At 34.6% G+C, this 144179-nt stretch overlaps 3 protein-coding genes across 5 annotated transcripts; 2 read left to right on the plus strand and 1 right to left on the minus strand.

Annotated features, from left to right (window-relative positions):
- Positions 1-40990: 40990 nt before the first annotated feature.
- Positions 40991-106982, minus strand: LOC131053795 (transcription factor CAULIFLOWER). 3 transcript variants are annotated; one of them, XM_057988437.2, is made up of 9 exons: positions 106863-106982; positions 106540-106748; positions 73671-73725; positions 61835-61890; positions 61624-61723; positions 61457-61498; positions 41638-41679; positions 41315-41403; positions 40991-41213 (listed from the first exon to the last, which is right to left on the minus strand). In XM_057988437.2, exons 3-9 carry the CDS (start codon positions 73722-73724, stop codon positions 41207-41209), a joined length of 390 nt encoding a protein of 129 aa, XP_057844420.1. In that variant the 5' UTR covers position 73725; positions 106540-106748; positions 106863-106982; the 3' UTR covers positions 40991-41206. The 3 variants fall into 3 exon arrangements, with proteins under 3 accessions (XP_057844420.1, XP_057844422.1, XP_057844421.1); XM_057988439.2 differs by lacking the exon at positions 61835-61890; XM_057988438.2 differs by lacking the exon at positions 41638-41679.
- Positions 106983-109705: 2723 nt separating this feature from the next.
- LOC131858903 (uncharacterized) lies at positions 109706-112283 on the plus strand. The gene is made up of 5 exons (XM_059212382.1): positions 109706-110383; positions 110534-110703; positions 110851-111031; positions 111317-112153; positions 112260-112283. Exons 1-5 carry the CDS (start codon positions 109706-109708, stop codon positions 112281-112283), a joined length of 1890 nt encoding a protein of 629 aa, XP_059068365.1.
- Positions 112284-112564: 281 nt separating this feature from the next.
- Positions 112565-113101, plus strand: LOC131053798 (uncharacterized). The gene has a single exon (XM_057988446.2). The coding sequence runs from the start codon at positions 112565-112567 to the stop codon at positions 113099-113101; it is 537 nt and encodes a 178-aa protein (XP_057844429.2).
- Positions 113102-144179: the final 31078 nt, after the last annotated feature.

A 144179-nucleotide genomic window follows, 5' to 3' on the forward strand; every position in this document is an offset into this window, starting at 1 on the left:
GCTAATAAATGTTTTATTTATTTTAATTTTGTTGAATTACTTTAGCCACATGATGGATGAGTTGGCAAAGGAAAGATGAAGTGGAGATGGAAGGATGAGTTGGAAATGAAATTAAATAATTTAGAAATCATTTAATATTTGAGACTATAGGATAGAGGAATAACCATTAAATATTAGATATTTAATTGATTGAAGGAATAATTAAATATTGGATATTTTATTAATTGATTAGAAGAAAAGGATAATTAAATTAATAAGTAAAATATTTCAATTAAATTAATTAATAGAAAGACATGAAATGAATTAAATAAATTAATCTTTTCAAATTAACTATTTAATAGAAGAATTATTATTAAATAAATATAAAATATTTATTTAATTGCTCATAGTCATTTTTATGCATATACAGTTATTAAGCACAATATATGTAGAGACCATAATGAATAACAAACCAACTTGACAATACTATCAATAAATAATAAAGCTATAGATAACCCATTTGTATAACAAATTCAAATAAATGTAAATTTATAGTTATTACCTAAATTTGATAAGTCACAATGATGCCCCAATAGAATATTAGAATTCCCATAAAGAATAAATGTGTTACAAAACATAAAATATGCCCATGTTCATAAACACCTTTCACCAATACTTTGAAGTTAACAATCTTTTAAATATTTTTTGTAAAAAGTTAAAGAAACAAACACTCTCATGCATTCAACTAGAAATTATATTTGTCCAAGAGAATAAAAAACAAAACATAATTATTGAAAGAAGTAGCCACAAAACCAAATAAAAAACCATAAATCATTAATAAATGATGCAAGAAACCCCTTGCCTACAACTCCAAACTTAACAAACACATACAAATATCCTCTCACACAATATTGAAATACAAATAACTCAAGATTGCAACATAGAAACAAATTTATTTTATATCAAATCTGCAACAATCTATTTACATTTAGTCCCTTTTCATTGGCCTCTCTCTGCACAATGCCCTTCCATTCATACTTCATTGGATGCAACCTACACTCTACCCCCTATGTTTTACTCCTCTACCTTGGTCGATTGTAAACACACTTTCTTGACCCTTCTCTTTGATTTCCCCCAAATTGATCAATGCCCGCTCTTTTTATATTGTATTTTAATTATGTTTCCATCAATGTCCTTACACATTAACTCTTTCACATTTCTCTTTACTTCACAACCTTCCATATTCCTCTTTCTGCTAGTCTTGACTCTTTTGATCCAAATAAATGGTGCACTTGGCATTGATCCTCCTGCCATTTCCTATGCAAGATCTTTTAATTTTTATTTCTTTGCAGTCAATGCAACTGTCTTAGAATCATTTTATCTTCTACTAGCAGTTACATCCTTTTTATAGATTCCCATATCATGAATTTACCATGGGATAACATTTATTTAATGCATTATATCAAATAGTCCATGTGCCAAGTCAAGGCTTCCACATTTTGTAGACATGTCTAATAGGGTAGTTACAAATATGTACATCTCACAAAATTTTGAATTTTGTGATACAACATTTCTCATGTAGCCAATGCAAGAGTTGTTAGTTATAAATCAATAGGTAAATAATGTGTTTTGAATTATTGATGAAACACACATGCAATCTCCTCATGTGGCCATTATAGGCTCCCTCTTTATCATTTTTTGATGAAGATACACGGTTTAAGTTGTTGGATATGATAAAGCTACCCACATCTAATATACTTCTTGTAGCTAGTGCTAATGTTCCATTGCACTTGGTCTGTCAATGAATAAAGTTTTTTCCTTACAACTTTTGCACTTGTTGTTGCCCTTTGTTATATCTGACAAATCCAATTTTCTTTCACCAAAATCATTAATTATATGATTTTGTGGCTTGATGAGGTGATTGGTCTTTAGGATTTAAGTAGACTGACATGTGGATTGAAAGAGAGGTTTTAGATGTTATCAATTGGTGAATTCTCAACTTTTTGTGAGCTAGAATGAACCTCAAAATAGAAAGAGAGAAACAAAAAATGAAAACAAACTAAAACTGAAGAAATTAAACATATATATAGTTGATGTTGATTGTTGATCCACCCAAGATGATCTTGCATTAGACACGCTAAGTAGGAAATTTATGAGCATAGGCTCACAAAACGGGGTTAAGTAATAAAACTACACTTCTAGGTTGTAAACAACCTACAATAGACCATATTATTGCTTCAGGTACATCAAAACTCTTCTTTTTTCACCTCTTCTACCACTTAGCTGAGACCCTTTCTGAACTCCTCTACCAAGCATGTCCTCTTCTCTTCTTCCCTCTCATGGACTCATGTCCACCGTAGTTCATCCTCCTTTGCAAAAGGTTATCTCTTATTCTTCTCCAAATAATTTCTACTCTCCTCTCCTTCTTTGTGGGATCTTACCCACCACAACCCACCAACCCCACCAATGTCCAACAACATCCTCAACATGCTCTATACACAAACACTCAACACCCATATACAAATATGCAATTGCATCCCCTCTTACTTTCAACCTTATAAATAAAGGCAAATTGAATTTAACATTTTTAGATTTTACATTATACTCTTCCACCACTACAACATTCACTTCATGCTCATCTTCATCATCTGCAGCCTTTTCACATTTCATCATTGCATTCATATCTTTTTTATGCTCTTCAGCATCCACTGTTGTAATTTTCTTTGCTTGTGCACTAAACAACTCTTCAGTTATTTCAACCTCCTTTCTAAGCAATGCACCATCCTCTTTTGGTCCTTGTTTGAATAACATGCACTCGTTAACCTCTTCCTTCTTATCTACCTCTTCTTCCACTAACTCAACCTGCGAGATATTTTCTCCTCCATCACATCCTCAGCTTTCATTAACAAACTCACTATTCTCCATGACTATGTTCTCTTTTCTCTCTTCATTCATGTGGGTTGCTATGGCATCTTTCTTGTTCTAGCAATAGCTATCCTTTTTCAATGGGAATCTACAAATCCTATAGCTCTCTTCCCAATATCTCTCCAAAAATGAAATAAGAATGTGCCTTTGTTGAAAGTATGCGTTGATGTGTTGCTCTGGTTGTCATTGATGTCAAACTTGTTGTTCTGGATTGGTCCAAAATGTTTGTGGTGCAGAGTTATCTTGTTGTGTTGTTTGTGTTGCAGTTGTTCCATTGGTTGTTTTGGATGTGTTTGGGTTTGAAATCTGTTGCTAATGTTGAGTGTTGTAGTTATCTTCATTGGATATAGTTTCGGTATTATGTATATGATGGTTCTGTGGTTTGGTAACATCTTTGTGCTCTTTAGGTGTTATGGCATTGATCATTGCTAGTTGTAAGATTTTATGTTAGATCTATCTTTTGGTCCGGATATGATTTTTCAAAGCGTGTTTGATATGTTATGGGTCTCATTGTATTGTGTTGAGATCCAGATTTGAGTTATTTCCACCAGAGAGTATGTGTTGACTATTAATCTTATATGGATGTGTAGCATGTGGATATACTATTGGTTATGTTATGGTTATTGCGGATCAGTGAGTTGATCTTTATAAGTTGTGTTTTGGTCCCCTCTTTCTCCTAGAGTGATCAATGTGTGTATTTTTGGTTCAAAAAGTCTTTTGATTTAGCTCGACTTGGTTTAAGATTTATTGATATAACTTGTATTTATGGTTGTGTATGATTAAGTTGTGTAGAGGCAAGAGAGGAAAGTGTAATGAATATAGATGCGAGGATAATTAGAGAGGTTTGATAAAGATAAAAAGAAGAGTTGTGTTTGAATGATATGCAAGTTGTGCTGAGACTATGCCATAGATTTCAGATACAATGTTTGCATATAAGGTTAGAGTTGTGTGTTGATGTTGGTCACTTGATGCAGAGTTCAAGGATATCTTCATGATCAGGAGATCCTTCTTTTCATATCATTTTTGTATCTTTCCCTAAGTCTAGTTAGCTTCAGGTTTTGCAAGTCCTCTTTGTATCTTACCCCATGAGAAGTTAGCCTTGGTGTGCAAGTCTGGAGCAGTGAGTTTTTTTCTTTGTAATATGATATACACAGTGGATATATTTTGTGGGCAGGTCCTCACTATGATTTTTCCCTATTTGGGTTTTCCATGTTTAAATCTCCGTGTTCATGTGTTGGATGTGTATTATTGATTATTTGTTTATGTTAGGCTTTTAATTTTTTTTTTGTACTAATTCACTCCCCTCTCAGTTTTGCCTTGGGTTAAAAAATTGCTATCAGCGAAAGGTTCCTCTTGAGTAAGCTTAACCACTTGAGGTAGATCTGGTATGGCGTAGGACATGCATTACAAAGTTCCTATCTTTGATGGTACAATTTTTTTAAATTGGAAGGAGAGAATGGAGTCGCATTTGAAGACGTTGCAAAATGGAATTTGGGAAATCATTTAGACTTCATATACACCTATGTAGGATGGTGCTTAGATAATGGATGAGATAAAGTTGAAGGAGACTAATGCAAAGGATAGAGCTATAATTTGCAATTGTATAAGTGATTCAGTGTTTGGAAGAGTAAAAATATCGATGGAAGTGAAAGTTGTATGAGAAAAGTTGTGTTTGGAATATGAAGGAGATCCAAAGACAAAGCATGCTAGTCTAATGAATCTGAAGTAGAAGTGCGAGTATTGAGAATGCTAGAAGATGAGAGTGTTGAGAACTATATTCATAGAGTGACTGCTCTTGTTGATGACATTAGAGGTGTCAGTGGAAACTTAGAGGAATGTGATGTTGTGCATAAGATTTTGTTGTCATTGCCTAAATCCTACAAACCATAGAGATGTGCTATACAAGAAAGTAATGATTTGAGTAAGTATACCCTTGATCATCTTTTTAGTACCTTAGCGACCTATGATTTTATAAATGGGGCAAGAGAAGAGAGAAAAGAAAGAAGTAACATTTAATGTTTCAAGGCTTGATGATCTAGAATGTAGTGGAGATCTAGATGAAGCTGAAGCAAACTTTGTGAGAAGATTGTAGCGAGGCACCAAAAATACAAAGGTAAGTTACCTCTTAAATGTTTTTCTTGGACCGTAGAATTGGACATTATGCCTCTAATTGCACTTACAAAGAATATTATAAGAGACTTAATGATGATGAGAAGAAGAACATGTTTAAGAGAGATAATTTTAAGAGAAGAGAGGTGAAGGGCTTGTGTTCTTTTGAGGAGCATATGCCAGAAGATGAAGATGATGATTCGAATAAAAAATCCCCTTTTTTGGAAATTGAGGAGAAACCAAAAGAAAATAAATCAGTTAATATTGCATTGTGTGCTAAGATAGAACCGAGTACATGGATTATAGACTCTTGGTGTTCAAATCATATGAACCACGATATAGAAAGGTTTATTATTCTCAAGAAGTATGATGGAGGATCAATGAAGTTTTCTAGAGAAGATGGTGTAGCTATTCAAGGTATTGGAAGCATTTCTATTGATGATAAGGATAAGACTGATGATGTTTATTATGTTGAATGATTAAGACATAGTTTGTTAAGTGTTAATCAAATGTGTAGAAAAGGATATGGAGTTTTGTTAAGTATAATTGATTGTGTGATTATAAAGGAGAAGACTGATAAAAGAGTTGTGGAAGGAGTTAGAACATGTGGAAATGTATATTATATCAAGGATAGAAAGGAGAGTAAATGTTTTATAGCACATAAGGTTGAGATTGTTCTAGTCATTCTAGATAAGACAAGTGATCTAGAAGAAAGCAAAGAGAAGGAAACAAATGATGATGATGATGAAGAAAACAAAGAGAAGGAAACAAAAGAAGAAGAAGAAGAAGAAGAGAATTCGAATAAAGTTATTGCTAAGTATGTTCAGAAGCATCATTTAAAGAATCAAATTATTGGGGATAAGACAAAAGGTGTTCATACAAGAAGGAACATTCTAGAAGCTCAAGATGAAACTAATTATTGTTTTCTATCTATGGAAGAGATAAAGACTTATGAGGAAGCAAGCAAAGATGAGACTTGTATAAAAGAAATGGAAGAAGAACTAAATCAACTTAAAAAAAACAAGACTTGGGAGCTGGTACCTAAACTGGTGGACAATAATGTAATAGGAACTAAGTGAGTATTCAGGAATAAGTTAATTGAGTAAGGAAAAGTGACAAGCATTAAAGAAAGATTGGTATATAAATGATATTCTCAAGTGGAAGACACATAATTTGAAGAAACTTTTGCTCTAGTAGCAAGGATAGAATCTTATCACATGTTTTTTGCATTTTTTGCTAACAAGAACTTTAAAGTTTATCAAATGGATGTCAAATCAACATTTTTGAATGGAGATATGTAAGAAGTTTACATTGAGCAACCAAATGGATTTAGATTTATAGAAGATCTGGATATGATGTGCAGACTGAAGAAGACATTGTATGGACTTAAACAGGAACCTAGAGCCTAGTATGCAAGATTGGACATGCATTTGCTTTAACAAAATTTTAGGAAAGGTACATGTAGCATCCTAAATTTGCACCCTTTTCAATTTTGAATGCATTTGGGGCCCTCATCTTAGTGTTTTCATCCTCATGCTTGATCGGGATCTATTGTGCCTCCACCATGCAATAAACATCATACTTTCATCATGTAGTTTGCTAGGCCCCCTTAACCCTAGCCCAATTTGGGGTAGGACCAACGCATGGCACCTTGGTCCTCACTGGGGCCATGGCGCTAGGCCATGGTCTTCCCTAATTGGGGCCGAATTTGGACCCTAGGTCCCATCTCAAATTTGAGCGAGAAACCTTGGTCCATGTCAACCTATGTCAGAAAATTAATATGTTTGACGACAAACAAGTATATAAGGAGGTCTTCCCCTCTCATTTGGGTATAAGGTAGATATAAAAGAATAATAGGGATAAGGCAAGAAGACTACATTCAAGCAATCAAGCATCCAAGAATTGAAGCATTCATCATCAAGCATCTCTAGAGGTCTTCAAGGCGACATATTCTTCATTCATCAATTGTGGAGCAACATTACATCAATTATTTTCAAGCATATGTGTGTGTTAGAGTTTTGTCACGTACAACATATGTGATAATTTTTAAGAAGCCAAACATCATCATCATTCATTGCAAATATGAAGCTATACCTTTCCATCATTTATTTCAAGCATTTGCAATATTTCATTCAAGGTTGATTCTTCAATCAAGGTTTGAATTAGGCAAACCCATATTCCCAACCTTTTTTTGCTTTCTTTATGTGTGCAAGAAACAGTTGTGCAACTGTACTTCTGGAAATAAGCTCCAAACATAGAGACGAAAAACAATTTTTGACGTGTCGAAAATTCAGAGGACCAAGATGCATCACCACGGTCCCTGCTTTTTTTGGGAATTTTCGTAGGGAAAATCCAAATCAGCTCATATTTATTAGATTCACAAGCACGACTAAATCCTAAACCTACAACTCAATTTTTTTTTCCAGTTTTGTCTTCAATTTCAACACTTGACCCTAAATCAGCATTTGCAACTTACAAAAGAGGGAAAAACACATCATAATCAATCAAGCCACTTAGTATTCTGAAATCCTTATCTGATTTGTGATTGAATCTAGTGGATTCCTCCGCTCTTTTGAATGTAAAAGAATCCCCCCTAAAAGAGAAAATTGATTTGGTCATTTCTCCTTCCATGTTGCAAATTGTCAAATCAAATTTTCCCATTTACATTTTGGTGAACCCAACTCCTTACACCATTAATTCTGATTTTTGTCTTCAGATATGAGTGTATGCAATTTAAAATTCAAATTTTCATTTACAAGTTTGATTTCCTTGCAATTTTTAATTATTTAGAGGCTAATTTCACTAAAACCCTAATTTTTAAATTCAAAAGTGAGCTTGCGAATTGCTTAATTTGGGTTAATTATTTCAGATTTGATTATTTCTTCATTTTCATAATTCAAACTTTCATCTACAAGTTAAATTTCACGATTAACTTTTAAAATTAAGTGGTTAATTTCAAGAACTCTAATTTTTAAATTTTTAAAAATTGAGCTTGTGGGTTGTTTAAATTTTGAATTACCCTCTTCAAATTTGGTAGTTAATTTCAATTCAAATTCAAAATTGTGATCTTGGGTCAAATTTCAAATTTAATTTTTAAAATTAAGAGGTTATTCAACAAAACCCTAATTTTAAATTTAAATTAAGAGGTTATTTTCAAAAGCCCTAATTATACATTTAAATTTCCTAGGACATTGCATAAATTTTCAAAAAAAAAATTGCATTCAAATTCTCAAATTCAAATCTTGAGAAAAAAAATCAATCAAATTTGAATAAATTAAGAGGTTTTATCTACAAAATCCTAATTTATTTTGATATTCATCATGGCAATTAATGGATTGGACTTATTTTCTATTTCACATATGATTACATTTCTTTTTATGTACATTTATTACAATCATGTGTTGGATAATAGCTTCTTCCACTTCATGTTACTTCTTTTCATTCATAGCACTTGGACATTTTCCATTTTTTAGGGTTTCCAAGTTGCTTCCTTTTCATCAATTAGATATCAAATCTTTAATTTATCATATATGTTTTGTTATGGTGATTTTTTTGTGCAAATGCATTTCATATGTAGATCACCTAAAAGCTTTTGTAGATCCTATTCCTAGAGATGTTAAAGGAAAACCTAACACTTGTAGCTCTCCTATGGTATCTAGTGTGAATGAAGAACAAGCTAATACTCCTATCAATGATATTTCTAATGGAGAGAAATCATTGATGTTTCCATCTCTCTAGATCCTCCTTATTCTTCTAGAGCCTATCTTAAACATCAAAACATTTGTAGAGAAGATGATGTCATGCTTTTAATTCATGATCTCTATACCCACATAACATTAAGAAAAGATGAGGCCTTGGATGATGAGGACCTTCCTTCCCAATCTACCAAAGAAGATATGCATGGTGAAAGAAAGGAAGAATCTCTTTCTCAAGATATTCCTTCTTCATCTACTAATCCTTTGTTCCCTCTAAACATTCTTACACTACAAATTTAAAAGAAATTTATTACAATGCTTCCCTGCCTTCTCAATTAAAACATGCTTATAGGAGTGGCTTTAGCATAATATGAAAACAAGGTTTTAGAGGACAAGGACTTGGAAAATTTGAACAAGGAATTTGAGTCCCTATAAACTCTCCTACACAAATCACTACAAAAGGCCTAGGAAATCATAATAAATTTCCTATGGATGACCTCATTATGATTCATGAATTCAAAATCATCTTGCAAGACAACAATCCATTTGTTCCCGCAAAAGAGCTTTTTGTTCAAAAACTCCTTTTTGCTCATTTCATCAAACTCATGACCATCATGTCGATGATTGTCCTGATTTTCAAAATTCAATAAAACAACTTATCGATAGTAGAAAAGTTAGAATCATTGATGACAATGCTTCTTCTTCTAATAATAACAGTTATCCTAAATCTCTAAAGAATAAGCCTATACTCATTGTTGATCAAGAAAGATTAGCAACTAGAATCTTTTGTAAATTGAAGTATGACAAGAATGTTGTTTTTCCTTTTGTGAAGTTTAGCAATAAACATAAATGAGGAAATGGATATAGTATTTTTCATCATGGTGGTTCTCATTCTCTTGGAAAGTGTAAAGTATTTAAGGAATTTATTCAATAACAATACGATCGTTCTCGTATATGTCTTTCAACAAATCTTTCTCTCTTTCTAGGCGAAAAGGTAATGCCTTAGCACTCCTTTCACCCTCATGTTGCTCCTCACCCTATGACATAAGAAGTTAACTTAATTGGGAGCTCTTTTTCATTAGAGGTAGTGCTTTTTCAACTTCAAACATCTTGGGGTACCAACATGCTCCTCTTTTATTTCTATCTAATCTCTTATCTTTTCACCATTTCCTTTTATGGATTTCATTATTCATAAATTGATGTCCTTTCTTGCATGGAATTATCCTTCAAGCGAGCACATATTTGTTCCTTAGTTAGGACCTATTCTTTTCCTAAAATGGTACATTAAATTATTAATATCTCTTTAGAGAGGTATTGTGATCCCTCATCTATCTCGTTCTTTCTCTTTGAAGATATTACCTCTTTTTTTGTGTTGCATTATTCATAAGGTGATGTCCTTTCTTGCATAGGGTTATCCTTCATGTGAGCACATGTTTTTTCCTTGGTTGGGATCTACTCCTTGTTTTAAATGAAACGTCTCTTATGAATAACCTCTCTTTAGAAGATGTCTATATCTTCTTCTTGTTCTCTTGCTTGGGGGGAAAGGAAGGCTTTTTTATTCTCTCTTTCTATCTAATGTGTCACTATTCCCTTTAGGGGTTGCATTTTTCATGTGTTGATATCCTTTCTTGCAATGGTATGTCTATTATGATTAATTCATCCTGAGGGGAATATGCGATCTTTCTTTCTTTCTCTCTCTTTCTCTCTCTTTGAAGATTACCTGTTCTTTTGAGTTGCATTTTACAAATACTAATGTATTTTCTTGCATTGGATATTTATTCATGTGAGTATATTAAACATTTTCTTATGCCTAATCTTTCCTTAGAAAATTGTGTAATTCTTCTCACTGTCCTTACATTTGGGGGGCAATGATTTCTCTCTCTCTCTCTCTCTCTCTCTCTCTCTCTCTCTCTCTCTCTCTCTCTCTCTCCTTTCTAAGGATCCACCTTTCCTTTGTTGAGTGGTGTTTGTTTCATGATTTGATGTTATTCCCTGTGTAAAGTTGTTGTTTATTCAAGGATTATCTCTTATATAATAGGTGTAAGTCCTTGGCTGCAACCTCTTCTTCACTTGTCAATGCACATATATCATAAACTTACCCCTCACATTGGGTCAAAAGTGTGCCATCCTTCATCAAGAATCCCTTTCACATAGCAATAGGAGGAAGGTAGCATTCTTTTTGTCCTTCTTTTCTTTTGGTAGAAGATGATATGTTTTATCAAGATATCTCCTCTTGGAGGTAGATGTCTTTTGAGAAAATATCTCTTCTCCTCCAAGGATCTCCTTTACACTTGTTGCAAGATATCTCTTTTTCAACTATCTTATCCCTACTTGAAGAGTATTCCCTCTCTAGCTTGGATTTATGACATTGTTGCATAGAGGATATCTCCTTGGTGTTGAAGGTTGGTATCCTTGTTTCTAGATTCCTTAAGACATCAACATAAGGATATGTTGACATCTTAAGGTGGGGGGGGGGCACCCATATTGCTACCTTTGCACCATATTGTATTATAATTTTTTCATATAATTCTTGCATGTCTTAAATAGGGTGTTTGTTCTCAAAACTAGAGAAAAACTCTTACACGAGATGCTTCACACCCAAAACTAGACACAACATTTCCTATATGTCTTAGATGGGGAAACACATCACCAAAGCTAGAGAAATAGTCTTACATGGGATATCCTTGAAACCAGGCATGTATCTATTTCAATCGGGGTTACACATTCTCAAAACCAGAGCAAAACTCTTAAACAAGATGTTCCCAAAGTTTGCACATTCGCCCATTAGCATTAGCACACACATTCATCCCTTGGTATTTGCATTTACATTACATGTCTTAAACAGGTTGAAGCACACTCAAAACAAGAGGAAACAAAATCTTAAATGAGTTGCTAGATACACTTGAAACCATACATCACTTGCACACACACACGAGGATGAGTACTTCAAGTTTTGCACCCCAAAATGGTTCAGAGAGGTATATAAGAAAGATATCCTCCCTCATTTTGGGTAGTTGGATGATATAGACATAGAAAAAGAGACAACAAAAAGACAATTTAATTCCAAGAGCAAGAGATCAAGCATTAATTCATTGGAGATTAGGAGTAATTTAAATATCTAAGGATTTTTTATGTCATCCATGATCTTGCATTCCTAAAGTCAACTACATTCAAGTCAACATCAACATCTTCACGAGCATTTCAACATCAAGGAGGTTCATGATTTAGTATAATCATTCCATTTTCTATTCTAGCCTCTACTACATATCAACATGATTTCAATTTAAGTTCAATTCAATTTAATTTCAAGGTTAATTCCTGAAATTGAGGTTTGACTTAGGCAAACCCCTATTTACCCAGAATTTCCTCTCCTTTCAATGTGTGGGAATAGGTGACGAACATACGAAAACGTGTATAGAATGAAGATGAGAGTTATGATCTGCTATTCATCAGAGATGAAACTATCAAGAGCAAGCCAAGTAGATCGCCTTAGTCAGGGGAGCAGGTCAAGTAGATCTCCTTGCTCCCTCCACATTTGCTTGAAATTCAGACTGCAGGCTAGTCACGGTCTACTTTGTTGGTCCTTTTTTTAGAATTGTTCTGCCAATTCTCTCTCTTCTTATGTATGCTAAAAATTGTCACTTCCATCTATTTGGACCTACTTCTTGGATTCTTCAATTATAATTTTCATAGTCATATTCCATCCATAGTGAAGGACCATGAATCCACTTTGTGCTTAGATTATCTTGAGCCTAGTGGATCATCCTCCTTCCAATGTAACTAGTAGGCTGGAAAATAGATTCCTTGTTTGTATGTATAGACTTGTGAATCCTATTTTTGCCACCTTACATAACCCATTACTATTTTAATTTGATTACATCATCCTTCATGAGGAATGTCTAATATACATATACATCAATATATATCTTGGATCCAAATATCCATAAGCTTAAATTTGCAAGAATTGATACAAACATAAGAGTATAAGACGAGAGTAGAATGAAATTGATGCCATCCATAAAGCCATGATTTTTTTTTTATCTTTAATGGTATTTAACGATACCCCCTGACCATGTGGAAGTTAGGGGTTCACCCCACCATGCTCATGGAGTTAGTCACATGACCCAGTATACTCAAGCAAGAATATGTTGAACACACCACATGACTGAGAGGGGGGTGAATCAATCCACACCTCAAACTAATTTATGTTTAAGCCCTTAACTTCAAAGCACAAATATCTTATCTCTACAATAATGAAACATGAAATGAAAAAACACAATATACAAGAGAATACTAGATTTACATGAAAAACCATAAGCAGGGAATAATTGATTACAATATTTTAGGCTCAAGGCCAAGGTAGCTCATTTCTCCTAATTTGGACTTTCAAGACTAAGGCGCACAACCATATGGAGAGAGACAAGGGACTTAGATTACTAAGATATACAATTCTAGGACAAGATACAGATCTGCAAAAACAGTCAAAAGGACATATTGTCTTTCGGCAGGCACAGGGAAATTATGAATTGAAATGAACAAAATATTCAGATCAAGAAACTCTCCTTGAAACACAATATCAAGTTAACAATATCATGGCATATACAACTCACACATTCACTCTATTGAAACTCTGTCACATTGAAGAATATGATCATTAAAGCTCAACACAAACTGAAATTCACTTTTTTGCTTCTCCACATATGCTTGCACATTATTCACAATCAATCTACATCAATACATATCACAATACACATATCCACACATCTTTATATACTAGCTTATTCATTGAAATCCTCAACTAGGTTGGCCACAAATATAATATACATGAATCACACTAAGTTGACCACATATAGAAACTAAACCAAATGCAATCCTCTCTAGGAGATAAAGCGGACCCAAATAAATCATAACATGTCTGCCTCAGTCAATTCCAATGAACCAAACACATTAACACATCCTCCAAGTCAACATCAAATGTAACATATAGATAACTAATAAGCATGTTAACCTGTTAGCCCAAAAATATCACTCAATGCAAATTATTCAATGTGGATCTTTGCATGCCACGGTAAGAACCATAACATCTTAATTTAACCAACAAAGAATATGTGGACCAAAAGAGTATGATCCAAATAAGATAAATGAATTGTGTAGGCCTAAGTATCACACAACTAATCACATTGAACAACCAAAAAACATAACTTCATTTGTAAGACAAAAAAACACATGAAATCTAAATTGGAACACTACATAAACCATGCGAACATGTCCTCTAAGCCGCAGCACTTCAATTATCATAACGGAGCAATGCAAAGCATTCTCCAAACCAGTCCTAATAGACAACCTCAATGTCACTAAACTCCAACTACCAACTTTACCATTTGAGCAATAGAGAACTTTAAAACATGATAGTGCAACATCTACAAAACATAGATATTATATCCAAAACCACAAACCATAATCTTAAAAATTGGAGGAAACTATAGCATTCTCCATAAAGACATTGAATGCTATTTCCTCTATATTGTAACTTCCACTATTTGTCATCTACTGGAAACACCTCATACTCACTTAACCACACCTCTAGACAACATCATAACATCTTAACACTCATCTTCAGATCGCATACTGCAATCACACTATTGAACAATTGCAACGTCTTCTTCACCTTTATCACTAGTACACATAATCACACACAAAACAAACTCCTCTTTACTTGTGACATCAATGACACCACCAAACAATTTTGAAATCAATCACAAGTGAAACCAAACAGGTTTGAAATCAATGGTCCAACACAAGCATATTTTTAATAGAATACATAGAGGGGTATAGGCTTACACATAAGCCATATACAAAGTATAAACATCAAACATGATCACAAAGTAAACATCCCCAAAGGAGAGAAATACCAAACATCTCCATTGCAAACAAATAAATGAAAGAGAATGGAGTAGACACCATACAAGCTTGCAGATCATAAAGAATCAAGGCAAGAATACCACTCATGATCCAAATGGAAGGAGACATACAACATTATAGGCCAACACACATGATAACCATATGATCATCAATGAAACAACACCGACATGGAATACAATACATCTTCCAAGTGCTATCAAAATCTATAGGGCTAGGTAGTAGGGAGCAAGAGAGTGGAGTGTCATCATGTAACTTGAAGGGATACCCTTAAAACTTCAAATCATAATTAAATTATCTCTACTATTAAGAAACATGAAACCATATAGCACAATACACACAAGAATGCCAAATTTACATTGAAAACCCAAGAAGGGAAAAACCGCAACAAGAATCACACTCACAATATGAATAATTGATTACAATGATTTAGGCTCAAGTCCATGGAGGCTCACTACACCTGATTGGACTTACAAAACTAAGACACACAACCTTAGGGTAAGATACAAGGGACTTGTATTACTAAGAAGCATAATCTTAGGGCAAGATACACAAACTGTACAAGCTACCAAAATGATTCACTGTCTTTCAACAGTAATAGGGAAATGATGAATTAAAATTTACAAGATCTCCTAATCATGAAACTATCCTTGAACCACTATGTCAATCCATTGATATCATGGAAAACATATCTCACTTCATTCACAGCCACCAACAGGTGACTATACTAAATTGTTGACATAGAAATAATGGAAGAGGTACCTATCAAAGGAGATATTTATACACCATTGGATGAATAAAATCTAGTATTAAAATATCATAATATATACATTTACTGTTGGTGTAAATAATTATTCATGTTATATATTATTACACCTTACTTAAGTTTACGTAGGAAATGCATTTCATAGTAGTTTGGGTATGATACACTTGGGTTTTTGTGTCACATTGGGATAGTGTGTGTAGGAGAATTTCCACCTTTTATGGTGTTGATCTTGTTACTACTCTATCATATCCACTTATTATGGAGTGATAATTCCACCTTCGGTGGGTGATCCACCTCATATGGAATATTTTATTGTTTCTCGTACATACCACACCTATTTCCTACCTACCCTTGTTTCTTATTGAGCCACATGTCATGTTTGTGTTCTCACATATCCATATAGCCTTGCCTATATATGTGGGCTCATATTCATTGTATGGACAGCAATTGAACTATTGATCATTCATCTATTGATGAGAATACAGTTTATTCTTGTCTTATAGTTTGTCTCTCTATTTTGTACATTTCATTGTGCTCTTGATCTTGACAAAATATCACATGGCATCAGAGCCATTAGAGCGTGATTGATTCATCTTTGAGAGGCATTATTGTGACATCAAGAGGCAGATCTAAGGAGCAACATCTTTTGGAGGCATCCTAGACTAGATCCAACCTCGCCATTGCATCCGAGTGGCCGTTTTCATGAATTTTAATTATAAATTTGCCTATATTGGGTGAAAGTCAAATTTCGGGCTTGAACGAAAATTTTTGCCCAATTTGGGTGGTACGGTACAGATTTTTGAAAAATATTTCTAAAAATAAAAAATAAAAAATATTTTCTGCGACCAAAAAAAAATATATCTTTTTTGCAGTTTTTATTTTTTTGAAAAGTTTTTTAAATAAAATAAAATAAAATAAAAAAATAAATAAATATATATATATTCGGGGGGTTGACCCCCTCCCTTGCCACCGTACTATTTTTTTTTTTCGACAGGTACCATACCACTGCTGCTACAACTTTTCCCGCTACTCCAACCGCCGGTCCATAGACTTGCCAGCCGACTGTGCTGTTGCCAACCAAGCTCTCGGTGGCCACTGACCTTCGGCGTCGGTCTCTTATCGCTACCTCTTCGGCAACCCTGTTGCTATGGGTGACCCTTCCTCTGGCAACCACCCCACACGATCCTCCGACCGACACTATTTCCCGCCTGTTGGTACATCCCTGTCTCTAGCCTGCGCCCCACATCTCCCGCCGACTGCTACCGATTGCTCCCGTCAGGCTCCTTCCTATCGGTGTTTGTACTTTGCACGGACGCTGCCACCATCTATCAACTGCCATGCTCCCTACCGACGCCCAACCCGCCTCTGCTGCTGGGCCTCCTCCGCCCACCTCTGCCGTCGGGCCTCCTTGCTCTCACAGTCTCCGACCGGTGTAGCTATCACCTCCCCACACGGCCTACCACGATAGCACCTTCCACGTGGCGACAGTGCCACTCAAACTGACACATGAGAAACCACCTCTACATATTGTACTGCCAGATGTCATATTTTCTTGGTGCCACGACAAATCTTGACCGCCACGTCACCTGCAAATTCAACATTTTCGTACAGTACAGATCCACTCAAAAACTACCACGTGTCTTATCCGTATAGCCTGGGCAGGGGAGCGACGGTAATTTTGACGGTCATACGGACATTAAATTTAACATTGTGTTTTGCTGATGTCATCATTTTTTTGAAATTTTGGCAGGCCCCTCTCATTGGGCTTTTTGATTTTGCAGTCCAACTTTGGAAGGCCATATCTTGCTCATTTTTGCTCCTTTTTGGGTGCAATTTATTTTGAAATGGGCTAATGTTTCGTGTCATTTCTTGTGGTGGATTTATTTTTTGATTTTGTTTGACATATTTTTCAGAAATCTCAGTTTTTGGTGACTGTACCTGTCAAATCCCCGTTTCTGCAACTTCTGGGACTCCGTTTGGGCTCATACGAACTCCTTTTCAGGTGCTATTTTTTTTGAAAGTGCATTATTTTTTGTCTACTCTCATAATATTCTATTAGTTTGTAGTAATTTTGGGTAGAAATTGTACTTTAAGCATATGGTCTTTTTTGGCCAATTTGGCACTTGTATTGCATAGATTTATCTTGTTGGTCTTTTGCATTGTAGTTCTCAGCCTACTGGGGCAGTTGTAAAACAAAATCAGAAGTCCACCTTTCCATTGTTTGCAAGTGGCCTATTGTACACGCACTACATATAAAGTGCCAAAATCATCATTTTGGGGGGGTACTTTGATTGATTGAATCTGGGGGGGGGGGGCGTGTCTCTTGTGCTTTTCTGCTCTTGTGTTCCTTCCTTTTTGTTGCTATGGGTTCTCCTCAGTTTCCTCTCTTAACTCCTCATAATTATGCTACTTGGAAAATTGATGCATGGAGTAAACTTATGGAAAAAGGACTAACTCATTATATTGATGAACTAGTGTTGATAGGTGTTGACATTAATGAAAAAAACCATACCAAAATACCAGCATAGTTCACGACTTACCTAAACTTGCCCAAACTGAAGAACTACTAAATAACACAATACAGAAAAAGAACTACAATCCTCAATTTGAATTAGCAACAGTTTTTCTGTTTAGTAGGATTTTGTTGCATATTTACCAACCACAATGAATTAGTCTACCCATTATGGCATTCAATCTATTCTAACAAAATATTTTAAATGTCATAATAGGAACTCAATCAACTTTATTCTGCAAGTCAATATACAAGTCAAGGCAACGTGAAATTTATCGTTAGATTAAATCTAAAAGGATTTTGAAACTAACAAATAGGTAATTACAATATCCTTGCATGACGTTCTATTTATTTCATACGAGTTGTACAATATTCAAATCTTCCAATAAATAAAACTTTTAGGATTAAATAAATTAAGTTTCTGTCATAACATGAACTTGCATGTACACTAAGTTGTGAGATTTGTCTGAAACAAAAAAGGTTTATATCCACAATGGCATCTCCAACAACCACCTCTGAACCAATAGAGGACTCCACAATTGACAGTTTGGTAAGCTAAATTATCAAACCTCCTTTTCATTACCACATGCACCCTTTTTTCATAGCATAGTCCAAAAGTAGATGAATACTCTATAGATAACATAACTTGATTACATACTCTACTAACACATGCTTTGCATTAACAAGTAAGCACATGTATGACTTGCTTAGCGTTAAAATTAAATCCTATATACTCATATTATTTTTTGTAGGAAAATACCCAAGAGTATGCCCCTAACCCTTTTGCAATTCAATCTATCAATGTTGGGGATGAGCTTCCTTCAACATTACTACAAGTTTTGTCATTTCAGAAAATGCAGAACATCACAGATGATACTGACAAACATAAATTAGTGTTATCTGATGGCACATGCATGCAGTTAGCAATCTTGCCTTCTAAATATGCTTTCCTGATAGATTCAGATATTCTAAAAATAGGCACAATAGTCCAGTTATCGAGTTATACATGCAGATACATATGGAACACAAGGTAGGAAACAAACTATGGTTATTAAATACAATATGTTTCATCTCTATTTAATTGTTTTCAAGTATAATTGAAAGTATTTTAAAAAGAAGTCTTTTCTTTTCACAGAACTATTGTAATACTTAGTTTGCAAGTAAAACAAAGTGATTGTCTGTTCTTTGGTAAACCAGTATACCTATTCAAAGAACAACAACCAGAAATAATGTCTGAGGACACACCATCAACATCTAAATGATCTCTTCAGTTTTCTACTGAATTGCCATCCCCGCAGACGATGACTTCTGAAAATATAAGCCCTATCAAAACTTTGAATCCATACAAAAATAAATGGACAATCAAAGGCAGAGTTACTCATAAACGCCGTATTAAGGCATATAGCACAACCACCAAAAATGGGCACATGTTTAGCTTTAACATTGTTGACTATGAGGGCTGTGAAATTAGAGTCACATGTTTTGATGAAATAGCTCAGTTACACTCTAACCGCGTGGAAGTAGGTTCACATTATATTATTTCAAAGGGATCCATTAAGGAAGCGAACACAAAGTACAACAAACTAAACAACCATTTAGAAATCATCTTATCTGATACATCCATACTAAAACGTTGCACCAACAAAGAAGAAGCAAATCAACAACGTTCTCCTTTCACGCCCATTAGTGAATTGTTTCATCTAACCAATAACACATTGGTTGACATAATTGGTCTTGTTTTATACGTTGGAGATATCATTCCAATACACAGGAAAGATGGCAGTCAAACACAGAAGTGAGTTGTCAAAATTAATGATCTGTCTAGATCAACAATTGACATCAACCTATGAGGTCCAATGGCAGAACAAAGAGGCCTAGAATTGAAAAACATGTTGACCAGTGATAGTGTGGTTATCCTTGATTTATGTAATGCTCATGTTGGTTGTTTCAATGGAAAGCTTATAAACATAACAACGACCACCACATTACATATCAACCCACCTTTTCCAGTTGCAAAACATCTAACATTAAGAGAAAAGGACCCTTTGCTTGTTGCACCCTTTGTTCCAGAAACTATCCACATAGATGGGAAATATAGTAGAATGAATATTTCTTCAATCCGTGAGAGGATGAGTATCATACCAGAAACAATTCAGACTACTTTGTTGGTTGTTCTGCATTTTGTAAATGTAACTGATAAAAGTTTCTATTACGCAACTTGTCCACTAATAGTCAATGGAAGGCCTTGCAAAAAAAAATGTACACAACAAGCTAATGATTCTTGGTTCTGCCCTAGATGTGAAATGACTATGCAAGACTGCAACTATAGTTACCTCTTGCTAGTAAAGTTACAAGATGCCACAGGTACTCTTTGGGCCACTGCATTTGATGACGTTGGCATTCACTTGCTACACAAAACTGCAAAAGAGCTTTGTGCACTGGAAAATGATGCAACAACAACAGAAACACCTTTCTCAGTGATTAAAAGGCTTTCGTCACATCACTATTCATTCACACTCATGGTGTCCACTGACACAAAGTCACAGTCAATAAAGTCTCTCATGTTGACTTCAAAGCTGAGTGTGATGCACTGCTTGTAGAAATTGGTCGCCTAAGTACACAAGCTTAGAATTATAAAGGATCTTTCCTGATTATTAAACTTTAAGTTTATAATACAATTACTACATTAGATAATTTACATATTTAATAGTTTACAAATACAAACAATTACCTTTTATGAACACATGGTTGCTTCTATAAATATCTATATGTACATTTCTTACATTTATTTTTTATCTCTTTGAAATTCTTTCCTCCTGACATAAGTTTTTTTCACTCATGCTTATTACTTTTAAATGTATTGTGGTAATAAGATTTAATCAATAAATAGATATGTTTGTATGTTTATGCACATCTAAATATACAATATTTCAATACCGGTTAATTGCCTTGCAGAATTAAATTGCTTTCCTTGAGATTCTTCTTAGTCTTTGCAATCTCAACATTCTTTCCAATATGTCTTGTACCTTCAATCCTCTTTCTATACTTTTCTAATGGACAGGGACTACCTTATTTGCAGAAAATTTATACATATATGCACATATATCTTTTTTTTTTTTCATATCTATTTGTATAACTATACAACACCATAATTATTCATAGTTATAGAATTCTCCAAATATACATGTGTACTTATACACGTGCATATCTATATATACAAATTTTCATATATTTGATTAATATGTATATATACATGTGTGTATATATATATATACATGTGTGTGTGTGTGTGTGTGTGTGTGTGTATGTACATACATCTATATGTATCAAAGAATTACACACACACACACACACACACACACACACACACACACACACACACACACACACACACACACACATATATATATATATATACTATAATTATTCATAGTTTTAGTTTTTTTGATATATACATGTGTTGTTATATGTGTGCATATGTTTGTATACAGAACTTAGAATATTTAATTGATATGTATATATACATGTGTATATGTGTACATACATCTGTATGTATCAGAAATTACTATATCTATGCATACCTATATTAGAATAATGCTTTTAAAAAAGAAAGCCACTAACAACAACAAAGAATTACACACACACACACACACACACACACTATAATTATTCATAGTTTTAGTTTTTTAAATATATACATGTGTAGTTATATATGTGCATATGTTTGTATATAGAACTTCAAATATTTAATTGATATGTATATATACATGTGTATATGTATACATACATCTGTATGTATTAGAAATTACTATATATGTGTATACCTATATTACAATAATGCTTTTGAAAAAGCAAGTCACTAACAACAACAAGTGTAGGCAGAAGAACACTACAAAGTCAATTTACGACTTTGCAAAACCCATATGTTTCAAGTGAAGCAGTTTATAAAACCCATACATTTCAAACAAAATCTCAACCTCACATATATACACTAACAAACACGGGATTCTAGCATTTGACATATATGGACCTGTATTTATATATGTGCATATCTACATATAGAAGTATTTGTATACTTCATTTACATGTATATAAATATCTGTACATATAAGTTGAGTAAATCAGAGTAACAAAACAACAGAACAGATCAGTAGACATACAAATAAGCATCACAAAACCACTTTACAAATCACAAAACTAATCCTCTAAAAACACATAATCATAGATCAAGCAATTTTCAATTCCCATACATTCTTAATACATACTTCAAAGTTAACTATCTTCAGTTATGAAAATTCTGACATACCTCTATTCTCCTTCAAATATTAGATATCTATCGAGCCTTTCTCTCAAGAAATTGATGCTATCAAATTGAAGAGAAGGCAGACCAATAAAACTTACTATGGAAAGAACAGAGGTGATATCTCCAAGAAATGACAATTGAGACGTCATGCACTACAAAGACCTGGTAATAACTAAGGAAAATGATTGCAAACAAAAAGCAATGATCTTGAGCAAATTAATGTCAATCAAACACATTCTACTGCTCCTGAACTTTCTCTGAAGACTCCTTCATTTCAACATGCATTGTCTAATTTCTGGAAAAGGATTGATTTGTTGGAGGTCAAAGAGCCATGTATTGTTTGTAAAGAAATGTATGTGGGCATGACTATTAAAAAATTCAATCACGTAGTTATGTGCATGAGATGTTGTGCTGAAAAAGGCCTCCACCATTTCTTGTTATCAAACAATATGGACCCAGGTGAGCAACCTTCTGTTTTAAAGTCTCTTTCTCAAGTAGAAGAAATGCTCATAGCAAGAATTGCCCCTGTTTTGCAAGTAACACATGCAAGGGGAGGACAATACAAATATTTTGGCCACACAATTAACTTCCCACAAGATATTTCTGAAATTGCAATAACATTGCCCCGTCAAATTAAGCATTTAGAAATTCTTACTGTCCGTAGAACCAATTTGCAAGGATTAACTTATGAATGCTACGTGAATAGATTTCACGTCATGGATGCATTGAATTACAAAATGAAACATGATCAATACTACAAATATGTAGTCATTGATCTAGATGTAGTGCATCTATTACCAGACCAAAGCACTAACATTACAGAGCTATTGCATTCAATACATTCACCTCAAGAAGATGATATTCAAGATAATCCAACTCTACCGAATATTAACAATGAAGAACAAATAGTGGAGAACACTTCCTCATTCATTCCACGACTACCATCATCGATAACAGAACTTGATGCCATAAAAACCATTGTACATCTAGATAATAGCAACAACAACGTTGTTGCTTGGCCACAAATCAGTACATCGCCTATCAATGAGTACAATACAGAGGGCCTCCTTTCCATGGCATTCCCAACACTCTTCCCTTCTGGAATGGCTTTACCATTGCAACAAAGAACAAGGCATGTACATTTACATGAATATGCTTTGCACCTGATCAAATATTGCGATCAAAGATTTGGTCAACATGTGCACTTTAGATATTATATCTACAATCTTATGATGAGACATCGATCTCAACAATCAGCTGTTGTGTTCATTAAGACTAATCTAGAAGATAGTCTTCCACACAATCTTCATGTTCTAAAAGAATACTTACAAAATACACCCTCAAATGAATTACCAAATCATATCATGTGATATGCAGCCTCGTTGCATGGTACACAGGCATTTTGGAGCAAATCCCGATGAGACCTTACAACAATGATAACAGTTAGGTGCACCTACACTGTTCTTTACCTTAAGCTTAGCTAATACAAAATGGCCAGACTTGCATAAGTTATTTCCAAAAACAAAGTCAACTACTGTGCACAACAACAGAAGACAATTTATTAAAAATTTAGTCAATAATCCACATATTACATCTTTATACTTGCACTTAAGATTTCAAATCTTTCGTGATGAAGTCATTGTCAAACAACTGAAAGCCATTGACCACTGGTACATATATGAATGGCAACATCGAGGATCTGTGCATATACATGGCTTTCTTTGGTTACCAGAAGCACCAAATATTGATAACCTTGATTGGTCAGATCATGCAAGTATCCAAATAGTTAAACACTTCTTTGACCAGTACATCACAACATGGAATCCATGTACTGAAGAGGCTCGCTTGAACATGCAATATATGCCCACAATTTTAGATCCATGTCTTGTAGATACAGAGATCATATCAAGGTCTGATCCTTCCACTAATTATACTGAATTGCTCAATGTTGTTCAACGACATACAAAGTGTTCAGAGTATACCTGCTTGAAGAAAAAAAAAACTCAACACTTGTATGTCGGTACAAAGCTCCTTGGCCTGAACAACATGAATCCTCATTCATATTAGACCACAACAATAACCCATCATACAAGCCAACAAGGAATGACAATTGTCTAAATGTACACAACCCAATGATGCTCGCCATATGGAGGGCTAATGATGACTGTCAAGCTATTTGCTCCAAAAAAGAAGTTCTACAATATATCTTAAAATATGCATTCAAAACTGAACACAAGTCAGAAAGTTATACTGATATGCTCAAATGCATAGTTGGATCAACAAATTCAGAAGATACAATCCTATTAGCATACCAAAGACTCTTGATGGGAATTGTTGCTAATAGGGATATTAGCGCACAAGAAACTTGTCACATGTTGCTTAAACTCCCATTGATATCTTGTACACGTCAGTTTGTAACACTCAATGTTGGGAAAATAATCTTCCATCGCATAGCTAATTGTGATGAAGGATCACAAACCTCAATTTCTTTCATCTCCAACTACATGAAACGACCATTAGAGTTAGCAAACCTAACTTTGCTTTGTTCAGCTTAGCTATATACATACTCTGACCAACGTAAATCATGTAAATGGTTGAAAAGAAATGTACCAGCAATTGTAAATGTCTACCCACAACACAAATATTTACCTTTACAAGATGACAACAGTTTTGAAAGTATTTGTTGGAGTGAATTGCTTCTCTACAAACCATTTAAAATCATCCCTCTACATATAGGAAACTCAATTGAAGAAATTATAATAAATTGGAAACATCTTCAAAGTACAGATTACATCCACTAGCATGTAAATGGAATTGAAGAACAAATTACAACAGAAAATAGTGAAGAGCTACAACGAGAAGACATTCAACAATCTACTCATCAAGATCTATACGAATGGGAGTTCTTGTCACAAATGGGAGCATCAAACAACTTTGACGTTGCTACTCTTCAAATGCTTGGCAAACGTGCTTTTGATCTAAACTTTAATTAGACTGATTCTATACCTGATGAAACACTACATTCAAAAGCATCTCAATTTATTTTGACAGAGAAGAGCCAAACACCCCACACCCTTGCCAACCTGCATTTAAATACACCTACTAACTATGAGCTTGCAAGAAACCAAATTATTGCACTTGATATTATTAAAACTCATGCTGAATAGAATTTGTATTCTTCACCATTACGTTTAATTATTCAAGGCACAACAGGCACTGGAAAATCATTTCTTATTGACTGTATACACAGACAGTTAAATTCGGATTTAGAACATGCACAATACCCTTTGCTTGTACTAGCACCAACAGGTGTTTCCACATATAATATCCAAGCAACCACAATCCATGCTGCCCTCCATATACCCATTCAAGAATACAAACCCTTAACAGGCCATTCCCTATTAATGTTTCAAGAGCAATGCAAACATTTACGTTACATTTTAATAGATGAAATGTGCTTTGTTGGCCCTCAATTAATGATTAAGATTGATGGAAGATTGCGAGAAGCTTTTCCCAGCAGACAACATGAATCATTTGCAACTATCTCAGTCATTTTGGTTGGTGATCTTGCACAGCTTTCCCCAGTTATGGATAGGTCATTATATGCATCTCACTCAATGACACTGGCTCTATGGCACACATTCAATACCGTTGTCACCTTGGATGTTTCATTTCGTCAACAAGGTACAAATTCCTCACAGATAAGTTTCCGTGAAATGTTGCTTAATATACACAGCATAACACCATTGCAAACAGACTGGGAATCCCTCCAATTGCGGTCAACACATGCTTTGACACTTGATCAGAATAACCACTTCAACCAACAGAAGCATTTGTTTGCAACAAACGCAGTTTCAAGTATACACAACATAAAAATCTTAACACAATTGCACTCACCCATTGCATGTGCAACAACAATCATTGCCCATCAAAGAGAAAAGCAAACACACCAAGAAGAACAACTAGCATTTGAAATCCTTCTTTCTATAGACCAGGAAATTATGCTTATTGCAAATTTATGGATAGAAGTTGGCCTTGTGAATGGTGCTTTGGGTCAAATCAAACAAATTGTCTACGATGCAGCTTCTAAACCACGTGATTTGCCAAAATATGTGGTGGTTCTTTTTGAACATTATACTGGGCCTTCATGGGATCCACAAAATCCAAAACATGTGCCTATTCCACCAATTACTAGAGGAAACCACACACAAATTCCACTAGCAATGGCATGGGGCATTACTATTCACAAATCATAGGGTCTAACATTAGACTTTGCCACAGTTGACATCGGCAAAACAGAGAAACAAGGCCTCACATTCACAACACTTTCAAGAGTAAAAGCAATTGAACACCTACGCATACAACCGGCCTTCACCTACCAATGGCACTCAAGATTGAAAGGTGCACCATCAACAATTCTACGAAAGACTGAGGAAGCCCGCTTGCTAAATCTTTCACGCACAACAGAAGAAACATACTTACAGAACAAACAGAATCAGGTATGCAAATCACATCTTCATTATGTTTTCACATGCTGCATATCTTCTATTGAATGCATCAACCAAAAACAATATTTATACTTTCCAGGATCAACAACACAACTAACGTTTATAAATTTGAAGAGGCCTTTTATATGTGCCAAGTCTGCAACAACAGGTACACGTCTATCAATCATTTGTTGTTCACCTATTTTATTGCTGTCAAATTTTGTTTTCTGATATTTGCCAAAATTACTTTCTCATACATTGTTATTTATCATAGGTTCCAAATGCAACCCAACAAAGAAATCTACAAAATATAAGAATATAACAATTACAGATATTAGCCACTTGTTCAATACATTTACTATCCACTAATAATGTTCTAATACAGATTATTTGCAACAGGTTTTAGATTTTCCGTGGTGTGCTTGCAGGGTTCTTACTATGTTTATGTTGTTTAACTATTTGTGGATGTGACTACTTTCAGTCTACAAGGCACCTGTTCACTTTTACAGGTATTAGTGTTTGTGAAGGTGTTTTCTCGCTCTCTCTCGGTTATTTCTTTGTCGTCATCAAGTTAAATATCTTTGCAGTTGGTAAGTGTTGTATGTTTAATGTTCAGTGTTCTATTTGAGAAGGATTTTACTTTGCAAGGTGAGTGTTTAGTTTTAAAGTTTATTTCGTTTGTAAATATGTTTTTTAAAGTGTGCTTATGTATTATTGTAGTGTTGTTGCAGGGTTATTACTTTGTTGCTTTCACTCTGCAACGCAAGTGTTCACTCTTACAGGTATTAGGGTTTGTGAAGGTGTTACCTCTCTCTCTCTCTCTCGGTTATTGTTCTTTCGTCATCAAGTTAAACATCTCTGCAGTTGGAAAGTGTTGTATGTTTAATGTTCTTTGGTTTCATATCCTCGGTTTTTAGCATTATGCTGTTTGTGAATGGTTTTACTTTGCATGGTAAGTGTTTATTTGTATAGTTTGTTTTGTTTGTAAATATATTTTTTATACTGTGCTTATGTGTTTGTTTCGTGTCCTTGCAGGATTATTACATTGTTTGTGTTGTTCCACTTTTAGTGGACGTCAATACTTTCACTCTGCAAGGGTACTGTTCACTTTAAAAGGTATTAGGGTTTGTGAAGGTGTTTGGTATTTTTTTCTTGGTTTTTGCTCTTTCGTGACCCAATTAATAAGGTTTATGGTTGCTAAGTGTTGTATGTTTAATGTTCTTTGGTTGAATATCCTCTATTTTTGGTGTTGTTCTGTATGTCAATGCTTTTAGTCTGCAAGGTAAGTGTTTATTTCACAGTTTCTTTAATCAAATTTTTTTTTTTAAGTACTGTGCTTATGTTTTTTTTTTATGTGCTTGGAGTGTTATTACTTTGTTTGTGCTTTCACTCTGCAAGGCAACTCTTCACTCTTATAGGTATTAAATTTTTGAATATGTTTACTCTCTCTCTCTCTCTCTCTCTCTCTCTCTCTCTCTCTTCTCTGCTTTTCCTCTTACGTCATCAACTTAAAATATCTTTAAACTTCCTAAATGTTTAGTGTTTAATGTTCTATGGTTTAATATCATCTTTTTTTAGCATTATCCTGTTACTGAATGGTTTCACTCTGCAAGGTAAGTGTTAAATCTTACAAATTATTTCTTTTTACAGTTCCTCAATACATTGAACAAATTATCTATAATTAAAATTGCTCTATTTAACATTAAGTACCTTCTCTCATTACCATCCCTTTATACTTTCAGGTTCTCTTGATTGATTTCTCTTTTTATAGTTCTTCAATACATTGAACAAATTATCTATCATTAAAATTACTCTATTTAACATTAACTACCTTCTCTCATTAACATCCCTTTACACTTTCAAGTTCTCTTGATTGAAGAATTCAGCTTTCGATAAAGAACAACATCCAATACACCAAGCTCATTACTTTCAAGGTATGTAAACATTTTCAGATTACAGGATGCTCTTAGATAGCTCAATATATCAGACCCACTTTGAAAAAATAACTTGTTTCATAGCACTAAATCAACTGTACCACTCATTTAGTATTTTCAAGATATTATTTATATAAGAGAATTACAAAACTTCTTAAATCAAATGTGATTATTGATCTAAAAAACTTATCTGCAGAAAACCTCTCCCACAACACACAAATACTAACATGGATGACTGGTGAGATTGCCATTGTGCCATTTCACATTCCAGAAGGTATTATTTTACTAAAAATTACTACATTTCAAATTTTGAAGTTTTTTTAAAGTATTTAACTTCACCACTTCTACAAGTTTTTCAGATCTAACTTATATAAATGAAACAATGATGCAGATCTTTCATGATATAAATCATATACATTTCAACAAAAGGACTGGTGAGATTGCCATTGTGCCATTTCACATTCCAGAAGGTATTATTTTACTAAAAATTACTACATTTCAAATTTTGAAGTTTTTTTAAAGTATTTAACTTCACCACTTCTACAAGTTTTTCAGATCTAACTTATATAAATGAAACAATGATGCAGATCTTTCATGATATAAATCATATACATTTCAACAAAAGGCTATATAACATGCTGGTCTTACCAGCATGGGGGATGGAGGGTGGATAACAAAAATTCTCTGGGTCCAACAAATACATTTGGTTGGGAACAATATAGCCTACAAAAATAATTGTAAACAAAATATTCATGACATTTCTTTCAATACATCATGCTGCATACAACAAACAGCATGGGGGATGGTGGGTGGAAAACTTTCAATTTTGCGAACAACCATTGGTTGGGTTATGTACACCAAAACATTGTTACTGTGCAATTATCTGTTTCAGTTTAATAAGTTTTCCTTATTCACATGTAAATTTGATTAATACTTCTATTGCATGAATCTAAATCCATATATCTCTGAATATGACAAGTCCGATTGATCTAATGACATAATGCCTTTAACAATCATACCTATCGGCCTCCTATTGCAGGCGCTCCCCCTGCAACTGCTAGTTTAGTAATAGTTTCTAACATAATGATTTCTATAGGATCTTCGTTTGAATGAAGAAAATAAGACAATAAAAAAGGTTAGACTCTTTATCTTCTTATAATTTTTTAATTAAATTAATTCGAAGAAAATTTGTCAAATTTGTTGTGTTTATTTGCATACAAATATATATATATATATATCTATATATATATATATATATATATATATATATATATATATATATATATATATATATATATATATATATATATATATTATTCACATTATTTATCTCATATTACATTTATTTAAATTTTCATTTGGGCATATTTTAATCAAAGATTCTATTTAAATGTAAAACAAAATATCTGAATAAACTAAAAAATTTGAATCTAAACATAATTAAAATATAGCAATCCTTACATTGTTATTAATTTATTTAAAACTAATTAATTACAAAGATAATAAATAAAATAATAGAAAATGAGAGTTATAGTGATTGCTTAATCTTTTCAAACTACAAAATATATGAATAAAATAATTATATGTCAAAGGTACAATTTCTAATTTTGAATCCATTATTTCTATATTCTTATTTTTTATAATATATTATAATAATTTACATAGAAATAAAATTAAGTATAATATGGATAAGATATTTTAAGACATTTAAAAATAGGTAATTTGATTTTTATATGAAATCAAAGTAAAGAATTATTACAAAGAGAAAGTAGTTAATAGATTGTCTTGTGACAAGAAAAATAAAGATAAATTACAATTGATTAAATTTATGAGGTTTCAACAATCAATAATTGTATCATTTAGTCGCTTCTTAAGGTTGATGTATATAAATTCACACAATTGAATCCATAAGCAACTAATTGATAAAATTACTAGCTTATATATATTCAATAATGTATATAGAATAAGGAGAGAGATATCCTTCTAGAGGAACTTTATTTTTTTATTAATTTATCACATTAATTTGCAATAGGCACCTCCAGAAGGATATCTCTAGATTTATTCTATATATTATAAAAATATATATAAGCTAGTAGCAATCGTAGTGCGAATTAGAAGACATTAATAAATTAATTTCAAATTATATATTAGAATAGTATAGTGTTAGATTTAGGATTCCATTTGGTTCAATTCTAGATTTAAAATTATAGCTAGGATTGGGATTAAAATAGTTGCCCTAATTTTACAAGGATTAGGATTCATTTTGGTTTACTATTAGGGTAAGGGTTTATTTGGTTTAGAGTTATAGTTTGATTAGGTTTACTGTAAGAGTTATTCTATGATTTAATCTAGGGTTAGGGTTTAATTTTGTTTCAAGTTAATTATTTAGGCATTAGGTTTATTGAAAGAGTTAGTGTATGATTTAATATAGGGTTAGGGTTTGATTTGGTTTAATTAGGGCCAGGGTTCAATTTAATTTAGTTTTTAATTGTGTTTCAACTTAGGGTTCACTATTGTGTTAATGCTAATCTTTCATTTGGTTTAGTGTTGATTTGGTTTAATTAGGTTTAGGTTTAGGCTTCAATTTTGTTTTAAGGTTATGGTATAATTTGGTTTTGGGTTAGGGTTCAATTAAGTATAGTGTTCAATTAGTTTAAAAGTTAGGATTCAATTTTTTTAAATTTTCAATTAAGCCTAGGGTTAGTGTTTCAATTTGGTTTATCTTTAGGGTTAGGGTTTCAATTTAGTTTAGCTTTAGGGTAAGGGTTCAACTAGGTTTAGGATATAGGTTCCTCTAGAAGGATATCTTTTGGTGTATTTTATATATATTATAATGCAACATGGAAGATATTAAAGAATTTAACATATATTATAATGGTATTAACTATCTTAGATTAAGATAAGGATATTATTTTATATCAAAGAATAGAATAGTATTAATAATAGCATTGTACCCCTAATTTTATCTAAACCATAATTGTTTAATTTATGAATAGGGTTAAATTATACTTAGGGTACAATAGGGTTCATGTCATAGTTTAATTAGCATTATTGTTCAATCACAATTAGGGTTAGTGCTAGGTTAGGGTTGGGGTTTAAACATAGTTCAATTAGAGGGTTAAAGTATGGGTAGGTTTTTATTATGGTTAGATTAGGGTTCTACATGGTGTTAGGGTTTAAGTCTAGGGTTTAACCTTAGGGGTTATGGTTAGGTTATAATTATCAATAGATTAGGGTTCAAGTTGGATGTAGGGTTTAGTTGTAGGGTTAGAGGTAACTTTAGGATTTGGTAATGGTTATATTTCAATTATGGTAAGATTAGGTTTAGTGTGAGGGTTAGTCCTAGGGATAAATTACTTCTCAAAGGTTCTTTGTCAAATTCGTTGGTTTTTCCTTGGATATACAACCGCATATGACGTAAGAATGTGCGATGTGATGTAAAGAGTTAACAATTGATATAGAGAAATTCACTCCTTTTGATAAGTGACTTAGAACTAGGTTGTCTCTTCTTCAACTTAGTCTTTTGATGTGGACTTCTTCTTCTCAAAATATGGGGAGTGGTTATACACAAATGATCAATATTGATGTTGATGTTTGGATATGGATACTTCGTTTTGGAAACTCAAGTTTACTTGTCAAGTAGAAGTTTAGTTTGATTCGCTTCTACGACAAAGTGCACCAAATGATACGAGTCAAGTTTCACAATCTAGAAACTTAATTTGACAACTTGAGAACCTAACTAGGTATTGGTTTAATAGGATTTGTTTTGATGGTGGAACCTTTGATCACTATTTTGATACTCCTCAATTTTGTTGAATGATCCTAATCTCAAGATAGCTGAAGATTTGATATCTCTTTCTAAGGGTGCTTAGTTGGATTTGGAAATTTCTCACTTATGATCCTTTTTTTTAAAAATTTCGTTGTTGGATTTGTCAAAGGACCTAAAAGGGTATCCGAAAATGTTGATGAAAATTTCACAGGGTGACTGGTTTGCTCTCTATTTTTCACTAATTTTGACCATGCGCTAGAACAAAGACCCGATGCACTAAAGGATGCTCTCAAAGCGCTACAAAATGTTCCAGCTGCGCTATGCTGCCTCTCAAATGTATTATTTTATACTATTTGATAACACAATTGTTGAATAAGTTATGCGCTAATATGTCCCTTTAAGGTGCTAATGTTTGGTATAAATGCGCTATAATATGCTTCAGATGCGCTAGGCTGATGCTCTTATGCGCTACAGTGATGTTGGCAAGTGCTATTTTGAATTTTTACCAGTATGATACTGATCATGCGCTAATGTGGATAATGAAAGCATTAAATTTTGGTTGGAATGCGCTATCAGATGGTTGAGATGCTCTAGGATGTTACTCCTACGTGCTAACTGCTCTGATTACTTTGGTTTGAAGCTTTCACTGTGATGTTGAGAAATAAATTTTGTGACTTGATGGATGATTTTCTAAAAAAATGATTTGAAAACACAATAGATAGAAATGATAACAACTTGTCTATGCTAAAAAAATAGTGTATGTTCTTTTGAGGATGTTTTCAAATCCCCGATATTTTCAGTGGTTTGGATTACAAAAAGACAGATCGGGCAAACTCTTTATTCAAGGGTCATTGACAATATCATAGCCCACTAGTATCGATACTCTGTCAGTTCAAATAACCTTGTCACCCCCTAGTGGGTACCCATTGTTTTGCCTTTTGCCATAAATTAACCCAAAGTGAATTGCTTCACAATTGGGTAGTTATCTTGGGAGATATATGGTGAGTGATCTTGGGGACGGATTCTTCCCCACCCTTGCACTATGATATTGCCAATGTTTGGTAATTGAATCGGCTCAAAGCTTCTACTTCTATGGTTTTTAATCAGGCTTTTGTTCGGTCTTCAGTGATAAACTCCCTCAGGAGGCTTTCCAACATTTAGAACAAAGGCTTTACGTATCTTAAAGATACTGGGGGAAGACTAATCACTGAGAAAAACTGTTGGAGGGGATTTTCATCAACCTCCACATTTGATTTTAGTGAGTTGGAACACTTGGCGATAAAGTCGTTTCCCACTTAGGTCGTTCCCCTCTCACCGACCTTAATGGCGCCCTAAGGGAAACTCGGGAGGGAAAGCCTTCTAAAGGTGTTAATGCATGAAATTGAAAGAAAGAATGAAAGAGATGGTTTTGGCTTTTTCACACCTATTGAAGGTGACAGAATATACCTATCACCTCACAAACACAAAAGACAAGGATTCTTTTTAAACCTTCATTGCAAAATTGTCTAAGCTAGATGGAGATGTTGCTCCGGGAAGACACGATGTTATTTTTATCTAAACAAAGCAATGTGTGAAGATAGAAAGATCTTTGAACTTTAAAGAAATCCTGGTCAACCAAAGTAAATTCGTCAAATGAATAACATCAGATTGCAATTTTGAAAGCTCTTTTGAAATGGAAATGTGAAAGTTCTTTTTAATCTTCCAAAACAAAGGTGAAGTTTGTTTTAATAAGCACCAAAGGAATGTGATGTTAAGTTTTAACTTTGTGCAAAACTGGAAAGTTTGTTTTGTTCTTTTTTAAAACCCCCAAAAAGATGATCCTATCTTGCATAAAAGGAAAGGTTGGTATTTCTTGTTCATTTTATCCATGCATTAAAGAAAAGATTAAGTTTTGTTTTAAGCACCAAAAGGAAAGCATGAAGTTTATTTTATGCATCCAAAAGAAAGGTGAAATTCATTTTAAGCCTTTGTAATAAGAGAAAAGTGAGTTCTTTTTACCAATTTATACAAGAAAGTAAAATAACTAGTTAACTCCTCATTTTCCTGCACTGAAAAATGTTAGAACCTGCACAAAGTTAGTAAAAAAATTAAATCCTGATGGTGGGCTTCACAAGCCTAAATTTTCTGACTCTGTTACAATTTTTTCTTCTCTGTCAGAGCCATGTGCTAAACTTTTGCATAGATGCACTATAGTATGGTGTAAAAGCGCTAAAAGAGAGTACCTAAGAGCTACTTTGATGCTTGAATGCCCTATATAGATACTCCTATGGGTAGAAAAAGCAGAGAAGAACACGCACTAGAAAGAAAGTTAAATGCCCTAAGGAATGGTTTCTATGCGCTAAATAGTGTGATGAATGGGCTAAATTTTGCCCTAGATGCGCTGCAGAAAGTTCCAGATGCGCTAAAAGAGTGTTCCAACGTGTTTGCAATCTTTATCCGACACAAAAAATGATGTTATTTTTGAGGACGTGCCCCATGGTGGGTTCTAGAAATGTACATGGAAAAATGCGATGACCAAAACAAATAAATCGAGATCAACATACCCACATACCAATGAGACTCTTGGTGCAAGTATATAAACTAATTTGAACTAGTTTAACTTCCCAAGGGGTGTCCCATTGTTCTCTATCTCATAGGATCCCTAAAGCCAATGTTTTGCTCTCAGATCATTGAGCAAGTGACTTAGGAATGACAACTCCAAGAACGAGTGATATTTGATCTACATGCATGAATGCATTCTAAGATCTATATTTTGTGTTGAAACTCTGATGATTAAGTTAAGATGAGGATAATGATACAATAAAAGATTAATAAATTATCCTAACATGATATACTAGCCTAGCATGAATATTCTATGATATGAAAAATGCTTCTAAATACTATGATGATGTTTTAACAAAGAGAGGCTAAGATGCTTAGTAAATTAGGCTATAATGTAGATGCATAAAACTTGGATATATGGATAATGAAGAATGAGAGCTCTATTTATAGGGAAAATAGGGCAATGGATGGTTAAGATTGAATAATCTTAACAAGGGCTAGGATTGAAAGTTAATCAATCCATGTTTACAATTCTCACCAATGAAATGGTGACAGTTGTCAACAAGAGGTTGCTTGAGAGGGGTTTCAACTCCCTTCAAAACTTTTTGTATGGGGTTTTGCGTCCCCTCAAAACCTATTTTTCTCTTAATAAAAGATAATAGAAATGAAGTTTCAACTAATTGACAATTTTTAGGGAATTTTAATTGACATGGTTGATAGCACAGAGTTTGGGAGCATGCAAGATACTATTGAAAGCACATAAAATTTTATTGAAAACACATAAGATCTAGTGACATCACACTTGTTTAGTTGTGTATTATAAGAATTTTTAATACGTTGGAATCCTATAACATGTTATTTTCAACATGTTACAACCATAAATCAAATGTGTGGTCAATATCAATTAGTTAAATTGGAGGATGTTAAAAATTATTATAGTGGATTAGAGTCTATGTATAAATTTTTATGTTTATTTATTTGATGTATGAAACCATTAGTCCTCTCAAACCTATAGATGTGATTTGTGACTATATTTTATGCATGACTATATTAGTATGAGGTCTTATGTAGATATGGATTCTATACTATCACTAGGTGATATACATATATTATATGACAAAGCTCCAGTTTAAGGTAAGGATATAAGAGGCATTGTTTATTGATGCAAAATCATATGTATTAAGATTGAAGAGCACTTAAACATCTTATTGATTTTAAAATACTTTAGTTGCATGATTGTCCAACCATCTAGTAAACCTTACAAGTGTATTTATAAAAATTCTCTTAGTGATGTTGTAGAGAGTATTTTTTACTATTATAAAGAGTTCTCTTAGTGATGTTGTAAAGAGCATTTCTACTATTGTTAATAATATTCTTGATACAATTTGTAAGTACAACATTCTTGAAGAAATAATAAACATTTGCACATATTTCTAACAACCTTTATCAAAGGTTTAAAAATAAAAATACTTATGATGGTATACATTTGGTTCATGTTTGGTAACATATGTGGTTTTTTTAAATTATGAGAACATATATCTTTTAATATAATAAAAAGGTGAAAGATCATAACTATTTTGATGCAGGTGAGTAAGAGACCACATAATGTGTGTGCATGTGTATCTAGTTTGTTGTCCAATACCACAGACATCTTCCACGTAATGTACTCCTTAGCATAGAGGAATTAAGCATCCCTTATTGGTTGTGGGACAAGATAGTGAATAGAAATAACACAAATGGACGAAGGAAAAGTTGAAAGAAATTAGGTTCAATTACTCCATCAGGTTCAAGTTGTGTCATGTAATGCCATCATTCAAGTTCTTACATGTGTGTTCTATGGGATACCTAACATGTATGCTATGAAGTCTAATGCGACTATTAAAGTGTGGACTATCCTATCATTGTCACACAATAATGATCAAGACTATGATAGTGTTGGAGAGGAGGATGAGTGGTGATAGGAGGGGACATCTTGTATTGAAGTGTTTAAAAATTATTTATGAAATATTTTTTTGTAAATGTTTAGGAATTTTTTTTTGCAATGTTTACAAACTATTTCCATATTGTATCCATGATTAAATTTGATTTTGAAAGGATTTACAAATTTTACTGTAATAGTATTGATGGGTATGCCAATATTTTCTAATTTATGCGACAAATGTAATCTTTATACTTGTTTATATAAATCAAAATTTTACATATCTATGTGTCATTTACCAATATTAAACACATATACCTAAGCTTCCAAGATAAATGGTTCAATATGTGCATCCCCTTATTATATATGAGTGAAACATACAATATTTTCAAAATAAGAGTGTTGAATGTAAAGTTTGTTGCATGCATATATAAATCTTGAAAGTAGATATGAAACATGAAATTCTAATTCTGATATTTAAATACTTGTTGTGAAAAATAATATATTATGATTAGAATTTACAGTACAATGTTTTATGAAAAAATATTTTAATAGAATCTCTATGTTTTCAATAACTAAAGTTGTGGTGTATGTCTGCTCAATTACATTTGCTTGAAAGTTTATAAAGCAACAAATCGACTTTGTACATAACTTACAATCAAGACATTTCATGAGAACAGCCTTTTTCACCAATCCATTTTGTGCATATCCTACAATCATGGAATTCTATTAGATGATATTTCTCTGAGGGATTATGTTAAACAGTTCACGTACCTTAACTATTCTTCCATATTTTGGATACATGTCTACCAGAGCATTTCCAACTATAATACCTGACAAAAAGCCTTCCATATTTTATGCTTTGATGGATGTCCATGCCCCAATCCAATGCTCTCAATTTCGCACGGCAGGGAGGATACTAGCAAAGGTTGTGGAATTTTGAGGCATTTTGTCAAACAGTTCAAGTGCCTTGTCTATTCTACCCAAAAAACCTGATTAGTTGAAAAGATCGGACTCAAGGTGGTAGTCACTAGAAAAATTTACTGATAGAAAGATAGGCACCCAGAGGTAACTGGTATACGACAATGCCTCCAACTATAAAACGAGCCCCCTAATATGAACAAAATTTCCAATCAATGTGAACCCCAATGCTATATATATGCAAGAACAATAATAATAACAACCACCCAAGGAAAGGATGACGTCAACCTATGAACTAGGCAAATAAAAAATAAAAAATTGTCAAATGTCGTAGGTTGTAAAATCATACCACCTCTATAGAGCTGAGAGTATGTCTAGTGAAGCCCAAATATATGCCAAATATATGCCAAATTTTTGCAATAAATGGGCCTTGATAGTGTAAAAGTTTTGTCTAAATAGTCAGATAGGCTAAATTTTTCTGCCATAGGGAAGGGATTTTTTTTCTTATCACCACCTATTCGCACTGTACGAATTATGTACTGATCGCACTTGAGAATGAAAAACCCTTTGTGGATTCCAAATTCAAGTGTCAAAAATTGACAATTTGATAGGCATTTTTAGGGTTTTGTGCCTTTTGAATGTAATGGTGGGGTTGGATTTGACCCAAGCTACTTTAGACAATTAGCTATTTCATGAAGTCGACAACTAGCCCTTCTTGAAAACCTTGAAACTTTAGCAAAAATGCTCCGTTTTGAGCAAAATAAGATATACTTCTGACTTTCTTCAACAGCCTAGATTCAATAGTCATCTCAGATTCTCTCCAATGCTATTCAAAGTCAACCTGTAATGAAAATATCTTTTCTAGCAAAAGCTCAATTTTCTGATATAGGAAGGGGTTTACAAGATCATGATACCATACTCGAATGATAAAGAACACATAATGAAGTTGTACAAAATTCAAAGGATCAATCGAGAAACGTGTTTTCCATAAGAGAATGTTTCAACATGAGCTTACGTGAACATGATGTTGAATTCATATAAAATGATTCAATTGGTATGTTACAATGTATAATGAGCCTTTCTTATATAGGCAAGGTGAAGAGGTAGGATGATGACTACCCTTGATACAAACATCAAATGCTTAAAGTGTTCTAATGATAAACACCTAGAGAAAAATATTAAATAATGAGACAACCTCATATTTTATAGAATGTCATGTAGGATAACTAGCATAAACCTATGAATAATATTGAATAACAAGTTACATAAAGCGAATTCGTGAAAACTAGCTTAAATGCAAGCTAGGTCCAAAGTAAAATTAACATGTGAATAGGTTCCAAGTAAGAACTAGTTAGGAAACATCCTCATCCACATTAAGGCTAAATTTTATAGAGAAATTGATGAAGAAGAAGATAATTTCTTGTAGAAAGAGGAGATAAAGAAATTAGAAAAATTGTTTGAGGAACAAATGATGAAAAAAGAAGTTGCATTTGTTGTATATACATTTTAAAAGGCGAAAAATTTGCAGTAGTAGACAAGAAGAATAAAATAGAGGTAATTGTTGATTTAGCAAATTTTGTCAATGTTGCTAATAAACATAATTTAGATGAGGCTGAAAAAGTAAATGGAAGGGAAAAAATAATGGGTTATAGAATGAGATACAACAAGGTATAATTATTTTTGTTGACATACAAGAGGAGGAGGATAAAGGAGAAATAGGTGAGAAATATGTCGAGATGGAATTCATTGATTTCTATAAACTTGCCAATTTTGATTTGTTTGTAGGTGTTGAGAATGCTAAAGTTGAATAGAAAGATGAACCATGGTGAAGTTCATTTTACACTATGATGAATTTTATGAGAGAAAGAGAGGAAATACAAAGGAAGTAATAGAAAGGTGCAAAGTAAGGTAACGAAGAAAGATCGAGTAAATAAGGAAGAATGATAGATCTAGAACAAGCACAAGATCTTAAAATGTTGATAAATTCTAACTCATGAAACATTTCACTTACCCCAAGTGTTTGATGTTCCTAAACATCTAAAGGTGTAAAGAAATCGTGCATCCCCCTAAAATATATTTGATTTAATTTTAATTTTTTAAGATTTCATTTACTCTTTTATGATAATTTGGTAATCGAGGAAATGGACTCAAAAGACTTGATAATGCCTCATTCAAATAAATCTATCCTTCTCATGAGTGAAGCATTCAATAAATGCGTCAAATCTTATCATAATAAAAGAAGCTCCTAAGGCATCTCTAATATATCATTAATTTAATAGTAAGATTATTGTAGACCTATGTTTGAGAGTATTACTACAACAAATTAGGCATCTATTTTAGTCATTTTACATTATTACAAGTTTACTTAAAGGGACATCAAATGTGTTATAAGGTTCAAAATGGTTTCAATGAAATAAAGATAAAGATCAATTCATTTATTTTTTATTTGATGACCACTAATATAATTGTCGTTACCGTTAAACCATCTGGTGTTATCCAGATTGAATTAAGTGTTGTAAGTGACCCAACATAAATACAAAATTTATGTACCAAATTATTTTAGCTAGTTCAATTGTTTGTTTGGTTTGTATTCCATTTATTGTGCACTATTGTTTTCCAAGTAATTGCATGGTGTGAGAAATAGAATGAGTAGATTCAACTATGTTGGACTATACAAAAAGAAATCTTTCTACAAAATTTGAAGACAACAAAACATACAACAAACCCATATAATTTCCTAATAAGAAACCCCAAAATAACATTGATTATATCACTTCATTTTAGTCTATTTTATAAAAATAAGACCAAAAAAATTATCTCATTTATAATGCATAAGGTTTATATATATATTTTTAAATGCTTTCAAAATATTGAATTATTGACAGTATATGCGTTAAATTTTTTAAAATTTAAAATTTATAATAATAATAATAAAAAAAAGGAATCAAGAAATAAAATGATTCATGTAAAAATTTCACGATAACATATTTATTCATTATAGAAAATTATTGCACCATTTATTTTAACAATCATTAATCATCTTTAAAACAATATATTATTACAAAACATAAGACAAAATTTAAATTTAAACAACCTAGACTTTCATATTTTAAATAAAATAATATATCATTTTATAACTAATTATTTTATTGAAAAATATTCTTTACTTTTCCTTTAACAACTCACTCATATATTATATTCCCTTTAACAACTCGCTTAAATGTTATATTTAAAATTATATTGCTTAAATACTTCAATACAAACTAATAAGATATATAAAAATTTACTTGTTTTATTTAATTTTCCTACTATTTAAAAGTACTAAAAAACTTTATAAATCCAATTTCATATATTATAATTTTCTATATAATTACAAGAACAAAATAAAATAAAATTAGTGCATTCAATAGGGATGTAAACATAGATTGTCATAACCTGAAACATCACATCACAAGACACAAAAAGTATTATGTGTTTATAATATATCGTATATAAAAAATTAAATATTAAATAGACTCAATATTAACCGAACTTACTTTAAATGCAAAGAAGTATTCAAATCTTCAGAATCATCAATATTTTCTTGCAACTTAGGCCCTTGGCTCCTTGTTTGGAGTTCTTTCAGCTTCACAACCCATTAAAATAACTAAACATTAGATCTTTGAAATTTTTTTTACAATAGATTGTATTATATGCTATAGTCTAATATAACTAAAATAATTTAAAAATGAATAGCATTCAAGTGTTTGTAATAGAAGTTCTTGACATTAATTCTTTTTTCTTTAAAAATAAAAACAATCTCATGTAAGTATTCTATAAAAATAATTCATATGTTTGATAAGTTTTATTTAAATTGTACCTTGTGATATAGATTGGCATTCTCTTCCATTAGCTTGTTTCCCTATAAAGAAAAGTCTCACAATTATTCACTCATGATTTCATTCATATTGTCAATAATATATGTTAAATTCAGTGTTTCAAGATAAATAATATAAACTATATTCTGAATTACAATTTCTTAAAATAATAAAATATATTAAAATTAATTGAATTAAACGTAATTAAAATTTTATAGTTCAAATATATTAAATTATAAAAAATAATCATAACATTATTTAGAAAATCATTGATTCTTTTTACTCTATCAAATGTAATCTTAATTTTTATATTCTTATCATTTGGAAAATTACCATAGCACCTCTCATCCTTTTGCATCATACATTGGAAAAGACTACCTCGACACCCGCATCTATTAGTTTGTTCATAGATTAAAGAAAAAAGTGCTAGTCTTGGGAATAGGTTCCAACTTAGAACTAGTTAGGAAATATTCTCAGTCGCACTAACACCCCCCTTAAGTGCAAATCAGGAAGAAAACATATTATGCAAATAATGTAAGACTAGTATGAAAATGCATTGTGGATCTAGCAACTAGGCCATGCTAGAATAGGTTCCAACTTAGAACTAGTTAGGAAATATTATCGGTCGCACTAACACTCCCCTTAAGTGCAAATTAGGAAGAAAAAATATTATGCAAATAATGCAAGACTAATATGAAAATGCATTGTGGATCTAGCAACTAGGCCATGCTAGGTGTCCATGCACAACTAATCATGCAACCAAAACTCTCCAAAAAAGATAGCGTAGATCATGTAACAGTGAAAGACAACCTTAGATTTGAGATCCCAAGTTTGAGGGGAACTCCAACTATTGTTATATAGGAACCCACTATTTAGACCCCTCGGTGCCCTTTGCAAAATTCACCGCCACCAAGACCTATGCCTGATACTATCTACCTTTTTAAGGGTGGACCTTTTGTTTTGAGGGTGTATGGTTGTCATCCTCATTATGAAGAGGGGGTTCATTTGGCAGTTGGTGAGACTTCACATGCTCTAAAGGAGGAAGAGGCACAGGTGTTGCAAGAAGATATTGAGTATGATCAGTTGAAGCAAGTCATTGAACAGAAGGAATGTGAAGCAAATGTTGTAGAGGACTCAACCCTCTCACTTGACTGTCTTCCTTTCTTCATTGATCTTAAGAAAAGGGACATGTCTACACTTCCCCTGGTGGTAGTTCTAAAGCAATAGGCTAATATTGAAGAGGCCACATAGGATAATGGTTTTGTTGGGAAAGACAACATAGAGGATAGATCATGCCACAAACCTAAGGTTATTGCAGTTACTTTCCAGGAAGAAGAAACAAAATAGAGAGGCAATATAAAGATTTCAGATCTTCGTATGAAGTGTCTCATAAATTTTAAGTTGGTACCGATAAATTGGATATCAACACCAAGGATAATGTGATGATGTTGAATATGAAGCCTTCATTCAATGTGAAGATGTTTCTTTTAGCATGAGGGATAATGTGCCTAAGCTTGAATGTTTTACTTGGGACCAACATATCACTGATGGTGATGTTGAGCAACACCATATTAGTTAAGAAAGCAGTTCCTTGGTTGCTCAAATTGGCACTATACTCGAGCTTCAAAGATTTCAATTTGATGTGTGTAAGGAATTTCCCTTTGCAAGTCAAGATAGAGGTATGGTATACTTTACATCCCCATGTGAGTTTGAGGCCTTTTCTTTTGGTTTCAACTCATGCCTGGAGTAGGACAATTTTGATAATAGTGACTCTCCCTTGTGTGAAGAGGGTTCTTTCTCTTCTGTAAGGGTTAGTTTTGGTATTGGCGTCCCCCTTGAACATGTTTCCTCTGCTATTGAATGTGTGTTTGATGCACCTCTATGTGCCTCAAAGGCTTATCTTATATGGATCCCTTGTGGTAGCAAATTAGATGGTGAAGATTTATTTCAATATAAGAGCAATATGCATGATCTGATGCATGCATATAAGAGACTTCAGTTGTTGCAGCCAAGTGGTGACTGCAACCATGGTATGAGGGAGATCATCTCCTTCATAAGATTTATCTTTGACAGAGGAAAAGGCATCATTTCCTCTTAATTGTAATAGTGTAAATACTTAGATTAGGTTTCTTATTTTTCAAGAAGTGCATGATAATAGGTTGTTCCATTTCGGAATGGCAGATTTTGATCTTTTTTAGGTTACGGAAGAGAGAGGTTTCTTTTTTGTTGTAGTTTTAACTTTGTGCCCAATAAACTATTCCAAGGATACTGATCTTTATGCCAAGCAAGCTTGCCACCCTCCCTTAGAGCGATGTAAATAACCGATCTAAGATAACCTAATGGCTAAACCCTATATGTTTCCCCAAGGCCTAAAATCCTAAACCCTTAAGGCTTCTCGCCTTAGTCTTTTTTGGCCTTGTTCTTTTCCTCCAATGACCGGCTCAGGCGGTCATATCACTTAAACTCATCGGTTGGAGTGTCATTTATTCATCCTGGAACCGGCCCTATCTTACCCACTACCAGCAAATGGAAATATTGCATCTTCGCTATCATCAAAGTTAAATACCTATTAACCTTGTGATGCTGTGATGAACCATTGCCGATTACAAGGAGATGTTAGATCGCAGATTTCCAACCATTAGGGTTAACTACCAATTTACCTTGCGATGCTATGATGAACCCTTGGTGGTTACCGGTGCTGGCCATTTGGAGGAATTGGTTATGTGTTGCATTGATGTTTTGTCATTGATGTCAACACTAGCTATTTTGGTTGCTTTACCAGTATCCTTCTGGTCCCAATAGGTTGTTTGGTTTCTAGTTGGATTGGATCATCATGATCCGGTATACTCTGGTATGTTTGGGTTATGTTATTAGCTTATTCATGCTCATGATCAGTCAGTTGGTTTTGATTTGGTGATCGGATGCTATCGTGTATGTTGGCAAGCTTGGTTTGTTGTTCCGGCAAGGGTTTCACCGATAGAGCTTTGTTGAAGATCTTTGATGATATGCATAAGTGGCATTGGTATGACTTCTAGTGGAGATTCAGGATGCTGATGGTGATCATGTTCAAGAATTAGTTGATTGGGATCATTGCTTTAGCATGTGTGGACCTATATTAGGTCTCGATATTGTCTAGGTTATGGACCGACTTAATGTAACGTGTGGATTGGACTTCTCGATGTGTTTTCGGGACGTCTTATGGGCTGGATATTATTTGTTTGGTGTCAGGCCAACATGTTTTGTAATTATGTAATTGTTTTATTGTCTGGTGGCCGACCTTATTATTTATGGTCAAGGATTTGTATATATATGATGTAAGATCTCATTGTAGATCATATGTGAGGATGTGTATGTGCTAATAATGTAATAATCATTCAGGCAGAGGATTTGGTCGATCGTTGGTGATCGAGTTGGGTTTATGTAAGAGGATTTAGTCCTCCGATATTCAGCTTAACCGGAACTGTACTCAGGCATAGGAGATGCTACCTTTGCAGTTCATTCATTCTTCCGGATTGTAGTCTGGATTTTTATGTAGTCAGTGAGACTCCTTTTGTGATGAGCAATGTGCTCTAGGTTGTTGGCCTTCCTGCAAGTGCAGGCCCCTCAATTGTAATTCACATACTTACTGCAGAAGTATTATCTGACCGTGGTAGGCTTCTAACCGTGGTTTTTCCCTTTATCAAGTTTTCCATGTTCAAATCTTGGTGTCATGTGGATGGTATTTATTCTCTAATTATTGTTTATGCTTAATTGGTTTATCTGCTATTTCGGTATTTGGTTTATGCATTCCAATATTAAAGTTTTAATTGCTTAAGGTTCCGGTAATCTGGTGACAATTGATTCACCCCCCCCCCCCCCCTCAGTTGTCTTCCAATTATTTGAATTGTCTAACAACCCAAAGATGTTAGATCACGAGTTCGCAACCATCAGGGTCAACTGTCAATTAACCTTGTGATGGTACGTTGAATCATTGGCGGTTACCGGGAGATGTTAGATCATAGGTGCACAACCATCAAGGTTAACCGTCAGTTAGCCTTGTGTCATTGCGATAGATCTCTAAGGGTTATCATGGATGTTAGGTCGCATCATCGTGGCAGTTAAGAACAAAAGTTTATGTGGATGCTAATTCACATCATCACGACTTCTTTGTAACCATTTTGGGGTAAGCCACAAGCTTGCAATTGATGGGCTCAATCAGATGGTGGGGCAAATAAAATTTCACAGGGCAAACGATGGTCGTTCGATTTCACTTAAGGGCAAGATCGAGGGTGGTGTTTTATTTGATCGTTGGGGGGTCTTTCTAAGGGATTCTGGGCCACATCTTAGTCATTCATCCACACACAAAGAGAATATCCAATGATCTAGTTTCAAACTTCAAAGGATGAATTAAAATTTTAACAATTGTCATGATGGTTGTTGCCTTATCTATTTTAAAATTTAATGCAAGTCCTTATTGATATGCCTTATCTAATCAAATTAGCTTCCAATCAACTCCAGTTTACAGAGGATGATGGCCATTACTCTGTGGTGGCTTTGTAGACGTTTCCTAGGGTCTCCCATGCTTATTTATTACTCACTGAAGACTTTTGGTCTGACAGAGGATGTCAAACACCATCCAAATGAAGTGGCCTCTTGATTTTTGAGGATTGTTATTCTTCCCTAGTTTTGCAAGATACTTTCAGACACACGTTGATTTCTTTTCCTCTGTAACCTAAGCCTAGTCAGTTAGGGTTTTTGAACTCAATGTAAATCACAGTTATTCCCGACCTATAAATGCAAAATTGTAACGTATTCCTATGTTCCTTCTCCCTAATTCTTTTATGGAGATTCATACCTTATGTAACTCTAATTTTACCTTGCCTTTATATTAATAAAGTTAAATGCTTTACCTTCTCATTGTCGTTAAATACGTTGTGTGTTTTTCTTTCACCTTCCTATTTGCAGTTTCCCTTTCTCTATTTTTTGATTGCAAACTATGTTAAATGTCCTTATGGATGTTGTTCGTGTATATTTCTCAATCCTTTAGAGCATTGCATTAAGTTCTAACTTGTTTGTTCTCCTTAGAGCCAGATTGTAGATAAAGATTTGTGAATCTTTTGGGTATCTTTCATTGATGTCTTGTGCAATCATAGTCAAGGGAAGACCACTTCAATCTTGGAGTATAGCCTCTCATTTCCCTTTCAACATTCCTTCTCCCTTTTCCTCTACAAGTGATTAGATTAGGCTTAGGAGTAGGTTTTAAAAGTGTTGGGTTGGTGTAACACTACACCATGATAGGAAAGGAAGTTGACCTTCTCCAGAGATTCAACCTCACATGCGCAAGGTCCCACACTTGGAGCTTGTTTCCATGTTTCACAAGGTTGTTGAGCATTAGTGTTCAACAAGGGTGCAAACTTTTGTGACAACACCACCTTCATCTTCTTATTCACTACCTCTGCATCAAAGATTCCAACAGTAAAGTTTTTTTTGGAGTGGCAACAATCTTTGTCATTGTAGTGATTACAGACCCTCTATGGTCAAGTCAATTACCAACTTGTTAACAAAGCGGGGTCCCTTATAATCCAATCTGGTGGCCTGAATAACATTCCTAAAGAATATTTCAAAAATTAATCTATCATGGCTATGACCACTAGAGGAGTCCTCTCCTAAAATGCTCTTGATGGTTGACAGAAGGTACTCCTCCTCAATGTAAAAGATCCTTCTCAATTTCTCTTCTTGATCCTTCTCCCAACATTTTCCCACCATACCACCATCTCCAATGTTCCCCACTTGTTGCATATCTCTTTGTTCATGTTCTAACTTTATATCGCAATTCCTCAATTTATGACAAAAAATTTCTAGCACCCAATGTTCAAGCTAGAACACCACACCACCCCAAGATGAAATTAAAATCTAATTTTGATATAGCAGGTACCATAATATATTTCTAAATTGATTTCACAAGAATAACATTAAATGGGCAAGCGAGCGATTTTTCGGGGATGAGAAAGCCTTCGGGGATGTGGTGTTCGGCGTGCAACGGAACAGGCGTTGGGGGGATGAGGCGGTCTCTGATCTACTCCCCCCCAAAGATCCCTTTGGCTCTCGGGCAGGACATATTCCGCAGTGGGTTTTTCAAGATGGCAAATGGATTGATGTCTTGGCTTCACCTGCTCAGTTTACAGATGATAAAATACTCCAACATGATTTCCCTTCTTCTGCATATTTTAAAGGGTTTTTTCGGAGGCATCAAAATCAGGACCGAAATTGAATTACAGGAAATGGACAAAAGGACAAGCAAAAATGAAATGCTAGGGTTTCTGGTAATAAGGCTCGGTCAGATGCCTCTGCGTATTTGCATCAAGAGATTCAGGAGGCATTTGCCGACTGTAGAATCACCCTCTCAGCCTGCTCCGTTTTCGGTTCCTTTGATTGATGCCTCAGATGCCATTTTGGGGAAGAAGGCTCATGATCTTCAGGCTTTGGCAGTCGTGATTCAGGTGTGGGGTGACTCTATTCCTTTGTCCAAGCTTCATTGCAAACTTCATGCACACTGGTATGGCACTTTATATTTCCATGTTATCTTTGCAAGTTCCTTTATCATTGTGTTTGATTCTGCATCTGCTAGAGATAAGGCTTTGAGTATTCCATTTTTTGGGCTTGGGAAAAACCTAATTTTTGTGGAGAGTTGGAAACCCTTTCTAGCGGCTTCTAGGGTTGGCCCAAAACAGGTTCCTATGTGGATTAAACTTCCTCTTTTATCATCTGAATTTGTTGAATCTGATATTTTAACAAAAATTGGGGATTCGCTGGGAAAATTTCTATTGTCTCAATCGCTGTTTGAGGATGGGGTGTTGGTTGTCAAAATTTGTGTGTTAGTTTCCCCTAAAATCTCCCTACCAAAATTCTACAACATTCGATCTCCGTTTGGCTTGTGGCGTTAAAACCTGGTTAGGGACTCTGAGGATTTTGGTTGCTCTATAGTTACTATGGATTCTCCCCTATTTTTTCATATGAAATCCATTTGACTTGGATCGTGGGATACTGAATCTCCTTTTGGTGATAATGTGGACACTTTGGCCTGGAATAAAGGTCAATTTGTTGGTGTTGTTGCTAATCCTCCTTCCCCCTTGAAGAAAACTTTCAATTCTACAGTTTTAGCAACAGTATCTAAGAACTGTTCCTTTCTCGAGGATTGGCTTGTTGAATGCTCCCCTTTCGAAAAATCCTAATGACACTTCAAATAGGGGATTGTCTTCTGAGCATGTGGTTGAGTTGGGTAATATCCTAGGGACCGAACTGCGAATTCCTGATGTTTTAATTAAATATGTGGCTGCTGATATTAATTTAGATGTGGGTAATGTCTTAGAAGCTGAAACACGAATCCCTGAGGTTTTGATAGATAATGACAAACCTATGGGTATTGACATTGTTCCAAACGAGCATCTCATTACTCAGGTTCAGGATATTGTTTACATTAATAAGGTCTCTCTTAATTCTCCTTTAGCAAATAAGGTAATTTCTTCGATTTCGGTTGATCTGGATTCTTTGGAGAATGACTTGGCTGCTTTTCCTACCAATAACTCCTTTGAGCTTCTCAACATGGGTAAGGCTTTGATGGCTTCAGGTCTTGTGTCATCTCTGGCTCCCATGGTCTCAGATAAGGAGGATGTTAGGGTAGATAAGGCACCCATGGAGGTTACTCCTGGGCTCCCTTTGGTTCAAACCACTCTTCTCCCTACCTCACCCTTGTCCACTCCGGGGAAAAGGGGTCGCAAACCCAAGCATACTAAGACTAAATTAGAAATTGATGCGGGAATTCAAACAACTATTATTTCCTCTTTGGAGACCTCTAGAAAGAAAAGATCAAAGAAACCCTTTAGTCCACCCCTCACAAGAGCCTTAGCTACCAAACGAAGTTTGCATAAGGTATTTTCAGCAGGTTTAGTTTCTCCACTTTCTCTGAATGTTTTGAGGAGAGTTGATGCCTCCCCTCAGGTCCAATGAGGATTATATCCTGGAATGTTAGGGGCTTAAATGCCCTTAACAAACGACGCTTGATTAAGTCACAATTGGACTTAATGAAGTGTGATTTAGTATTACTACAAGAAACTAAGCTAAATTTGTCTTCAGCTGATAGGTTATTTTCTTCTTGGAAAGTATGGAATTTGTGCTCATCTCCCTCTTCTGGTGCTTCGGGTGGGTTGGCAGTCCTTTGGAAAGATTCTAGTGTACATTTCTCATTAATTGCTTCCTCATCCAATTGGATGCTTGGGCTGATTAAGAGTAGGATATCAAGTTTAAAATTCTGGCTATTTAATGTCTACGGTCCATCTGGGGTTCTAGAAAAAAGAAATCTTTGGAATTTTTTGGTTTCTCTTGCTACTCCTTTGCGGAATGTTTTTGTGATTTTTGGGGGAGATTTTAATGCAATTACTAGTTTGGATGAAAAGGCTGGAGGAACCATCCCTAACAAACATTCTATGTTAGACTTTTGCAATTTTATTCAGTCCCTGAATTTTGTTGATTGTAAACCTCTTAATGGGTCATTTACATGGACTAACATGCGTAGGGACTTTTGTCAAATCTTGGAAAGGCTGGATTGCTTTATGGTTTCAGATAACTGGTTTAATTTAGGACATGATTTTGTGTCCTCAATTCTCCCCTTTACTGGTTCTGATCATTTCCCTATTCAATTCACTATTTTTGAGGATAGGGCTCCTAGAAAGTTACCTTTCAAGTTTGAGCCAATGTGGTTTAGGGACCAATCGTTTTTACCTTCCTTAAAACAATGGTGGGCTTCAGCTCCATTTTTTCCTGGGTCTCGGATGTTTCAGCTTGTTAAGAAAATGGGCTTTTTAAAGTTAAGGATAAAGGATTGGAATGTGATGCATTTTAAGAATATTTTTGGTGAAAAGGCTAGGATTCGGGAGGAAATTGAGCAACTAAATAAAAGCATTGTTGTTTCAGGTATGTCTTCCTTAATGTATGATCAGCTAAAGTTGTTGAACCTATAGTTGAGTGAGATCTTGGCTAGGGAAGAATCTTATTGGAGACAGAAGTCTAGGGACCTTTGGCTTTCCGAAGGTGACCGAAATACAAAATTATTTCACTCCTCTTCTAAGCTCAAGAGACTTCGCAATCGAATCTCTTGTATTATTGACTCTAATGGTAACACTCTGATGGAGGAGGATGATATAGCTGTTGAAGCTGTTAGGTTCTTTAAGTTTCTTCTTTCAGCAGAGCCGGTGTTGGGGGATGAGGAGTTTGTAAATTTGATCCCCCCTTTAGTGTCTCAAGAGGATAATAGGATGCTTATGGCCCCCTTTTCTTTGGCTAAATTGAAAGAGATAGTCTTTTCCATGCATCCGGAAAAGGAATCGGGTCCGGATGGATTTACGACTTTATTCTTTCAGAAATGCTGGGATTTTATAGGAAATGATGTACTGCTAGCCTTGGAAGAATCTAGAAGGAATAGGTCGATACTAAGAGAAATTAATACCACTCTTATTGCTATCATCCCGAAAGTAGACAACCCTACCTCATTTTCGGACTTTCATCCAATTGCCTTGTGTACTACCTTATATAAAATCTTTACTAAGGCAATTTCGGTTAGGTTGTCTAAACTCCTTCCTCAGATAATTTCCTTGGAGTAGGGTGGTTTTGTGCCTGGTTGGGAAACTTCTAAAGGTGCCATTGTAGCTCATGAAATTTTGCACTCCATATCTCATCAAAAAGTCCCAACCATGATTCTTAAACTAGACATGCTTAAAGCTTATGATCGGGTTAATTGGCAGTCCCTGGTAGCGGTTTTGTATCATTTAGGGTTTTCGCATAGCTGGGTTAAATGGGTGTTTTCATGTATATCCTCTGCCCGCTTTTCAGTTTTGATTAATGGCTCTCCCTCGGGCTTCTTTGCTTCCTCCCAGGGAATTAGGCAAGGAGATCCCCTATCTCCTTTTTTGTTTATTCTTTTGGCGGAAGCATTAAGTAGGGCTATCTCCAATGCTACGACATCTGGTTTATGGTCAGGCATCAGAGTCGATGGTCTCCCTTCTTCACAATCTCATTGCTTATTTGTTGATGATACACTTCTATTTGGGATGGCCTGATGGGATGGGGTTTGGGATAGACTAGCCTAGCCTATGCTCTTGGATCCTTTCCTTGGATCACCAGGTGTTCTAACCACACCCTAGGGTCTCTAGGACTTCCCTTGCTTGTGGAATCCCCTGACCTTGCCCAATCCACCCACCAACAAGTTGAAAAACTGCTCCTAAGGTCTCACCTACTCATCAGATTCAAGAACCCTTACTTAGGCTAATAAGGGTTTGGCTTGCTCTACACCTTCCTAGGTCTTAGCAAGGATAGGTTAGGTCTAATACAAGGTTTTTCCACCCATTCATGTACCCCCAAGAGGTTTCAATCTTTCAACCCCTTACCGATTTCACTATTTTGTGTTTTGCCTACAAAATAGGGCTACAAGGATTGTGACCAATTAGGCCTCCTACCCAGTCCTTTAGGGATCCCTCTTACAAACAATGCACTTGCTTGTGAAACTTCCTGAAAGACCTGCTATTCATTTGGCAAGGACTCAAGGATTTTCTAGGTTTTAGGCCTCCATGTGTACGTACACTACCCTTGGTGGATTTTAAGGTTTTTAAGGGTTTTTAGGCCTGCCAGGGTCACAGTGTAGGTTTGGTGCTCTTGCCACCTTGTCTGGATTGGTGGAAGCTCCTCCTTCACACCAATGGTGCTTCACTCACCCCTCTACAACTCCTCCAAAGGGTGCCTCCTCCTCTGACCTTCCTTGCTCTCCAAGACCTCTGCAACTTAACCCTTCCTAGCCGGGCACTGTCCAGTCTCGCTTGGGAGTGGGTCTTTAAATGGCCTCCTTGCATTTTCAAGGGCCCTGCTTGCTGTGAAGTATAGAACATGTCTTGTACTCCCATTCTCCATGGTTTCATGGTGATTCCACAATGGGGAATGGAGTTATGAACCCATTTATTCAAACTAGTCCAAAACTGGACAATGAGAAGCAATTTACAAAAGATCTACAAACACACCACACTTGCCAAACAAAAACCTAATCTATATGCTCAAAATGAAATTATTTACACCATAGAAGACACTCCACATAGTTTTGCACAAGAATCAATCCACTAACAATCTTCCTTTACTCCATTTGTGCCGACTGGCAGCAAAGTTGAAGTCACAGTCAAGTCACTTTGCTTGGGTCGTACAACTTCTGACATCCAACCCATTAACTTAGGGTTTGCAACTACTTATACTACCCTTTCCTCAATCTGTGTGCCCATATTAGGGTTGTCCACGCTAACCTAAGGATTTTGACCTCTAGGTGGAAAAAGTTGCTTGACAACTTTTAAAAGTTGTCATGCAACTTTTGAGCAACTTTCTCAATGTTGCTTTTCCTGACTCTTAGGCCCACATTGGGTTAACCTAAGGACACCATCATGCTATGAAGGACCCCTAAACACCTCAAAGACATAAATACCCTCTATTTTCAAGAAAATCTCAATCTTGACTTATGACCCTAAGACCTCAACTAGGACCCTAACTAGGACCAATGAGCACATGGCTCTTTATTTTATATACAATGGCTTCATAAAGAAGCAAGAACACAAGCAAAGAAAATGGTGGGAGCCCTTTGAAGGGTGCTCCTGCACCATGGCCTCTATGAGGGAAGCTCGATTTATTAAGAAAATTATATCTGATTATGTTGATTTCTCTGGGCAAAAACTTAATAATCAGAAGTCCAAAGTCTTTTTTGTGAATGTCCCCACTCTAGTTCAGGATACACTTACCCGCTTCTGGAATTTTCAAGTTGGGACCTTTCCATGTATGTATTTAGGCATTCCTTTCTTTTTAGGATCAGAAAAGACCTCCTTTTGGGATAAAGTTGTTCATTCAATAACCTCCAAAATTTCCTCCTGGAATCATAAGTGGCTTACAATGGTTGGTAAGATCCTTTTAATCAAATCAGTGTTGAATGCTATTCCTACATATTTGATGTTTATCCTACAAGCTCCATCTCAAGTCAATAAGGATATTAAGGTTTCCCTTAGGACCTTCCTTTGGAATGACAATTTAGGAGGTAAAAAGAAGATCCCTCTTCTTGCTTGGGATAAAATTTGTCGTCCCAAGGAGCTGGGGGGTGCGAGTATCCGTGATCTAGTTTTTCAGAATAAAGCATTGGGGGCAAAATTGATTTGGAAGTTATATGCAGATCCTCATAGTAAATGGGATTCTATCATGCTCACCAAGTATTTAAGGGGAGCATCCAGAGAAAGGATTTTTACTGCAACATCCCTTCCGAAGGGTTCTGCGTTTTGGAATTTTTTGGTTTCTTGTAGGGAGGTGGTCTTACCGCACCCAGCTTGGATTTTTCATAATGGTAATAAGGCCCAATTTTGGGACGAAGTTTGGAATGGGCATCCGACTCTCTCAACTATACATGATTGGTCCCCTTTTCCTAATATTCTATCTAACCTTTGGGGGTCTCTTGTTGTAGATTTATTTAATATTGTCTCATCTGGCCCATGTTTGGTGGCTAAATGGAAGGATATCCCTCCCTTGTCTATTGATAACAATCTTATTTTATCTTTTGTTGATGAACTTCATAAAAGACCTTTAGTTTTCCTTGATAAGGAGGACTCCTTGGTTTGGGTTAAAAATACTTCAGGCTCCTATTCAGTCAAAGATGGGTACAAGTCTTTGGTTCAGGCCCCTTTGCACTCTTATTGGCCTACTAAGATTTTTTGGCATCCTGCTTGTCTTCCAAAGGCAAGGGCTTTTACTTGGTTGGCAGTCCAAGATAAAGTCCTTACTGGGATGCGATTGGACAGGCTTGGGATTACAACAGTGTTTCCTTGTGTTTTCTATGGCTATTATATGGAATCGATGGATCACCTTTTCCTGTTGTGCCCTTTTGCTTCTAACTATTGGTATTGGTTGTTTGATATGTTAGGATGGTCTTCTTCTCTCTATTCTAATCTGCTTTCACAATTTATGTCATGGCCCTTGTTGTTTCCCTCTTCGTTCTACTCATCTCTTTGGATTGTCACTCCATCTCTAGTGATTTGGAATCTTTGGCTTGAAAGAAATTCAAGAATCTTTAAACATAAATTTGCGTCTTTGGCAGACATAATTGGTAGAATTCAAGCCTCCATTGGTGAAGTAGTGATCTCTTTCATTCATAAAAATCTAGATCATCTTAGGTCTTTTTCTCATTGGGATAATTGGGTCACTTGGCGATGGTCTTCGCTTCAATTGGTGCCTTCTCATGGGGTTATATCAGATGGATTTTCTTTGCTTCTTAAATGCAAGATGGATAAATGGAGTCCTCCTCCTTTTCCTTCATATAAAATTCAGTTTGATGGGGCGTCTAAAGGTAATCTGGGGAGGTCTGGGATTGGGGTAATTATTTTTTATCACTCTTCAAGGATCATTAAAGCAGTGGGTAAATATATTGGCCATGGCACTAATAATGTGGCTGAGTTTCAGGCTTTATCCTTTGGGCTTGACCTAGCTCTTTCTTTAAACATTAAGGATATTGTTATTGAAGGTGATTCAATGCTAGTCTTTCAGGCGGTTGCTAGCAAAAAGTGTCTGTGTTGGCACTTGCAGTATTTTTTAGATCACATTCTCCTACAACTAAAAGGTTTTTCCACTTTCTCTATTTCTCACTGTTTTAGAGAGGTCAATATCTTTGCAGATTTTATAGCTAACAAGGCTGTTGTTGAGGGTGCTGACTATATAGAACTTGCCCCTTCAGACATTCCTATCTCCTACATGAAGCTTCTCTCTTAGCAGTTCTTCCATTCAGAAATCCCTCATTCCCTACTCTTGGTGTGGGTGTTCTTTCATAAGTGTCTATAATGAAGGTGTTGGTCTTTTGGGCAATATCTTTGTTATGGACATTTATTGGGAGAATTTCTTCATTAAGGAGAGTGTTTGTTGTGGTTTCTTTTTTTTGGGGTGAGCTGCCTTTGGTCGAAGTGTCCTCTCTCATCTCCTTGCTTTATGGGGTGCTTCACTTCCTTGGATGGCTATAGCGGGATGTTGTCTTGCCTTATGGCAGCATCTCTGTTGTAGCTATTTCTAGTAGTAGCTCCTTATTAAGTATGGAGGGTGGAGGGGCAACCTATGCTCCGCTGACGTTTTTGATTGTGATCAGGTTTTGAGTTGTCTCCCATGTTGTTCCTTGGTTGCATTTTTGGAATATTATGGATACCTCTGTTGATGGCTATCTCTTTATCTTTTTTTATATTTCAGAGATTGCCGGTTGGTCTTTCTCTATTTTACTTTCTTCAATTTTTTGGTAAGTTGTTGGCCAATCCATACGAATGAAATCGTATGATCCGTGTGTAATTATTTTTATTTTGGGACATCTTATGAACAGCTGGCAGTTTTGGTATCTCTGGGACTTCTTGATTGGCATTGTCTGCTTCCATGAAGCTACATGATGGGTTTATGGGATATCATCTCAGTTGATGAGTACCTCGGTTTTCATTGGATATTTTGGGGACCGACTTGGTATTGGATCTCCCATGCAAATCATTAGTTTTCGTGGTTGGTTTTGTTAAACTTAATTGATTTTGATCTTCTACTTTTTTTTATCATTTTTCTTTGCGATTGGATGTGGGCAACTTTGCAATGAGCTTTCGTTTCACATTATGTGGCTTTGGTCCTTTTGTTGAATCATTACGCCTTGTGTTCATTCTATTGGAAGTTGCCTTAATGATTGGATTTGTTGAAAGGTATGAGGAAATTTCACCTTTTGGTTTGAGGTTTCTTGCTCGGTATTTTCTCTTATGATGATAAGATAATCATGCAACGGTTATCCTTTCCCTTGTTAAATTCAAGATGGTGAGCAGGTATGGTATTCATTCTTGTTTTGTGTTTTTTTTTCTAAATACATAATGCTCTGCTTTATTTGGAGAGTTCTTGGCAAAATTGATGGCTATTGGCTTCTTCTGAGGAACTAGAAAGTACAATTAATATGGTGGTGTAGATGGTTCCTTATCCTGCTGTTGATACTATGGCTTTTACTATGGACTATTTTGTGGATCACCCTCATTTTGATTCCTAAGGGTTTTCTTCATGCCTCTCTGCTCCTTATATGGATGGGCCATTTGTTTGCTAACCATTCTTATGCTGACAGGATTGCTTTTACTTGGTTCCCTTCTAGCTTTGTGTTTTGTTCTTTGCAGGGCCTTGGTTACATGTGGGGCATAGACAGATGGGTTTTTGGGTGTTGGCACTGATTTTGTTCAAGATATGGTGGCTTCTTTCTAGGATGTTATCTTCTTCATTGGATCCTACAAGCTTCTCTCAAGCTTCCTTTATATCTAATGTGATTGGTGATGTAATCTAGGGTTTTCTGTGGGTTGCCTACGGGCTATTGTAATGGGTAGATAGGCTTCTGTTCTTTTGAGCTATACTGAAGGGTTTTCTTACTGGTTCTTTCCCTTTAGTGCTCATTGAACCAAACACCATGTTAAAAAAAAATATAAAAATTAATATAATTTCAATGGTTCATCCACTTTTATCAAAATATATATATATATATATATATATATATATATATATATATATATATATATATATATATATATATATATATATATATATATATATATATATATATATATATATATATATATATATCACACGATCTTATAGTTTTCTAGTTTCGATGCCACTTTAATGATCTTCTGTCAACGCACTACCAAAGAATGACCTTATCGGTTGGGAATAGTTTCAAATTTCAATACTAGATGATAGATTCTTCCAGTCACATGTTTTATGCTTTATACTATATTTTTTTGCCTCACTATTGGAGGCCACCTTGGCAATAGAACCATAAAAAACCCTATTTGTCATAACCCTCCTTTGCCATTTTTTGATTTGATACTATTATTGTTATTACTATTCAATCATTTTGTGATTATGTTAGAAATGAATTACTTGAATGTGATTGAATAAAAAAAATAAGAATGAGTAAGAATAAGAAATCAATATTTTTATATATAAAAAAAATCAGTTGAGTTTTTGGATTAAGTTAAGTGGGTTATTATATGTGGTATCAGAGCGAAGGTTCAAGTCTAGGCCTTGAGCTCACCTCAAACTTATGCAAACTTGAAGAGTATCTCGGAAGTAGTAGAGATAAATCATTATATCTTAAATCAAGAAATGAAAATTAAATTTGAATTTCAAGAAGACCTAGTTGGTAAGGAAGAGGAAGAGGAAGGCATACCACCATTACAAGGAGTCAAGTGAAGTTAGTAATGATGAAAATCAACAAGACTGAGGGAATAATGAAATAGGAGTCGAAGCTATAACCAATTATTAACTAAGCAAAGGGATGAGATCAACTCCATGGAACAATGAATGCGAGAGCTTAGTGCAAGACAAAATGACATCAAGTAAATAGAAGTAGGATTGAAAATGGGAACTTTGGCAATGATTAAGGAAATGAGATGGATAGTAGGAGGGAAGATAATATATAGGATCTATCTAAGGATTTGAGGAAATCAACCCACATAGGTTTGATAGGGGAGAAAATTGGTGGAGTTGAAGATTGGAAAAATACTTTGAACTAAGTGTATTTTGGATTCCTATCAACTTAATGGGAAGAAGCTAGTTGGAGGACTAAAAATAAGGAATAAATGAGTATAATAAGGATATAATCAGATGAGATCAATTTAATCACCATTTTCATAAAAGGTGGCTATCACAATTAGTCTTCAATGAGAGGGTGACATAATTCCATAATCTTTGACAAGGGCCTAATAATGAAATAAGTTTGCCAATTTATAAAGTATGTACCTACATATCAAGGATGAGAAGGCTTAAATCAGGAGGTTCATTTTGGGACTAGAAATACCAACATAAGGGCAAAAATCAATGTGCATGGACCCATAGGCATGAAGGAGTACTTGAGAAAACTTTAAATAAGAAAGGAATCTATTCGAGCCCTAGTAATGATAATATGGAATTTTAACAAGAATCACTCATTCAAAGGGAAGCATGAATTCATGGGGAACACAAACTTCAATAGGGATCAAAGGATTAATTTATCTGAAAGGAGCCCACAACTTAATCAAATCAAAGCAATGGATACAGTACTAATAGGGGCAATTATAATGGAAAAGATCAATGAAATAGGATAGCTTATCCACCAAGGTTCGATGAAGCAAGGAATGATCCTCCTTGGAATCGAGGGGGAAACAATAAGGCCATTCAGAGTCTTGGAGAAGCGCCAGCACCAATTGCGCAACAAAGAGATTGATTTATGCAAGTACAATGGAATCAATATGATGAAAGGAATGCTACATGGGGAGAATCAATGATATGCAACAAATGTTTTCAACAAACTCTTTTTAAGGTTATTTTAAGTGCATCGGGACGATGCACAATTTAAGGGGGGAAGGATGTCATAACCCTCCTTTGCCATTTTTTGATTTGATACTATTATTGTTATTACTATTCAATCATTTTGTGATCATGTTAGAAATGAATTACTTGAATGTGATTGAATAAAAAAAAATAAGAATAAGTAAGAATAATAAATCAATATTTTTATATTAAAAAAAAATCAGTTGAGTTTTTGGATTAAGTTAAGTGGGTTATTACACTATCATCTTGAATGATACATCTAAATCCAGCTTGCCTTAGGTTTCCTTTGGCTGCATAATTGATATTTAGCTTGTATCTATTCAACTTTGGTTTTAACCATTTGGTATCCTTTCTTTTACAAGTTTTACTTGATATTATGATGTTCAAATTTTTGAGCAAAGACCTTATAGCCTATATGTGTTTATCCCATTTGAAAATAAATTTGCCAATTCACAAATTCCAACTTTGATCTTGTTGATAACCTGCTCCTCCGTCATAATCATGTCACTGAATATCCTCTTATTCCTCTCTTTCTAAATATGCCATACAACCATATATAGGGCTTTCATGTAGATATTTCTCTACATTGAGTTCAAACCCATCTTACGCCACCCTAATAGCATTCCAAATAGGGATTCATTACAAGCTACTAACCAATTCAAGGATGATAAGATCCAATCCCAACATCTCTTAACATAAGGGCACAATAAGAGAAGGTGATTCATTGTTTCCTCACTCTACTTACAAGGGGGCATAAACTTGCTCCAAGAATACCATATTTTTTAAGTCTTCCCCTATTAGAACCCTTTCATGTAAAGTTGCCCATAAAAACACACCAGACTGAGGGGCAAACCTTTTGTTCCCACCGACCAATCCTTCTTCCCCACCATATTCTCCTGACTTGGATGCACATTAGATTATCTCATCCTCACCCTTTGTAAACATGATCTTTCTTTCTTTAAGTGTATTACTTAAGATAGGTATTACTCAAGTAGGGATACATATTAGTCCATATAATCCAAACCGGATAGTTTGTACCTTGAACCTCCATCTTGATGTAATCTACCACAATAACTCCATGAATGTTTTAGAATCCAACCTTGCTCTGGGAATAAATTTATTAAAGCGTCATGACCTAATCATCCATGAGTCTTGCCAGAATCTTGCCTTCTTACCACTCTCAATTTTCCAAGACAAGTGATTGGTAATTATATCTCTGCTTTCCCAAATATTAGACCCTCCACTAGTGTTGGCTTGGGTGAGAATCCTACTTGGCTCCTTGTTATCTAGACATTTCATCATCATTATTCTGCACCATAATCTACTTGTGTTTTTGAACACCTTCCATGATAATTTTGCTCCCAAAGCTAGATTTTGTAGCTCCAATCTTCTTAGACCACCTACTCCCTCCTCTTTTGAAAGACAAGTTGTTTCCCATTTGATTAGGGGAATCCTAATAATATCTCTACTTTCTGAAATATACCAATCCTTCTACAACTCATCTTTCTCCTATCTCCAACAAATTTCAAAGAGATACTACTAGCTATTTGCTCACATTCGTAGTTTTAATTATGATGTACCTCTTACTCAAATGGGCCTTCAATATAAAATATGATTATCTTATGGTTGCAAACCATAAAGCTTTTATCAACCTTCTTGAAGGAACCAATCTTTCCAATCTTATTAATCCATTGGGAAACATTTTAGTAATTAATTATATGGACTTACAAATATTATAGAGTATAAACACACTATACATGAAAATACACCCTTTTTCTCATTTTCTATTATATTCGTCTAATCCTTTTGATGTTTTTATTTATATTGAATCCTTCTCTAATTCTTGTATTTACATTCAGCCCTTTATTAACCCACACAATATACTCATGCATACCATCTTATCCTCACATTATTGTACCATATTTAATATAGCATAAAACCATGTCAATAAATGATATCTAGAGACTAAACTACTTACATAACCCAATCTCAAGCAAGAACAAATTTATAATGTTGATTCATCATTATTTGATACAAATATATACAATTCCAAAATACTAATTTATATTTTTTATTACAACATACAACAAAATATCTATTACTAATAACTACAAATCAATAAAGAACAAAGCATATTCTAATTTTCCTCGATATTAACTTCTTGATCTCTTAAACTGAAGTCTTATTTCTCTTTAGCCATTAGTTAATTTAAGAATGTTCTATTTCCCTACACCCTTGCACTAAACAATACAAAAGATATATATCAAAAACTTTCTAAAATTAAGATGGAAGTACAGAGAACACAAAAAATTTAAACTCTTAGCTTAGTTGATACATGCGCTCTTTACATACCGTTTTGTGGATCATATATATATAAAGCTAATTAAATAATTGAGAAGATAATAAAATTAAATTATACTTCACCTTTTCTCTTGACTCGTTCATTTGTTCGATCATTTCTTGATTCTATATTTAAAACCACTGAGTTAGAAAATTGGTAAAAATTTAATCAAATACTTAATTTTGAAAGGAAATTGTACCTAGCATATATAATTATTTAAATAAAATTTTAAGTGAAATAGAATATGTACCTTCTTTGCTCTAACATGTCGCAGCCCTTTTTCAAGTTTTTCTTCTAATACTTTTAATTGTTTGACACTTAACCCTTCAAGATCTTCACATTTCAAATCACTAAATAACATAAAAATAAATATGTTTAATTAAAAATTAATCTTATATCTTACAAAATCTTATTATAATATTGAATTCTTACAAAATATAGAAACAAGTATTATTATGTACCTTATATGAACCTCTGAATCTTCAATATTTCCCATGGATTTTTCTCTCTCTTTACACTAAATGAAATGTATAATTAAAAATGTGTTATTCTTGACTCAAAAATACATATATAACTTAATTTTATTAATATAATTTAAAAAATATAAATAAAAAATAAAAAATTGAAGACTAATCAACTAAAAAGGAATATAATTTCCAAGTGATACATATCTATGAAAAAATCGTCATTTGAATAAAATTATGTGTATCTAAATATTGATTTGTTAAATCTATTTTAGTAGTTAAAAAAAGTGGGCCTCCTAATTCTATTTTTTTTTTTTGCAATGACTCACAATGACTTGCAATTAAAAAGAGAGGATAAAAGGATGAATTAAATATTTGGGTTTGGCTGACATTACAATAAAGTGGGAGTTCTTATTGTAAAGTTTTATGACTATTAAATCAACTTAAATTTCCTTTGGTGTTCGATGTCTAACAATGATTAATATTACTATTAGCTTTAAGGAAATATGTGCTCAAAAGAGTTTGAATGCATGCTATCTTGGAAACAAATCATGTAATGATACTAATGGTTATTAGTTAATTTGAATGTCAAGGCTTTTGATTCTCGTGATTCCTCACATGTGGATGATGACTCCTTTTGGGATGAGGTTGTGCCTCTTACTATAGATGAGGCCTTTGATGGCCCCCTGGTTGCTATTGGTGTGGCTTCCTCTGGCCTTGAGGCTTCCACTCCTATTGAACCTATTCTACAGCAATGGTCTGCTCCTGGAGAGTTTGCTCCATATGTTGTTCTGCACCAACAATTTACTCCAAATGCAGACAAAAACTCTGAGGGGATCTCCCCACTTGATCCTACTTGCAGTGATGTTCCTAATAATAGTATTGCCTATATTATTGTTCCTAATAATACAATTCAAGAGGTTTGGTTTTCCTTTCAATAACTGACATTTATTGAGAAAACAATGTGAAAAAAGTAAAAATGGATAAAAATGGTGTTTTGAAATTGGAAATAGTCATATATTAAAGTAAAATAGTAAAAAAAATATATGTAGCTTTAAGCTTTGGCAACATAAAATAAATATTCTTGAATTTTTTCTGGATTCGATTGTGTGTATTTTTTTCCCATCAACGTTTCGAATCACACTCTGTGATTCATCATCAGGATGAAAAGAATTCCAAAGACATGAAAGATACACACAATCGAATCCAGAAAAAATTCAAGAATATAAGATGGATTGTGGAAATCTCATAGCTTTAATAAAATAAATAGATTATTTTAAGTTGTATAAATCGATTAACAATCCTGAAACCTAACGGAAAGACTATAATGTGGATTTTAACTTTTTGGCAATCATTTAGTATTCTTGAATTTTTTCTGGATTCGATTGTGTGTATTTTTTTCCATCAACATTTCGAATCACACTCTGTGATTCATCATCAAGATGAAAAGAATTCAATTCATCCTGATGATGAATCACGAAGTGTGATTCGAAACGTTGATGGAAAAAAACACACACAATCGAGTCCAGAAAAAATTCAAGAATATAAGATGGATTGTGGAAATCTCATAGCTTTAATCATTTAGTAGTCAGATTTTATAAATAGACATTGTATACATATAAGTAAATAACTTTGAGTGGGAAAAAATTTTATTTGAATTTAGCCAATCAAATATTTATTTAGGAGCTCGCATAACTCATCTTATTAGTGCAATTTATTTATTTATATTTAGTTTATTACTATATTGCATTTTATGCACCTAAATAGGGTATCGTGTTCATGGAGTTCTATCAACCAATCATATATCCACGTCTTGGGCCCTTGATTAACACTTAATCTAGTCTTAGTTGAGTTGTATTCCTTTTATCATGCATTCCTACTATTACTTATATGCATCTCCATGGATGTCTATTTTTAGTTACTTCTCAGATATCATGTGGTGTCTTCCTTTGGATAAGCATAGGAATATGTGTATTTGGAATTAATTTATCTTCTTACTAGTTTGAATATAATTTATTTTTTATTAAGGCTAAAGTATGTTTTGAAGGGACTTGAAACCCTGAATAAATTACTTTTAGTTGGGATCCAAAACCCAATAAAATAACGCTACTAAAAGATAGAACACATGGAAATAAAAACCAACCAACAACAACACAAGCATGCTTTGAAGGAAACCTAAAACCCTTTACAAACAACACAAGAAAGTTTTGAAGGGAACCTAAAAGATTTTAACAAAAAGCTAAAGGAGCAAAAAGATAAAAACTATACCATCTTTGAACTCTTATGGCCACTACAAGAACCCTTAACTACCGAAAGAGAAGTCAAGTTACACTTCAAAAAACCTCTCTTCCTATGTTGCACAACCATCTAAGAAATATCATCCTTAGAATATAACAAGCACAAAGGGGTAGGAAGACAATTTGCTAATAGCTTCAGAGACCCAACAACATGCAATAAATTATTAGTTGAAGGAGCAACCAATGGGCCCAAACTAGCTTGCAATGAACCAACAATACTAGTCAACAACGAACTAATAGCATGGAGAGAAAACAAACAAGTAGCCAACGGGCCCAAACTAGCTTGCAACAAAACAATAGCCATCAACACATTACGAATAACCACTTGGATGACCCCAAAAACACTAATAGGAATCCCTGAAGTGGCCGCAACATCCAAATTCTCGTCCCCCAAATCATCCTCAAAATTATAAAACTTTTTCATAGTAAGATGCTCATAACAAGTATTTTTCTACCATGTCAAATTAGTACACCGAGATTTTTGACAATTAGTTGCAAGGTGACCAGTAGCAAAACATCTCCAATGAAAAGGAAGACCCTCGTAATCAAGTAGAGAGTAAGGTTTATCTCCCACCATCAAGATAACCTCACCAAATAAATCTTTTGAGGTATCTATGTCCATGAGAATGTAGGAAAAGGTAGGATGATCAAAGACTAAAGAAGAAGCATCAACCATAATAAACTTCCCAATAGCATTTGCAATAGATTTAAAGTAAGACTTATCCCAATACTAAAAAGTCAGATTAGGAATTCTAGTTCCCAAGAAGGAGAAACACTAATAGATTTAGAAAGAGGGTTGAAAAAAGGGAACTAAGGCCTAATGGAAAGTGAATGCCTACCCCACAACCAGAAACCACCTTCGAGCTCATGAACCCTATCATCCCCAAATTTAAAGGCTACCACCAAAAAAAACAAACCTAGCAATAGGATAAAGTTCAATCCTATCATCAATAATGGGCCACCAAGAATCTAAAACCCATTTGTTCAAATTAGAAAAGGAAGGCCATAAACCATTAAACCTGTAAATAAGAGCAACATTAGAGAACAAATCTCGATTCTCCAATGCTACCTTTCCACAAATAACATTCTGAACAAAGGAAGAACAATGCAAGGGTTTACCCCTATGAGAGGGATGAGCAAGAGGAGGCTTTTGACCACCAGAAGAACCAACCAACTTAGTAAAGGAAATAGCTATTGGGGAAGAGGCAAGAGCATCCACATGCAGCACACCAAATCCTAAAGGTGGGAAATTAGACGCAATAGGGATACCACCATTCGCAAACGAACCTATGATGACACAACAATAGTTGTCGATGGTGAATTAACAACATACAACAAACCATTAGCCAAAGGTGAGCAAGCAACCAATGAGTCTAAATCAACCAATGACGAACTGGAACAACTATCGATTGTGACCCAACAACACGAAGAGATGGGAAGCATTCAGCCAACAGGCCCAAACCAACCTAGGACGAACCAACAGACACCATCTTCATTGAACCAACAACATGCAAACTATTAGTAGACAGCACACACGCAGCCAACGAGCCAACAATCGGCGATGACACAGCAGCAACAAAAACCCTAGGGTTTTAGTAGAGAGTAGGAAAACCATCTTCAAAACTCGTAAGTTTTTGAGTGTTTGAATATAGTTTGTTATACTATATTAATTTCTATTACTATGTTTTTCCTTCACTCGTTTATATTATTGGGTAGTTTCAGAACCAAATCTTATATGGCTGGCTAATATTGCAGACATCATTCGTGAATAAATCTATGGTTAGAGCAAAGAAATTATATATTCATCATTGCACAGCAAGTCTGATTTGTATGTGAATCTCCAAAGATCTCTTATTGTTTGATGATCTCTTTATTTGATGGGTATTATTTTCTTCTTATGAGGAGATCAATGTTCCTTAAAAGCTGGTTTCTTCCTCCCTCTCTTCCATCGTAGTCTTCCCTTTTATATCTCTGGAAGGAGATGTCTTTTAAAAGTTGTTCTTTGGATGTGCCCTTTCAGAACTAATTGCTACCTTTGTTTGCTAACATAATCACACCTTCTATCGTTTATCTTTCTAGATAACCTTGAGTCCTTAATCATCGTTAGTGTTTATCATAATTAATTATTGTTTTTTATCATCACTCCTTCAATCAAATCGTTGTTCCTTAGGTGATTTTGTCAGGTCTCAGGTGATTTTCTCTTGTTTATTAACTTAATTGCATCTTTAAATAATGCTCCGTTGTTGGGGCCAAGTAGTTATCGCTGATGTATGTTATTTTCCTCCTAGACTATCAAATTGCTGGTCTTATCTTAATTATTATTGTTAACATCTGAACGATGCATGCCTTCTTGCTTTTCCATGTCCATGTTTGCCTGAGTTCGATCAGAAAATTGTGGAGTCTTTCTAAAAATAATTTTCTCTTATTTGATATTGTGCAAGTATGGTTGTCATAGTGGGGACATGACATGGGGACATGACATGTAGGAGCTTTGTAGAGAAAATCTAGGCTCACCATTGAGTCCAAAGCAATTAAGGAAGTCATCATATTTTTATTGCATCCTCATGTATGTATCTAGTAGGTATCTAAATTTTTTAAGCGTTTTTTATCACTTCCAACCTTCCTATCACATTTAAAAGACCCAATAATCCCCATTTTCATATAAAATTTATTCAATTTAAATAAAATTACTAGACATACGAGAAAAAATTGTTCAATGAATTATATGGTTCCCATGAGTAGTATTGTGCACTTTTCAAATAAATATTAATATTTTTTAGCACTTCTAAAAGTTAATTTTTTAAAATCAAAACCACGAGTTGTTCAGTATGTCCTATCATGGTCTAACTACTAGAAATGGTTATACATTAGCATTCATTATGCCTACCATAGCTTTATTCTTAGGATACTCACACTTTTGGCACAAGTTTTAGACATGAGATAACATTCTCTAATACTATTTTAATGGATTAGAAATGAGAGAAATAATTTTGTAGGTGTATGTATACACATAAGTTGCAAAAAGTATTTTCCTCTATCTAGATGTCAATAATTTCCCTAGTGTCTAACGAAATGCTTAAAAAAAAAACTAAAATTTATTCTACCTGTGTAAACATAATGAATGGAATGAACTGATAATTACTCTTATAAAACCACAAGAGAAAAATCGACTAAAGTAACTCTCTCTACATGGAGATTTTGAAAGTGGATGTATCTCACACCAAATAATATATTGTCCAAAGAATAAAAATTATCAATGCATTCCTAAAATTAACTAATATCTATATTTAATAATAGTGATGGAATTATTTGAGTTATTTAATTTTGTGGTTGAATATTGTAAAAGGTAGTATTTTTCTAGGTCATGTGCGAGTGTGGTCTTTGCAAAAGATACTACCAACATATTGTTTGAAAACATATCAATCTATCTTATACAACAATTAAAAATGATTTCAAATAAGAACAATGTGTTTCTCAACATATTTTTATGTACCCTAGTCAATGATGGATAGAAAATTAATAAAATCTATAACATTTCAACCATAAAGAAATGGATAAATATTGGTCACTAGCTACATGATTGTCCATAATATCTATATGAATTAAATTAATTCATTCATACATAAGGAATGAGATTAATTCTTATTTTTAACATTATAATTGAGTTATTCAGTTTCCCATAACAAACAAACCATATGTATAACAAAAACATCAATTGTTCACATACCCTGCTTTTAACTTTTCAGTTCTTTTTTTTATTTAGATTTTCAACAAGAATGGGATTTGATAATCTAAGGGGATCTTTATGGCTCCACATCCCCGCTCCTCAAATATAAGTTGCACTATCTTGATAAATCCATCAGTGAAATTTTTCAATAATTTGAATGGTGGGTCCAAGGCGTACAAGAATGCTCTTTTGGATCGCAACTATCTGGGAACTTTTTTTTTTGGGAATTTGACTAGATTTTTTGGTGTCAAAAGAAGGAATAACTATTGACTTGTCAAACTCCACTATCAATAGAATTATGTCCTCCATAGAGAACACATTGGTGTGAATGTGCTTCTTTGCACAATAACATTGACTCAACTAGGAAATAGGTCTTGGCCAAATAGTAGCTAAAGGGTAGCTCTCTATTTGTTCAATGTCAATAGGTATGTTCCTCTTTAAATTTACTACTCAAGATGATCTCCTATGAGTTCTTTCTAGTAGGCCATGGATTTATGACAAATCCTATTTCCCGTTGTTGTTGATAGTCAAGCTTTCACCCTAAGGTAGATCTGAATAAATCTACGTCAATCTAGGTTTGTCTTCTTGGTCTCCACTATAATTCTGGGATAATAAAATCTTTCTTGAATTGGTAATACATTTGGCACTTTGTTGCAATAAACAAGGCTACAAATGAGACATTCAAGTTATATTTTGCTATATTTTACATAATAATTGATGTTTTCAAGACTCTACCAACTTCTATTACTATTGGGTCTAAGTTTGGGTAATGGATTCAACCTATATAGTATGAAAACTTAGGAGTTATTTACTAAAATTATTGAAAGCCCCGTCACAGAAAGAAAAGAAAAGTTTGGGACTAATTGTTGGCAAGGAAGGATTAGATTAGACACAATCAAGGAAAAACTTATTGTTTTCTACCCTAAAGAGCTTTTGGAGCCCATGACAAACGACATAATCTATAATAGGAATAGAATAGATGGGTCATGTTTCATCCAATATATATAAGTATACCAGAAGATATATATGTAATAGAGTGGGTAGAAATATAGAGATATATGTATAAAGTAATAGATAAATAGTACATATAGAAGACAAAAAGGATGCTTCTATATGAGGTAATTGGAGATGTAAGGATGAAATAAATTTACTTAATTGATCTTGATAATAAGAATATACTGGAATTTCAAATATCTAATGTTATGTGTCAATATTTTATGTTCAGATAACTAGTTAACAATCTATCTAGATCAATTCCTTGCTTCCTTTATATAGCTAACTCTAGGTTATAAACACAACACAGAGAAACTAATGCGGCTTATAATTTCAGCCTATGTTTCTCATTTTTATTTCTAAAATTGGTTGTGTTCATTAGGTTGTATAAAAGATAGTAGGGACATATTTAAATTTTAAACTAGATATAAGAGAAATAAGAATGATGAAAATTATCTGATAATATATTACATTATCTCTCAGTACCTCCCTCATGAGAGGAGTTTAGATACCAAGCGGATAGAGAATAAAAAGATACAAGAATTATAAAAATGAATCCTTGAAAAGATGTGAATAATAGAAAAGATACCAAATAACTATCAAGAGAGAAGATAAAGGATTAATCCAAAAATAGAAACACACATGGCCAAAGGAGATAAGAAAAGTTCAAGTTATATTAGAGAAAATTTTGAATTAACAAAGAAATTGAACATGGCAAGCCCAAATGGAGAAGAAAGGAGACAAAGACAAAATGCATATAGAGAGGAAAGACACCATGAAAGAATGGAAAATGAAAAGATAAGGGTCGAGTTCTTCAATGTGCATGTTGTCAAGCATGCCAAAGTGGGTATTTCCAAATGCATGAAGAAAAATAAAATAGGGAGAAATAATGGAAGACCCCCAAAAAATCAAGTTCAAGGTGGGAAAAGTCAGGGTAAACGTCAACCAATTTGAAGAAGAACATTGATAACTATGGAAGATATAGTCTCCACTCCCACCGTAACTTTCCAAAATTCTAAAAAACTCACTAGATTTATCAAACCCAACAATCAAGTTAGATGATAGATTTCTCAAATTTCTTAAAACTCCAAAAAAGGTTTTGTCCATTCAAGAAGAATACCTAGAGGAATTAGTCAATAAAATCATAAAGAAAATTGATAAAAGAAGAAATAGGGAAGGAAGAGAAGACAAGATATAATTTGGGAAAATAATTTTTTCACTAACTAATGAGATACCACTACAAATAAAAATATGAAGAGATGTTATGAACAGTAACAATCTTCATAGCTCGGTGAGTGATTCTTGGAATCCCCTTGTTTCTTATGGCATTGAGTTTTTCCCTTGTGCGAAGGGGTTTTTTGTTGCCTCCTTTACCTCTACTCATGAGCGTGATTTGATTTTGGGTAAGCTATGGAATTGGGAGGATCACTCCCTCTCTATTAAGCCTTGAACTCCGTCCTTCAACCCCCTTACAGAATCTCCCTCTGTTCATCCGGTTTGGGTCCACCTCCCTAATCTCCCCCTCCATTTTTGGGAACCTTCTTGTTTTGAGGCCATCGATAACTCCATTGGCAACTTCTTGAATGTTGATGATGCCACGTTCTCCATGGGTCATTCTACCTTTGCTCGCCTTTTAATTGATGTTGACTTATCTTTGGCCCTCCCTAGGGATGTGGTTCTTATGGTTGGGGATAGGCCTTGGACTCAACTGTTGGATTATGAGGGCCTCCCTTTTCGTTGTCGAAGGTGCTTCTCAACGCGTCACCTTGCTTCTGACTATTCTCTCTCTCGTCACAAAGGTGCTGCTACTTGGTGGAAGGATGCTAAGGAAGACCACTTGATGATTAATGCTTCAGATTCTGTTTCAGTTGATTCATCTCAAGATGAGGTGCCCCTTACTGTTGATAAAGCCCTGGTTGATGTTACTGTTGTGGTGGACCCTTCCCCCTTGGTTCCTGCACCTATTTCTCCTGCTCCTCACCTTCACTCTGCTCCTGGCGTTTGTTCTCTTGCTGCTGCTCCACTGCAACAGCCTGTTGCCGCTCTACAACAACAATCTGGCAGTGACTCTGCAGGGTCTTCCCCACTTGATTCTTCTTTGAAAGTTTCTAATGATAGTGTTTCCTGGACGGTTGTTTGTCGTAGGCGAAAAGGAAAATTTAACCCCCTTTCCCAAGCCCCCCTTGGTCAAGTTTCGGGTTCTTCTGCCCCCTCTTGATTTGGGTTGGGTTGTTGACAGTTTGACAAGTTGGTTTGGGATGTCCGACTTTGTTCTTTTGGGGTTTGCACCCCTACTTGGTCTTTTTAATTTTGATAACCTTTGACTTTGTAAAGGGTCAGCGCCCTAGTTAACGCTACTTTTTTTAGTCAAAAACAACCTCTGGACCAAGATTCATCACCATGTCATATAGAGCAAGAGAATTTTAGGTGCGAGAATACCAAAAGAAAGAGACAAGTGATAGAGAAGATAGTGCAATAGATTAGGAAGAAATTCTTGAAAATGAGTATTTTAAGATTAAGCTAGCTAGACATAAGGGCAAAGAATATAAGCCGTAAGTAGTAAAAAATATAAAGAAAGAGGAAATACATAGTCCACCAATATACAAATAAACAATTGAGAAGAATTAAATAAAAATGAAGTGCTCTATTAAGTTACCATTATTTGACAAGGACACAACAAAGTCTACAAAGCATTTTTTTTACTGAAGTCGCTTTGGGAAAGATAGAACATTGAGGAGGATAATTTAAAACTACTAGACTTTGTATCTTCCTTGTGAAAGGATACACTTGATTTTTATAAGAAGACATGTACCCAAAGCATGGAATGAACTAAAAAGTTAAGAGAGACTTCCTAGTAAATGTTGAAACTCTTGACATCCCTCTAGAGAGAGTAAGCAAAATAAGTGATCTAGTTGACTAAGAAGATGAGTCTCATAAAGCATATCATAGAATATTTAAGGAAGTCTACAAAAAATTAGAAGAACCCTCAACTAAGTGAAAAAAGATTGAGTTGTTCAACTCCAGATTACAAAAATATATCAGTCACATTAGATGGAAGAATTTTTTATACTTATATAGATGTTGTCACAATGGCCTACTACATAGAGATCCAATAATGGCACAAATCAGCTAAGGATGTGGAAAAAGAGGCCCGTGAGAAGTTACAATTAGTAGTCGAATAATTAACACTACAAAATAGTATTATAGTGAAGGGAGAAGAAAAGAAGTCCAAAGCATTATGGTGTTCATAATATTCAAGAGAGAGCCATTTTCAGAATGAATTTCAGAGTGCCTAAGGAGAAACAACAACGACCTTACAAGTAGAACTCAAAATAGTATCAAGTAAGTTGAATTCATTATATTGTGGAACTTGTAGTGAATGGGATATTTACCTTACCAGTATGTGCCCTATCAACCACCTACAAGTTTCAAAAGCCACAAAGCATCCAAATACAAAATATCCACTACATAATGAATGTGATAGGAAGATATATAGGAACAAGAATTATGTTAAGGCCTTGTGGAGTGCCCATTATATGCTAATAAAATATAGGCAATCCCCTTGGAGGAATGACCAGAATTTCAATACATTGAAAAATAATCCTCCATAGAGATGCAAGGAAGATAATAAACAATCTAATTACTAAGGTGGACGAGGATACAATCGAAAAAGGACTTATCACCTTAACCCAAACATGAAGAAGACAATAAAGATAGAATTAGATAAGATATTGGCAATAGGTATTATAAAACCTATGGACGATTATGAATGAATTAGCCCTATGGTGGTTCAGAACAAGAAAACAAGTGTAATCTAAATCTATGTAGACTTTCAAGAATTAAATAAAGCATGTATTCATGACCCTTTCCTTACCCTATTCACAAAATAATTTTAAAATCTATTAGAAGATGAGAAATTAATCTATTTATTGATACTTGACAAGGATTTTATTGTAGTAGACAACCATCACAAGGCTAACATGGATGCTTCCTCCATATTTATGGGATCATTATAGATGTTCGAGAATCAAAGGATCAAGGTATGAAGCATCAAATCCAATTTAATCAAGAAAGATTTGTTAGGAGACCTAAATGAAGTAATGGAGGTGACACAGATCAAGGTTGGCATACCTATCCCATAAGATATTAAAAGTTTCCTTAATTCTAGGTCTACTACTCAATGGCTACCTCTCTCATCTAATTTTAGAGAAAACATTCATATGTAGTACTGAAACAAAGAGGAGAAGAAATGCTCCTTTCTTAATAAGGTTATAAATTTGGAATTGATCCTTGACACTGATCCATGGCCTTGAATGGATTTATGAGTTCATCAATCAAGGGCGAGATGAGGAGAGAAATTAACATTGTAAATTCAGTGCTGATGAAATCTATAGTGTATAGAGTATAAAATGAGAAAATAGATCAAAAAAAATTATACCTAGTGTAGCCACAATACATGTAAGTATGTAGCAAATTAAATAGTCAAATAAATTCTAGGTGTAATCATGCCTATATTGTTATGTATAAGAAAAGAGCCTAAGCATGTGCAATTGATCAGTATATAGAGTAGCCATAGGTGCAACTCTCCTACTTAAAACAAAAGATAAGAACAATTTGTATAACATCAATTGTTTTGTTAGGGAAAAAAAACCTACACTTCAAATTATTAAGAAAACCAATTTTAATCAACTAAATTAAAAAATTATTCAATATATTTCAAAAGTTAATATTTAAAAATGTTTATAAAGCTGCATTATACATATAAATCAGAATATTTTTGAAAGTATTTTGATAGTATTTTTATGTAGTACATTACCTTATCATCATCGATGATGCTCTCAGCCTTTGAATGTCTTCCATTTGATTGCATCCTATATAATAAAACAAAAAATTAGACATAGAAAATGTTGAATGAAAACGTATATATTTTATTTATTTATTTTAATTATAATTGTAGATCAATAGTCATATCTTATTCAATTTTTAGTAAACATAATCCCCTCTTAATGCAAAACTATAATACATTATTTTTAAATTATAAATAGGAATCATTTGTACTATATCAAAAAAAAATATTAATCTTCTATAGTTATTTTGAAACGTTGCTATTTAAATTATAATATGAATTCTATTATATCTAATTATAATGATGAAAATATATATTCATGTTATTTTTCATTTAATTTTCTTTTTATTTGTAAAAAATATTTGTATATTATTTATTGGTAATTGACACAATATTATGTTAAATTATACTCATTTTTCTAGTCTTTATATCTATTCTTACACATACATATTCTCATACACAATCCCATCCTTATCTTTATACATACATTCTATTACATTCATCTTATTTATGCATTTATTACACTTATTTGTGCACTTACATAAATATAAACATACGCTTAAATTTGAATGTTTGCTCTTTTAGAGTTGTTTACATGATTTCATAATCAACTCATCTTTCTAAAATTCAAAGTGAAATTTTAATTGACTTGCTCACTTTATTTTGGCCAACTTATCAACACAAGTGAATTTAAGAAATTGTAACTAAAAATCGATTTTGGCCAGAACATATGATCACAACTTTTCCAATCATATATGTTCACTAAATGAATATGTAGCACCACTTTAATGCCAATTTATCAAAAAATAGAATTATTCAAAAAAATTGATGGTTCAACTTTTATTCATGTAAATATTATTTTATAAATATATAAATAACCTTTTGTAGATTTGTAAATGTAATTTTTTAAAATATAGATTTTTGGTAGTCTACCTATCATTTATATTTGAGTTTTGATAAATAGATAAGATGAAAGATGGCATCTCATGGACACAATTGTTTTTTAAATGCACACATTTTAATATTTATTTACAAAAATTGAAAAAAAATAAAATTCATGAAGTTTCAAATTATAAATAACAAAAAAAATTGAAGGAAAAAAATATTACCATACAAATATTGATCCTAATTAACTTCTTTTTCAGCATATTACAAAATTTATAGTGTCATTTTTTATAAAATCTGTACACAAATTTTTTTCATTTAAAAAAAATAAATATAAACATAAAATACAAAAAAAAAATTATATTTCACTATTTCAATATTAAAAACATATATTTCACATTATAGTGATTCAAGTTAAAAAGTTAGATCAATGTTGGTCGTTTCCTTTATAAAAGTGTGATGTAACTTTATACTATTAACATACCAAATCTGGCCATCCTAAAGGTCAAGGCCATTCAAGGAACTACTAGAATATAAGCTAGGGAAGGAGCCCATACCAATTTTAGTTTCTCGCTCCCCACTAAGTCATTCTAAACAAATCCCATCATAGTTTTGACTAAATAATTGACAACCTCACGTAAGGAATTCAAACCTAACATGTAATAGGTTCATATGACGAATAGATCCACTTTTATTAGCATGATCCTAGACAAAAGAGATACCCACATGCTTTTCTATGCAAAGAATTTTTTTGTCAAAAATGTCCTCCAATTTTTCCATCTTGCCAAAAAAAAAAATTATTATCATTCACATTCAAATTTTTCATTTCATTTAATTAATCTATTTTTTCCAATTCACATAATGAAAATACAAATTAAATAACATAAATCTCATTAGAAAACTTATAAATATATTATTTTAAGTAAAATGTAGAGAACTAATTGAAAATTTATAAATAATGGTGGTACCCTTAGATATCTTCGCTTACACCTGAGGTTGTTTGTAAGGTTGTTCTTATTGTGCATATGTCCACCCCTTTTGATAGATCATATACAAATGTGGCGAACAATTTTTTTCTAATGAATACCATCCACACTTATAGGTATATTCCTTTTGAAGTGAAGAAATCAATTGTAGGTAATGAATTTTCACCTAAGAATATTGTGTATGATAGGAGGAAAAATTAATTTCCTCATCCTTGTGCTATTGTTGTTCTTGTTGTGTCTCTAGGGAAGGAAGTGATTTCCTGAGAATTTTTAATGTGTAAGGGTTTGATTTGCATATTTCACAACCTATGGCCTTCTCTTTCAATTTTGCATTGTTCGATTTCTCTTGATACGCCCTTCGTGTCCCTCTTCCAACCCCTTGAAAGATTCTATTGACATAATGTCTTCTTGGGTATGATTGATTTATCTACCTTTATAGTTCTAGTGTATATTGACATATGATACCACTAGTAATGTTCTTGGTCAATTTCTAAAGGTGGACTTGGCTTCTAAGAACTTTATTGACACCTCTTATGCACATATCCTAATGGAAGTTGATCTATCAAATTCTTTACCAAGTGAGGTTTTATAGCATAATGATCAATATTAGTCTCAATTGTTTAATTGTGAAGGAATTCCCTTTCAATGTAGACATTGCTTCAAAACTAGGAACTTGGCTTCAAATTTCTTATGGGTTATATAAGCAATAATTTTCAAAATGGTGGAGAATTTATCTTCCTAACCATCTTATAATGTATCCTAATGGTTTATAGTTGACTTCAAAGATTTAAATTCTCTTTCATTCTTGTAAATTATTCCTTTGGGCCTAGTGGGGCACCTTCTAAACCTTTGGTCAATGTTTTTGAATCTCAACAACTTATATTGTCTATTCTAATTATGTCTTCAACTTTAGATTATCAATTCATTATTTGTAAGTCAATAGTTTGTCAATTGGCAACTCCTCATTGTTCCTCAAAATATGTAGTACCCTTAGATCAATCCTCTTGGAGGACATCCCCTCCCTCTACTCTGAGGTCTAAAGATTTTGAAGTTAAATCTTCTTGGGAAATTGTTCCAAGGTGGATGAAAGGTCTTTTTAAGTTGGTCACTCATTCACACACCAACTTAATCAAAAATAAATTTTTATGTGATTGATAATACTCTTTAGTTGATACAATTGAGAATGAAAGTAATATTTATTAGATTATGGGTGAAAATAATTGAATGTTGGAGTATGCAATTAACAATTATAAAATCAATGGTTAGTATTGGGATAATTTGACAATGTTAAATAAATCTTGAGTTTCAACTCTTTTGTGTATTAGGTCTTATCGTATTCATTATATATAACTTATCTTAAATTATTTCATCTGAGTTTTCCTTTGGTCATTTTCTAAATGTTGTTCTCATCATACACCATATTTATAGATGTTTGAAGATACAAACAGTTTAAAAAAATTCTTGAGCGTATGGTATCTCTGGTCATTTTTTATGATTTTGTTAATTTAAAGAGTCTTCGTGGATTTCAAACTTCTTTTAGTCATCCAAAGTCTTTTCATGATCATTGATTCATATGTAGAAGTTCAACTAAGTCTATCAAGTGCCTTCTTCCCTTTATTTCCCTTTCTTTCTTCATTTGTGAGCTTTCAATGAACATATTGTTAATTTAAATGAGTAGAGTGTTAATCCTATGAGGATCCAATTAATACTGAGAGGGGGGGTGAATCAATATTAAGACCAATTGAAACTTTAAGTCAAAAAAAAACTTATCTTAGATCTGAAACCATTTAACAAATGTCTCAACTTCTGTAATCAGATTTGCTTAACACATTAATCAAATCATTTACCACCTCATTAACCTTATCAATCAGATCAAAAACCTTCTCAAACAACTTCTTATCAGTATCGGTAACCTCTAATAAACTTATGATAAAACATCATAACTGGTGTCTCGGAAATAATGCATGAAATAAACAAGAACATCACATGAAAAACATTCCACACATGAACACGATAAATTTTTTATGTGGAAACCCAAATAGGGGAAAACCACGATGGGAGTTGGTACCCACAAATATTTGTACTCTTTTGAAATACGCCCTATTAGGAGCTTACAATACACTTGGTTAAGAGTAGACCCTATTAGGAGTCACCCGGTTAAAGGATTTGCCTTGCAACCTGGTTAGGAGCTTGATGATCTGTTAGGATCAACCTCGTGAGAGGATTTAACACTCTTTTGAGAGCTTCCCTGTTAGGGGACTTAAATGTTTAAGGCTTGTTAGGACCTACCCGGTTAAGGGATTTAACCTGCTGCAACTGTTAGGGAACAACAGTGAAAGAATGATATGTTTACTTTCACTTCTTTGCTTTCTTGATCAGATCCAGTTATACACTTGATACTCTGCAACTCTCAGGCAGATCTCACACTTCTCTTGGATGGCTTAACACATTCTCTAAGACCACCAACACAATAAACATCAACTATGTCATCCTAAATAGCCATCTTAACTAGGTCGGCCACAAAACCTAATTACATCATGAATTGACAATTCAAAACATAAGAGATCATTATAGATTGTTATACAGATCATTACAAAAAATTACAATGCAATATCAATTGTTGGTTGATCGTAACCCATCATGGAAATCCAATCTGTATCCTCAAAACACTCTACTAAGCGTTTCGTTGATTTCCAAGAAAATATTCCTTGAATCACGCCAAAAAAATAATTAAATCTTTCACGCGGGTTGTGTCGTGCTACCAACTTCATGTAGACTCGTCATCAATCACCGTCATAATATAAATCATTATCGATTTGATGATTTTTTCACCGGTCCTTAAACCCTACTAAAACCTTAGCAAAACTTCATCAGAATTTTGAAACATGCCTTCTGGTAATCTCCACAAGTTCTGGTTCCGATCATATACACCTTTCCTGATACAAGTTCACCATCCAAACTGCAAATCACCAATCATTTCCGATCATCCGATCCAATCAAAACAACTCTACTTTACCGGTTAAAGTCCTATTTCATGGACTTTAGTTCACTGTCGGTAAACCCTGTCTTCCGGTAAACTAAATCAATAAGATGACAAAATAAAACATCAGTTGACATTAGTTACCATCAATGACAACACAAATAATTGATCATGTCATCTATTCATAGAATCTCAATCTCTTCATCACAAATAGACTTCTATCCTTTACCGGTACAGTCATCCAACTTCAACTACATTACCTGTATCTGTATCAGTTTTGCCAAATGCCAACATAGAGAAAATATATAAACAATTAAACTAAAATGAAACAAATAGAAAATGAACACATAACGTAGCAATTTACATGGTTCACCCTAACTGGCTACATCCATGGGAAAGCAAGGAAATCATCTATTAATCGTTATCCAATAATACATTATACATGGGTTGCACACAATAATTGATACAATCATATTCAACTATGAAACAAAGAGTTGGGAGAAGGGGAATGGTCATGTGACCATTGGGCTTCATATTCCCAACAATCTCCCCCTTGAAGGCCAACCGGTATAGCCATGGACTAACAACCCTTGCATTTCTACTGCTAAACTCATATTACAACTAGGCACATCGAAGATTTGAGCTATGCCAAACTCTGTTCTAGAACACTTCAAATTAACCTTCTCCATGTCAAATCAGAGAACAATTCACTTGTCAAGGTTATCTCCTCCCAAATGAGTGTTACCTACAGTGGAGAGCACACCATCTCCAATCTCAAACATTGAAATAAACATTTTACCACCAAGATTTGTATTTCCTGACATGCAAAACCTACATTATCTACAATCTGATTGGTAAAAAGGAATTACATGATCCCCATGTTTAACTTCAATAACACCATTCTTTGTAGGTTCATCCAGAGAAGAACACTTATATGCATACATAATACACTCACGTTTCACTGTGCTCTCCTTAAATAGAACATCTAAAATCCTATCATCTTCCTCAAACACCATGCGATCTACCTCATCTGGAAGAGAACCAACAGAAACAAGTCTAATTTTATTATTCTTTCTCTCAATTCCATATGACATTGAAGTAATATTGATAATTCTCAAAACTTCAAACCCAATTGGTGATAAAATAACATTTAGAAGCACAATATTATTGACATCACCGACTAGCATTCCATCCTGAAACACTACCCCATCAAGACATGCTACAAACTTGGTTTGCAAACCCATTATATAAATGTTATGAGTCATTAGCATGTATCCACACTCACCCACACATTTTCCCCAAGGCTCAATGTAACCTTCTCTGTGGCCCATTGCAAGATCTTTTATGTCATGGTCATGGCATGTTTCACGAATCCAGTGGAGGTAAGGGAGCGTTGTTGAAGATTCACATTCTTCTACGTTTCACTTATTATGGGCTCCAATTTGTATTGTTGTGAAACCAAAGAATTGTCCCCACACCAAGGAGATATGGTGTGTTGAGAGGTTTGTCCCACATAAACCTCACGAATTATTCCATTGGCACTAGATCTCACACCATGAGGACTATTCAGAGAACTAGAAAGACAAATGTCAAAGGATTGAGTCTCTCCAAAATTCACAATCGTTTGTGATTCCTTCTCAACACCACACTCACCATCCACAAAAGCGTTATGCATTGCAACCTCATCAAAACTTATAATTGCATCAAAATTTGTGTTTATTTCCATGGTGTTGGGCTCCAAATCCATGAGCATAGCACGGGGAACAAAGCACCCACAATCGTCAAAGCCAAGAGTCGAACCACCCGAACTTTCCTTCCATGCATCACCTCTACCCATCCCGTTGTTAGTAGGACACACAATTTTCTACAGGCTGATCACAACCTCTTCCATCCACAAGATCTATTTGCAATTAGTTCAGGCCAAATTTATTGTCTTTTGGGCAAACTACCTAGTCTTCTCCTCTTGGTTGTTACTCCCCCATTTTTTGACCAATGACATCTATGGCCTTAACCGCCTATGGCTTCTTTCCACCAAAGAGAATCTTCTCTGTCAACAAGCGATGCATTTCTACAAGGAAAGATTTCTTTGTCAAGTTCCATTGGGCCTTCCCATCACTTTCCTATGCCTAACTCAAGGTCTCTTTGAAAAAATCCCACACTTTCTCGAAGTTGCCTTTTTCCAAATTCATCACATGACACAAAACCTCCATTTTTTGTTTCATAAAAATCGATTGATCTATGAGTAATAAATTCTCTTCCTTAAACCTCAAAATTTTGTTGCTCTGATAGTCCTCCCAATTCTCGGTCTCATCTTCATCAAGTTCATTTTCACTCGCCTCAACTTCTTCAACAACTTCATATCCTTCCAATTCTAAATTATCAAGAAATTCATCGATGACATTATCAATTTCATTTTCTTTCTGTTGGCAAGAGACATTATTCTAGTGAAGATTGATGCATAAGAAATGTTTAGGAGTTGTCATTGATGGCAAATCAGTTCAGAAACCATATCTAGTGTACATGAAGATTTGATTTACCGGAAGTTACATTGGTCATGAGGCATAAGTTTGGAAGGTGGAATACAGTAACTAGAAAAATACGAGTGCAATGTACATATCTTAATTTTGGTCATGTAACTTTGGTTGCAGTGATAGAGGTAGATAATTCGAGGTTCAAGGCAAAGTATTTTATAATCCTAATATCCGATGTTGATTTGTGGGTGAGATTGAAGGTCCGGTATCTGGTAATCCAAGAAGAACAAAGCTATTATGGTATAGCATGTGATGCGGAATCTTTGGGATAATTTCGGTGATTACTTTTGAGTTCGAGGAGATTGGGCTAACTTATGTGAAGCTTTTTATCATTTTGTTTGGGTCCGCATATGGATGTGTGGGTAGTTTGAGCCAACTTATTGATACACATTTTATGTTGCGTGTTATGTGATTTTTGAGAGCCGACATGAGAATCGATTAATTTTGGTGGTGTGGATATATAAGATCGATTTGGTTGAGAATTTTGGGAGATGAGATATGTGTGAGAAGTTTGTATGAGCAAATGTGCGAAGGTTGGTGAATGTGATTGAAGGTTTTAGTGCTCCAGTATATGACATAGTAGGAAAACAGAACAGTTGTAGAAGACTAATCGAGCTTAACCGAAACTACTATTTGGCATATGAATAAGCTATTCTTCAGTTCATTCATTATTGTAATTAATTTTAATCATTTTTAAGTCAGTGAGCCTTCCTCTGAGTTGTAGCCTTCTTTTGTATTTGAACAGTGAGGTCTAGGAAGTGTGTTTGAATGCAAGTGCATTCCCCTTTATGTAATATTATCATATTCCTAGCCATAGTATAATGATATTGTGGGTTCAAATCCCACCATGGTTTTTCCCTTTCCAGGTTTCCACGTAAAAATATTGGTGTTATGGTTTTGTGGTTTCTTGGTTTAAGTTTCTACACTTTACTTTCATTCTTATGCATCTGATGGTTTAAGAATCAATTTAATAAGCTTGTAAATTGCTAAACACTAATTCACCCCCCCCCCCCCCCCCGCACTCTTAGTGTTCATTGATACCAACAATTGGTATCAGAGCTTAGTTCCTCAAAAGAAGTCTAACAACTTGACGAAGATCCACAAGATTGAATCAATGGACTCCGGTTTGCAGAAGAAACTTACTATGGCTCTTGAAGATCTCGATGCAGCTATGAAAGAGAAGAGCAGTTCGAGGAGAAGTCTAGAAGCAGCTAAAAAATTCATTGAATCTCTAAAAGAACAAGTGAACAAATTCAGAGAGAAGAGAAAGGAACTGATGGATAAACTCAAGGAGAAAGAAGAACAAAGCATTAACAATCAATCCTTACAAGACAAGGGAGATGAATGTGAGAAGATTGCCAAAGAAAATGCGAAGAATGAAATGTAATTCATTATGATAAAGTTGACAAAGGAGATTGAAGACAAGAAGAAGAATGAGGAAAATTTGACTTAATCATTGAAGGATAGATCTGATGAATGTTGTAGATTGAAATATGAGAATGATCAGTTGAAACTTGAATTGGTGCAATCCACGGATGATGGGCAAAAACTTGAAAGGCGGGTCATAATTCTGAGAGATGAGCTTTCTACTTCTAATGAGTACAAAGAAAAATTCAAAGCTAGCTTAGCTCGGTTAGATGAGATGCTGGAAACTCAGAGACATGGAAAAGACATGCAAGGACTTTGATATGAGAAAGGAGAATTCCCCGGTTCTAGACAAAGCAATCATCAAAAGAATAAGAAACCTCCTGTAAGACAACCTAATGCCTATAAATTCAACGGTAAATATTTTGTTTGCAATAAATTCGCTCATATGGAAAAACAATGCAAAAATAGGGTGATTAATAATGGTCCTACCTTTATCGGTCAATGTTTCAAATGCAACAACTTTGGTCATAAGTCAAACATGTGTAGAAAAGTGTTGAATGATTTCCAAAATAAGAGATGCTATACTTGTGGAATGTTTGGACACATTTCTAACCAATGCAGGATGAGACCAAATCAAACATGAACTTCAAGCCTATGCAAAGAAATGTTGTTTGCTATGCATGCAACAAATCCGATCACATTGCAAGATATTGCAGAAGTAAGAATGTAAGGAGGAATGCTTTGGTAGACAAGAATAGATCATATGAGAAGGGAAAAGAAAAGGTTGAAGAATTCAGAGAGAAACATATGAACATGTGGGTTAAGAAGGAAGATTCAAATACTCAGAATGGCTCCACACCTGATTCTGGTGTTGGAACCTCATCCAGTAATAAAGGCCCAAATCATTAGGGGGAAGCTTTTCACGCAGATCTTTAAAACCCCATTTTGGAGATCTGTAACTGGCTAAGGAAGGTTGTAGATGATGGAGATTAGCTGTGCAATTGATATCCGAAAGATTTCATGCATATCTGAGTATCTGGTGATAAATTCTTGAAGCAACAAGGTATCCAGAAATCTTTTAGGGTTGTGTATTTATTAGAATTTGAAGTTAGGTTTTTAGAAGATAAAAAGGCATTCTATCATTCATTCCTCACATTACGAATGAAGAGAAAGAGCAGAAGAGTGAAGAAAATGAGATTGAGCAGCAAAAACAGAGCTTGAAGTGATCCGACAATGATTCCTAACATTTGATTGAATTTGGAAAGGTATTTATCCGTGTTCGAGTTGTTTTTCATAACCCCAATTTCGAAATGGCATCAACATTTGGTATAGCAACTCCATTGGTAGTTGACATTACTGAAAGGGCAAGGCTAGTGTTTAAGAAACATCCATTCAAATTGGTTGAAGATGATCCAAAAGGAGCATTTTCTTCTGTGTTGTATGGTGTGTCTCACAATGAAGATATTAGGGCATATATTCACTATAATATCGAAGAGATTGGAAATGCAAACATTCTATCACTATACACCAAGCATATGATGGATGGTATGGGGAATATGAAGCCCAAATTCAAATCATTGCAAGACAAGGGTTTTATCCAATTTGTTCATTTTTTGGTGCTCGATGAACTTGAATGGGTTAGGTATATCTTGAGCTGAATCCATGATGAATTTATATGGCTGGATAGACCTCACAAGATCACGAAGCAAGCCGTTCAAGCAATAACCTATTTGAATGCAACTGGTGAGATCCCCGATCTAAGAAATGACAAGAACACAACAGTAACAAAGGTTATCGGATCCTAGCATGACAATCAGTCAATGACAATAAGTGATATCATTGAACATGATGTGAGATTTGCTTCAATGGTGATAGGATACAAGGTGTACCAATCCAACATACAAAATTTAGTATCCAGTACTGCAATATTTGGAGCCTATCAAATGCTCAAGGAGGACAAAAGATATGATCTGTGTGGAGTGCTTCTCCATGAGATAATGAGCAACCTGAAGAAGATAAAACAAGATAAGAAACATTTTTTCAAGTTTGGTTCTCTGATTGTTTGTTTAGTACTTTACTTATTGAATAAAATCCTCGAAATGGGAAAAGTTCAATGCGCTTATGATAAACCAGTGGCAATCTAGATAAAAGAAGGTTTGCAAGGATTAGGTGATGTGGTAACACAGAAATATGCTTTGTGAGGTTACTTCAAATCATTTCAAGCAATGATGAAAAGCAGAGAGAGGATCCCAAAAGACATTGTTGAAAAATATGAGAATAAAATCACACACTTGATGCATATGCTCAAAACCTGTTGAGTAAACCTATAGATGAGAAAGAAGAGAGGCTCGATACTTACAAGAAGGATCTAGACCTACACAAGAAATTCACTAAGCCGACAAGGAAGAGGAAAGTCAAAAAGAGGTTGAAGAGGCTGCAAGACAAATGGGTATAACAAAAGAAGTCATTCAAAGGGCTAGGGAGAAGAATATATTGAAGGAGGAGGACATGGTTAATCGTAAAAAGATAAAATTATTCTCCACTCCTCCCAATAAATCCAAGCCAAGGCAAGCCCAGTTTGTACCTACCTCTGGTGCTCAGAAGCCCATCCCTCCACCCTAACCACAAGCCAAGTCAATCAGTGGAGCAGAGAAGAGGAAGAAGGAGAAGCCACAATGGGAGTATGTTGCAACCACCGTTGAGGATGTAGAAACATAATCTGATGAAGCAGTGAAAGAGGTAAAGAAGACAGCTACCTATGCCAAAGTAGTGAAGAAGCCTCAATCCGGTGGAGCCCAGTTGACCAAGAAACCAAGGAAAGAAGCTGAGCCATCCGCTAGAGCCAAAGCAAGCAAGAAACAAAAGTCTAAATTGGATGAAGCTCTGAAGTCCAACAAGGTTGAAGGTACTTATGATGTTATGCCCCCAATCACTTTAAATGAAATAATTGATGAAGTACTTAAGGAAGATAACTTGAAGAATTTTCCTATATATTATGAAAATTGTGATGATAATGATCAGAGGGCTATAGAGGAAGCAGTTATATAGTATATGAATGCTTATAGAAAAACCTTGATATAATTGTCATCTATGATCTTGAAGGGATTATATGATATTTTGGATGCAAGGAGGCATACAACCAATTTGGAAGATGAAAGGATAAAGGAATATGTATTAGTTAATTTGAGTTTTGTAATCTCTAAAGATGAAGTTGACAAATTGTTGAAGATTGCTAAGGATAGATTTTGAAGCAAGAAGAGAGTCAATAAAATCAGCTCAGTCAAATAGATGAAGTGACTAAAGATACTGAAGCAATTTTGAGATTATTATTGATAGAGCACATATATGATGTTAATCGGACACAGGATGACACTCAACCAAAAGAGCAGTCACATGATACATCCATTCTGAAAGTGCATGTAGCAGTTCCCAATGTACAAAAAGATCAAACATCTGAACAATGTGCATGTAGCAGTTGATGATGTTCATCAGAAGGTTGATAACTCTGGTGAAGTTGAACAAGATCCTCCGGTAATAGTTGTTGACTCTGAGAAGACAGTTGAGGAGATTAGAAAACTAGATCAAGAAAAGGGAGAAGTTGATGCGAAGAAAGGTGAAGATATTGTAAAATTTGCAAGTGCAGAGGTGATAGAGAAGGATAAAGGAGAAGAGAAGGGTGATCAAGCTCCGGTGATAGTGGCAAGAGATACTGTAGCTGACAAAGGTAAGCAAGTTGTCACAGACTCTGATGATTTCACTCAAGGGTCTATTGATCTGAGCTCATTATCTCCTATTCAAGAATTGAAGCTAGTGAGGACTTACTCAAGTCCCACACCATAGATAAAGAGTTGATAACGTTTGCGGCAAAGATATTGGAGAAAATTTTGCCATCCTTTAAACTGGACACATCTGATACTCCCTCCAATAAGCTTAGAAGTATGTTGCATGTTGTAAAATCTCATTTTGTATCTTTGAAGAAGGCAGCAAATGCTAGAGTTTTGAATCAGTTTAATGCTATGAGACTGAAAACATTTTTGAAGATGATTGAGGGAGATAGGGTAAGCTTGATAACTAGCATGAAGAACATTCAAGATGAATTAGATGAAAGCAACCTCATATACAAGTCATGTCTAATTTTGCCAGAGTTTACTATGGACACTGACAAGAAAATAAAATAATGTGAAGGCTAGCTTATTGGCATATCTCAATCATATGCACCCCAATTAGTCCCAACTAGCAATTTTGAAGGTCAAGTTATGAGTATATTGGACAAGATTAAGAGTTTAAATCAAGAAAATGATAGAATTTTGGGCAAAGTGTGAGAAGTAAGAAGCTTTATCACTCCCCGGATAGACTCACTGATGAGCAGTATGCAAAATGCAAAGGATGCTCTGAACAAGAGTGTTCCAAAAAATAGAAGAGGAGTAGAGATGCATACCTATCTTTTTAGTGGTATGATCAGCATTTTGGAGAGTTTGAAGAAGGCTTGGGATAATCACTTGTTGAGCCTAACGACACTTTTTGCAGATATTTTCAATTTTTTGTAAGCAATTGTATATTTCCCTATATATAAGTTTTGGCGGATTCCTATCTTTGGTATTGTTTGTCAAAGAGGGAGAGAGCGAAGTGAAAAATGGTGCAAATCCTCAAGGGGAGCTTGTTGAGTTTGTTGAGTCTTGAAGATTTTTTTGAAGTTTTGTAGCTTTGAGTGTATAGTTCATTTTTCATAGTGTTGCCATCAATGCCAAAGGGGGAGATTGTTGGTAAGAGACATTGTTCCGATGAATATTGATGCATGAGAAATGCTTAGGATTTGTCATTGGTGGCAACTCAGTTCAAAAATCATATTCCATGTACATGAAGATTTGATTTACCGTAAGTTGCATTGGTCATGAGGTATAAGTCTGGAAGGTGGAATACAATAACCAATAGAATATGAGTGCAGTGTACATATCTTGATTTTGGTTGTGTAACTATGGTTGTGGTGATAGAGGCAAATGATTCGAGGTTCGAGGCAGATTGTTCTGTAATCCTAATATCCGGTGTTAATTTGTGAGCAAGATTGAAGGTCCGGTATCCGATAATCTAGGAAGAACTGAGCTAATTTGGTGTAACGTGTGATGCAGAATCTTTGGGATGATTTCGATGATTGGTTTTGAGTTCAAGTAGATTGGGCTGACTTATGCGAAGCTTTTTATCATTTTGTTTGGGTCTGCATATGAATTTGTGGGCAATTTGAGCCGACTTGTTGATATATGTGTCATGTTGTGTTTTATGCGATTTATGGGAGCCGACATGAGAATTGATTTTTTTTTGTGGTGCAAGTATATAAGATCAATTTGGTTAAGCATTTTGGGAGACAAGATATGTGTAAGAATCCTGTATAAGAGAATGTGTGAAGGTTGGTGAATGTAATTAAAGTTTTTAGTGTTCTGGTATATGACAGAGCAGTAGAACAAAGTAGGAAGATACGATAGTTGCAGAAGACTCACTAGTACATTTGGAGTAGTTTTTTGACGATCATTCGTCGGAATTCAAACAACTAAACATCAAAATTCTGACGTATTTGTTCGTCACTATTTTTTCGTCGGTGATTCCGATGATGAGATTCATGTCGAAATTCAAACAATACCACGTCTGAAAATTCTATGCACCTGTGGTATATTTTTTTGACGAGGAGATGTCGAAATTCCAACCTTGTTGCAACTTTTATCACTGTAACCTCTGCTGATGACCCTTTATATATCATCGTAACCTTTGTCAATGCACTTTTACTTTTGCAATGTCCATCAGGATAAGTCTTGCCGATAGCCTCATCATCTATCGACAAGACAAGATTTCTCCATTTCCACTAGCCGTAACCTTTGTCGATGACCCTTTAGCATTTTACTTTTGCCAGTTTCCATCAGGATAAGGCTTACCAATAGCCTCATCGACTATAGACAAGACTAAATTTCTCCATTGCCGCTAGTGTGTGTTCTGTTGATGGACCATCTTCAAGGAGATGTCGGAATTTCGACAATTAAGACGACGGAGGAGGCTGCATCTTGCGATGTTTTTGTCGTCGTAGGTATGGCAACATCATCGGTTGTCTTGTGGTGTTCATCAAAATTCTGACCTTCCCCAACATTTAAAAATAAATAAAAATCCTAACTGCTTTTGTCTACACCGATGACCCTTTATCGCCGTAACCTTTGCCAATGCATTTTACTTTTTGCCAGTGTCCATCGAGATAAGTCGTACCGATAGCCTCATCGACTATCGGCAAGACAAGATTTCTCCATTACTGCTAGTGTGTGTTCTGCCGATGGAATTAAACAATGTAAGCTATCCTGGTCACATGCTTCTACTTGTCGGTGTTACCATCAAGTTGACTTTTGCCAATTACAAAGGATTAATATTAGCAACATTAATATTAGTGAACTTACAAAGGATTAAGCGCAATAGGTACTTCATTACCAGGAAGATAAAGATGAAATAGCTACAAGAATGCATGAGAAGACTTATCAGAAGGAATAATAATAGTAAATGCCAAAAATGTCTTGCAGCCAATACATAAAGCATTCATAAATAGTCATACAGATAGTCATATTATTGTTTAAAAATACTATCAAAGGAGGATATTATACAGATAGAGACCAAGAACTCAGTATGCAGTCACGGATAACATTGTAGGGTTACGTATAGTCCTAGACCTTGTTTAAATGGCAACATGTGATAGTGCACGTGCATAAGGAATACTCTACAAAATAGTGAGCAACAAGACTATCAAGAACAATATTTTCATCTTAGGCATACACAACTCAAGGAGATAATGATTAACAAAGAAAGCACTTACAAAGATATATTTAGTCATAAAAGATAATCATCTGAGTTGGAGACATGAGAATATTGTAGAACACAAAGTGGACAGTGCCATCATAAGGCATACACTCCATTTCAAGGCCCCAAACTTAAGGACAATACAAGAAGATTCCATCAATGCCAATTGTAGTCCATAAAAGCCTTGTCGCAAAGCAAATCAAAGACAAAGTACAGTCATAGAGAGATAAGAAGATCAAGTCTATCAAAGAAAAAAAGATCTCAAAGATGTAATAGTCGTAAGGCATGCACAAAGGCTCAATACAATGGTGATACAGTGTTGCAGACCAGTAATGAGGAGTGAAGAATAAGGATTGTGATAGAAATCAGGTTCTAAATACAGAGGCACATGACAATAAGTTTGAGATTAGACAATGCAACATGGAGATATGATCACCTTCTATGAGAAATGAAAGTGCAATCATGATAGTATTTTTTAGTAGATTGGACTACCATAAACATGCACATGGAAATGACTAAAGGGTGGGAGTTTCAATTAAGTGAACTTCAAGTTAGAATGCAAGTTCTTAGTATCATTCATCAATTCAGGCATTAGTTTTTAGAGAAAATGTGGATTTCTAAGTTCATCATCATTTTGAGGCCTGAAAAGGTGGAGTTTTGAGGTCATTCCATGTATTGGATCAAAGTTGTAAGGCCATTGTGCCATTTTTTGTCATGTTTAGGCCAACTAGGTCCTGAATAGGTCAACACTGGTCAACACCTCCAGAGGTGGCCAAAAGTGATGAAATTGATGTAATTCATGGTTTTATGTCATATTTAGCATTTTTTAGGAGTTTGAGGTTGATAGGAGATCATTTGGTTGAAAATTACAAAAGTTGTCAAAATTTCTCAAAAGCTGAAAATGAGCAACTTTGCAATTTTGGTGGAAAAGGTAGCATTTTGTCTCCTAAACAACCAACTAATTAGAAATCTGGTTAAAACAGTTGGTGAGGGGCTATAATGACTATATAAATCCTCTTTGGGTTGAAGGTGTAAGTTGATTTGTCTCTAGTTGTTGCAATAAACTACTGCTCAGTCTAATCCACAAAATGTTAATCCATTATTTCTAATATACTATTATTATTTCTAGTATATTATTATTATTTCTAATATACTATTATTATTTCTAGCATATTATTATTATTTTTAATATACTATTATTATTATTTCTAATATACTATTATTATTATTTCTAATATACGAATGTGTATTCGATGTTAGCCCGTGCGGAAGGATAGTGCACATAGTCTGGTAGATGCGAGGAATGATATTTTATGTGTTAATGCATTTAAAGCCTTTAATTTCGATGACCGATGTTAATGCATTTAAATCCTTGGGATTTTTTGCAGAGGTCACTTTTGTTTTCTTTCTCAAAGCTACAAGTGTAGGGTGGTTTTGGTCAGTGCATAATGGAAGTGAATTTCACATTCTTGACTAATAAGAAATTGGTGCATTTAAAGCCTTTAATTTCAATGACCGATGATAAAGCATTTAAAGCCTTGGGCTTTTTTGCGGCTGTCACTTTTGTTTTCTTGCTCAAAGCTGCAAGTGTAGGGTGGTTTTGGTCAGTGCATAATGGAAGCGAATTTCAGATTCTTGACTGACAAAAAATTGGTGTCATTTTTGGGCAAGATAACAAATAGGAGGATGAAAGGTCTTTTCCTTTTCAAAGACCATCATCTGTATGAAGCAGTTAAAATGCTGCTTGGGGAAGATTTGTCCATGTGAGTCATTGATATCGGACTAACATGGAAGTGTACTCTTTGATTGTTGCTTGGGGATTGCAATTTGAGAAAGAGATGGAGAAGGTGAAGAGGGCTCTGAGAACTTTGATTGATTCAAACTACCTGTTGAATTTGGATGATATCTGTGAACGAGCAATTCTAGGTGTGGGCATTAGAACCTCTGTAGGATAGGATGTACCAGGTGCGCCATTACCTTTTATTCGATGGCAGGAGGATGGCTTGAAGGCTCATTGTAGGGACTTGGCTTGTCGTGGGTGGGAAGCGTTCAAAACCTTTGCTAATTTGATGAGGACAGAGGAGATTTTGCGGTCTTTGCACGAGGTGGCCAGAGGGGAGGTGGGTCGGGAGCTGCGACCAAGACAGAGGATGGCACAAGCAATGACATCCCTCTCTGACTTCAACAATGATCCAGCATACAAGCCACTTATGGGTTAATTGTTGTGCTTGGTTTGGACTGTAGTTTTTTTGGTCTAGCTCCCGCTTTGATAAAATGTTGTTTCATGTCTTTGGTGTCTGGGACTTAGTCCCCAACTCTGAAAATTTGAGCTGGTGTCATGGACACTAATTTTGTATTGTTGGGTGTGTGGATATGGGTTTTTTTTATATGTCATGGGGGTTTTTGCATCTGGTCTGAATAGGTGGTTTTGTAGAAGTATTTTTTGGGTGGTAGGGTTGACTAGTGGTTTTATGAAACCACTTTTCTCTGGTTCAAATATACTCATTTTTTTATTAAATAATATAAATACTAGTTATCGATAATCAAAAGCATATGTCATACCAAAAAAATTACTTCTCCTACAATAGAAAGCTAATTAATAACAATATTGTAACAAATATGAGCTCAAAGATTTAAAACTTATGGTTAGGCTTTGGAAGGTTTAACAATTGGTTATTATGACTGATTTGTGGAATGTTTTGAATGTAATTTTTAAATGTGGGGAGAAATCACTTACAGCCATTATCCCTTGGTTGATTTTCTGTTTCTGAGTGCCCTCACCTCTCACTCTAGCTTTCCTCCTGCCAAATGGTTCCTAGACTTCCTCCTCGACTCAATGGCCTTGCAACACTCATCTGGTGAAGTCTCACAACTCTCCAATCAGGGGTTGTATGTAGTGGTTCTCGGTGCAACTATTCAGTTAGTGTCTCGGTGCAGTATGCTATGTCGTGCTCCTGCACACGTGCGATCGAAATTTGAAATACATAGTTTATATATATGTTATGTCAACATATAGTTTATTTTATTTTCTATAAAATATAATTTTTGTATGGTGGCTTGTTGAGCTTATATAGTTGGCTTTCTCTTTCTTTATAATTATTGATAATTTATATCCTATGATATGATTGAATATTATGTACAACCCTAGTGATTGTTAAAAATGCTTATGATATGTGATGTTTAATCATGATGGATGTTTAATAATTAGTGATTGAAATGCTTATACTTGTGTATAACAAGTTTTCTTCTATCCTATGATTCATTCATTGTTGGTTTAAAACACTCGTTACAACTAACGTGGATATGAATTATGGTGTGGGTGTGGGAAGAGATTATCGAATATGAAGGAATGGTTTAGGAAAGTAATCCTTAATCGAAATGAGTCATTTTCTTGTCATGGAATGTGTTAAGAGACTTTAAAAATATATTCAATCTAGTTAATATTGACACATCTAAAGCATGCCAAAGGCACTTCGGAGGAATTCTATGACATAAAGAAGATTATTAAGCTGATGTCAAGTCTTGATCCATGAGGGTAGGAAAACATAGATGCATTGGTATAACAGGTTCCATTCAACTTGAGAAGAATGGTTTATTTGATCATTGTTGTTGAAGTTCATTAATGAAAGACTTGAAGGATAAAACAGTTAAATATGCATCAATTATAGAGTTTGCTTAATACATGAACATGAGTGCTATATGTGGGGACAAATATGGCTCCTATGAGGGTCGAGCCCATCATGTAGTAAGAAAAGGAAATGAAATCTATGAATTCCACTATAAAGTTACTATAAAGTTACTGAATTGATGGAGTGTTTCCATCAATTCTATACACGAAGTTCTATAAAGTTACTGAATTGATGGAGCTGTTACAGTTACTCCATCAATTCTTTTAAAGTTCTATACATTACCCAGATTTCTATTAACCCATAACAAAATATGCAACTAACAAATAAAATATGCAATTTGTAGCTAGCCTTGGACCTAGAAAAGCTACTTCCATACAAAGGGCTATTTTGAGGGCTGGAAGGGTTTACAGTCGCAGAGAATTGTTGACCCCTTTAGAAGCTATGAAGCGACTTGTCTTTATAAATGCTACTGATTTTTTAAGGGTTAGAGGAACTGGGCAAACAACTTCTGGGAACCATGCTATGGATGCATTGGATGATACTAGAATTCATCCAGAGTCATATGAACTAGCCAAGAAAATGGCTGAGGATGTATATTGTGAAGATGCAGGACATGATATAGATGATATGGATGAGGAAACACAACAAATGGCAGTTGAACGTGTCAAAAAATATCCCCATGTGTTAAAGGCCCTTGATATTGATGAATATGCTAGAAGTGTGGAACAACAGACATCCAATAAAAAGCGGGAAACTCTTGCTGACATAAAGATTGAATTGGTACATGGATTTAAGGATTGGCGAACACCATATAAAGAGCCATCCCAGGATGAGGAATTTTATCTGCTAACTGGAGAAAATGAAGAGACCCTTTCAGTGGGGAAAATTGTTCAAGCAATTGCTCGTAGAATCCTAAATAATCGTAGAAAAGTTGCTTCCATAGAAAGGGCTATTTTGAGGGTTGTAAGGGTTTACAACCGTAGAGAATTGTTGACCCCTCTAGAAGCTATGAAGTGACTTGTCTTTATAAATGTTGCTGGTTTTTTAAGGGTTAGAGGGACCGGGCAAGCAACTTCCGGGAACCATGTTATGGATCCATTGGATGATACTAGAATTCATCCAGAGTCATATGAACTAGACAAGAAAATGGCTGAGGATGTATACTGTGAAGATGCAGGACTGGATATAGATGATATGGATGAGGAAACACAACAAATGGCAGTTGAACATGTCAAAAAATATCCCAATGTGTTAAAGGCCTTTGATATTGATGAATATTCTAGAAGTGTGGAACAACGGACATCCAATAAAAAGCGGGAAACTCTTGCTGACATAAATATTGAATTGGTACATGGATTTAAGGATTGGCGAACACCATATAAAGAGCCATCCCAGGATGAGGAATTTTATCTGCTAATTGGAGAAAATGAAGAGACCCTTTCAGTGGGGAAAATTGTACAACCAACTGCCCGTAGAATCCTAAATAATCATAGAAAATTTGCTTCCATAGAAAGGGCTATTTTGAGGGTTGGAAGGGTTTACAGTCGTAGAGAATTATTGACCCCTCTAGAAGCTATGAAGCGAATTATCTTTATAACTGGCAGTCGTAGAATGGAGAGGTTAAGGAGGTTGAGGATCCATATTTTTCCAAAGCGGATACCCCAGTAGGGGCAGCTCCAAATCACCTGACTTTTCCGTCCCTACACAGGGAGGGGACGATTGGGGAAGAAGCTGCAGAGGCTACCCATCTATATGCTCTGGCTCCCCACTTCTCTGCCCTCTGCTCAGGGTCCCCCCCTTCTTACTGCTCCTGTTCTTGCTATAGGAATACAGATGATCTGGATAGTTCGTCATCTGGGCAAGGGATATGGCCATCTGTTCTTGCTATAGGTATACAGACAAAATACAATCTCATGCAATTTGTGCTTGCTATAGGAATACAGACATAATACAATCTCATGCCCCTACTATTATAAAGGGAGGCATTAGGAACGTCTTTTTATGAAAGTTTTTTGGACAAATGCAAAAACTAAAAGTAAACTTAAAAGATTTATCCAACCCAAAAAGCAAAGGCCATAGAATTGTAGGGCCATTTCATTCAAATTAAATTCCAGTTCATTCAAACTGAAATTAAATTATGATTCATTCAAATTGAAAGCAAAGGCCCTACTATTCTATGGGGCCATTTACCAGGAATTAAAATCGGTTACAACTGGAAATAAAGTGAACAAGAGAATGCAAGGAAAGCAAAGGAACCTGCCAAAAAATCTTGATGACAAGAACGAAAGGACCAACCTCTTGTACAATTGTTGTCGAGCATCTATTTGCAGCAATTGTGCCCGCTTCCTCCCAGTTTTGCACCCTAAGCCTGCGTATAATGACGACGCGTAATTACTTCTTGTTTTTTAAATAGCTCGTGTTCGTCAGAATTCCGATGTCAAATATGAAATCCGAACTATCGATAAAAGTCAACCCGATGGTAACACCCAAGTAGAAGCATGTGATCAGGATAGAATACACCGATGAAGTCCATCGGCATAATGCACACTAGCGGTAATGGAGAAATATTGTATTGCCGATAACCGATGATGCTATCGGTAAGACTTATCCTGTTGGACACTGGCAAAAGTAAAACGCATTGGCAAAGGTTATGGCGATAAAGGGTCAAAGCTTATGCTGAGGAGACATAATGTATCGGGAGGAGCTACACCGAGGGAAAAGACATCAAGGAAATTATGCCCATCGCCTGAACATATTTTAAGCTATCTCGATGCCAATGAGACTAGTGGGATAACTCGCACCGATCAGCAGGAAGAGAGGTCATCAGCTTATGTTATCCCGATGAGTAAGAAGAAATCAAGAGGCTGTGAAAATCATCGAACCAACATATGCCGATGGAATTTCGATGTCAAATATGAAATCTGAACTATTGGAAAAAGTCAACCCGATGGTAGCACACAAGTAGAAGCATGTCATCGAGATAGAATACACCAATGAAGTCTATCGACAGAACGCACACTAGCGAGAATGGAGAAATCTTGTATTGTTGATAGCCGATGACGCTATCGGTAAGACTTATCCTACTGGACACTGGCAAAAGTAAAACACATTGGTAAAGGTTATGAGGATAAAGGGTCAAAGCTTATGCTGAGGAGACATAATGTATCGGGAGGAGCTACACCGAGGGAAAAGATATCGGGGAATTTATGCCCATTGCCTGAACATATTTTAAGCTATCTTGATGCCCGATGAGACTAGTGGGATAGCTCGCACTGATCAGTAGGAAGGGAGGTCATCGACTTATGTTATCCTGATGAGTAAGAAGAAATCAAGAGGTTGTGAAAATCATCGGACCAACATATGCCGATCAACAGGTAAAATCCGTGTTCATTAGGATGTCGATGTGAAATTTCAACATGCCCAAATTTTGACGAATAGGGGGTATACTTTAAAAAAAAAATTAATCCGACAAAGCAAAAGAAATCCCATAGCCGATCGGAATTGTTCTTCAGTTTTTTGTCCGAATTCCAATGTGAAATTTTAACATGTCAGAATTTTGACAAACACGGGGTAATTTTGGAAAAAAAACAAATTAATCCAACAAAACAAAAGAAATCCCATAGCTCGTTGGAAAACTGCTCCAAATGTACTAGTGACTAATTGAGCTTAACCAGAACTGCTATTTGGCTTATGCAGATGCTATTCTTCAATTTATTCATTATTGTAATCATTTGTAAGGCACTGAGCCTTCCTCTGGGTTGTAGCCCTCTTTTGTATTTGAGCAGTGCCCGAATGCAAGTGCATTCCCCTTTATGTAATATTATCATACTCCTGGCCATAGTATAATAATATTGTGGGTTCAAATCCCACCATGGTTTTTCCCTTTCCGGGTTTCCACATAAAAATCTTGGTGTTATGGTTTTGTGGTTGCTTGATTTAAGTTTCTGCACTTTACTTTCATTCTTATGCATTCGGTGGTTTAAGAATCAGTTTAATAAGCTTGTAAATTGTAGAACATTGATTCACCCCCCCTCTCAGTGTTCATTGATTCCAACACTTCCATCTCTGCTCAATCCGACTACAACTCTGATACCAATTTGTAATTTAAATGAGTAGAGAAAACATATAAAAGATTAAACTAAAACAAAAAACAAACAAAAAATGAACACATAACACAACTATTTACGTGGTTCACCCTAATTGGCTACATCCATGAGAAAGTAGGGAAATCATCTATTAATCGTAATCCAATAATACATCATACATGGGTTGCACACAACCATTTATACAATCGTATTCAGCTATGAAATGAACAATTGGGAGAAGGCGAATGGTCATGTGACCGTTGGGCTTCACATTCCCCAAATCTGAACTTCTTTGGTATGACATCACAACCTCTCATCCTGTTTTGCATCATCACATTTTCTTGTTCTATTGCTTCTTTTTCCTTTTATATATTTGTAGAGTTCATTTGGACTTCCTTTTCCATCTTTCAACCTCTATTTCCCCTTTCTTATAGAATTTTGTTACACTCTCAACATTTGTACTATCCTCCAATTCTACCTCCACTTCTAACCATAAATTTTACATTGTAAATTCCTACAAGGTTATCCAATGGAAGTATTCTTTCTATCTACTTGTCATTTTATTAAATTAGAATATAGAATGTCACTAACAAAAAAAAAGTCGTTTTGTGGATGCTTAATTATTAATAATCCCACTTAGATTATACTCACGCAAACAAAGGATGCAACATGGCTAGTCTAGACATAAATAATTGATAGATAAATAATATGATTGTTAGATAAATTTAGTTGATTTTGCAAATTGATGATCTCCTAAACTATAATATTCAAGGGGTAAACTTTTCATAAAGATTGTTCTTAATTGAAGATATTTTCAGTGTTTCATCAAGTTAATGTATAAGAGACGACTTAAAAATCTAAGGAATAAGCATTTTGATGGTTAATGCAAGTAGAATTCCACAATCCATGAGACTATATGTGTGCTACTTATGAAATTGATTGTGTGAATGTTTTTGCATCAACGTTTTAGATCATGCTCCGTAATCTACCATAAGAATGAGATAGAGATCGTAAAGAGAATAAAATGACCAATGATCTCTTTATAGGCAAACAAACATACACTCTCTATTTTAACTCAACATCAAATTGTAACAAATCTGTAAACACAAATTTTACATTATGGCCTTCTTTTGGCCTCTCTCTAACTCACAGCAGACAACCCTCTCTCCCTATACATATACTTTCTTCTATACATCTGCCTATGCAGCCCCCAAAATCTAAGCTTCCTTGGCTGATGCTACACCACTTCTTCACATGGGACGCTTAAAACTTGTATATTCTGCAACACTTCAAGTATTCTGTTAAACAACTAAGGTGCCATGTCTATCGCTTCCACATTTCGCATGCACGGGCAATTGCAATTATAACATCTGATAAAACCCACTTTCATACACTCGGTTGGATGTTCATACACTCTTTCAAAACTCCCACTTTAATGAACATTTTCAAAAGTTCATTTTGACAGAGTGTTGGCATAATTTCTACATAAACATGGAAAAGTTCTCCTTTGACGTAATATGTAGTAGGGTTTCAACTTACGAGTGTATCTGAAAAGTGTGCTAGAATTGACATTTCTCAGGATTCATCATATTTTATAAATTATATTGAGCAAACAATCAAAATATGTGAATCAATGATCTGTATAATTTTATATATATATATATATATATATATATATTCTATTGATAAAATAATTTTAAAATTTTAAAATAATTTCTATCATATTTAGTTATTTTTCCATAAAGTTTATTAAACTCTGATTATTTCTATCATGAGAAGCATTTTTCAATAGCACAACTTGAATTACAAATAAAATGTTTTAATTATTTTTCCAATATAAATTCGAAGCTCAATTAGTTTTTTAATTAATTTTTAAATTAACAGTAATTCTAATTTTGACATATTTTTGGTATGCATTATTAATTGTGTATATATTCAAATTGAGATAATCTTTTAAAAAAACAAGGACATACATATAAACAATCATGTATATTTTGAGAATTTTGTTGTTCTCAATGCTTAAATACAAGTCATTATCATTGTAATGAACTTCTTTTGATTAAAATAGAAACAAATAGAGGTTAGATGCACCAAGTTAAGTCCCCCCCCCCCCCCCCCCCCCGCAAAAAAACAATGACCAATACTTATTTTAAGATAAATTAAAGAAAACAAGTTTATTTTTTGGTAAACATGACACAAGAATTTTATAACACACTCGCATTACAACTTCGATATGGCTCAATAAGACAAAGCCTACATGCTATGTCTACATAATGTGCTCATGCTATGGCTCAAACATGGAATTTAAGCCTCGGCCATAACATGTATGTATTATGTACATTGAATGTTCTAATATATGGGCATTTTACACACTTTATATAATATTTTTAAAATATAAATAAAGTAAATGCATTATAACATACGTGCATCACAATTTAAATTTCTCATTTCTATCTATGGGGCTTGGAATAGGTATGGGTAGGATATCCATAATGGTTCCCAAAAGCATGTTTTACATATTAAGTATGGTTTTGAAGTTCATTATTTTTAGTTTTACTTTCTTTACAATGAAATTTGACAAAACCACCACCAAAATGTTGATATACTTTTTATCTTTCTAACCATATTTTGTATCTCTATTTTTAATAATTAAAATAGTTAGTTTGATTTAGTTTTATTAATTTCTTCATCTTCTTCAAGTAATTTTTTTTACATTTTGTGTTTGGTTCATCCAAATTAAAAATAATAATAATAATAATTCATCCAAATTAAAAATAAAAATAAAAAAATAATATTATTTTATTTCTATATTTTCATGGAAGTTATCAACATGTACACTAGGTGATATCTTAAGATGCATCCACTTCAAAATATACAACTCGAGTACTACTTAGACATCTTTCCATCAATCGATTTAAAAATACTTAACAATCCAAAAAAAAGGGGACACACATCAAATGACATGTTATATTTGAAAAATAAAATAGAAACATTTTTGTATGTGCTACAATTAAGTGTACTACAATTATTTCTTTACTTACATCTCTAGATCTTTTGTGTACACATCTTAAATTATGTGTCCAACTTTATTTTTATTAAATTTCAAAGAAGAAGTGTTCATTTTTTACCCCCTTTGTCCCCATATCTACACTTACCTTATATTATTTAATAAAATATAGTAAATAGCATTTATTAGAAGTCTTGTTGGGAAGGTAAGGCAATTTTCATTTTATGAATTTGTTTGACCCAAAAAACACAATTGAAAATAACAAGTTTAGTCCAATAAAATTCTTCCATGCAGCCTGAAGAGTAAAAGTTGTCACATAAGTGTTATGCAAGAGGCTTCAATCTAGGGGAGAATTAGACTTAAGCACTCCCTTCCCTTGTAAATTCCAATAATCTCTCTCCAAAATGACAGACAAAGATTTTTTAGGAGATTTATGTAAATAGAAAAAGTTCCAAAGGTGATTGAGTCTAAACCCCCTTAGATATAACCATCCCCTTAGATTGATGTCCACATGTTTCTTTTTAACCTATTTCACAATTTCCTTTTTGGACCACAAGTGGGACATACTATTATTCTCTTACCCAATACCTCAACTATACTACTGGAAAAGGTTATGTATAGATTTTAACATGGAAAAGATTTAAGCCATTTAATAGTTCATATACTCTCACATAACTTAGGAATTTATTGGGAATATTTAGTTTTTAGTGTAATTCCATGTATGAATTCTCTCGAATTGCATGACATTTAATTCAACAAACAAAGGTTATAAAGAGGCACGTTCATGGGCTAAAAAGGGTTGATCCTTCGAAGACTTCCAGGGATATAGTGAAATAGCAAAGGCTGAATGCGGGATGGATAAAGGTTAATTCTGGTGTAGTCTTGAAAGAAAACCCAAGCCCTTCGATAGTAGGATGTATTGCAAGAAATGAATTTGGTAACGTGATAGCGTTGGGTGCGAAGAAATTTCTAGAAGGAACTAATAATGAAGAAGTACAAGTAGCGCTGCTCATTATCAACCTAGCATATAGACTTACAATATTAAGGTTGCATTTGGAAAGTGATTATCATATTAGTGTGGGTGTAATTTCGAAGGGAGAAGCCCATAATTGAAAGATGAATAAGTTCATTAAACTTATTAATCAAAGGTTAAACTTATTAATCAAAGGTTAATCTCTTTTCAAAATTTCAAGGTCTCTCGTATTTCAAGAGAAGGAAATAGAGAGACAAACTTACTCTTAAACTAGCCTCGTGCCTTTTGTGATGACCAGAGGGAGGATTGGTGGGAGGACTTGTGTGGCATCGAGGTGGTTGAAGTGGGTGGAAGATGAGGGAGGTTTGTAGAAGGAACTTAGTGGCTCCCATGTGGAAGTGAACATTGAGGTGAGAGGACGATATGATGTACTGATGTGTTTTTTAATTGAAATTGATGACCTCAACCTCAGGGCCATCGTATCAAGGCCTTTGTCAATTGAATCCACAGAAGGTATGTCGAATGCCTCTTGGCAAATTAAGGAGGATATTCCCGTGCTAAAAGAGGATGCTCTCGTGTGTGAGTAGTTATGAAGTGGTAGACAATAAAAGAGGATGCTCTCGTTTGTGAGTAGTTATGAAGTGGTAGACAATAAAAGAGGATGCTCTCGTGTGTGAGTAGTTATGAAGTGGTAGACAATAATAATGCACACAGAGGCAAGGTGGTTTAAGAACTTTTCGATTTGGCTCTGCATTTGTATGCAACACAAACAAGAGCGGTAGTGGCATGGCCAGGCCAAGAAAAGATTTTGTGACTACTAGTGGCAAATGGGTGCATTCTGTTGAGTTTATTCCACCACTCCGACCATTCTTTTTGTGGGGAACAGATATGGACAGGAAAACACAGCATGAGTAGGCACAGAGGGTATGGAATTATATTGAGGATTACTTGAGAAGAAGGGACCAGGTGCTGCAAGCTATGGGTATAGAGGAAAACAAGAGAGATACTAAGCAGATTGTTTTTCGGGAAGGAGGATTACTGGCTCACTCGCAGGAAGGCAAAAGCACAAGTTCAAGACCAATAATTTCTTTGTTTTATGTTTGATATGTAGCAAGATAGACCAATCTAGGATAGATCTTTTTGATATGCATTTCTTTCTATTTAGGGTTTGGATAATATTTTATGGCTTTAGGTGGTTAAGGACTCTGGATAGTTGGATAGTTTGATAGTAAGTAGAATTTTGTGAGAATTTCTTGAAGATCTATGGATGTGGTCACTAATAAGAGACTCGTTTTATGAAATTTTTGTGGTATTTCTATATGGAATGTAATGGAACTCTTTTATGTAATATTTCTTAGTCTAGATATATATTAAATATTTATCGATAATAAAAAATAAAGGTTATAAAGAAAAAAGACTATGGGACTCACATACACACGACAACAAGTATTTGTAAAAACTAAAGCTAGGGCCCTACCTACCATTAATCCTTGTTTTGCTAGATCTTAAATGGTATGTTGAGATCAAGATCTATATATTCCTCAGGGTATGCATTTGGCACCATATTTGCTCAGTACAAGAATCAACCCAACATTTGTCAAAGCAATCTACACTACTTTTCATGTATATTTAAAGAAGTTGAAGCATTATATCTTGGTTAAGGAGACTACTATTGATATGGACCACAAACCACTAAATTTTTTTGAACTAAGGGAATTTATAGAATACTTATCTTGAAAGACAATTCTTATAGTTTCAATAATTCGACATAAACATCTAAAATAGAATTAATAGTTTTTTGTTTATTTGAACTCCAATTGTACCTCTTATTATGGTCCTTGATTCTTGTGGGAATGAGATATCATTCTAGCCCCAACTACAAGTTAATTTTCTTGAATTATCCAATTTGTAATAGATATTAACAAACAAGTGACAGATCCTTGAATATTATGTACAAACTCATACGGTGCACATTCTTTTTTGCTTATAGAGAATCAAAAGGTTGCTTGGGAGGCCTCCAATAATTAGGTGCCAAGTCATTTTAGGGCAAAAAAAGGTAGTTTTTGTTCTATAAAGGTACTTTTACTATCGAAAAATAATTCGTGATGTTTTTGTATCAAGTCTCACACAAAAAATGTGAAATTGTGAAGTCAACCAAATATATATGCAAGGCATGCATGCACATCTATTGATCCTGACAAATATATGAAATTCATCTTAATAGATTACATTTCAAGTCTTTCCTAAACTAGGCATGGTCACAACAATGTGTATGTTATGGTTCATAAGTTCTTAGAAATGATATTTTTAATAACTTCAAGAAAAGTTCCATGTAGAAGACACCATCAAGTTATTCTCAGATTTTGTGGGTCTATTGCAACCTACTAAGAACATTGTGTCAAATAAACTTGACAATTTCCTCATACTTTTGGTCTACATTATGGTCCATGAATAAATTTTTTACAAAACATATAACATTGTCAAGCCATATGAAAGTAGGTGGACATAGGTAATAAACAACACAATCATATAATTTTTTGGATAAACCACTCAAAACGTCCACGCAAATGGTATGAGAGCCTTCTTTATGTTTAACATAGATACAATTGATGCCTTCACGGATTCAAATAGCATTTCCATTGAAAGTCTACCACAAGTTTCAAGACATACTAACGTAGCATTTTCTATTATGTTGGAAGAGACATCACTAAGCCAAAAGAAATTGGATAAGGTAAACAATTTTTCTAGCATATTTGTGCATATTTTACACATGTAATATTAGGATCACATGATTTAAAAGTTAACCAGAGAAAAATAGAAGCAATATAACGATCTACATTACATCCCCTATCAAAATAGCATAGGAGATAAAATCAACCTATATCGTAGAAAAATAAGACTCAAAGATATAATAAAAAAACTCAAACTCTAAAATATGAGACCTACACTTATCATTATGAGAAGGTGGGAAATAATGTATGTGAACTAATCTTTCTAGTAACTCTTGATTTTCTATATTCAACATTGAATGCAAAATTAATTCGATCATATTTTTCACCTCTTTTATACACATTATTATGAGATAAAATCACCTTACATTAAGAAAAAAGACTAAAAGATCTACTCAGCTCTAAAATATGATACCTACACCATTATGATAAATGCATTTGAGATAATCTTTCTATTAACCCTTGGTTTATACGGGACATCGAATGTAAAATTACTTCACTCATATTTTCCACTTCTTTTAAACACATTATACGTGCTAAACAACTGTAAAGCAAAAAAATTATTCCTTATTTACTACTAATAAAATCACTAATATAATGATAACAGAAAATAAAAATATTCCACTCATAACAGAAAATAAAAATATTCCACTCTATTGAGTTGTTCAGAGAGTAAAATGGTTTACTAAGAACCAAATTCCTCATTTGATCTTAGAAACTAGGAGTCAAGAATCCCATTTTTTTTCATGGACAGATAATGGTCCATGAAAATAAGGAATAGTTTGGATATTTTAAACGGTACTTTTTGACATTATTTTGAAAAATATGATTATTTAATATTTTCTATTTTCTATTCTGATCTCTTTTGAGAGACAAAATCAATAAGATATTGCAAATAATATAATTTATAATTTAGACAATTTAAATGGTAGCTTTGGATATTATTTGGAAACTGAATTTTTTTTTTTTATTATAATGTTTTTTTGAGAAATTTTTTTTTAAAAAAATTGTTTTGATATTTTTATTATATTCAATATTTTTTATTATTTTAAAACATTTTTACTCTGACTATTAAACAATTTAATGTTTCAGCAAAATGAGAGTTATGTATATATGATTCTAACTTTTTTATCTTTGGTCTTAATGATCATATTTCAATGACCCATCATCAAAATGAGATAATGCTAGAGAAAAGAATAGTTGACAATATACATACTCCATAATCCATATTGTCCATTTCACCATCTCATGACGTTAGGTTTCTAGGTGGCAAAGTATTGTTATTTAGTTGGTTACGAGCTCTCATTTTAACAGCATGAAATTCCATAGTCCATGACAACACTGTACATCAATTTCTGAATTTTGGCTGTAATTTTTTTTAACATCAACGTGTTAGATCATACTCCATCATCCATCATCCATTTACACTATTTTTTCACTATTCCACTCCTTGGAATATTTATTAGAGTACAGTTAACATTAGAAAGTCCAAACAGATTTGCTTGAAAACCAGTAACAGAATGGGTGGGCCACATCTCTCTTCTCACACTAATCTCTAGACAAGAGAATGGTTGAGAATATACATATTCCATGATCCATCTTATCCATTCCACCATCTCATGACACTAGGTTTCTAGGAGACAAAGTATTGTTATTTAGTTAGTTAGGAGGTCTCATTTTAATAGCATAAAATTCCACAGTCCATGACAACACTGTACATAGATTTCTGGATTTTGGCTGTATTTTTTTCTAACATCAACATTTTAGATTATACTCCATGATCCATCATCCATATACACTACTTTTTCTCTATTCCACTCTGAATATTCATTGGAGTAGAGTTAACATTAGAACAGAGAAGAGTTAACAATAGAAGGTCCAAGCAGATTTGCTTGAAAATCAGTAACAGAATGGATAGGCCCACATATCTTCATCTCTCTTCTCATACTAATCTAAAGAAGAGAATGGTTAAGAATCTACATAGTCTATGATCCATCTTATCCATTTCACCATCTCATTATACTAGGTTTCTGGGAGGCAAAGTATTGTTATTTAGTTGGTTACGAGTTCTTATTTTAACAGCATAAAATTGCACAATCTATGACAACACTGTAAATAGATTTATGAATTTGAAGACTGTAATTTTTTCAACATCAACATTTTAAATCATACTCCATGATCCATGTAAATTAATTTTTCTTTATTCCACTCCCCACCATATTTATTGGAATAGAATGTAAAGTTAACATTAGAAAGTCTAAACAGATTTGCTTGAAAACCAGAACAGAATGGGTGGACCATATCTTCATCTCTGTTCTCATAGTTCCTTCTAATCCCTCTGTACATCCTTTCATTTGAAGTCATCAATGGAGTTTGATGGGGCAGTATAGTTTGTAGAGATATAAAATCCTTAGGCTTGACATTCTACAGTCAGTCTCTTAACATATTATGCTAATACTTCTTACAGTCCATTATCAATATGTACAGATATCAAACTTATCAAGATAATGTTAGAATATAGGTTATACGCTTAGAACATAGGTTATACGCCCACTGGTTTTCCCCTTCCAGAATCACAGAGAGAGATTGAATGAAATCTGATTGTGTCAAACAATAGTCTTGAAAACGGATCTGGGTGTCAAATTTCAAGATAGCTATTAATTTTATCTTACAATACTAATAACGCTTATTATTTTTAATAACTGCATGCATGTATTCTGGGCATTCTATAAATACACCTGGACAGAGCTCGCAGTAAGAAATTTTTGAAATTACGGTATATGGGTAGTCTAAAAATGGAAAAGCCAGATAAAGTTTAACAGTGTCGGGATTATAATGGCGTACCTGTAAAATGAAAATACGAGTGGTATGTAAATGCTTATCCCGCTCTTGGACACCGGGCGTTTTGCGCAGAAGCAGCGATTTTTAACCAGCCCACAGATTAAGAGAGTAATGGTTTATGACCATATAAAGCGCCTGCTTTCATGCCCAAACAGATTTGACATGTCTAGGGCTTTTCAATGTCCTCCATGCGGGGAAAAGAGCCCGTGGTACTGATATCACATGTTCATGTTCATGATCATGTTAGTATTATTTTTTCAACCAGTGAATAAGTAAATTATGCCATTTTTATTAAATTGTACACGTAATACATTATTAATATATACGTTGGAGCGAGCGAGCGAGTGAGTTTTCGGGAGCAAGCGAGCAGGACTAGTGTTCACCATGCAGTTGAACAGGCGTTGGGGAGATGAGGCGGTGGCTGATCAGCTTCCCTTCAAAGATCCCTTCGGCTTTCAGGCAGGACATGTCTCGCAATGGGTCTTTCATGGTGGCAAATGGGTTGATGTTATGGTTTCGCCTGGTCGCTTAACAGAGGACAAAACATCCCAACATGATTTTCCTACTTCTGCATATTTCAAAGGGTTTTTTCGTCGGCATCAAAATCAGGATCGTAATTTGCGAAATAAGGGGAACTGGCAAAAGGGCAATCAGAAACGGAATGCTAGGGTTTATGGTAATAAGGCTCGGCTTGGCCTGGCGAGTGTCTCTGCGAATTCGCAGCCAATTTCAAGGGATTCGAGAGGTCAATTGTCGAATGTTGATTTGCCCTCTCAGCCTGCTCCGCTCCCGGTTCCTTTGATTGATGCCTCGGATGCTATTTTGGGGAAAAAGGCTCATGATCTTCGGGCTTTGGCAGTCGTGGTCCAGGTGTGGGGTGGTTCTATTCCTCTGTCAAAACTCCATTATAAACTTCATGCACACTGGTATGGCACTTTGTACTTCCATGTTATCTCTGCAAGTTCATTTATTATTGTGTTCGATTCTGCATCTGCTAGGGATAAGGCTTTGAGTGTTCCATTTTTTTGGCTTGGGAAAAACCTAATTTTTTGTGGAAAGTTGGAAGCCCTTTCTAGCGACTTCTAGGGTTGGCCCAAAACAGGTTCCTATGTGGTTTAAATTTCCTTTATTACCATCTGAATTCGTTGAATCTGATATTTTAACAAAAATTGGGGATTCACTGGGTAAATTTCTGTTGTCCCATTCGGTGTTTGAGGATGGGGTGTTGGTTGTCAAAATTTGTGTTTTAATTTCCCCTAAAATCTCCTTGCCAAAATTCTGCAACATTCGGTCTCCTTTTGGCTTGTGGCGTCAAAACTTAGTCAGGGATTCTAGGGATTTTGGTTGCTCTTTAGTGACTATGGATTCTCCTTTGTTTTTTCATATGAAATCCATTCAATTTGGTTTCGGGGGTACTGAATCCTCTTTTGATGAGAATGTGGAAATTTTTGCCTGGAATAAAGATCATTTTGGTGGTGTTGTTGCTAATCTTCCTTCCCCTTTGAAGAAAACCTTCACTTCTAGGGTTTCTGTAGTGGTTCCTAACTGCTTTGTTCCTTCCTCGAGGATTGGTTTGTCGAATGGTCCCCCTCTGAACAATTATAATGACATTTCAAACATGGGAATGTCTTCAGAGCATGTTGTTGATATGGGAAATAACTTAGGGGATGAGCCACGAATCCTTGAGGTTTTGATAAATAGTGAAAAACTCGTGGGTGTTGATGTTGTTCTAGATGAGCATCTCATTGCCCAGGTGCAAGATATTGTTCACGCTAATAAGGTCTCTCTTAATTCCCCTTTAGCTAATAAGGTAATTTCTTCAATTTCGGTTGATCTGGGTAGTTCGGAGAATGACTTGGCTGCTTTTCCCACTAATAACTCTTTTGAGCTACTCAACATGGATAAGGCTTTGGTGGCTTCAGTGCTTGGGCCATCTCTGGTTCCCACTGTCCCAGATAGGGAGGAGGTTAGGGTAGGTTCCATTCAAGATAAGGCACCCATGGATTCTCCTTTGGTCACTAACGGGCTTCCTTTGGTTCAAACCCCTCTTTCCCCTACCTCACCCTTGTTTACTCCAGGGAAAAGGGGCCGCAAGCCCAAGCATACTAAAACTAAATTAGAGATTGATGTGGGAATTCAAACAACTATTCTTTCTTCTTTGGAGACTTCCAGAAAGAAAAGATAAAAAAAACCCTTTAGTCCACCTCTCACAAGAGCCTTAGCTTCTAAACGAAGTCTGCATAAGGTTTTTTCGACAGATATGGTTTCTCCAGTTTCTTTGGATGTTTCAAGGGGAGTTGTTGCTTCCCCTCACGCCCAATGAGGATTATATCCTGGAATGTTAGGGGCTTAAATGCCCCTAACGAACGACGCTTGATGAAGTCACAATTGGACTTAATGAAGTGTGATATGGTGTTGGTACAAGAAACTAAGTTAAATTTATCATCGGCTGATAGGTTATTTTCTTCTTGGAAAGTATGGAATTTTTGTTCATCTCCCTCCTCTGGTGCTTCAGGTGGGCTGGCAGTCCTTTGGAAAGATTCTAGTGTGCATTTCTCATTAATTGCTTCCTCATCCAATTGGATGCTTGGCCTAGTTAAGAGTAGGCTGTCAAATTTAAAATTCTGGTTATTTAATGTCTATGGTCCATCTGGGGTTCTAGAAAAAATAAATCTTTGGATTTTTTTGGTTTCTCTTGCTGCTCCTTTGCGTAATGTTTTTCTAATTTTGGGGGGAGATTTTAATGCAATTACTAGTTTGGATGAAAAGGTTGGGGGAATCATCCCTAATAAGCATTATATGTCAGACTTTTGCAACTTTATTCACTCTTTGAATTTGGTTGATTGTAAACCTCTTAATGGGTCATTTACATGGACCAACATGTGAAGAGACTTTTGTCAAATTTCAGAAAGGCTGGATCGCTTTTTGGTTTCGGATAATTGGTTCAACTCGAGACATGATTTTGTTTGTGTCCTCAATTCTCCCCTTTACTAGCTCTGATCATTTCCCTATTCAGTTTACTATTTTTGATGATAGGGCTCCTAGAAAGTTACCTTTTAAGTTTGAGCCAATGTGGTTTAGGGACCAATCATTTTTACCTTCATTAAAACAATGGTGGAATTTAGCTCCACTTTTTCCTGGGTCTTGGATGTTTCGGCTTGTTAAGAAAATGGGCTTTTTAAAGTTAAGGATTAAGGATTGGAATGTGATGCATTTTAAGAATATTTTTGGAGAAAAGGCCAGAATTCAGGAAGAAATTGAGCATCTTAATAAGAGCATTGTTGCTTCAGGTATGTCCTCCTTATTGTATGATAAGCTTAAGTTGTTGAATCTCCAGTTGAGTGAGACCTTGGCTAGGGAAGAATCTTATTGGAGGCAGAAGTCTAGGGACCTTTGGCTTTCCGAAGGTGATAGAAATACTAAATTATTTCACTCCTCTTCTAAGCTCAAGAGACTTCGCAATCGAATCTCTTGTATTATTGACTCTAATGGCAATAATCTGATGGATGAGGATGATATTGTTGCCGAAGCTGTTAGGTTATTTAAGTCTCTTCTTACAGCGAAGCCAGTGGTGGTAGATAATGAGTTTGTGAACTCGATCCCCCTTTTAGTATCTCAAGAGGATAATAAGATGCTTATGGCCCCCTTTTCGTTGGCTGAATTGAAAGAGATAGTCTTTTCCATTCATCCAGAAAAGGCACCGGGTCCAGATGGATTTACGGCTTTATTCTTTCAGAGATGTTGGGACTTTATAGGAAACGATGTGTTGTTAGCCTTGGAGGAATCTAGAAGAAATAGGTTGATATTGAGAGAACTTAACACCACTCTTATTGTTGTTATTCCGAAAGTGGATAACCCTACCTCTTTTTCAGACTTTTAACTGATTGCCTTGTGTACCACCTTATATAAAAATTTTACAAAGGCAATTTCGGTTAGGCTTTCTAGGCTCCTTCCTTGGATAATTTCCTTGGAGCAAGGTAGAATTGTGCCTGGTCAGGAGACATCTGAAGGTGCCATTGTAGCTCATGAAATTATGCACTCCATATCTCAGCAAAAGGTCCCAACCATGATTCTTAAACTAGACATGCTTAAAGCTTATGATTGTGTTAATTGGCAGTCCCTTGTGGTGGTTTTGTATCGTTTAGGGTTTTCGCGTTGCTGGGTCAAGTGGGTGTTTTCATGTATATCCTTTGCCCGCTTTTTAGTTTTGATTAATGGTTCTCCCTTAGGGTTCTTTACTTCCTCCCGGGGAATTAGGCAAGGAGATCCCTTGTCTCCTTTTTTGTTTATTCTTTTGGCGGAAGCATTAAGCAGGGCCATCTCTAATGCTACGTCATCTAGTCTATGGTTAGGCATCAGAGTGGATGGCCTCCGTTCTTCACAATCTCATTGCTTGTTTGCTGATGACATGCTTTTGTTTGGGGTGGCCTCTCTAAGGGAAGCTCGAGTTATTAAGAAAATTATCTCTGATTATGCTGCTTTTTCTGGACAAAAAGTTAATAATTAGAAGTCCAAGGTCTTTTTCGTGAATGTCTCCCCTCTTGTTAGGGACAAACTTGCCTGCTTTTGGATTTTTCAAGTTGGGGCTTTTCTATGTATGTACTTGGGCATTCCTTTCTTTTTGGGGTTGGAAAAGGCTTCCTTTTGGGATAAAGTTGTTCATTCGATAACCTCCAGGATTTCCTCCTGGAACCATAAGTGGCTTACAATGGCTGGTAAGATCCTTTTAATCAAATCAGTTTTGAATGTCATTCCTACATATTTGATGTCTATCCTGCAGGCTCCCTCTCAAGTCATTAAGGACATTAAGGTTTCCCTTAGGACCTTCCTTTGGAATGATAACTTAGGAGGTAGAAAGAAGATCCCTCTTCTTGCTTGGGATAAAATTTGTCATCCCAAAGAGTTGGGGGGTGCGGGTATCCATGCCTTAGTCATTCAAAATAAAGCATTGGGGGCAAAATTGATTTGGAAGTTATATGCAGACCCTCTTAGCAAATGGGCTTCTGTCATGCTCGCCAAGTATTTAAGGGGAGCATCCAGAGAAAGGATTTTTACTGCAACATCTCTTCCGAAGGGCTCTGTGTTCTGGAATTTTTTGGTTTCTCGTAGGAAGGTTGTCTTACCACATTTATCTTGGGTTGTCCATAGTGGGAAAAAGGCCCGGTTCTGGGATGAAGTTTGGAATGGGCATCCTGCTCTTTCAGCTATTCGTGACTGGTCCCCTTTCCCTGATATTTTATCGGATCTTTGGGGGCCTCTTATTGTAGATTATTTTAACATTATCTCCTCAAGTCCATGTTTAGTGGCTAAATGGAAGGATATCCCTCCCTTGTCTATTGATAACGATCTTATTTTAGCTTTTGTGGAAGAGCTTCATATAAGACCTCTAGTTTTCCATAATAAGGAGGACTCTTTGGTCTGGGTTAAGAGTGTTGCAAGCTCCTATTCAGTAAAAGATGGGTATAATTCTTTGGTTCAGCCCTCTTTACCCTCTTGTTGGCCTACTAAACTTTTTTGGCATCCTGCTTGTCTTCCAAAGGCAGGGGTGTTTGCTTGGCTGACAGTCCAAGATAAAGTCCTTACTAGGATGCGATTGGATAGGCTTGGGATTACAGCAGTATTTCCTTGTGGTTTTTGTGGTCATTGTATGGAATTGGTGGATCACCTTTTCCTGTTATGTCCTTTTGCTTTTGAATGTTGGTATTGGTTGTTTGATATGCTAGGATGGTCTTCTGCTCTTTGTTTGAATCTACTCTCACAATTCATGACCTGGCCCTTGTTGTTTCCCACTTCGTTCTACTCATCTCTTTAGGTTGTCGCCCCATCTCTGGTGGTTTGGAATCTCTTGCTTGAAAGGAATTCTAGAATCTTCAAACATAAATTTGCTACCTTTACAGACGTAATTGGTAAAATCCAAGCCTCCATTAGTGAAGTGGCACTTTCTTTCATTCATAAAAATTTAGATCACCTCAGGTCTTTTTCTCATTGGGATAATTGGGTCACTTGGAGATGGTATTCTCTTCATCGGATGCCTTCTCATGGGGCTATATCAGATGGACTCTCTTCGCTTTTTAAGCGCAAGATGGCTAAATGGAGTCCTCCTCCTTTTCCTTCATTCAAACTTCAGTTTGACGGGGCTTCTAAGGGTAATCCAGGGAGATCTAGTGTTGGTGTAATTATTTTTTATCATTCTTCAAAGATCATCAAAGCAGTGGGAAAATATATTGGTCAAGGCACTAATATTGTGGCTAAGTTCCAGGCTTTATCCTTTGGAATTGATCTCGCTCTTTCATTAAACATTAAAGATATTGTTATTGAAGGTGACTCAATGCTGGTCTTTCAGGCGGTTATTAGCAAAAAGTGTCTCTCTTGGCACTTGCAGTATTTTTTAGATCACATTCTTCTAAAATTAAGAGGTTTTTCCACTTTCTCTATTTCTCACTGTTTCAGAGAGATCAATGTCTTTGCGGATTTTCTAGCAAACAAGGCTATTGTTGAGGGTGTTGATTATATAGAAGTTTCTCCTTCGGATATTCCTGTTTCTTACATGAAGCTTCTTTCTTAGCAGACCTTCCATTTAGAAACCTCCTTCATTCCCTATACTTGGTGTGGTTGTTCTTTCGTAAGTGCCTATAGGGAAGGTGTTGGTCTTTGGGGCAATATCTTTGAGGTTGACATTTACTGGGAGAATCTCCTCATTAAATAGAGAGTTTTTTGTGGTTTCTACTTTTGGATTGAGCTTCCCTTTATTCGACTATCCTCTCCCATCTCCTTGCTTTGTGTGGTTTTTCACTTCCTTATATGGCTATAGGGGGGATGTTGTCCTGCCTTATGGCAACATCTTTGTTGTAGATATTTTTGGTAGTAGCTTCTCATCAAGTATGGAGGATGGAGGGGCAATTTATGCTCGGCTGGCATTTTTTGGTAGTGAATGGGCTTTGGGTTGGGTTTCATGTTGGTCTATGTGGCTGCATTTTTGGGTATTGTGGATATCTCTGTCGATGGATATCTTCGTTTTCATTTGATGTTTAGGAGATTATTTTGGTTTTGGCCTTTCTTTATATTAACCTTCAACTTTATGATAGATGTTTGGCAAGTTATAAAAGTGAGATCGTCTGGGTTTTTTGGTAATTGTTTTTCTTCATGGTCAGAAGTGGGTCACCTTATGATCGGCTAGCAGTTTTGGTATTGAATGGGCTTTTGGATTGGTATTGTCTTGTCTTATGTGGCTACATTATTGGTTTATGTGGATATCACTATAAATGGATATCTCGGTTTCCATTGGATATCTTGGGGACTGTTTTTTGGTATCGGCCTTTTCATGCTAATCATTAGTTTTCATGGCAGGGGTCTGTTAAGTTATATTGTTTTGATCCTCTACTTTTTTGGTAATCATGTCTCTTTACGGTTGGAAGTGGGTGACTTTGCCATGAGGTTTAGTTTCATAATGCTTGGTATTGGTCCTTCTATTGAATCATTTTGCTTTGTGGGTGTTTTGCTATTTAGGAAGTTGTTTTAATGATTGGGATTGTTGTGAGATATGAGGTAGTTTCATATTTTGATGTGAAGCTTCTTGCTCGACATTTTCTCTTATGATGAAAAGATAATCATGATTTGGTTATCCTGTTCTTTGTTATATTCTAGATGGTGTGTAGATATGGCATTCATTCAATCTTTGTATTTTCTTTCTAACACAAAATGCTCTACATTGTTTGGAGAGTTCTTGGCAAAATCGGTGGTTGGTGGCTTTTTTTGAGCAACTGGAAAGTGCAGTTAATATGGTGGAGCAGATGGCTTCTTATCCTATTGTTGCTATTGTGGTTTTTGCTATGGACTATTCTATGGATGGCTCTCATCCTGATTCCAAAGGGTTTTCATCATCCTTCTCTACTTCTTATATGGATGGGCATATGTTTGCTAACCATTTTTATGCTGGCAAGATTGCTTTTTCTTGGTTCCCTTCTGGCTTTGTGTTTTGTTCTCTTCAGAGCCTTGGATTCATGTGGTGCATAGACAGATTGGTTATTGGGGTGATGGCACTGATTATGTTCAGGCAGTGGTGGCTTCATTTTAGGATGATGTCTTCTTCACTGGTTCTCACAAGCTTCTCACAAGCTTCCTTTATATCTAATGCAGTTGGCTATGTAACTGGGGGGTTTTATTTGGGATGCCTATGGGCTTTTGTAATGGGTAGATAGGCTTTTGTTCTCTTGAGCAATACTGAAGGGTTTTCTTACTGGTTCTTTCTCTTCAGTGCTCATTGAACCAGACACCATGTAAAAAAAATATAAAGATTTAATATAATTTCAGTGGTTCATCCACTTTTATCAAAAAAAATAAAAAAATAGAGTATTGGAAATCGAAATGGATCATTTTATAGTTCACAATGTTAGGAGATCTGTTTTTGAATACGTAGATGACTTATAGTAATATGGAACTACGAGAAGATGGCTTATGGTAACATGGGACTACCCTACACTCCATGGAGGAGGCACCTAACTGGGTCTATTTAAGAGAATGATTTAATATAATCTTATATTAATGTCCTATTTATCTCAATGTGTTAAATTAAGATGTATATTAGGATTCAATTTTGTATGATATAAGGTAGACCTACTAATTTGTATTTCATGAGTAGGGTGTGTAGGAACCCATCTATTGTATGAATAAATGGTCTACTTAGCACTCATTGCATTTAGGTAAAGGTCATAACAATGAATTATCGAGACTTCCTAAATGGTCACCCATCCCAAGAAGTAAAATTTCCAAGAAAAACAAGACCTTGTTTTTACACCAATTAATGTATTCGTTTCTTAATCTCTACAAATGTAGGGATTTCTCCCACATACAAGAAAGTTATTAGAGACTCTTAAGAAACTACTCTACTAAGAAAGTCTTGTTTTTATACCATTTCTAGTGCAATCTATGTAGGGATAAAATGAAAGACAACTTAACATGGCAACCTAAATAATTTTGTGATACGATTGAAATACCAAATTAAAGTAGCAACAAGCCTACACTGGTAGTAGAGTTGGCTTGGGCCATGGGTTCGCTCCCCATTGGTCTCGAGTTTGACTCTGAGGCCTGGACTCACTCGATGCACCTGGCTTGCGAGCGACTTGGTACATCCCCTATGGAATAGTCTCACTTCAGCTCGCCCCTTCCTGAACCCCAACTTGGCAATAAGTAAGTCCAAGGTAAGGCGGGTTGGGCATTGGGCTGGGTTGCGGGGATACCACTAGCGTAACAAAAAAAAAACAATAAATTCACTTGTATTAATTCTATGTATTATCTTTTAATGACAAATAGATATGCAAAGAAAATTTAAATTATCACCATACCAAAATGAAATAGGTGTGGTCTATGACCATAATGGATTACATTTAAACTAATTATTCCTCCTTCTCTCATTAATCTATGGTTCCATTCATTTTACCAATGTCTCCTTGTTTTTAGATGGTTGACATATTCCTCCATTATGCCTTGTCTTTGTCACAATAACATATTTTCCTCTTACACATGATTTAGGGCATATTTTTTTCAAGGATGTCCTACCCATATCTCATTATCTATCCAAGTATATCCCTTGCAACCATTTTTTCTCATCTTCTTAGCCCTATATGTCCTCATGAATTGCTTGGTAATGGTCCCCAATCATTAAGCTCTCACTGTTTAAGACCATTATTAAATGGCATTACTTAAGTTTGAAACTCTAATTTGATTCCAAATAAATGCAACCAAGAACATATGCAAACAACTAAGAACTATTGCACAACACCTAGAATTTGTTGTGCGATAACTAGGAAATTTTTCACAATCAATGAAAATATTTGCATAACAACTAGAAACCTTTTAGTGGATAATGGAAACATATGCATAGACTCACGAGACTTCATTGCATGTTTATTTATTTAAATAAGTGATATAAGATTTATTGTGAACTCAAGTTCTCCTACATCAAAGGTCTAGATTAAGGTCCTTGTCAAGGCCACATATAATTACCCATTATAATAGGTGTAATAGATTGGGGGGAGGTGTACTAGGTAATTGTTATGTGTTTATGATATTTCCAATTGAATTTTTTTGTTTATATTTGTTCCTATTGTGATTGTACATGCTTTTAAAAAAAATTATATCTCGTGGCAGATTATGAATGTTTTTTAATATATGATTCATGATTTGGACTTGTTTTAGACTTATTTTATACAATTAAATTATACATATATATGGAGCCAACTTCAAAATGCAAATAAATCAAACAATCTAGTCATGTGTGTGTATGAAAGATATGTCATGACTAATTAGTATACATGCATGTTTATCTTTGTTGATCAATGGATACTAAATGTTTATATGGAATCCTTAAATGGTAAACAAATCAAAGATCTACACAAATATCCCATAATTAGAATTATATGTAATTAATGAACAAGATGTATCATTGGGTTCTCACTATGTTTATTGTTAGGTTCTTTACCTTTTGAATTGCATTCTTCTAACCAACATGTGACCTCTTAAAATTTACATCCTAATGTATGGTGATGTCTAGCTTCTTATGGCTCAATTGATGTATGATGACTTTCCTTATTCATTCCTTGTCCTTTATAGTTGTATCCAAGTTTATGAATAATTTTATATTTAGGAGTTTAATGCCTTTAAATGATAAGGGAGGAGGAGGAGGTGATTCATCTATAGAAGTGTTACTTTTAGGATCACTTTTTCATATTCATACCTTTTTTGCATAATTGCATATCTCAAGTGTTTTTCCATAAATACATGGATCCATATAAAGATATGGAATATTGAAAGATTTATTATTAACAGTGTAGATATTAAAAAATGGTCAACACTTGTGTCTCCTATTTTTAACATGTTTTCTCATCATGTGCTCGGTCTTTACTATTCATCAATCCTATCTCATTTCTTGTCTCCTTCAATTTAATGATTTCTTGTCCCATTAATATCATTATGTCCCCATTTCGATCCTATGATATCAATTTGTCTCGGAACCTATCCCATTGATATCATTTTGTTCCCATTTTGATTCTATGATATCATTTTGTCCCAAAACCTGTCCTGATGATATCATTTTGTCCCAAATCATTTTCTAATAACATCAATTTGTCCCCATTTCATGTCCCATGACATCATTTCGATCCCATTTCATGTCCCATGACATCATTTTGATCCCATTTCCTATCATTTGATTCATTTTGACTAATTATTCCCAATTCTTCCCAATTTCACCTAGTTTGATTCAATTTGACCAAATATTTATCCCTTGACATCAATTTGACTTGATTCCCTCCTAGGTTAAAATAATTATATAATTAATTAAGCCTCTTTCATACTAACACTTCTTCTGAGAAATAAACAATTTTTCCTTTATTTATCAATTAAATAAATTTATTTTATTTAATTGCCTAATTGATGAATATGAGGAAGAAATAAATAATTTATATTTATTAAGTTATCGTATTTATTATCTTCTCGAGTGGAGATAATTAATAAATTTTATTTATTAATTTATCGTATTTATCTTCTTTTTATGTGGAGATAATTAATAAATTTTATTTATTAATTCCTCCATTTATCCTCATGTGGAGATAATTAATGAATTTTATTTATTAATTCTCCTTATTATCTTTTTCTCTTGATATGCTTGATCTCTCTGGATTTCTTCCATTTTAGCTCATCTTCTAAATGGCAACTTTGAGTTGCATTCGATCATGTCCGTTCAACTTCCTAAAAATCAATTCAATCTTGGTTGTTCAATAAAATCCGGATTTCTATAAATTGAGGCCTCATTCTTCATTCAAGAAAATTTAATTTTCTAGTATTCAAGCTATTATTTTGTCTAAATAATCTTAGAATCATGATTTTTAGTATTCTCGCTATCATGCTCCTTGCTTTCATGTGTGGTAAAGATTGACAGATGAAATGAATTGCTAATATCAAGGGTGGGAAGAAATGTATGAGAATTAATGTTAGGACAATTGTAATTAATGACTAAGGATATATCTATGTGCCAATGTAAATAAGAGAAAGATTAAATGAATGAGAATTGAGTATAAATAAAGAGAGATAATATATTAAAAAATTAGTCTAACTTCACACAAAAATGTATTACTTAATAGTAATTTTAAACTAAATAAAAATAGACATAAATATATAAATTTCACCATTACAATTCTTTAATTGTATGTACTTTACTTATATACTTTAATAATTTATTTTAACATGATTTTTTAAATTATTGAACATGGTTATTGTTAAATACTTTATACAATTATCAATTTGACTATTCTCATTTCCAGGCCCCCCCCCCAAAAATAACTTTTATCTACAAACAGGCTAACACACTATTATTATTAAATTATTGTCCATATGTTGTTTATATCAAAATAAATATATATTTAAAATATGTGTCTTTATCACTCTTACTCTCATTTTATTGATGTTTTCACAATTATCTAATATAGTACTACTATTAACAATATTAATTTAACTTATACTTATTATCATTTGTGCTTTTATTAACATTTATGACATGAAATAATATAATGGTTTACTTGCTAAGGAAAGATGTGGGTATGATAAAAAGTGTCACATCCTTGTATCTTAGCTTATAATGCTATCATATGTGCACCAATCCAACTTTTGAAAACAAGAAATAAAAAGTGTGCATATAATGAAAAGGGTCCCATCTTTAACGAAATTCAAATTTATAGTTACAGCTATGATTTCATAATAAAGTTAGAAGAAAGAATTAGTTCTTTGACCAACCCTATGTATGTGTCATGCCACTTTTTTACAAAGCCAATCATCCTCCTCTAACTCTAATCACCACATAACACTTGATACCTTTGTAATATGGTACTACTATTAACAATATTTATTTTATATTCATTATCATTTGTAGATTCATTACCATTTATAACATAGAATAATATAATATTTTGCCCACTAAGGAAAGATGTGGGTGCTACGAAAAGTGTCTCATCCTTGTATCTTAGCTTATAATGGTACCATATGTACATTTGTCCAGCATTTATAACAAGAAATAATATAGTGATTTATTGGTGAAGAGAAAGTGCGCATATAATGAAAAGTGTCCCATCCTTTATGAAATTCACATTTAGAAGAAAAAATTGGTTCTTTTAACTCTCTATATTTGCCATGCCACTTTCTTACAAAACCAATCATCTTCCTCTAACTCTAATCACCACACAACACTTGTTATCTTTGTAATTATTTTCAACATTATAATGCATTCTCCTTCAAAATGTGTAACACTTGTCCCTACAAAAATTTACACAATCATTTTCAAAAATCTTTCTAAAACTAAACATCAAATCTCTACCTACTATCTTCACCTTGTTAAACATTTGAATTCATTTCAGTTAAATCAAAATACATATACAGCTACAGCTAAAAAATAGCACTTGATTTAATCTCTGAAAATGACATTTCATTCAAATTTTCTACAATACATCTTGAATTTGGAGGGTGGTCAAATCAAATACTTAAGCAGTCCCAACACTTGGTAGACATATGGAATATTGATGGATTGCACAAATCCAGGAAAATCTAAACTGCAGATTACTCCATGCCAGTGACGCACCCATTCTTGAGGCGACTGTCGAATCGATTTTGTACAGAAAACCTTTACAAATTTCAAAAGAACTTTCGAGTACAGACAACTATTTAATCTTTCATCACTGTGGAAAACTTTTTCACTCTGAAATGGTATTGATAGCTGTCGAGGATCGAATTGGAAAGAAGGCCAAAACATGAGTGTACTTGAAATCTGCAGAAAAGTGGATTGAACGCTGTGAATTGACAGAAACCTGGGAATTGCACATGGCTTGTTGACTAGTTGCAGAGATTCCGTAAGAGACGTACTGTATATGATAGTGAGCTCGTAATTGACCCAAAGAAGAAATTATTTCATTTATGAATTATTTTGTATCTGTGGTACAACTGGGTACGCATCTCTGAATTCATGAGCTAAGCTGTGGGGACCTTCCCTGCCAAATATGGCACGTAGTGCTGGGCAGGGCCATAATTTGAGTGCGGGGACAGCTATTCTTCACACTTCCCATTCAACTGTTAAGAATAGTTTACTACCTATGGTCAAATTTTGATTATTATTTTAGGGTAACAGGACTGGCTCCAAAACAGTCAAATCCACATCGTGTTATTGATCATTTGGAAAATCTCAGTCGTAGCTTGCAAAATCAACGGTGTATAACTTGTGACTAACTTTCAGGTTATGTACTGTCCGTGTAAATGTATTGTGTTTTAACTTGCGACTAACTTTCAGATTATGTACTGTCCGTGTAAACGTATTGTGTTTTTAGAGTCAGAATAGCTGTGTAAATATCATATCTATGAAATACAATTGTTTCCATTAAAAAAATATATTTATTCTTAGCATCATCAAATTGATGTACATAAGGCTCACTTCTTTTAAATGCTCACTGGAAGTTTAAGGTGTGTTCACTTGATTGGTTTTTTTGTTTCATAGAGGTTGGTGACAATAGACGAAAGACGGAAGAGCCCATAGCATCTGTCTATTGCTCCTTAGATCACGTTTTGACAGGAGAAAAAATAGACCAAAGATACAACTCAACTAAGGATGCAATTTCATCTAAAGACTTGCACTTAATAAATAAATGTGTGTATGGATATATATGGTGCAAATAAATTTATGAGCATTCATGTGTGGAAGGATATGGTGCAATCTAGATATGGGGTCCTATCAAACAATCAGAATCTAACAGCTCTTAACACAACAATAAATTACTTGAAATTTATTTCAAAGAAAATAATAGTCTTCACAACAGTCTTGAGGATTACAAGCAAATACCAATTTTAATCAAAATCACTTTCACAAACTTTCAAAAAGCTCCCTAAAGATTACAACAACCTCCTTTATACCTCTGGCTTAGAGGAAATTAATGTAGGAGGTGATAATGAGCTCACATAGCCAAGGAATTCTTACAACACAAAAATAAATTTCCGCAACAAAGTAGAGAAAGATGATGAATTGCTTGATTATGGATACAACAATGTATAAAGAGGCTATGCTTATATAGTCAAGGTGAAAGAGATATTAGGCAGGATTTGTAGGAAGTGGAAATACTCTTGGGGGGGGCTAGGGGGGGGGGGGAACGGGTGGTGAATCGGAGTATTGTATAAATTTAATTATTTGATTTAAAAAGGCAGATACACACTCTAGACCTTGAACAAATGGACGTGACTTGTAAATGCAAAGTGAATAATGAACCTTAGAGCAGTATGATATCCAATGTGAGTGATTTACAGCTCATCTTAAAAGCATCATGTGGTATTATTCAACTATACTAATGAACAACCTTTTGATGCTTTCTTGAACATAGAATTATAAGCCAACAAATGACAAATTTCTTTATCGTTCATGCATTTAACATCACATGACAAAATTGAACAATTGAACTTTGACCTTTTAGACAACTTGAACAGTGAGAAAAAGTATCAGAGCATTGTATAAACAAAATGAAAGACTTGAACTATTAGTCACAAAAACTGAGAACAAATAGTATCAAATAACACATGAATTTCCTGAGTGGAAAAACCCTCATGGGGTATAAAAAAATACTCAGAACTTGTCTCTTTATTCAATCCAAAATTGCAACTTTTTACAATGGTGGAGTATCAACTCTACACCTCAAACAAATCCCCTTCACAACATCAATGTCTGAAAGTTGTAATCAATAATGATCTTACAACTGCATTGAACTTGCAGTCCTAACACCGTCATTGAGTACAAGAAAATGAATGATTTTAAATGATACCAACTACAATATGCACTGTATGAAACAGTGTCACAATCATTGAGTACAAGAAAATGAATGATTTTCAATGATACCAACCACAAAGAAAACTCTCTGTTGTAAAAACCAGAGATAACAAGTTCTTTTTCAAACTTGTACAAACTTTTAGATTTTACAATAAAACCCTTCACTGCTGCTCTATTCTTGTTTTATCATCACTTTACAATAGCTTAACGCTATAAATTTATAGAGCAAAAATACAAAGAAACCCCTTTTATTTTTTTAAAACTACAAAACTCAAGTCAAGAGATAAACCCTCGAGTTAGGGTTTTCAACCGTTGAAAACCCCAATAAGATTTCTTTTGTTTTTTTGTTCAAAAGTAACTGAAAGATTTTCAATCTTTTTTTTTAACTACCATTTTCACTTTCATAAACAAAACTGAATGCAAAACCATTTCAAAAATAATCACCGACCTCTTAACATATTTTAACAATTTAAACAAATCCATGAACAAACCAAAACGTACTGTTGTCCTCGATTTTAGTGCTGCTAAAATCATGAGGCAACCCTACGAAACTGGTCTGTTTCGTGCCTCACATCCTTCGGGAAAGGTTGATTAACTTCGTCAGTTAGCCTCTTTTGCTTTTCGTCTTTTGTTTTTCTCAGTTTTTAAGTTTTTTAGATTTTGTAGTTTTTTGCCCGCAGGTCGGACTTTAAAGTCCGACCTGCAGGGTGTTTCTTAGATAGAATTGCACATCGGACTTTAAAGATCGATGTGCAATGTTTTGGCAATCTTCTCTGCAGATCGGACTTTAAAGTCCGACTTGCAGGGTTTTTCTTTGTTATAATTGCACATCGGACTTTAAAGTCTAATGTGCAATGTTTTGGTTCTTTCCCTGCAAATTGAACTTTAAAGTCTGACCTGTAGGCAGTTCTTTTCCTGCAGAGCGGAGTTTAAAGTCCGACCTGCAACGACTTTTTCCTTGCACATCGGACTTTAAAGTCCAATGTGCAGTTTAGCAAGAAGGAAGTTGCATGTCAGACTTTAAAGTCCGACTTGCAAGGAGTCTTTTCTTGCATGATTATTTTTGTTTCAATTCGCCAAGGTCCATGTGCAGGTCGGGAAATTTTTCCCGACCTATAGGTCTATGTGCAGGTCGAGAAATTTTTCCCGACCTGCAAGTTAAGGTTTGCCCTTCTCGCATATCAGACTTTAAAGTCCAATATGCAATCTTTGATTGATTTTCTTTGCACATCAGACTTTAAAATCCGATGTGTGAATTTTGAGTTTCCTTCCCAAGTTGCAGATCGGACTTTAAAGTCCGACATGCAATTGTTTGTCAAGTTTTTTCCTTGCAGGTCGGACTTTCGACCTGCGTATGATGTTGTTTGAATGTGTAGTTCGGACTTTAAAGTCCGACTTGCAAGTTTTTCCCATTTTGTCTCCTAAGTCATTTCTGACTCCTTTATCTTGTTCTAATTGATGAAATTTGGTCGTCTGATGGTGATCATTTTCAAAACACTAATGATCCATGTTAAAATGTCCGAGCCCTCTCCCAGCAAATCGACAAAGAAAAGAAGATGTGCTGATGAGATTGTTGATATGGCGCTAGACAAAGCTAAGATGCAAGTTGCTTTAGCTCGGTTTGAAGAATTTCAGAAATCCAATGAGGAGGAGAAAGATGAATAAAGTGTCCTCTTTTTGACACTTTCTTTTCATGTAGCTGCATTGTTAGATGTTGCAAGTTTTCTCACAGCTGCATATTTTCTTTCTGTTGAAGTTGTAGTCAAGTGGGACTGTGTAGTTGAATTAGTCAATTGTGCCCACATTTTTCTCCAACATTTTCCTATATAAGGAGGACCCTCATTTGTAAATAGGATCTTTTTTGCAATGCAACAAAATTCTGCCAGTTTGTATATGCACTCTAAGACTTTGAGTTTAGATGTAAATCAGATTGCTTTCAATAAAATAGGCAAGTTGTGTTGAGACTTTGTGCCAATTCAAGTTGTTATGTGACGACATTTTCTAGAGTTGATTGTGAGTTTTGTTCTATTGTGAAAGAGGGATTTAAATTCAATCTTGCAGACTTTGAGCTGCTAATTGTATTTAGAGTTATATGTTTGGTTTTCAGTTTTGGTCTTGTAGACTTTGAGCTACTTATCATATCTGAAACTAGTGTGGAAAGCTAAAGTGGGAAGATAGCTTGTAGACTTTGTGTTGCTTCTATTTTTAAGACTTGTGCATGTGAGTTGAAGGGCATCATGTAGTTAGACTTTGAGCTGCTACATATTGTGCTTAGTTGGCAGAAAATCATCCAAAAAGGTTGATAGGAGAATAGATAGTTGAAGACTGTGAGCTTTCTTTCTGTTTTCCCATCCCGGGGAAGTGACGGAGGTCTTTGTGCCTTCATGGAAACTTTGCTTCCCTTTATGTTCCAAAAATCCTACAAAGAAGTCTCATTTCTGTATTTGTTGTTGTTTATTTCCAGTTGCTACTACTTTTCTGTGAAGAGAAAAGAGTATAGTTTTTCTTGAAAGAAGAAGAAAGACTGTTGTCCCACTCATATTAGATTAGTTTACTTTGTAGATAGGGGGAGCCTTCCCTTAATTAGGAGAGTTTTACTCACAAATTGTGGTTGAAGCCACAAGTTTGTATATGTCCCCAAGTGTACAAATTTTTCAACCAACAGTTTTTGGCGACTCTGCTGGGGATCGAATACACATCCAAAAGCCTCATGCTTTTGGTTGAAGCATACCGGTATCCTATTCATTGTAATTCCTTTCCTTATAATTTATCAAACTTTCACCAAGGATATGTAAAATGGCAGCTTGAGGTCCTTGGGGGAATGCTTTTGGTCCGTTGAACCTGACTCTACCCTTACATGTTCTTCCTGATGGTTCATGGAAGAACTTTCCCAAGTTTTTGGGTGATGGTGCTCAACATCCTGATGAACACATCGCTGCATTTTATATTGCGAGTGGTGTTTTAGGAGTTGAGCATGAAGATGTATCTGCAAGGTTATTTATTGAAACCTTACAAGGTGTAGCTGCTGATTGGTTTTACCATTTGCCAAATAATTCTATCACAGATTGGGCTAGCCTCAAAACAAGGTTTGAGTCAAGGTTCAAACCTACAGAAGATGAGCATGTGCTATTGGCACAATTGACTCAGATGAAGAAAGAACCACAAGAGTCCATGCAGGAATTTGTTGCTAAATTCAACAAGCTACATAACCGCATCCTGGTTGCTTCTCAGCCTACCGCTGCAAATTTGAAGTGCTTCTTCATGAATGCTCAGTCACCTGAGGTGAGTTTCTTGTTCAGAAGAGTAGTTCCAAGAGACCTTGCAGGTGCACAAACCTTAGCAGTTGAGGTTGAAGATGATCTTATCCTTGCGGGTAAGATAAAGATAGATTCAAATGGGTCCAAAGAAAACTCTTCTTTGGGATCATGGTCTACCAAGAGAGCAGATACCACGGTGCAAAGGTTGGCTAATGAGTTTCTTGCCCTCAAAAAGCAAATAGCTCAAGGTTTATTTTCTTCCTCTTATGAAGATATTCCTAGGAGGCCATATCCAAATACTGCTCCTAGTTATGTAGCTAGAAATCAAGACAAGCTTCCTTCGCCACCAAAAGGGCTTGCACTTGAGCCACCATCAACAAATGCAGCAGTGAAGGACTTTGAATCTGAACAAAGTGATCTTGCTGGTCTATTCCAAGAGGAGGAATTAGACATAGCTGGTGACTCTCAAATCTGTTTTATGTAGTTCCAAAAAGCTATTGAACAAAAAGAAACGACCATGCCAGGTACCATGGAGGAGGCCAATCACATCATGAGATGTGAAAAGGTGAACATGCATGAAGATCCCAATCAAGTTGAAATGAATGCTTTCATGCTCCAAGGTCATGAACTTGGGCATATCTTGCATAAGAGACCTACCCCAGAACTTGATGAAGATCTTTTCATGAGCACTATAGAAGAGTTTTGTCCAAGTCTTGTTGATGATTCTCTCCAATCAGAAGTTTGTGAACAGCCTACTAAGTCATACAATGCAATCATGTTTTCATCTGAATCACATGAAGAAGATCATTCTATTCAGCATGAGGTTGTTACGGTTGAAAAACCAGTTGTTCAAGTTGTAGCTAGTAAGAAGGTTTCAGTCTTTGTACGATCAAGAGGATGTCCAATCAAACATCTTGCTTGGTTGGAGGCTAATGGAAAGCCAGAGGTCCCACTTGTACATGAGCTAGAGGATATACTTGAGAAAGAAGCCAAAAAAGTATATTTAGCTAAGCAAGAGCAGTCCAGTTTCAAAACTCCACCTTGGGGCAGCAGCACATATGATTCACCCCAAGAGGAGGGTGGATTTGTTCATCTCCTCCAAGGAGTGTTGCATCAAGTCCTGGTACACTTGTCTGTGCTCCATCTATACAAAGTTGCTTATGATCATGCAAGGCATTGCAAGCTGCTGAAAAAAGGCAGCTATTTTGGAAAGCCCGTGAATGGTTTCATTTAGGAAGGTTTCAATTGTCAGTTAGTTTAGGTTAAGTTAGTTTTCTTTTCAATAAGTGTAGTTGCACAAGTCAATGTCTTTCTTTTTAGTAAGTTGTTTTGCGTCTTAGTCCTTTTGTCGCCTAACTCTATAGCCCAATGGATATAGGCACTCGAAGTTCTGGATCCTACAAGCTTTAAGTGGTGTAGCTTGTTCCCTAGTCAGAGCCAGTTGTTGTCCTTGATTTTAGCACTGCTAAAATTGTGAGGCAACCCTACGAAACTGGTCCGTTTCATGCCTCACGTCCTTCGGGAAAGGTTGATTGACTCCGTCGGTTAGCCTCTTTTGCTTTTTGTCTTTTGTTTTTCTTGGTTTTTTAAGTTTTTTAGATTTTGCAGTTTTTGCCTGCAGGTCAGACTTTAAAGTCCGACCTGCAGGGTGTTTCTTAGATAGAATTGCACATCGGACTTTAAAGACCGATGTGCAATGTTTTGGCAATCTTCTCTGTAGATTGGACTTTAAAGTCCGACTTGCAGGGTTTTTCTTTGTTAGAATTGCACATCGGACTTTAAAGTCCAATGTGCAATGTTTTGGTTCTTTCCCTATAGATCGAACTTTAAAGTCCGACCTGCAGGCAGTTCTTTTCCTGCAGAGCGGAGTTTATAGTACGACCTACAGGGACTTTTCCCTTGCACATCGGACTTTAAATTTCGATGTGCAGTTTAGCAAGAAGGAAGTTGCATGTCAGACTTTAAAGTCTAACTTGCAAGGAGTCTTTTCCTGCATGATTATTTTTGTTTCAATTCGCCAAGGTCCATGTGTAGGTCAGGGAATTTTTCTCGACCTACAAGTTAAGGTTTGCCCTTCTCGCATATCAGACTTTAAAGTCTGATATGCAATCTTTGATTGATTTTCTTTGCACATCGGACTTTAAAGTCCAATGTGCGAATTTTGAGTTTCCTTCCCAAGTTGCAGATCGGACTTTAAAGTCCGACATGCAGTTGCTTGTCAAGTTTTTCCCTTGCAGGTCATACTTTAAAGTCCAACTTGCATATGATATTGTTTGAACGTGCAGTTCGGACTTTAAAGTCCGACTTGCAAGTTTTTCCCATTTTGTCTCCTAAGTCATTTCTGACTCCTTTTTCTTGTTCTAATTGATGAAATTTGGTCATCCGATGGTGATCATTTTCAAAACACTAATGATCCATGTTGAAATGTCCGAGCCCTCTCCCAGCAAATTGACAAAGAAAAGAAGATGCGCTGATGAGATTGTTGATATGGCGCTAGACAAAGCTAAGATGCAAGTTGCTTTAGCTCAGTTTGAAGAATTTCAGAAATCCAATGAGGAGGAGAAAGATGAATAAAGTGTCATCTTTTTGACACTTTCTTTTCATGTAGTTGCATTGTTAGATGCTGCAAGTTTTCTCGCAGCTGCATATTTTCTTTCTGCTGAAGTTGTAGTAAAATGGGACTGTGCGGTTGAATAAGTCAACTGTGCCCACCTTTTTCTCAACTTCTTTTCCCATATAAGGAGGACGTTTTTGTAAATATTTTTATCTTTTTCATGCTTAGCAAAACTCTGCTGGATTTTTATCCCAATTAAGACTTTGGGCTTTTGTGGTGAGAATTCAATCAAACAAATAAAGAAAACATTTTTGTTGATTGCAAACTTTGTGTTGTATCAATAAATTTGTTTATATTATTTAATGTTCCTATGTCCATTGAATACATATTATCTTTACATATTTGATCTTTAAGATATTGCTGCATGGTTAAAGAGCTCTCAAATCTTGCCAATAGACTTTGTGCTCTTCGCATACTTGATAAATTCGTTGATAAAAGAAGTAACTTGTAGTAAGGTTTGTATTGCTGTGGTTATTAGTAGTTTAATTGATTATAAATCTATACTTGAAGACTTTGGGCTTTAAGCTAAGTTTCTTATTGTTTGATTTGTAAGAATCAATGTGAATTAGTGTTACCGTAAAGAAGACTTTGTGCTGCTTAAAAGTAACTCTTTGTGTAGTTTGTTAGATTAATAGTTCTTTTCTTTAAGTATCTAAAGAGGTAGAGAAATTGTAACTAGGTGAAGGGAAAATACATAAACTCTGAAAAAAAAGAGTTATATGCCCAACACCAACCCACAAATTTAATTTCTTGTTAATTAGAGGAGAAATTTCATAGGGAACCTCCCCTTGATGAGAGGAGAGATTAATTTCTTAGCATAGCATTGTGTGAATTTTATGTTTTGTCATTAGTACGCTAGTGACAAAATATTCACCCAACAGTTTTTTGGCGACTCTGCTGGGGAACGACGTGCAACCGGTTTGTCTCTTGGGTTGCAGTGCGTTTTCATTGTAATTTCCACATTGTTGTTTTTCTTCAAATCATAATCTGGCTGATTGATGTTACACTCGTGGGCAACGATTAGCAAGAATTGTTGATCCTACCTTTGAAGTATTGCAGCAATTCAATTTTCCCTTTGTGACACCTCCACAAACATTTTCTCCTTTGCAACGGACATGAAGTTTTCCTCCATCTGCATGCCTGACCAGTTTTGTAGGGTTGCCTCATGATTTTAGCAGCACTAAAATCGAGGACAACATGTACTAACTGATTTTTCATTTACCCTTTCAATACTACAAATGTGCATAAATATTTTATTTGAACTGCCCTTAATATTTGCACCTCAAGAACGAATAAAAATCGTAAGACATAAAATCTTTGTAAGATTCTACTTGATTTAATGTGGCCAAAAGTCAAAAACAAACAATAGGAGCTCTATCAAGTCTCCTCCATTTCCAGATCAAGTCAATTGTTCCCATTTCTTTGAGTTTGAAAGTCTTATGAGCATATTGTTATGGCAGATGTGCAAACCTGCAATGAGAGCTTCGGTTAGGGTTTCTCAAACCCTTTGAAGATGCAAATGAGATAACAATATTTTACTTTTTTGGTTTCTATGCTCGAGCCTTTTCATAAAAACATAGTTATTTCAAGTCTGGAGCATAAACCACCAAAAAAAAAAAAACTACATTATGCTACCCACGTGAGATAAGAATAATATCTATTTGACCAAGTCAAGTTTATATGTCATGCCACCATATCACTCTATCTCATGGAATTCTTTGTCCAAGTAAAAAGGGACTCGCCATAATGCTAATCAAGTGCCACATTATTATCTACTCACATCCATGTGAGTTATCAAATATTGTCCATGTCATCACAATACCATTGTCATTGTCAAAACCCTTAAAAAAAAATGAAACATGTCGTTGTCAAAGACTTGTCATTATAACCCAATAACAAATAAAATCATTGTCCAATGTTCATCGACACTAAGTTGATATCAAATCACCAAAACTTAAAGCCTGATAGCACATGCCATAGTCGGCTAGACTTTGAAGTGTTGAAGAGAATGAAGATGAAGACATGAAAATTGAAACATGATACACTTTCATATTAGAATGTCATCACCTATATGTTACTCTATGAGCAAAATAGTTTTCAGTCTGCACATGAAACTAACTAGATCAAAACCACAACAAAAGAGAACAGAAAGGTAACCAATATCATAATGTTGTCCACTGAAGACCAAAAACTGAACATGAACAAGAGTGTCTAAGTCACCATCAAACCATAAATCAATGTGCTAATCATCAAAGTGATAGTTTTGTCACCAAGGATAAATAAGACAAACGAGAAGTCAACAAACTCCTCCTTTGTCCTTGATGGCAAAAACTAAGCCATCTGAATGCAAACTGAACCAAATCTGAACCAATGAACCAAGCCAATCTCATATTTCTCCCCCTTTTTTGTCACAAGGACAAACATAGAACTTTGAAACCAAGTGAATGCCATGAAAAACTGAACTAAACCAGCTGCAAATATATCATGAAGCAACAAATGAAAGCCATAGGAAGCAACAAAAAGCTACTTAGATAGCTTAGAAGCTCCCCCTAAACCAATGAAAATATTTATGAGAACTGAGATTGAGAGACAACTCCCAATCATAACTAAAGCCTTTCAAATGCTTATGTAGCCAAAGACTTAGTAAAGATATCAACCACCTATGCTTGTGTAGGAACATATTATAAAAATGACTTCATTATTTAGCACTTTTTCACGAAGAAAGAGCAATTTAATAGCAATATGCTTCATTCGAGAATGCATAACTGGATTTTTAGATAAGTTTACAGCACTAACTGTATTGTCACAAAACATAGCAATAGGTTTGTTAACAATAATACCCATATCCAAGAGTGTTTGAGCCATCAAAGTAACTGAGTACAACAAGATGTAGCAACAATGTATTAGGCCTCTGATGTAGAAAGAGAAACAAAATCTTGTTTCTTACTATGCCATGCCACAAGGCAATCACCAAGGAAAAATGTTGCACCATTGGTGCTTTTTCTCTCATCCAGACAACCAGGCCAATCAACATTAGTATAAGCCATTAAAGTAAAATTATCATTTCTAGGATACCAAAGGCCAAAATCAAGAGTGCCATGAATATACTTAAATATTCTTTGAACAACTATAAGATGGGATTGTTTAGGAGTAGATTGGAATCTAGAAACCATACACATTGCTTGCATTAAATCAGGTTTTGATTCAATTAAGTAGAATAAACTAACTATCATAGACCTATATTCAGTTTGATCAACATCAGGAGATTCATCTACTTTCAAAAGTTTATAGCTAGTTACCATAGGTGTAATTATTGCATGACAATCAGCCATCTGAAACGTTTTTAACATTTCTTTAGCATATTTTTTTTGGGACAGAAATATGCCATGTTCAAGTTGAGAAACTTGAAGACCAAGGAAAAATGTTAGTTCACCTAACATTGACATTTCAAATTCAGATTCCATAATCTTTGAAAATTTCTTAGATAGTGCATCATTATTGCTTCCAAAGATAATATCATCAACATATACCTCTACAACCAGAATGCCATTACCTTCCCTTTTTACATAGAAATTATTGTCCACGCCACCTCTTATGACACCATTTGCTGTCAAATGTGAATCCAATCTTGAATACCAAGCTCTATGAGCTTGTTTAAGACCATAAAGGGTCTTTTTCAACCTGTAAGCATGATTAGGTTTGTCTTTTGCAACAAATCCTTCAAGTAATTCCATATACACTTCCTCATCAAAATAACCATTCAAAAATGCACTTATAACATACATTTGGTAAATCTTAAATTTTTTGAAACAAGAGTATTCTAAGAATATTCTAATTGATTCAATTCGAGCAACAAGAGCAAAGGTTTCACCAAAGTCAATACCTTCCCATTGTGCATACCCTTTACACACAAAATGTGCCTTATTTCGAGCCACCTTGTCACATTCATCCAATTTGTTTCTAAAGATCCATTTGCCTCCAATAACATTTTTATCATTAGGTCTTGGGGCTAATTCCCAAGTTTTATTCTTCTCAATCTGACTGATTTCTTCCTGCATAGCTTTCAACCAGTAATCATCATTTAAGGCATCATTGGCATTTTTAGGCTCAAATTCAATTACCAGAAAGAAGTGTTCAGCAATTTGAGCTTGTTCCTCAAGTTTAGCTTTTCTTCTGGTTAAAATTCCTGCATATTTATCCCCAATAATCTGATTTTGAGGATGCCTCTTGGTAATAATCATGGAGGGTGTATTTAGAGGTATTACTACTTTAGAGCTTGAAGCATCCTCATATTGAGAATTATCTGCTTCAGTAGATTCAGAATACCCGTCAAGTCCTAATGTAGGTTCCTCCCCAACATCCTGCACATGATTATCATCTAGAAGAAACATCTCATCAAATGTGGCATTTATAGATTCAACAATCTCATTCAGCCTTATATTGAAACATTTATAGGCTTTACTATGAGTAGAGTATCCTAAAAAGATACCTTCATCTAACTTAGATTGAAAACTACCTAGATTTTCATCATCCTTTTTGATAAAGCATTTGCAACCAAAAATTTTAAAGTTTTTAATAGTGGCAGAATGACCATACCATAGCTCATATGGAGTGAAATTAGATTTCACTCTTATCTGTACCTTGTTTAAGATATAAATCATTGTATGAACAACTTCTTTCCATGATCTATCAGGCAATTTGACTTCATCTAGCATTGTTCTTACCATTTCTTTCACAAATTTGTTCTTTCTTTCAACAACCCCATTCTGTTGAGGTGTCCTAGCAATAGCATACTACCTTTTTATTCCATGTTGTTCACAATAATCAATAAACTCTTGAGAAGTAAACTAGCCTCCTTTATTTGATCTCAAACATTTAAGTTTGAAATTTGATTCTTTCTCAACCATTTTACGAAAGATTTTGAATCTTTCAAAAGCCTTTTACTTGTGTTTGAGAAAAGTTACCCAAACCATTCTAGTGTAGTCATCAACAAACAACATAAAGTATTTCTCACCATTTAATGACCTTGTTTTAGTAGGACCACACAAATTAGTGTGAACAAGTTGCAAAGGTTTAGATGAGGAGTGTTCCTTAGATTTGAAACTCACCTTTGTTTGCTTTCCTTTTAGGCAACCTGGACAAACAACATTTTTTGGTTTACTTAGCACTGGTAAACCTCTTACATTTTGATATTTACTGATTCTAACCAAATTATCCAAGTTTATATGCCCTAAACGTTTGTGCCACAACCAGTTTTATTTAAATTGACCCATAAGACACATACCTTCATTTCTTTCAATATTAGAAGAGTTAAGAAGATTATATATATTTCCATGTGTTCTCAATCCGGTTGTAACTATTTTACCGGACTTAGTTTCGATTTCACAACCTTGTGAGTTAAATAAAACATTGTATCCACTATCACAGATTTAGCTGACACTTAAAAGATTGTGTTCGAGACCTTCTACATAATACACATCATGAATAGGTGTATCATCATTGAGAAGCAAAGACCCTCTATCTTTTATTTGAATCCCTGAGTTATCACCAAATTTCACAAATCCACTAGCATAATCTTCAAGTCTTAAAAAATTGTCCTTATCCCCTGTCATGTGGTTGGAACAACCAATATCAACTACCCATAAAGTTTTCTTATTTGAGAGAAAGGCAGTTTGTACAAGCATGGATTGTTCTATGTGTGGAACAAGTTTGGATTTCCAAACCTTTTATGTAGTTGACTTATTTTGTTTGCATTGTCTGAATGTATGACCAATAGCATTACACTTGAAACACCTGATTGTATTTGGAAAGCCAAAATATTGTTTGTGACCAAATCTTGGAGTTCTAGGCATCATAAATTTACAAGAACTTACTTTGTGATCAAATTTATTACAAAAGAAGCAATAACCATTGAAAAAATGATTAAACCTAAAATTGTTCCATTTGTGCTCAAATGACTACTTCTTACTATCAGTCTTTAAGTTCTAATTTGCAGATTTTGAACATTCACCTGTGTCATCAAGCTATTTTTGTTTCCCAATCATATTATTCAAATGAATAGTTCTTTCATGCTCTTCAACTTGCGTTGTGAGAGAGACAAATTTTTGTTTGAGTACTTGAATCTCCTTTTCTTTATCAGCAAGAATTGATTTGAGATTATCTACAACTCTTTTAGAGTCATCTAGTTCAGCTTGTGCAGATACAATCAACTTGTTTGAACCTTGCTCTTGAGAGGTAATATGTTTCTTGAGTTTTTTATTTCTTTAAGGGCACAAAGCAGTTCACCTTCAAGGTTTATCACACAATTGTCTAGATCAAATTGACTATTTGTTTGACTATCTAGTTGACTGCTTGAAGCTTTTTGCACATCAACTTCAACCATGAATAAGGTTTCTCCTTCATCACCTAAAGAATCATCTGATTCATCATCAGAGTCTTCTTTACTGAATAGACTCTTTTTCTTTTTGAAGTTGTTGAAGTTAAATTTCTTTTTAGGACTGAAGACCTTTTTCCTGTAATGATTTTCAGTCTGATCATCATCATTATTTTGGTCAGCATGAGGACATTGGGCTGCAAAATGACCAGCCTTGCCACAATTAAAACATTTGAGTGGCAGCTTGCCTCTATATTTCTTTTAAGTTTTCTCACTAAGAGAGCCTCTAAAAAATCAGACAAGTCTGGTTCACTATCTAAATCCTCTTTCTTCTCTGTTTTAAAAGTAGTCTGTTTCACAGATGAACTAGCATTGTCAACTTTGCTTGTTCTCATTTCAAAAGCAGTTAATGTTCCTTGAAGATCATCTAAAGTAAGTTTGTTAAAAAATTTCTTTTCTTCAAGGGCTGAAACCTTGGTTTCATATTTAGGCAATAAGGTTCCAATGACATTCTTAACAACTATGAACTCATCTACTTCTTCACCTAATCCTCTTATTCCATTAACAATTTAATCAATTCTTAGAAAGTATTCAGCTACTTTTTCATCATCTTTCATTATCATTTCCTCAAACTGTGTTTCAAAAGTAAGAATCTTTGAATGTTTAACTTTTTTTATTTCCTTGATATATGTTTTCAAGTTTTTCTAGATTTCATGAGCAGATTTACAATGCATGATTAAGACATCTTTAGTCAGGCCACACAAGATTTCATGTTTGGCTCTTGCATTCATTTCATACTATTTTTTCTCATCAGGGTTTGTAGGTATGTTAGCAGGTACAGCGTACATGCTACAGACTATATTCCAAACATCAAGGTCTATAAAAAGCATATATGTTTCCATTCTGATTTTTGAAAACACATAATCAATTCCATCAAATAATGCAGCTCTAGTAACAGATGACCCCTCTTGAACATGCGACATGATGAATGACTTCCAAGAGTAAGACCAATCCTAGGAAAGACGTAATGTAGGACCCTACGCTCTGATACCACTTGTAGGAAGTGGAAATACTCTGAGAGGGGGGGTGAATTGGAGTATTGTATAAATTTAAATTTTTGACTTAAAAAGGCAGATACACACTCTAGACCTTGAACAAATGGATGTGACTTGTAAATACAAAGTGAATAATGAACCTTAGAGAAGTATGATATGCAATCTGAGTGATTTACAACTCATCTCAAAAGCATGATGTAGTATTGTTCAACTATACTAATGAACAACCTTTTGATGCTATCTTGAACACATAATTATAAGCCAACAAATAACAGATTTATTTATCATTCATGCATTTAACATTACATGACAAAATTGAACAATTGAACTTTGACCTTTTAGACAACTTGAATAGTGAGAAAAAGTATCAGAGCATTGCATGAACAAAACAAAAGATTTGAACTATTAGGCACAAAAACTGAGAACAAATAGCATCACATAACACATGAATTTCCTCAGTGGAAAAACCCTCATGGGTATAAAAAACCACTCAAAACCTGTCTCTTTATTCAATCCAAAACTAAATTTTTTTATAGTGGTGGAGTATCCACTCTACACCTCAAACAAATCCACTTCACAACATTAATGTCTGAAAGTTGTAATAAATAATGATCTTACAACTGCATTGAACTTGCAGTCCTAACACCATCATTGAGTACAAGAAAATGAATGATTTTCAATGATACCAACTACAATATGCATTGTATGAAACAATGTCACAATCATTGAGTACAAGAAAATGAATGATTTTCAATGATACCAACTACAAAGAAAACTCTTTGTTGTAAAAACCAGAGCCAACAAGTTCTTTTTCAAACTTGTACAAACTTTTAGATTTTACAATAAAACCCTTCATTGCTGCTCTATTCTTGTTTTATCATCACTTTAGAATGGCTTGAAGCCATAAATTTATAGAGAAAAAATACAAAGAAGCCCCTTTTATTTTTTTTAAACTGCAAAACTCGAGTCAAGAGGTAAACCCTTGAGTTAGGGTTTTCAACCGTTGAAAAACCCAGTAAGATTTCTTTTGTTTTTCTGTTCAAAAGTAACTGAAATATTTTCAATCTTTTTTTTAACTACCATTTTCACTTTCATAAACAAAACTGAATGTAAAACCATTTCTTAAATAATCACCAACCTCTTAACATATTTTAACAATTTAAACAAATCCATGAACAAACCAAAACATACTAACTGATTTTTCATTTACCCTTTCAATACTACAAATGTGCATAAATCTTTTATTCAAAGTTTCCTTAATATTTTCACCTCAAGAATGAATCAAAACGGAAAGACATAAAATCTTGGTAAGATTCTACCTGATTTAAGGCGGCCAAAAGTAAAAAACAAACCATAGGAGCTTTGTTGAGTCTACCTCCATTTCTAGATCAAGTCAACTGTTCCCATTTCTTTGAGTTTGAAATTATTATGAGCATATGTTATGACAGGCGTGCAAACCTACAATGAGAGCTTCGCCTAGGGTTTCCCAAACCCTTCGAAGATGCAAATGAGATAACAATATTTTACTTTTCTATTTGCTATGCTCGAGCCTTTTCATAAAAACATAATTATTTCAAGTCCGGAGTATTAACCACAAAAAAATAAAACAACATTATGTTGCCCACGTGAGATAACAATAATATCTATTTGACCAAGTCAAGTTTATGTAACATGCCACCGTATTACTCTAACTCATAGAATTTGTTGTCCAAGTAAAAAAGGTCTCGCCATAATGCCAATCAAGTGCCAAATTATTATCTACTCACATCCATGTGAGTTATCAAATACTATCCATGTCATCACAATACCAATGTCGCTTTCAAAAACTTTAAAAAATAAAATGAAACATGTCATTGTCAAAGACTTTATAACCCGATAACAAATAAAATCACTGTCCAATGTTCATCGACACTAAGTTGATATCAAATCACCAAAACTTAAAGCCCAATAACACATGTCATAGTAGACTAGACTTTGAAGTGTTGAAGAAAATGAAGATGAAGACATGAAAACTGAAACATGATACACTTTCATATTAGAATGTCATCAACTGTATGTTACTCTGTGAGTAGAATAGTTTTCAATCTGCACATGAAATTAACCAGATCAGAGCCACAACAAAAGAAAACAAAAAGGTAACCAATATCATAATGTTGTCCACTGAAGACCAAAAATAAAAATACCAAACACTGAACATGAAAAATAGTGCTAATGTCGCCACTGAGGCATAAAGCAATGTGCTAATCATCAAAGTGCTAGTTTTGTCATCAAGGACAAATAAGACAAAAGAGAAGTCAACAAGATTGTGACAAGTATCTTATTCCTATGATATGAGATAACTATAGATCGGATAAGATAGGATCACATGACACTGAGACTTCTACATAGATTCCTAGACCTCTAAGTAAATTTAACATGTGAACATATGTGAATAGGACCTACCAGGTGAACTAGTTAGGTAATATATATCATTCACACCAACAACCCCTTAAGTGAAAATTAGAGAGAAGTAAAGAAGTGCAAGAATGTGATGATGTAAGGATGGGTCCTAGCTACTTGGCCATGTTAGGTACCCATTTACAAATAATCTCACAAATAAAGTAAAGAAGAACCTCATGGAAAGAACCCCTCTCCAAATGAGAGAATGAAACAAAATAATCATGTATAAGTGATGAATGGATGACTCAAAAGGACCACCCCATGAGTAAATCCATCACAAATATACAATAGATATCCCCATAGGAGAGAAACATATGAATATAGATCCCCAAAAATTAAATATCTTCTTTTCCAATGGTGAATGCTTGAAGACAAAAGAGACATTCAATTCTTGCAAACAACATGTGTCCCCTTGGGAAGAAACATTTCCAATGGTGGATGTAGAAGAAAATCCAACTCCAAGAAGAGAGATGAGAGAATAAATTTCATCTATGGATCTCTATGAAAACTAATCAGGCGTACATCCATGCTAAAGTATGCCACAAAATTAGATGCCACCCCAATCAAAGAAGATGGCATGTCAAAACTATTTGAAAACTCATTTAGAACAATTTCCAAAGACAATGTTGATATGGCAATAAGTTTTATTGTAACTATAATCAAAGAAGAGAGATAACCTTTCAAAAGTGTCCTCTAAATCTACAATATGAGACAAAAAAAATCTAATATACCTCTCAAGTACTCATCCCACAAAGTTGAATTTGAAAGTGTAATGCCCCACCAGGGAACCCAAAGAAATAACAACTAACAACTCAATTACATAGCAAATAATTTTATTTTTTAAAAAAGGAAACGTAATACATCGTCTAACATTAACACAATACACCTTTAAGTAAACGCATTACACAACATAGAAGAATCACAATTACACTATTTAGTGGAAGACAATCACTTCACATTATAGTACTTTAAGGGTTCCCTAATGTCGCTACTAAGTAACACTCACTATCATATGATAACCATATAACTTATCACATAAAAATCTATACAATGTTCATTTTAAATTACCAAATGAAAGATTCCTATGATAACCTTCATAATAATAAGAACATATATGTAATTCACATAAATCTTTCACTTGCTAGACATCCATTGTTACCAACACAAATAATCAACTACATAATTGTTTACATCATTTTGGAAGATACATTACATATAACATCATAAAGGTAAAACATCTCACAAACTGAAATATGAAGATACCGAAAAGTACATGGTAAAGATCCATCCAACCACACACAAGCAAGTCCACCAAAATATTCTCAATGGGTGAAAAAGAAACACCACCCAACCATGTGGAACTCGTAGGTCCACCCCTCATGCTAGGAGATAGACACAAGGTCCAAGATAGCATACAAGAAGGGTAGGGATATCCGAAATAACCAGAATCACAACCAAGACACATAAACACTAATTCACAAGACAAGAAGATAAAGATAACAACCAAAGATTACCAAAACATAAATACATAACTCCTACAGATAGATAAGAACAAAATCTTCAAAATAACTCACAAAAGACTTCCCAAATAAGAATATCAACCAAAATCTTGTAGAAACATTAAAAGACTCCAAAGGAGATTCTTAAAAGAAACAATCGAAAGACTCATAAAAGAACCTCGAAGGCTTCCACATAAAAACTAACACAATAGGATACTAGGATACATAAGGTGAGAGTGTCATCGCATAGCCTCTCACGGGTTACCCTAGCACTCTAACTCCTCTCCTAACTCCAGACCCCAGTCCCCATGGACAACTCATGCAGAACCATACAATCCTTTCAAGGGGGAAAAGGTAGTGCACAATAATGTCAGCTCAACACCTCAACAAGTGGCCAGGCCTTCCCAATCTCACCCTCTACCTATACGAGCACACAAATCCATGAGTGGGGCAAAAAATTATCTTATTAGTGTGTAAAAAACCCAACCAAATCCCATCCCAAAGTTTAATTAATGTTATCACTTATTAATCTACTCACCTATGAGTTTTCCTAGCAACCACTTAGGGCCCCGACCCCCATAGTGAGCCACTCTCCCTTAGTGCACCTAGCTATCCTAACGCATAAGGTTAAAAATAATAATTATTCCAACATAAAACAAACCAATATGAATCCAATATCAAGCTCAATTTACATAATTTAAATAAGACTTTCCATGCAAGACCCTATCAACAAGGGTTAAGTCTTGAAACCGAAACTGAAGCATAAAATTTTGATTTTTTCACAATCAAACATAGGAAAGGGCATAAAGACACCAATCCAAAAAAAAATGAGACTAATCAGATCCAAATAAACATGAATAATAAGACACAAGTCCAATTCAAGCCTTTGGAAGAAAACAAGAGCCAAAATTGAATCAAATTGCAAATTCAAGACTCAAAATAATGATTCTGCACATACAAGCATTAAAAGACTCCAAAGAAAAAATATGATTCAAACCCATTTCAAAAGGGCTAATAACATCTAAAAATCACTAAAAAAATGCATAGAAAGATTCAAATGGGAATTTCAATCAAGCATGTAGAAAAATTGGTTCACATAAACACTAAATCCCCACACCTGATTTCAAACAAACGCAATCTTTACAAACCACAAATAAGAACTTAAACTCATATGATAAATATAATGCAAGCAATGTGCCAAAACCCTTTAATAGTAATTTGTAATCAAATTTCTAATTAAACTGAAATTAAAACTGGGAAAAATGAATACCTACTTGGAAACTTGTGAAGAGAGAGAGAGAGAGAGAGAGAGAGAGAGAGAGAGAGAGAGAGAGAGAGAGAGAGAGAGAGAGAGAGAGAGAGAGAGAGAGAGAGAGAGAGAGAGAGAGAGAGAGAGAGAGAGAGAGAGAGAATTTTGATGACAAATTCTATAACATGAAATCTTCTCAAATCAGCAACCAAATCTTCAAAACATTCAAGCTCAAGAAATCCAAATAATGATTCAAAGAAAATCTGAAGGCAATCTAAAACTGCAATTCCTTTTCCTCAAATTCACACCCTAAATAAAGTGCACAAGGAAAAGAAAAATCCCTAATCGTAAAAATATTGAATAAGTAAATAATATTAAATTAATTCCCACAATAAAGTCTCCATAAAACAATAATTTATAAAATAATAAATGATAAATCATTTAAAAAATAATAAATCATTAAAAAAGAATAAATAATTAATTCCAATTAAAATATAATAATCCGCTAAAATAGAACTAGTGGTTACACCCACATAACTAGATAATAAACTAATAATCCAATAAAATAATAAGAAATAAATAAACAATAATTCATTCAAGAACACTAACCACAAATAGTAAATCATTTAAAAATAATAAACAATAAATAATAATAATTTTTTATTTTTTTGGTAAAAGGTCAAAGACCCAAATATTATATTGATATGAGACAAAAGATACATCAGAAAGATACGTTGCAAGACAAAGCTCCCAAAATGTAGTAGGAGATAATTACAAACCTCTACAGACAACCAAAACAAAACTAGCCTCATCCATGTCTGCATATCATGGGAGAAGACACTTCCAACATACCATATACTCAACAAAATTAACTGAAGATACATTTGCATTAGTATGAGTAGTCCATGTATATCAAAAACCACCAACCATATACAAAAAGAGACCAACATCAAACTATCACACAGCAGAAGACGCGGAGGCCGCCCCTGCATCAACCATCTTGGCCTTGCCCTTCCCCCGGAGGGAGAGCCACTTGATTGAAGAGGTGAATGGTCTGAGGTGAATCAGATGAGAAGAAGTACAACATCAAACAATTCAAAAGAATCCCCCAAAATATTTGAGGGAAGGACCCCAACTAGGTTACGAACCTCCCTTTGGAAATAGATACGATCCCAGCCTTCGAGACCAATTTTGAGAATGTCTAAACAGCCTCACCATCTCCATATTGTTGGAAAAGGAATGAACTGGGATTAAACCACTGATCCAAGCAGTAGAACCATGAAGATTATACTTGCTTATAGCCAAATCCAACCCATCACCATTTACAAATTCTGCCTTGACACACTTACAAGATATCTTAAGAATCATACCATACTCTGGTAAAATGTCAAAGACATTGGAGAGGAGCACAGAAACAACCTGCGAGTGATACAACAATCTGGGCGCATGTGGAATGAGAACCCCATCGCCAATTATGCATATGATCACCCTCTCAATCACCCTTGGCAAAATGTTGAAAGGGAACCTAAAATGGTGACTGAGGTAGGCAAAAAAAATAGGGAACTCTCACTGCTTGATGGGTATCAAGATTCGCAGGTTGAGAGGTTTGTAGTCCATCGTCGACCCACAAACACCACCACAAACACAGTGCAATGGCACGTTGCACCCAAATGTAAACAACAAGCTGAATGAGAAGCTACTCGGTTCAACCACCTTTAAAAGCCCTCAACACTGATAGCAATTATGACTCCCTTCATTCCGTGAAGATTTCCTTTGGTGACTCCTTAGATGAAAGATTAGCCAATCCTATGAAATTCTCTACAAATGTGTTGGCAGATCCAGGTGTTGGTGACTCCCAACCACTATAAAATCCAATGCCATAAATAATCTACCAACACATGCAAAGACTGCAAAGTGATCTGTCACCAAGGCACCTCGCATATACCCCCAATCATTTCTAAATGATGGGAAGAAAAGAAATTATCACCACCACCTCCAATACTAAAAACAATGCGGGTTGAATGATGAGGCTTGGCAAAACACATGAACAAACATTAGATGGAAACACATGTTACGACAATCCCTGGGCAAAAGAACAATACCTATCCTCTCTAACCATTAGTGGCAATAGCAGGGGGAAACACAAAACCGAACCTTACTTGGAACTCTCAATTTCCTTGGCCAACTTAACCGAGATTGTTTGTTCCTTAATTGTTTTAATAAGCTCCATCCCATCCAATGGCCTCAAACCCGAATCCAGGTTAATCCCCAAGTTGGCCAAGATATCTACAAATTGGTTTGCCTCTCTAAAGAAATGACTAAACTTGAAAGATTGAAATCTTGGGAGAATCCTCCACACTTCCCCTATGACATATTGTAAATCCCAGTTAACAACTTTCTTAGAAAGTGATGATGTGGGAGTCACCCTCAGTATGCAACTTTGAGATCCCTAAACTAATTGCCAACTTAACCCCTTCTAGCAAGGTTGAGGCCTCTACCATGTTATTTGAGCCATCCGATAGTCTGGCCAACAATGCTTTCTTGATATGGCCACCATGGTATCAAATCACACAACTAGCTCCTGGTCTACATGGCTTACTTCTGGACGCTCCATTGAAGTTGAGGTTCATATATGATTTGGATGACCTCTCCCAATTGACCTCCCTATGATGTTCCAACTTTGGCATCTTCCCAATCAACACACCCTTAAATGGGATACAGATCTACCTCCACTTATTCAAAATGATATTGTTGCTTGATGAGAACAATGAAGACAGAGTATTGGTTCTCATTATAAAGGCATTTACATTCTCTGAGATAGATTTTTCAATCTGCACGCACACATCTCCAACCTTAGAAAACTCTTTCCTGAAAATCATTTTATTTGTCTCCCACCAAATTCCCCAGGCTACAAACGAAGGAGCTATCCGATATTTCTACAAGAAAGGAGTCTTTGTGAAGAAGTGGTCACCTGACCAACATCAGGGATAAGGAGTTCGGGAGAGGCCCTTCCCATCCGATCTTTTCCAACACCCAAGTCCAACACTCCTAAGAGAACTCACACGAGAGCAAAAGATGGCTTGTATCTTCCCTGTCTTTACCATACAACACACAAAAAAAACTGTCAGAAATCCCTAATCTAGAAAGTTTGTCACCTATTAGTATTTTGTTGTTAAGGGCTAGCCAAAGGAAGGCCCCTACCTTTAGGAGGATGGCATCATGCCAGAAAAACTTTTACTCCCTCTTATGAATAGCCTACATCCCTTCAGTCAATGCTTGATACCTCTCTCTAACTGAATATAAGCCACTTTTA

The sequence above is a fragment of the Cryptomeria japonica genome, chromosome 10 (genome assembly GCF_030272615.1).
Source record: "Cryptomeria japonica chromosome 10, Sugi_1.0, whole genome shotgun sequence".
NCBI classification, from domain to species: domain Eukaryota; kingdom Viridiplantae; phylum Streptophyta; class Pinopsida; order Cupressales; family Cupressaceae; genus Cryptomeria; species Cryptomeria japonica.

Bases quoted from the DNA above. Each gene is read 5' to 3' on its own strand.
- LOC131053795 (XM_057988437.2), bottom strand. From the start codon at position 73,724: ATGCAATCAAATGGAAGACATTCAAAGGCTGAGAGCATCATCGATGAT. The intron at 61,891-73,670 runs GTAATGTACTAC...CATTTCATTTAG, and splicing joins GCATCATCGATGATGATAAG to TGTAAAGAGAGAGAAAAATC. The intron at 61,724-61,834 runs GTACATAATAAT...TATGTTATTTAG, and splicing joins GATTCAGAGGTTCATATAAG to TGATTTGAAATGTGAAGATC.
- LOC131858903 (XM_059212382.1), top strand. From the start codon at position 109,706: ATGGGCTTTTTAAAGTTAAGGATTAAGGATTGGAATGTGATGCATTTT. The intron at 110,704-110,850 runs GTGGGTGTTTTC...AGCATTAAGCAG, and splicing joins TTTTCGCGTTGCTGGGTCAA to GGCCATCTCTAATGCTACGT. The intron at 112,154-112,259 runs GTATTTCCTTGT...TTGATATGCTAG, and splicing joins ATAGGCTTGGGATTACAGCA to GATGGTCTTCTGCTCTTTGT.
- LOC131053798 (XM_057988446.2), top strand. From the start codon at position 112,565: ATGCCTTCTCATGGGGCTATATCAGATGGACTCTCTTCGCTTTTTAAG.